This window comes from Lonchura striata, chromosome 29, assembly GCF_050655825.1.
Source record: "Lonchura striata isolate lonStrDom1 chromosome 29, ASM5065582v1, whole genome shotgun sequence".
NCBI classification, from domain to species: Eukaryota; Metazoa; Chordata; class Aves; order Passeriformes; family Estrildidae; genus Lonchura; species Lonchura striata.
Window position 1 is genome coordinate 1434634 of NC_140731.1, and position 137449 is coordinate 1572082.

At 51.9% G+C, this 137449-nt stretch overlaps 9 protein-coding genes across 14 annotated transcripts in view; 4 read left to right on the top strand and 5 right to left on the bottom strand.

Annotated features, from left to right (window-relative positions):
• The first annotated feature begins 2794 nt into the window (after positions 1-2794).
• ZNF385A (zinc finger protein 385A) lies at positions 2795-15715 on the top strand. Of its 2 annotated transcripts, XM_085562823.1 has the most exons (9): positions 2795-2897; positions 4467-4584; positions 6717-6812; positions 8270-8423; positions 9753-9923; positions 11731-11745; positions 11835-11894; positions 13012-13104; positions 14012-15715. In XM_085562823.1, the coding sequence occupies exons 2-9, from the start codon at positions 4471-4473 to the stop codon at positions 14275-14277; spliced, it is 969 nt and encodes a 322-aa protein (XP_085418949.1). In that variant the 5' UTR covers positions 2795-2897; positions 4467-4470; the 3' UTR covers positions 14278-15715. The 2 variants fall into 2 exon arrangements, with proteins under 2 accessions (XP_085418949.1, XP_085418948.1); XM_085562822.1 differs by having other exon boundaries at positions 11731-11894.
• A 2877-nt stretch (positions 15716-18592) lies between these two features.
• Positions 18593-23257, bottom strand: COPZ1 (coat protein complex I subunit zeta 1). 2 transcript variants are annotated; one of them, XM_021546992.3, is made up of 9 exons: positions 23219-23257; positions 22163-22231; positions 21701-21782; positions 21388-21479; positions 21094-21149; positions 20794-20871; positions 19878-19929; positions 19501-19539; positions 18593-18969 (listed from the first exon to the last, which is right to left on the bottom strand). In XM_021546992.3, the coding sequence occupies exons 1-9, from the start codon at positions 23234-23236 to the stop codon at positions 18922-18924; spliced, it is 534 nt and encodes a 177-aa protein (XP_021402667.1). In that variant the 5' UTR covers positions 23237-23257; the 3' UTR covers positions 18593-18921. The 2 variants fall into 2 exon arrangements, with proteins under 2 accessions (XP_021402667.1, XP_021402666.1); XM_021546991.3 differs by having other exon boundaries at positions 18593-19154.
• A 1609-nt stretch (positions 23258-24866) lies between these two features.
• On the bottom strand, positions 24867-36915 carry HNRNPA1 (heterogeneous nuclear ribonucleoprotein A1). Its single transcript, XM_085562824.1, has 10 exons — positions 36757-36915; positions 34824-34940; positions 32916-33062; positions 31785-31995; positions 30409-30501; positions 30243-30341; positions 28920-29096; positions 27615-27737; positions 27083-27145; positions 24867-25005 (listed from the first exon to the last, which is right to left on the bottom strand). Exons 1-9 carry the CDS (start codon positions 36769-36771, stop codon positions 27090-27092), a joined length of 1038 nt encoding a protein of 345 aa, XP_085418950.1. The 5' UTR covers positions 36772-36915; the 3' UTR covers positions 24867-25005; positions 27083-27089.
• Positions 36916-37246: 331 nt separating this feature from the next.
• Positions 37247-44257, top strand: CBX5 (chromobox 5). 2 transcript variants are annotated; one of them, XM_077788682.2, is made up of 5 exons: positions 37247-37315; positions 40950-41101; positions 41543-41741; positions 42710-42807; positions 43479-44257. In XM_077788682.2, exons 2-5 carry the CDS (start codon positions 40965-40967, stop codon positions 43627-43629), a joined length of 585 nt encoding a protein of 194 aa, XP_077644808.1. In that variant the 5' UTR covers positions 37247-37315; positions 40950-40964; the 3' UTR covers positions 43630-44257. The 2 variants fall into 2 exon arrangements, with proteins under 2 accessions (XP_077644808.1, XP_077644809.2); XM_077788683.2 differs by lacking the exon at positions 37247-37315 and adding an exon at positions 37370-37519.
• Positions 44258-45564: 1307 nt separating this feature from the next.
• SMUG1 (single-strand-selective monofunctional uracil-DNA glycosylase 1) lies at positions 45565-51217 on the top strand. Of its 2 annotated transcripts, XM_085562792.1 has the most exons (4): positions 45565-45721; positions 46962-47421; positions 49408-50253; positions 50440-51217. In XM_085562792.1, the coding sequence occupies exons 2-4, from the start codon at positions 46972-46974 to the stop codon at positions 51067-51069; spliced, it is 1926 nt and encodes a 641-aa protein (XP_085418918.1). In that variant the 5' UTR covers positions 45565-45721; positions 46962-46971; the 3' UTR covers positions 51070-51217. The 2 variants fall into 2 exon arrangements, with proteins under 2 accessions (XP_085418918.1, XP_085418916.1); XM_085562790.1 differs by having other exon boundaries at positions 49408-51217.
• A 4902-nt stretch (positions 51218-56119) lies between these two features.
• LOC144247567 (uncharacterized) lies at positions 56120-61475 on the top strand. Its single transcript, XM_085562744.1, has 2 exons — positions 56120-56227; positions 57923-61475. The coding sequence occupies exons 1-2, from the start codon at positions 56120-56122 to the stop codon at positions 60629-60631; spliced, it is 2817 nt and encodes a 938-aa protein (XP_085418870.1). The 3' UTR covers positions 60632-61475.
• A 15528-nt stretch (positions 61476-77003) lies between these two features.
• On the bottom strand, positions 77004-86433 carry HOXC4 (homeobox C4). The gene is made up of 2 exons (XM_085562745.1): positions 86267-86433; positions 77004-77849 (listed from the first exon to the last, which is right to left on the bottom strand). Exons 1-2 carry the CDS (start codon positions 86431-86433, stop codon positions 77522-77524), a joined length of 495 nt encoding a protein of 164 aa, XP_085418871.1. The 3' UTR covers positions 77004-77521.
• Positions 86434-112914: 26481 nt separating this feature from the next.
• Positions 112915-120162, bottom strand: HOXC6 (homeobox C6). 2 transcript variants are annotated; one of them, XM_085562839.1, is made up of 2 exons: positions 117642-120162; positions 112915-115767 (listed from the first exon to the last, which is right to left on the bottom strand). In XM_085562839.1, the coding sequence occupies exons 1-2, from the start codon at positions 118045-118047 to the stop codon at positions 115352-115354; spliced, it is 822 nt and encodes a 273-aa protein (XP_085418965.1). In that variant the 5' UTR covers positions 118048-120162; the 3' UTR covers positions 112915-115351. The 2 variants fall into 2 exon arrangements, with proteins under 2 accessions (XP_085418965.1, XP_021402659.2); XM_021546984.2 differs by having other exon boundaries at positions 112915-115743; positions 117642-120153.
• A 16363-nt stretch (positions 120163-136525) lies between these two features.
• The window catches only part of HOXC8 (homeobox C8), a 12924-nt gene continuing 12000 nt past the window's right edge, over positions 136526-137449 (bottom strand). Inside the window, exon 1 of the mRNA XM_085562844.1 lies at positions 136526-137449. This exon is cut by the window's right edge and continues 12000 nt beyond it. The gene's annotated coding sequence lies outside the window, so the exon portion shown is untranslated.

The following is a 137449-nucleotide window of genomic DNA, read 5'->3' on the forward strand; positions in this document are numbered from 1 at the left end:
ACGGGGACAGAGACACAGGGACAGGGGACAGGGACACGGGGACACATGTAGGGACACGCAAGGGGACAGGGACATGGGGACACGTGGGGACAGGGGACAGGGACACAGGGACACGGTGACACACTCGGGGACACGGGCACAGGGACAGGGACACAGGGACACACACAGAGACACGGTGACACACACAGGGATGCACACGGGGACACAGGGACAGGGACATAGGGACACACACGGTGACACACTCGGGGACACGGTGACACACATGGTAACACACATGGTGACACACACGGTGACACACACGGTGACACGGTGACACACATGGTAACACACATGGTGACACACACGGTGACACGGTGACACACATGGTAACACACATAGTGACACACACAGTGACACACTCGGGGACACGGTGACACACATGGTAACACACATGGTGACACACATGGTGACACACACGGTGACACACACGGTGACACACTCGGGGACACGGTGACACCCCTCACCGGGCGGTCACAGCCCGCTGCCCCCGGACACTGCCGGGGCTCAATTACGACTCATTAGCAGCCGGGACTCGTCCACTATCAATAATTAATCGATAATTTATCCATAATTAATGGTAATTGATCAATAATTCACCGATCACTCATCAATAATTCACCGATTATTGACCCCCCTGGCCCCAAACACCGCTGAGCTGCTGGGGGGGGGCAGCACCCGCAGCACCCCCAGAGACCCCAAAATCCAGAAACCCAAAAATCCAGAAACCCAAAATCCAGAAACCCAAAACCCAGAAACCCAAAATCCAGAGAGATACCCCAAAATCCAGAAACCCAAAAATCCAGAGAGATACCCCAAAATCCAGAAACCCAAAACCCAGAAACCCAAAAATCCAGAAACCCAAAAATCCAGAGAGATACCCCAAAATCGAGAAACCCAAAATCCAGAAACCCAAAATCCAGAGAGATACCCCAAAATCCAGACACCCAAAATCCAGACACCCAAAATCCAGAAACCCAAAGTCCAGACACCCAAAATCCAGAGACCCCAAAATCCAGAGAGATACCCCAAAATCCAGAAACCCAAAACCCAGAAACGCAAAAATCCAGAAACCCAAAATCCAGAAACCCAAAAATCCAGAGAGATACCCCAAAACCCAGAAACCCAAAACCCAGAAACCCAAAATCCAGAGAGATACCCCAAAATCCAGAAACCCAAAACCCAGAAACCCAAAAATCCAGAAACCCAAAATCCAGAAACCCAAAAATCCAGAGAGATACCCCAAAATCCAGAAACCCAAAATCCAGAAACCCAAAATCCAGAGACCCCAAAACCCAGAGACCCAAAATCCAGGGACCCGGTGCGTTTTGTGGGGTCTCTCTGAATTTTGGGGTCCGTGCATTTTGGGGTCTCAGGATTTTGGGCTCTCTGGATTTTGGGGTTTCTAAATTTTGGATTCCCTGAATTTTGGGGTTTCTGTATTTTGGGCTCTCCGGATTTTGGACTCTCCGGATTTTGGGCTCTCTGGATTTTGGGGTTTCTGGATTTTGGGTCTCTCCAGATTTTGGGGTTTCTGGATTTTGGGATTTCTGTATTTCGGGCTCTCCGGATTTTGGGCTCTCTGGATTTTGGGGGTTCTGGATTTTTGGGTTTCTGGATTTTGGGTCTCTCCAGATTTTGGGGTCTCTGGATTTTGGGGTTTCTGGATTTTGGGGTTTCTGGATTTTGAGGTTTCTGGATTTTGAGGTTTCTGTATTTTGGGGTTTCCGGATTTGGGTCTCTCCGGATTTTGGGGTTTCTGGATTTTGGGATCTCTGGATTTTGGGGTCTCTGGATTTTGAGGTTTCTGTATTTTGGGTCTCTCCGGATTTTGGGCTCTCTGGATTTTGGGCTCTCTGGATTTTGAGGTTTCTGGATTCTGAGTCTCTCCGGATTTTGGGGTTTCTGTATTTTGGGGTTTCCGGATTTGGGTCTCTCCGGATTTTGGGGTCGCTCCCGCCGTGTCCCCCCTCCCCTCCCCTCCCCCTCAATTCCCACGCTCGCTGGGTGTGTCCGCCCCTCCCCCTCCCTCCCTCCCCTCCCCCGCCCGCGCGTGTCGCGACACGTGCGCGACCCCGCCCGGCGCGCGCACGCGCGGGTGGGGGAGGGGACGGACACGCGGGGACGCGCGCGGGTGGGGGAGGGGAACGGGGAGGGGTCCCGGAGCGGGGGGGGGAGGGGGGGAGGGGACACCGAGGTGACAGCTCGGGGGGGGGGGCGGGGAGGGGACACGCGTGGGGCGCGACACGCGCGGGAGGCCCCGCCCCCTCCCCGCCCCTCCCCCTCCCCAAATCCGCCCCCTCCCCCCCCCCGTGCCCCAATTCCGCGCGCCGCCATTGGCCCAACCGGGGGGGGGAGGGGACACGGGGGGACACGGGGAGGGGGAGGGGGGACACGGCGGGGGGAACCGGGACAGCCCCGGTACCGAGAGCGGGGGGGAACCGGGACAGCCCCGGTACCGAGAGCGGGGGGGAGAACCGGGACAGCCCCGGTACCGAGAGCGGGGGGGAACCGGGACAGCCCCGGTACCGAGAGCCGGGGGGAACCGGGACAGCCCCGGTACCGAGAGCCGGGGGGAACAGCCCCGGTTCCGACAGCGCCGGGCCGGGGGGAGAACCGGGACAGCCCCGGTACCGAGAGCGCCGGGCCGGGGGTGAACCGGGACAGCCCCGGTACCGAGAGCGCCGGGCCGGGGGGAGAACCGGGACAGCCCCGGTACCGAGAGCCGGGGGGAACCGGGACAGCCCCGGTACCGACAGCGCCGGGCCGGGGGGAGAACCGGGACAGCCCCGGTACCGAGAGCCGGGGGGGAACCGGGACAGCCCCGGTACCGAGAGCGCCGGGCCGGGACAGCCCCGCAGGTAACGGGAGAGACCCAAAACCGGGGGGAGATGGGGAGATTTGGGGTTTGGGATGTGGGGTTCGGGATCTTCGGGATTTGGGGTTTGGGATTTTCGGGATTTGGGGTTTTTGGGGTTTGGGATGTGGGGTTCGGGATCTTCGGGATTTGGGGTTTGGGGTTTTGGGATTTGGGGTTTTGGGATTTGGGGTTTTTGGGGTTTGGGATCTTCTGGATTTGGTGTTTGGGGTTTGGGATCTTCGGGGTTTGGGGGTTTTGGGATTTGGGGTTTTTGGGGTTTGGGGGTTTTGGGATTTGGGGCTTCGGGTTTAGGATTTGGGGTTTTTGGGGTTGGGGGATTTGGCATCTTCAGGATTTGGGGTTTGGGATGTGGAGTTTTTGGGATCTTCGGGGTTTGGGGTTTTTGGGATTTGGGATGTGGGGTTCGGGATTTTCAGGATTTGGGGTTTGGGATTTTCGGGATTTGGGGTTTAGGGTTTGGGTTTTTTGGGGTTGGGGGATTTGGCATCTTCAGGATTTGAGATTTGGGATTTGGGATGTGGAGTTTTTGGGATCTTCGGGGTTTGGGGTTTTCAGGGTCTGAGGTTTGGGATCTTCGGGGTTCGGATTTGGGGTTTAGGGGTTGGGATTTGGATTTGGGGATTTTGGATTTTCTGGATTTGGGGTTTGGGATTTTCGGGATTTCCCATTTCGGATTTTGGACCTTCGGGATTCGGGGTTTGAGCTTTGGGCTTTTTGAGGTCTGGGGTCTTTTGGGTTCGGCATTTTTGGGGTTTGGGGGCCCAGGCCCGCGGTCATGGGGGGGTCGCGGGGAGCTCGCGGGGCCCCCCCGGTGCGGGACGGAGCGGGGACCCCCGGGAGGGAACCGGGGGCGGCGGGAGAGGGCCCGGGAGGGAACCGGGAGGGTCCCGGGGGGTCTCGGGGGTTCCGGAGGGTCCCGGGGGGATCCCGGGAGGGTCTCGGGAGGGTCTCGGGGGGGTCCCGGGAGGGTCTCGGGGGTCCCGGGAGGGTCTCGGGAGGGTCTCGGGGGGGTCCCGGGAGGGTCTCGGGGGTCCCGGGAGGGTCTCGGGGGTCCCGGGGGGGTCCCGGGAGGGTCTCGGGGGTCCCGGGGGGGGTCCCGGGAGGGTCTCGGGGGTCCCGGGGGGTCTCGGGGGTTCCGGGAGGGTCTCGGGGGTCCCGGGGGGGTCCCGGGAGGGTCTCGGGGGTCCCGGGGGGGGTCCCGGGAGGGTCTCGGGGGTCCCGGGGGGTCTCGGGGGTTCCGGGAGGGTCTCGGGGGTCCCGGGAGCGTCCCGGGAGGGTCCCGGGGGGATCCCGGGAGGGTCCCGGGAGGGTCCCGGGGGATCCCGGGAGGGTCCCGGGAGGGTCTCGGGGTCCCGGGAGCGTCCCGGGAGGGTCCCGGGGGTCCCGCGGGTCACTCAGCGCTCCCTCCGCATCCCCCGTTGCGGGCCGGGGACCCCGCGGGAGAACCGGGACCGGAGGTGGGGGGGCTCCCGGGGCTCCCGGGGGTCCCGGGGGTCCCGGGCTCCATGCCGGGGGTCCCGCGGCCCCCCTGACCCCCTCCCCGCCGCAGGGCGATGCTGCGGGCCCCGGCGCCGCTGGGGCCGCCCCCCGGCCGCCTCCTCCTGCCCGACGCCGCCGCCGCCGCCGCCGCCGCCGCCGCGCTCCGGCTGCTGCCGCCGCTGCCCGCGGTGAGCGGGGCGGGCTCGGGGGGCTCGGGGGGCTCCGGGGGGCTCCGGGGGGATGGGGGGGTCCCGGGAGCCGGGAAGGGTCCGGCGGTCCCGGGAGCGGGAGCGGCGGGGCTGAGCCCGGCCGGGGGCTCGGGGGATCCCCGGTACCGGAGCGGTCCCGGTGATGTGCGGAGGGGGGCCCGGGGGGGTCTGGGGTCTCCACCGGGGGCTCCGGGGGGCTCCGGGGGTTTTTAGGGGGTCCCGGTCCCGGAGGGTTCGGGGGTCCCCGGTGCTCGGGGTGTGGGGGGATCACGGAGGGGTCCCGGGGGGTTCCGGGGGTGTTTTGGGGGGTCCTGGGCCCGGGGGGGGGTCTCGGGGTGTGGGGGGGGGGGAGCCGGTGAGAGGGGGGCGGGGCGGCCCCGCCCCCTCCCGGCCGCCGTACCGGGACCCCCGAACCCCCCCCGGGATCCCCAAAACCCTCCCGGGCCAGGGAACGCGCGACCCCCGGGACCCCCGGGGATAACGGGAGGGGACGGGGGTACCCCCGGGATCCCCCCCGGCACCTCCAAAATCCTCCAGGACCCCCCAGGACCCCCAAAACCTTCTCGGGACCCCCAAAGCCCTCCCGGGACCCCCAAAGCCCCCCCAGGACCCTCAAACAGCCCCGGGACCCCCAAAACTCCTCCGGAACCCCCCCAGGAACCCCCCGGGACCCCCAAAACCTTCCCGGGACCCCCAAAACCCCCCCCAGGACCCTCAAACACCCACGGGACCCCCAAAACTCCCCCGGAACCCCCCCGGGACCCTCAAAACCTTCCCGGGACCCCCCAAACCCCCCCAGGACCCTCAAACACACCCGGGATCCCCAAAACTCCCCCGGAACCCCCCCAGGAACCCCCCGGGACCCCCAAAACCCCCCCCAGGACCCTCAAACAGCCCCGGGATCCCCAAAACCCACCCTGGAGCCCCGGGATCCCCCCCGAACCGCCCCCGGGACCCCCAAAATCACCCGGGGGGGACCCCAGAGCCCCCCAAACCCCCCCCCCCGGGTTGGGGGCGGTCCCGGTCCCTCCCGGTCCCTCCCGGTCCCTCCCGGTCCCGCGGGTTTGGGCCGGGCCGGTTCCGGAGCCGCTGCGGAATTGGGGCGGGGGCGGATCCTGACCCCTCCCCAAAACCGGGGGGGGATTTTGGGGGTGCCAGGGTCATTTTTTTAGGGGGTTTGGGGTTTATTTTGGGGTTTTTTTCAGGATATTTTGGGGGATATTTTCGGGGATGTTTGGGGTTTGTTTTGGGGGGATATTTTCGGGGTTTTTTTGGGATATTTTGGGAATTTTAGGGGTGTTTTGGGGGGATATTTTGGGGTTTGGGGGGTGTTTTGGGGTGCTGGAAGAATTTTGGGGTGCAAGGAAGATTTTTTGGGGGGTTTGGATGATATTTTGGAGTTTTTAGGGTGCTGAACCCCCCACCCAAATGGATCCAGTGCCCAAGGGGGTGCTGGGGGCAGTTCTGGGGGTGTTTGGGGGTTTTATGGGATATGGGGAGTTTTGGGGGGGATATTTTGGGGTTTTGGTGGGATTTTTGGGGGGTTTTTGTGGATATTTTGGGGTTATTTTGGGTTTTTTGGGGCTATTTTGGGGTGCTGGCCCCCCGTGCCCCCCAGATGGAGCCGCTGCCCAAGGGGGTGCTGGGGGCAGGTTTTGGGGTGTTTTGGGGTTTGTGGGGGTTTCTGGGATATGTGGGGTTTGGGGGATATTTTGGGGATATTTTGGGGATATTTTGGGGATATTTTGGGGTTGTTTTGGGAGTTTTGGGGTGCTGACCCCCCCGTGCCCCCCAGATGGAGCCGCTGCCCAAGGCCGTGCTGGGGGAAGTTTTTGGGGTGTTTGGGGGTTTGTGGGGGTTTCTGGGATATGTGGGGTTTGGGGGATATTTTGGGGATATTTTGGGGGTTTTGGGGATTTTTTGGGGTGCTGACCCCCCCGTGCCCCCCAGATGGAGCCGCTGCCCAAGGCCGTGCTGGGGGCAGGTTTTGGGGTGTTTTGGGGTTTGTGGGGGTTTCTGGGATATGTGGGGTTTGGGGGGATATTTTGGGGATATTTTGGGGATATTTTGGGGATTTTTTGGGGTGCTGACCCCCCCGTGCCCCCCCCCAGATGGAGCCGCTGCCCAAGGCCGTGCTGGGGGCTCTGGCCAAGCCGCGGCGCCCGGTGATCGCCTGCAGCGTCTGCCAGATCCGCTTCAACTCCGAGGTGACAGAGGGACAGAGGGACAGAGGGACAGGGGACAGGGGACAGAGGGACAGGGGACAGAGGGACAGAGGGACAGAGGGACAGGGGACAGAGGGACAGGGGGACAGAGGGACAGAGGGACAGAGGGACAGGGGACAGAGGGACAGGGGGACAGAGGGACAGAGGGACAGGGGACAGGGGACAGAGGGACAGAGGGACAGGGGACAGAGGGACAGAGGGACAGAGGACAGAGACAGAGGGACAGAGGGACAGGGGACAGAGGGACAGAGGGACAGGGGACAGGGGACAGAGGGACAGAGGGACAGAGGGGCAGAGGGACAGGGGACAGAGGGACAGAGGGACAGGGGGACAGGGGACAGAGGGACAGAGGACAGAGACAGAGGGACAGAGGGACAGGGGACAGGGGACAGAGGGACAGAGGGACAGGGGACAGGGGACAGAGGGACAGAGGACAGAGACAGAGGGACAGGGGGACAGAGGGACAGAGGGTGACAATGGCCTGGGGGTGACAGTGTCCCCATGCTGTCCCCATGTCCCTGCTGTGTGCCAGTGTGTCACTGTCACTGTGTCAGTGTGTCAGTGTGTCAGTGTGTGACTGTCCCTGTCACTGTGTCACTGTCAGTGTCACTGTGTCACTGTCACACTGTCACTGTCACTGTGTCACTGTCACTGTGTCACTGTCACTGTGTCAATGTCACTGTCACACTGTCACTCACACTGTCCCTGTCCCCAGAGCCAGGCCGCCGCTCACTACCAGGGCAATCGCCACGCTCTGTGTCACTGTGTCACTGTCACTGTGTCACTGTCACTGTCACTGTGTCAGTGTCACTGTCACTGTCACTGTGTCACTGTCACTGTCACTGTGTCACTGTGTCACTGTCACTGTGTCACTGTCACTGTCACTGTGTCAGTGTCACTGTCACTGTGTCAGTGTCACTGTCACTGTCACTGTGTCACTGTCACTGTGTCAGTGTCACTGTCACTGTCACACTGTCACTGTGTCACTGTCACTGTCCCTGTCCCCAGAGCCAGGCCGCCGCTCACTACCAGGGCAATCGCCACGCTCTGTGTCACTGTGTCACTGTCACTGTGTCACTGTCACTGTCACTGTGTCAGTGTCACTGTCACTGTCACTGTGTCACTGTCACTGTCACTGTGTCACTGTCACTGTCCCTGTCCCCAGAGCCAGGCCGCCGCTCACTACCAGGGCAATCGCCACGCTCTGTGTCACTGTGTCACTGTCACAGTGTCACTGTGTCACTGTCACTGTCACTGTGTCACTGTCACTGTCACTGTCACACTGTCACTCATAGTGTCACTCACACTGTCCCTGTCCCCAGAGCCAGGCCGCTGCTCACTACCAGGGCAATCGCCACGCTCTGTGTCACTGTGTCACTGTCACTGTCACTGTGTCACTGTCACTGTCACTGTGTCACTGTCACTGTCCCTGTCCCCAGAGCCAGGCCGCCGCTCACTACCAGGGCAATCGCCACGCTCGCCGCCTCAAGGGCCTCGAGGCCGCCCGGGCCCGCCGGGGGGGCGACCCCGGGGACCCCCCCGAGCCCCCCCCGGCCACGGCGCCCCCGGCCGGGGACCCCCCCGAGAGCGCAGGTGGGTGCTGGGCCCCGAAACCCCCAAAAACCCCCCAAAAACCCCACAAAAACCCCACAAAAACCCCACAACCCCCCAAAAACCCCCACAAAAACCCCACAACCCCCCAAAAACCCCCCCCAAAACCCCACAACCCCCCAAAAACCCCCACAACCCCCCCAAAACCCCCCCAAAAACCCCACAACCCCCCAAAAACCCCCCCAAAAACCCCCACAACCCCACAAAACCCCACAACCCCCCAAAAATCCCACAACCCCCCCAAAATCTCACACCCCCCCCCCAAAAACCCCACAAACCCCTATAACCCCTAAATCCCCCCCAAACCCCCCAAAACCCCACAACCCCCCCAAATCCCCTATAACCCTAAATCCCCCCAAAACCCCCCGAATTCCCTTATAACCCCTTGGAAATCCCCTGTAACCCATCCAAAACCCCCATAACCCCCCCAAAATCCCCCCAAACCCCCCAAACCCCCATCCCCCCCCAGGACAGCAGCCCCCCAATTTCCCCCAATTCCCCCAATTTCCTCCAATTTCCCCCAATTCCTCCAATTTCCCCCGATTTCCCCCAATTTCCCCCAAACCCTCCAATTTCCCCAAACCCCCCCAAACCCCCCTAACCCCCATCCCCCCCCAGGACAGCAGCCCCCCAATTTCCCCCAATTTCCCCAATTTCCCCCAATTTCCCCAATTCCCCCAATTTCCCCCAATTTCCCCCGATTTCCCCCAATTTCCCCCAATTTCCCCAACCCCCCCAAACCCCCATTTCCCCCCAGGGCAGCAGCCCCCCAATTCCCCCAATTCCCCCAATTTCCCCCAATTTCCCCAATTTCCCCCAATTTCCCCCAATTCCCCCAATTTCCCCCATTTCCCCCAATTCCCCCAATTTCCCCAATTCCCCCAATTTCCCCCAATTCCCCAATTTCCCCCAATTCCCCCAATTCCCCCGATTTCCCCAATTCCCCCAATTTTCCCCCAATTCCCCCAATTTCCCCAATTTCCCCAATTTCCCCAATTCCCCCAATTTCCCCAAACCCCCCAATTCCCCCGATTTCCCCAATTTCCCCTGATTTCCCCCAATTTCCCCAATTCCCCCCAATTTCCCCAATTTCCCCCAATTCCCCCAATTTCCCCAACCCCCCAAACCCCCAAACCCCATCCCCCCCCAGGGCAGCAGCCCCCCAATTTCCCCCAATTCCCCCAATTCCCCCAATTCCCCCAATTTCCCTCAATTCCCCCAATTCCCCCGATTTCCCCCAATTTCCCCCAATTCCCCCAATTCCCCCAAGCCCCCCAAACCCCCCCAAACCCCCAAACCCCATTTCCCCAGGGCAGCCCCCCGCCCCCGCCGCCCCCGGCGCCCCCGGGCCCCCCTCGCCGCCCGCGCGGCCGCAGGAGGAGGAGGAGGAGGAGGAGCGGGCGAAGGCCAAGCGGCTCCTGTACTGCGGCCTCTGCAAGGTGGCCGTCAACTCCCTGTCCCAGCTGGAGGCGCACAACAGAGGTGGGACACCACTGGGGACACGGGACAGGGACAGGGACAGGGGACACTGGGGACATTGGGGAGACGGGGGGACACTGGGGACAGGGGACACGGGACAGGGACAAGGACAGGGGACAGTGGGGACACTGGGGGGACACTGCGGACACTGGGGGGACACTGGGGGGACTGGGGACAGGGGACACTGGGGACAGTGGGGGGACTGGGGGAATTGGGGACAGGGGACATGGGACACGGGGACAGGGACAGGGGACAGGGAACACTGGGGACATTTGGGGACACTGGGGGGACACTGGGGACGTGGGGACAGGGGACACTGGGGGGACTGGGGACAGGGACAGGGACAGGGGACAGGGGACACTGGGGACATTGGGGGACACTGGGGGACACTGGGGACAGAGGACACGGTACACTGGGGACACCGGGGACACGGGGACACTGGGGGGACTGGGGGAACTGGGGACAGGGGACATGGGACACGGGACAGGGACAGGGGCAGGGATGGGACAGGCGACACTGGGGACATCAGGACAATGGGGACAGGGGACAGGGACATGGGACAGCAGGGACATTGGGAGGACTGGGGGCACTGGGGACAGGGGACACAGGGGGACATGGGGACACTGGGGACAGGGGACATGGGACAGAGGACATGGGACAGGGGCAGGGGACACTGGGGACACTGGGGGGACTGGGGGGACTGGGGGACACCAGGGACAGTGGGGACACTGGGGGGTTGGGGACACTGGGGGCACTGGGGACATTGGGGACACAGGGACAGCAGGGCTGGAGACACGGGCTGGGGACACAGGGACAGAGGGGACATTGGGAGGACTGGGGGACACCAGGGACACTGGGGACAGTGGGACACTGGGGACACTGGGACATTGGGGACACTGGGGACAGTGGGGACAGGGGGTTCGGGACACTGGGGGGACTGGGGGACACTAGGGACAGAGAGGACACGGGACAGCGGGGACAGAGCGGGGACTGGGGACATTGGGGGGACTGGGGACATTGGGGGGACTGGGGACATTGGGGGGTTGGGGACATTGGGGTGCCTTGGGGAGGGGTCTCAGGGGAATCCCGGTGGGTTTGGGGGGTCCCGGGGCTGTCCTTGGGGTCCCGGGGGGAGTTCCCGGGGCCGTTTCTGGGGCTCGGGGCCGATTTTGGGGCTTGGGGCCGTCTCCGGGTGCTCAGGGCTGATTTTGGGGTTCCTGGCGGTGTTTTTGGGGTTCTGGCGGTGTTTTTGGGGTTCCCGGGCCGTCTCCAGGTGCTCAGGGCTGTTTCTGGGGTTCCTGGTGGTGTTTTGGGGTTCCTGGCGGTGTTTTTGGGGTTCCTGGCGGTGTTTTTGGGGCTCAGGTCGGTGTTTTTGGGGCTCGGGGCGGTGTTTTTGGGTTCCCGGGCCGTCTCTGGGTGCTCAGGGCTGTTTCTGGGGTTCCTGGCAGTGTTTTTGGGGTTCCTGGCGGTGTTTTTGGAGCTCAGGTCGGTGTTTTTGGGGTTCCTGGCGGTGTTTTTGGGGTTCCTGGCGGTGTTTTTGGGGTTCCTGGTGGTGTTTTGGGGTTCCTGGCGGTGTTTTTGGGGTTCCTGGCGGTGTTTTTGGGGCTCGGGGCTGTTTTTGGGTTCCCGGGCCGTCTCTGGGTGCTCAGGGCTGTTTCTGGGGTTCCTGGCAGATGTTTTTGGGGCTCAGGTCGGTGTTTTTGGGGTTCCTGGCGGTGTTTTTGGGGCTCGGGGCGGTGTTTTTGGGTTCCCGGGCCGTCTCTGGGTGCTCAGGGCTGATTCTGGGGCCCGGCCGATTTTTGGGGGGCAGGCACGAAGCACAGGACGCTGCTGGAGGCGCGCTCGGGGCTGGGCCCCATCCGCGCCTTCCCCCGGGGAGGGGGCGCGGGGACCCCCCCGGCCGAGGGGCCCGAGCGCTGCTTCCACTGCCGCGTGTGCAACGTGCGCCTCAACTCCGAGCTGCAGCTCAAGCAGGTGGGACCCAAATCCCCAAACTGAGCCCAAATCCTGTAAACGGAGCCCAAAAACCCCAAACTGAGCCCAAAAACCCCAAACTGAGCCCAAATCCTGTAAACTGAGCCCAAATCCTGTAAACTGAGCCCAAAAAACCCAAACTGAGCTCAAATCCCTTAAACTGAGCCCAAAAACCCCAAACTGAGCCCAAATCCTGTAAACTGAGCCCAAATCCTGTAAAGTGAGCCAAAAAACCCCAAACTGAGCCCAAATCCTGTAAACTGAGCCCAAATCCCTTAAACTGAGCCCAAAAACCCAAACTGAGCCCAAATCCTGTAAACTGAGCCCAAAAACCCCAAACTGAGCCCAAATCCTGTAAACTGAGCCCAAATCCTGTAAACTGAGCCAAAAAACCCCAAACTGAGCCCAAAAACCCCAAACTGAGCCCAAATCCTGTAAACTGAGCCCAAATCCTGTAAGCTGAGCCCAGATCCTTTAAACTGAGCCCAAATCCTGTAAACTGAGCCCAAATCCTGTAAACTGAGCCCAAAAACCCCAAACTGAGCCGAAATCCTGTAAACTGAGCCCAAATCCTGTAAACTGAGCCCAAAAACCCCAAACTGAGCCCAAATCCTGTAAACTGAGCCCAAATCCCCTAAAGCGACCCCAAATACTTTAAACTGACCCCACATCCTTTAAACTGAGCCCAAATCCTGTAAACTGAGCCCAGATCCTTTAAACTGATCCCAAAAACCCCAAACTGAGCCCAAATCCATTAAACTGACTCCAGATCCTTTAAACTGAGCCCAAATCCCTTAAACTGAGCCCAAATCATTTAAACTGAGCCCAAATCCCCTAAAGCGACCCCAGATCCCTTAAACTGAGCCCAAATCCCTTAAACTGACCACAAATCCTTTAAACTGAGCCCAAAAACCCTCAACTGACCCCAAAAACCCTCAACTGACCCCAAATCTCCCTGGGATTCCCCCAAACCCCACCAGGGACACCCCAAACCCCCATAGTCCCCCTGTCCTATTCAGGGGGGGGTCCCGGATTTTGGGGTGCCGCTGACCCCCCTGCCCCAGTCTGGGGGGGGTTCCCGGTTTTTGGGGTGCCGCTGACCCCCCCTGCCCCCCAGCACATCTCCAGCCGCCGGCACCGGGACGGGGTGGCCGGGAAGCCGAACCCGCTCCTGGGGCGCCACAAAAAACCCCGCAGCCCCCCCGAGCTGGTGAGGGCCGGGGGGTCCTGGGGGGGCTGGGGGGTCCTGGGTGGGGGTTTGGGGGTCCCTGGGGGGGTTTGGGGGTCCCTGAGGGGGTTTGGGGGGTCCCTGAGGGGGTTTGGGGGGGCTGGGGGTGTCTATATGGGGTCTGGGGGGGTCTATAGGGTGCTCTGGGGGGTTTGGGGGGGTCCCTGGGGGGGTTTGGGGGGGTTTCGGGGGTGCTGGGGGGTGTCCATAGGGGGGTTTGGGGTATCATGGGAGGGTCTGGGGGTACCAAGGGGGGGTTTGGCGGTATCAATGGGGGGATTTTGGGGATGCCGTGGGGGGTTTGGGGGTTCTGGGGGTGCCGGGGGGGGGGTTGGGGGTACCAAGGGGGGGTTTGCGGGGGTCTGGGGGTATCAATGGGCGGATTTTGGGGATGCCATGGGGGGGTCTGGGGGTACCAAGGGGAGGTTTGGGGGACTCTGGGGGTGCCGGGGGCGGATTTTGGGGATGCCGTGGGGGGTTTGGGGGTGCCGGGGGGGTTCTGGGGGTGCCGTGGGGGGGGGTTGGGGGTCTGGGGGTATCAATGGGGGGATTTTGGGGATGCCATGGGGGGGTCTGGGGGTACCAAGGGGAGGTTTGGGGGGCTCTGGGGGTGCCGGGGGTGGATTTTGGGGATGCCGGGGGGGGTTTGGGGGTTCTGGGGGTGCCGGGGGGGGGGTTGGGGGTACCAAGGCGGGGTTTGCGGGGGTCTGGGGATATCAATGGGGGGATTTTGGGGATGCCGTGGGGGGGTCTGTGGGTACCATGGGGGGGTTTGGGGTTTCTGGGGGTGCCGGGGGGGGTCTGTGGGTACCATGGGGGGTTTGGGGTTTCTGGGGGTGCCGGGGGGGGTCTGCGGGGGTCTCCCCCCATGTCCCCCATGTCCCCCCAGGCGCCGCTGCCGTTCCCCAAGGAGCTGCCGAAGGCGCTGGCGGGGGGGGGGCTCCTGCCGCCCCCCCTGGCCCTCGCCGCCGCCGCCGCCGCCATCGCCGCCCCCCCCCTGGCCCTGCGCCCCCCGGGACCCCCGGGACCCCCGGGACCGCCCCTGCTGCCCGGGCCCCCCCTGGCCCCCGCCCTGCTGCGGCCGGCGCCCGGCCCCCTGCGCCCCGCGCACGCCCCCCTGCTCTTCTCCCCTTATTGAGGGGATGGGGACAGTGACAGTGACACCGTGACAGGGACACCGTGACAGTGACACTGACACTGACACCGTGACAGTGACACTGACACCGTGACAGTGACAGTGACACACTGACAGGGACAGCCCCCACCCCCTGTGCCCCGCGCACGCCCCCCTGCTCTTCTCCCCGTACTGAGGGGATGGGGACAGTGACAGTGACACCGTGACACTGACACCGTGACAGTGACACTGACACCGTGACAGTGACAGTGACACAGTGACAGGGACAGCCCCACCCCCTGCGCCCCGCGCACACCCCCCTGCTCTTCTCCCCGTACTGAGGGGATGGGGACAGTGACACTGTGACAGTGACACTGTGACAGTGACAGTGACAGTGACAGTGACAGTGACACACCGTGACAGTGACACACTGACAGGGACAGCCCCGGCCCCCTGCGCCCCGCGCACGCCCCCCTGCTCTTCTCCCCGTACTGAGGGGATGGGGACAGTGACACTGTGACAGTCACAGTGACACTGACACCGTGACAGTCACAGTGACACACTGACAGGGACAGCCCCACCCCCTGCGCCCCGCGCACACCCCCCTGCTCTTCTCCCCTTATTGAGGGGATGGGGACAGTGACAGTGACACCGTGACAGTGACACAGTGACAGTGACACTGACACTGACACCGTGACAGTGACACTGACACCGTGACAGTGACACACTGACAGGGACAGCCCCGGCCCCCTGCGCCCCGTGCACGCCCCCCTGCTCTTCTCCCCGTACTGAGGGGACAGTGACACTGTGACAGTCACAGTGACAGTGACACCGTGACAGTGACACTGACACTGACACCGTGACAGTGACACTGACACCGTGACAGTGACAGTGACACACTGACAGGGACAGCCCCCACCCCCTGTGCCCCGCGCACGCCCCCCTGCTCTTCTCCCTGTACTGAGGGGATGGGGACAGTGACACTGTGACAGTGACAGTGACACTGACACCGTGACAGTGACAGTGACACCGTGACAGTCACAGTGACACACTGACAGGGACAGCCCCCACCCCCTGCGCCCCACGCACGCCCCCCTGCTCTTCTCCCCGTACTGAGGGGATGGGGACAGTGACAGTGACACCGTGACAGTGACACCGTGACAGTGACAGTGACACCGTGACAGTGACACTGACACCGTGACAGTCACAGTGACACACTGACAGGGACAGCCCCCACCCCCTGTGCCCCGCGCACGCCCCCCTGCTCTTCTCCCCGTACTGAGGGGATGGGGACAGTGACACTGTGACAGTCACACAGGGACAGTGACACCGTGACAGTGACACTGACACCGTGACAGTGACAGGGACAGTGACACACTGACAGTGACAGGGACACGGGGACAGTGACACAATGACTGACAGTGACAGTGACAGGGACAGGGGGAACAATCCCCCCGAGGACAAGGCCCCCCCCCAAACCTGCAACGATTCCTTGGGACAATCCTGGAACAGCCCCCGGGACACGGAACACCGGGAACACCCAAGGGACACCCGGGAACACCCAAGGGACACCCGGGAACACCCAGGGGACACCCGGACAGAAGCCAGCACCTGGCAACCTTCAGTGAGCAACTGCCCGGTGACGGTCACTCGGTGACGGTCACTGTGACGGTCACTCTGTGAGGGTCACTCACTGATGGTCAGTGAGGGTCACTCATTGGTCACTCTGTGGTCACTCAGTGACAGTCACTCACCGATGGTCAGTGAGGGTCACTCAGTGACAGTCACTCACCGATGGTCAGTGAGGGTCACTCAGTTATCACTCATTGGTCACTCAGTGACAGTCACTCACCGATGGTCAGTGGTCACTCTGTGGTCACTCAGTGACGTTCACTCACCGATGGTCACTGGTCACTCAGTGGTCAATCACTGGTCACTCAGTGGTCACTCACTGGTCACTCAGTGACAGTCACTCACCGATGGTCAGTGAGGGTCACTCTGTGGTCACTCAGTGACAGTCACTCACCGATGGTCAGTGGTCACTCAGTGGTCACTCATTGATCACTCTGTGGTCACTCAGTGACGGTCACTCACCGATGGTCAGTGAGGGTCACTCTGTGGTCACTCTGTGAGGGTCACTCACCGATGGTCAGTGAGCGTCACTCTGTGGTCACTCAGTGACAGTCACTCACCGATGGTCAGTGGTCACTCAGTGGTCACTCAGTGACAGTCACTCACCGATAGTCACTGGTCACTCACTGGTCACTCATTGGTCACTCAGTGGTCACTCAGTGACAGTCACTCACCGATGGTCAGTGGTCACTCAGTGGTCACTCATTGGTCACTCAGTGGTCACTCAGTGACAGTCACTCACCGATGGTCAGTGGTCACTCAGTGGTCACTCAGTGACAGTCACTCACCGATAGTCACTGGTCACTCACTGGTCACTCACTGGTCACTCTGTCACTCACCTGACCTGTCGGTCCCCTGGCCACGCCCACCATCCCCTCCCTGCCCGGCAACAGCCGTGACCATGGCAACCGGATCTCCAAGGCAACCGGATCTCCATGGCAACCGGATCTCCATGGCAACGGGGATCTCCATGGCAACGGGGATCTCCATGGCAACCGGATCTCCATGGCAACCAGATCTCCATGGCAACCGGGATCTCCATGGCAACCGGATCTCCATGGCAACCGGCCCTGGCCCCGCCCCCCGGCTGTTCCCTCTACCCCCCTCCCCCCGGGCTCAGCGATTTTCCTGTTGTTTTTAACTGGAATTTGGGAATTTTGGCAGGAAAACAACGAGCCCCTCCCCCCCCGGGACCCCCCCGGCCCCACTGCACAAACCCCGGGGGCCGGGACCCCCCCCCGGGTGGGGGAAGGGTCCGGGGGGGTCCCCCAAAAACCCCCCCGGCACCTCAGGGATCTGCTCAGCGATCAGCGACGGCTCGAGGGATGGACCCCCCCAAACCCGGGACCCCCCCCCAAACCCGGGACCCCCCCCCAAACCCGGGACCCCCCCAAACCCGGGACCCCCAAGCCATGACCTCTTGCACTGAGGGCAGCGAGCCCCGCACACCCCCGGGGGGTCCCCAAAAATCGCCCCCCCCCCCCATTCCGGGCCCAGCCCATTGCAATAATTTGGGGAGGGGGGTCCGGGGCACCCCCCCTTGTAAATAACGCCCCCCCCTCACCCACACACATGGTACGGCCCCACAAGCACTGTGCCCCCCCCCAAAATCCTGCAACCCCCCAAAATCCTGCACACCCCCCCCAAAATCCTGCACCGCCCCAGCACTGTGACCCCCCACCCCCCAAAAAACTGCACACCCCCCAAAAAAACTGCACACCCCCCCAAAAAAACTGCACACCCCCCCAAAATCCTGCACCCCCCCAGCACTGTGACCCCCCCCCCAAAAAAACTGCACACCCCCAAAATCCTGCACCCCCCATCACTGTGACCCCCCCCCAAAAAAAAATCCCGGCCCCCTCATCACTGTGACCCCCCAAAATCCTGCACCCCTCTTATCACTGTGCCCCCCCTTATCACCACAGCCCCCCCTCACTGTGCCCCCCCCCTTTTGGCACTGAACCCCCCAATTTTGGGTGTTTCCCCCCCCTTTGGCACTGAACCCCCCAATTTTGGGTGTTTCCCCCCCCTTTTGGCACTGAACCCCCCAAATTTGGGGCTCCCCCAGTTGAAACTGTGATAAAGCAAAGCAATAGCGGGGGGGGGGAGTTTGGGGGTCCCCGTGTCCCCCCCCGTGTCCCCCCCCCGCTTCACCCCAATAAATGATGAGGTTTGAGCTCCTGCTCGGGGCCGGGGGGTTCGGGGGGCCCGGGAGGGTCCTGGGGGGATTTTGGGGTCCCCAGGGGAATTTTGGGGTCCTCGGGGGTTTTGGGGATCCCCGGGGGGGTCCTGGGGGGATTCTGGGGTCCCCAGGGGGGTCCTGGGTGGATTTTGGGGTCCCCAGAGGGGTCCCGGGGAGGATTTTGGGGTCCCCAGGGGGGTCCTGGGTAGATTTTGGGGTCCCCAGAGGGGTCCCGGGGAGGATTTTGGGGTCCCCAGGGGGGTCCTGGGTAGATTTTGGGGTCCCCAGGAGGGTCCCGGGGAGGATTTTGGGGTCCCCAGGGGGGTCCTGGGTGGATTTTGGGGTCCCCAGAGGGGTCCCGGGGAGGTTTTGGGGTCCTCAGGGTGGTCCCTGAGGGACACCCCCTTGTTGAAGGGGGAGGGCGAAACCCTAAATCCCCCCAGAGCCCCCAAAATCCCTCGGAACCCCCCCAAAAATCCCCCAAAAATCCCCCCAAACCCCTCCCGGGGCGGCGCAGGCACAGAGGAGGCAGCACACGGGACTGGGGGGGCAGCGGCGTGTTGGGGGGCACGGGGGGGTCCCGGGGAGTTTTGGGGGATCCCGGGTGGGTCCCAGGAGGTTTTGGGGGGCTCTCAAGGGGGTTTTGTGGGGTCCCAGGAGGTTTTGGGGGGTCCTGGGCCATCCCGGGGGGGTTTTGGGGGGTCCCGGGGGTTCCCACAAGGTTTTGGGGGGGTCCCAGGAGTTGTTGGGGGCTCCTGGGTGCTTCCTGGTGGCTCCCAGGAGGTTTTCGGGGTTCCCAGGAGATTTTTGGGAGGTCCTGGGGGGGTCCCAGGAGGTTTTTGGGGGGTCCCAGGAGGTTTTGGGGGTCCCCCTAACGCAGCAGCGACCACTTGATTTGCTCCTTCGCCGCCTGCAGCACCTGGGGACACAGACGGGGACACCTGGGGACACCTGGGGGGGCCAAGGACACCCCTGGAAGGGTCTGGGGGGGCCCAAAGAGGTCGGTGGTGCCCTGGAGGGGTCCCAGGGGGTTTTTGGGGGGTCCCGGGGGTCCCCCTAACGCAGCAGCGTCCACTTGATCTGCTCCTTCGCCGCCTGCAGCACCTGGGGACACAGACGGGGGGGACAGCTGGGGACACCTGGGGACAGGGGGGACACCTGGGGGACACCTGGGGGGGCCAAGGACACCCCTGGAAGGGTTTGGGGGGCCCAAAGGGGTCGGGGGTGGGATCCTGGAGGGGTCCCAGGGGGTTTTGGGGAGGTCTCAGGAGGGTTTTGGGGCTCTCAGGATTTTTTTGGGGGGTCCCAGGGGGACTTTTAAGGATCCCAAGGGGTTTCTGGGACTCTCAGGATTTTTTTGGGGGGATCCCAGGAGGTTTTTGGGGATCCCAAGGGGTTTTTGGGGCTCTCAGGAGTTTTGGGGGGTCCCAAGGGGTTTTTGGGGTCCTACCTGTGACACCGTCTGCTCTGTCAGGGGCACGTCCTCGCCCTGTGGGGACAGGGAGGGGACAGGGAGGGGACAGTGGGTGCCTGGAGCAGGGGGGGCACCCAGGATTCCCCCTCAGCTGCCCCCAAATCCCCCCAAAAACCCCAAATTCTCCCCAACTCCCCCCTAAAAACCCCAACTCCCTCCCAAGACCCCCAAATGCCCCTAAATTCCCCTGAAATGCCCCTGAAATCCCTCCCAATCCCCCACAAAAATCCCAGATCCCCCCCAAAAAAAAACTCAAATCCCCCCCAAAAACCAAATCCCTCCCAAACCCCCAAATTCTCCCCAATCCCCCCTAAAATTCCCAAAGCCCCCCAGTCCCCCCAGATCCCCCGTACCCGCACGGCCACGCGGTGCACGACCTGCTGGGGGTCACTCTCCAGGATGACCCTGAGGGGACACGGACAGGGATGGGACAGGACAGGGATGGGACAGGGACGGGGACAGGGATGGGACAGGGACAGGACAGGACAGGGACAGGACAGGAATGGGACAGGGACAGGGATGGGACAGGACAGGGATGGGGATGGGGACAGGGACAGGGACAGGACAGGGACAGGGATGGGACAGGGACAGGGATGGGACAGGACAGGGACAGGACAGGAATGGGACAGGGACAGGGATGGGACAGGACAGGGACGGGGACAGGGATGGGACAGGACAGGGATGGGACAGGGATGGGACAGGACAGGGATGGGACAGGGATGGGACAGGACAGGGATGGGACAGGACAGGGATGGGACAGGGACAGGACAGGGACAGGACAGGACAGGGACAGGACAGGAATGGGACAGGGATGGGGACAGGGATGGGACAGGGACAGGGATGGGACAGGGACGGGGACAGGGACAGGACAGGAATGGGACAGGGATGGGACAGGGACAGGGATGGGACAGGACAGGGATGGGGATGGGGATGGGGACAGGGACAGGACAGGGACAGGGATGGGACAGGACAGGAATGGGACAGGGACGGGGACAGGGATGGGACAGGACAGGGATGGGACAGGACAGGGACAGAGGGGACAGGGACACCTCAGCACTGCGGGGACAGAGCCCGGGGTGGCAGTGCCAGTCCCAGGGTGACAGTGACAGTCCCAGGGAGGTGACAATCCCAGGTAGGTGACAGTCCCCAGGAGGTGACAGTGGCAGTGAACAGTCCCAGCGAGGTGACAGGGGAGGTGACAGTGGCAGGGACAGGGACAGGGAGGTGACAGTGACAGTGGCAGTGGCAGGGACAAGGACAGGGACCCACCCTCCATCCACGATCTCGTCCACGGCCAGGAACAGCCCCTCCATGTTGTCCAGCAGCGCCCGGCGCTCCACGTTCTTCCTGAGACAGGGACAGGGACAGGGGACATTGGGGACATGGGGACAGAGAGATATGGGGACATGGGGACATCACGGATACCCCACAGGGACATCGGGGACACCCCACAGAACTGTCCCCAGGAGTGTCCCCAGGTGTCCCAGGTGTCCCCAGGTGTCCCAGGTGTGTCCCAGGTGTCCCCAGGTGTGTCCCAGGCGTCCCCAGGTGTCCCCAGTGTGTCCCTACCTCAGCATTTGACTCAGCGAGTCGAACAGGCAGTTCAGCACGGCCGTCAGCATCAGCTGGGGACAGAGGGGACACGGAGGGGACACAGAGGGGACAGAGGGGACAAAGAGGGGACAGCGGGGTCACATGGGGACACAGAGGGGACAGCGGGGTCACAATCCACCTGGGGTCCCCCAGCAGCCCTGGGTGTCCTCGTGCCCCTGCAGAGTCCCCACGGTGTCCCAGCAGTGTCCCCGCTCTGTCCTGCTCTGTCCCCCCATGTCCCCCCCATGTCCCCGTGTCCCCGTGTCCCACCTCGTTCTGGGTGGCACTCCCGATGACGCAGCAGTACAGGTCGATGCTGCTCTTGTACACCACGGTCAGCCCGTCCAGCAGCGCGATCTCACCTGGGGACAGCCACACTGTCACCTGCGTGTCACCTGTGCCACCCCTGTGTCACACAGTGCCACCCCCGTGTCACTCAGTGTCCCCTCAGTGTCCCCGTGTCACTCACTGTCACTGCGGTGGGTCTTGCTGAAGATGTCCTGTGTCCCTGTGACCCCGTGTCACCCCCGTGCCACCCCTGTGTCACTCAGTGTCCCCTCAGTGTCCCCTCGGTGTCACTCACTGTCACTGCGGTGGGTCTTGTTGAAGATGTTCTTCTCGAAGGCGCGCTGCTCCTTCACGCTGGGGTACGTGTCATCGTAGTACTGGGACACAGACACAGGACGTCATGGGGACATGGGGACATCATCGGGGACATGGGGACACAGACATGGGGACATCATCGGGGACATGGGGACACGGACACGGGGACATCATCAGGGACATGGGGACACGGACACGGGACACGGGGACACCATCGGGGACATGGGGACACACAGCAGGGACATCGGCCACCCCTTGACACCCGTGCCACCCACCCTGGCCCTTGCCCAGAGCCGCGTCCCCCTCAGGGCACTGTGCCCCTGTCCCCTGGGTGTCCCCCCTGTCCCCAGTGTCCCCTGGGTGTCCCCTGGCTGTCCCCAGTGTCCCCTGGGTGTCCCCAATATCCCCCCTGGGTGTCCCCTGGGTGTCCCAGTGTCCCCACCTTTGCGAAGAGCCGCTCGCCGTCATTGTCGAGGATGATGATGGCCTTGACCGTGTACAGGGACGGCTCCTGGGGACGGGACAGGACAGGGACAAGGACAGTGCCACCCCCGGGACAGTGACAGTGCCACCACACCCCTGGGGACAGGGACAGGGACAGTGCCACCCCCGGGACAGGGACAGCGGGCGAGCCTGTGCTGGGGTCACTGTCACCATGTCCTCCCCATCCCTGTCCCCACGGCCTGTGCCCCCCGTCCCTGTCCCTGTGTCCCTGTCCCTGTGTCCCTGTCCCCTGTCTGTCTGTCCCTGTCCCTCTGTCCCTGTCCCTCTGTCCCCTCCCTGTCGCTGTCCCAGCGGGTCCCGCGGTGCCGGGGGTGCCCAGGACCAAGTTCTGTGATGCACTGACTGCCCAGAGCCACAGCCCAGTGTAGGACAGAACCCCGGCCTGAGTGCCCAAATCGTGCCAACCTGTGCCAAACCGTGCCAACCTGTCCCCAAAACTGTCCCCAGAGCCACAGCCCAGTGTAGGACAGAACCCCGGCCCGGGCACCCAAACTCTGCCAAACTGTCCCCAAATTGTCCCCAAACTGTCCCCAGTGTCACTGCCCAGTGTTGGACTGAACCCCCCCAGTTCCCCCCGTGCTTCAGTTTCCCCTCAGTACCCCAGTTCCCCCCGTGCCTCAGTTTCTCCTCAGTACTCCCAGTTCCCCCGTGCCTCAGTTTCCCCTCAGTACTCCCAGTCCCCCCCGTGCCTCAGTTTCCCCTCAGTACCCTCAGTTCCCCCCGTGCCTCAGTTTCCCACCAGGCCCCCCAGTCCCCCCCGTGCCTCAGTTTCCCCTCAGTACTCCCAGTCCCCCCCATGCCTCAGTTTCCCCTCAGTACTCCCAGTCCCCCCCATGCCTCAGTTTCCCCTCAGTACCCTCAGTTCCCCCCGTGCCTCAGTCCCCCCAGTCCCCCCCGTGCCTCAGTTTCCCACCAGGCCCCCCAGTCCCTCCCGTGCCTCAGTTTCTCCTCAGTACTCCCAGTTCGCCCGTGCCTCAGTTTCCCCGTCCCTCACCAGCACCAGCGTCTCCATTTTGCCTCCGCCGCTGCCGACGTGGAGCCGGAAGAGCGCCCGCCGCTGATTGGCTGCTCGCCTGCCAATCACTCTCGTTGGCCCCACCCCGCCGGCCTGATTGGTCCAATTCTTCCTCCACCCCACCAATCGCTGCGCGCTTCCGCGCGGTGGGCGGACCAGTCTTTCCCGCGCTTCCCTAGACAGGCGTTGATTGGACGATCTAGCTGTCAATCACGGCTGCACGGCGCTGCCGGAAGCGGAGGGGGCGGCGCAGTTGCCATAGTGACCGGGGAAGCGCTGACGTCACCGCTTTACCGGGGCTGGGCTGATTGGCTGGCTCGGCGCGCACGTGACCGGAAGTGGGGCCTGTTCTGCTGATGGCGCCCGGAGCGTGTCACGGGGGGGGGGCGGGGACAGGGGGGAGATTTGGGGAGATTAATGGGGGCATTGGGGACATTTGGGGACATCTGGGGACATTTGGGGACATTTGGGGACATTTGGGGCCACTGGGGACATTTGGGGACATCTGGGGATATTAATGGGGCCGTTTGGAGAACAGCGGGGGACATTGGGGGACACTTGGGGACATTTGGGGACAGGGGTGGCACCTCTGTGTCACCCACCAGGGGCTGGGGACATCTGGGGACTCTGGGGGACAGCGGTGGCACCCCCGTGTCATCCGCCAGGTGTTGTGTCTGGCCCCTCCGTGGCTGCTTCGTCCCCAGCCCTGTCCCTGCAGTGTCCCCAGGGTGTCCCCAGGGTGTCCCCAGGTGTCCCCAGGGTGTCCCTGAGTGTCCCCAGGGTGTCCCAGGGTGTCCCTGAGTGTCCCCAGGGTGTCCCCAAAGTGTCCCCAGAGTGTCGCCAGGCTCACCTCCGAGGGCTCCTTCAAAAGGGGAAGGTGGCAATCAGTGATGGGGGGGGGTGGGACACCCTGGGGACATTCAGGGACACCCAGGGGACACTTTGGGGACACTTTGGGACACCTGGGGACACCCTGGGGACATTCAGGGACACCCTGGGATACCCAGGGACACCCTGGGGACACTCAGGGACACCCTGGGATACCCAGGGACACCCAGGGGACACTTTGGGGACACTTTGGGACACCTGGGGACACCCTGGGGACATTCTAGGACACCCTGGGGACACTCAGGGACACCTGGGGACACTCAGGGACACCCAGGGGACACTTTGGGGACACTTTGGGACACCTGGGGACACGACAGTCAGGTGGGGCGGAGCCAGGCTGTGACTGACAGCTGCGGTGACCAATCAGGAGGAAGCAGCCACCCCCAGCTCTGAAATTAACAATGATGATAAAAACCAATTAAAAAAAAAACCCAAGAGACATTTATTGAGGGGGGGGGGTACAGGACACGGGGGGGTTCCGGCCGCTCCGCTCGGGAACTACGGGGGGACCCGGCCCCGGGGGTCCCGGGGGATTCCCGGAGGTCCCGGGGGGAATCCCGGGGGGATCCCAGGGGTCCCCAGAGGGTCCCAGGGGGGTCCCAGGGGAATCCCGGGGGGTCCCGGGGGGATCCTGGGAGGTCCCCAGAGGGTCCTGGGGGATCCAGAGGGGTCCCGGGGGGTCCCCAGAGGGTCCCAGGGGAATCCCGGGGGATCCTGGGGGGTCCCAGGGGGATCCTGGGGGGTCCCCAGAGGGTCCTGGGGGATCCAGGGGGGTCCCGGGTGGTCCCCAGAGGTTCCCAGGGGGGTCCCGGGGCTCTCCCGGCCCAGCTCCGGCTCTGGCTCCTGGGGCTGCCCCGGCTCCCGCCCAGCTCCGGCTCCTGTGGGACAGAGGGGCAGGGTCAGCACCGGGATCGGGATTTTGGGATTGGGATTTTGGGATTGGGATCGGGGCAGGGTCAGCGCCGGGATCGGGGTTGGGATTTTGGGATTGGGATCGGGGCAGGATCGGGGTCAGGATTGGGATCAGGATTGGGCAGGGTCAACACTGGGATCAGGATTGGGATTTTGGGATTGGAATTTTGGGATTGGGCTCAGGGCAGGATCGGGGTCAGGATTGGGATCAGGATTGGGCAGGGTCAACACTGGGATCAGGATTGGGATTTTGGGATTGGAATTTTGGGATTGGGCTCAGGGCAGGATCGGGGTCAGGATTGGGATCAGGATTGGGGCAGGGTCAGCACTGGGATCAGGATTGGGATTTTGGGATCGGGATCAGGGCAGGATCGGGGTCAGGATTGGGTTCGGGATTGGGGCAGGGTCAGCACTGGGATCAGGATTGGGATTTTGGGATTGGGATTTTGGGATCGGGATCAGGGCAGGATCGGGGTCAGGATTGGGTTCGGGATTGGGGCAGGGTCAGCACTGGGATCAGGATTGGGATTTTGGGATTGGGATTTTGGGTTCGGGATTGGGGCAGGGTCAGCACTGGGATCAGGATTGGGGTCAGGATTGGGATCAGGATTGGGGCAGGGTCAGCACTGGGATCAGGATTGGGATTTTGGGATCGGGACTGGGGCAGGATCGGGGTCAGGATTGGGTTCGGGATTGGGGCAGGGTCAGCGCTGGGATCAGGATTGGGGCAGTCAGGATCGGGGCTGGGATCAGCACTGGGATTGGGATCAGGAGCAGCTCCGGTGTTGGGGGCTCCAGGAGGGGCAGAGCCCCAAACCCAGCTCCAGTCCCAGCCCCAATCCTGGCCCAAATCCCTGCCCAGATCCCATTCCCATCCCAGATCCCATTCCCATCCCAGATCCCATTCCCATCCCAGATCCCATTCCCATCCCAGCCCCAAACCCAGCTGCAGTCCCAGCCCCGATCCCAGCTCCATTTCCATCCCATTCCCATTCCCATCCCTGCCCCAATCCTGCCAAATTCCCATCCCATTCCCAAATCCCATCCCAGATTCCATTGCCAAATCCCATCCCAGATCCCATTCCCATCCCTGCCCCATTCCCATTCCCAGCCCCAATCCCAGCTCCATTTCCATCCCAGATCCCATTCTCATTCCTGCTCCAATCCCATTCCCATTCCCATCCCATTCCCATCCCTGCCCCATTCCCATTTCCATCCCAGATCCCATTCCCATCCCTGCCCCATTCCCATTCCCAGCCCCAATCCCAGCTCCATTTCCATCCCAGATCCCATTCTCATTCCTGCTCCAATCCCATTCCCATCCCATCCCATTCCCATTCCCATCCCTGCCCCGATCCCCATGACCCTGCCCGATCCCAGCCCCAGCCCCGCTGCAATTCCCACCTCCCCTTTCCCTTCATTCCCATCCTTTTTCCACCTTTTCCTGTTATTTCCCCATTTTCCATCACTTTATCTCCCAATTTTAACCATTTCCTCCATCTCTTCCCAGCTTTTTCTCCTTTCCAACCTTTTCTCGCTTCCCTCTTTTCTTTTTTTCCCCCAATCTTCTTTTTCCCCTTTTTTTCCATTTTCCCCAACCCTTCCCTTCATCCCTCCCACTTCATCTTTTCCCAACCTTTTTTTTCCTGTTTTCCCACTTTTCTGCCTGAAATCCCTCCCATCGTTTTATTTTCCTCTACCTTCTCCCTGACCAATTCATAATTTCTTCTCCCAATTCTCTTCCCATTTTTTCCCACATTCTTTCCCATATTTTCCCCATATTTTCTCCCCATTTCCCCATATTTTCCCCATTTTCCCATATTTTCCCCATTTCCCCCCAATTTTTTCCCAAGTTTTTCTCATATTTTCCCCACCTTTTCCCCATATTTTTCCCTTATTTCCCCCACCTTTTTTCCCATATTTTTCTCCCCCTTTTCCCAAATTTTCCCCACCTTTTTTCCCTATTTTCTCCCAACTTTCCCCACCTTTTTTCCCTGTTTTTTCCCCCATTTTCCCCTCCTTTCCCCCCGTTTTTCCCCTCACCTGGCCGTTAAAACCTCCTCCCTCCTCCGTAGCTGCCGCCGCCGCTGGAGCTGCCGTAGCCGCCTGTGGAACCAGGAGGGGATTCAGGGACACCCAAAAATCGGGGAGGGGGACATTTGGGGACCCCCAGTGACCCCAGAGCCCTGCCAGGACATTCTGGGATCGCCCCAGTTTGTTTTGGGGTCCTCCCAGCACATTTTGAGCCCCCCCCAGGTTATTTTAAGGCCGCCCCAATACAAATTAAGCTCCCCCAAGGTGATTTTTGGGGTCCTCAATGTGGTTTTTGAGGTTCCCCAGGATATTTTGGGGCTCCCCGAGTGATTTTTGGGGACTCACCGCTGCCATAGGGCCCCGAGCTGCGCCCCCCGAAGCTGCCCCCGGGACATTTGGGATATTTTGGGGGTTCCCCAGGTGATTTTTGGGGACTCACCGCCGCCGTAGGGCCCCGAGCTGCACCCCCCGAAGCTGCCCCCGGGACATTTGGGATATTTTGGGGTTCCCCAGGTGATTTTTGGGGGTTTTGGGGACTCACCGCCACCGTAGGGCCCCGAGCTGCGCCCCCCGAAGCTGCCGCCCTTCATGGGCCCGAAGCTCGAGGCCTGGTTGTTGTAGCTGCCGAAGTCGTTGTAGCTGCCCCCGCCCCCGAAATTGCTGCCTGGGGGGACAGCGGGGTCAGGGGGGACAGCGGGGTGACAGGGGGACACTGGGGACAGTCCCGGAGCTGGCAGGGACAGGGAGCACCCAGGGGTGGCCCCGTGCTTGGGGAATCGGCAGATTTGGGATCCCCGAGGCTCTGGGAGCTCTGAACTGGGAGCGCAGAGCCCAGGGGGCTTTACCTGGGATCCCAAACCCACCGTGACCCCTGGGGTCAGCAGATCCCAAACCCCTGGGATCTTCGGGATGGGTTCCCTGGGATCCCAAACCCGCTGTGGGTCTCAGCAGATCCCAAACCCCTGGGATCTTCAGGATGGGTTCCCTGGGATCCCAAACCCACCCTGCTGTGGGTCTCGGCAGATCCCAAACCCGCCATGACCTCTGGGGTCAGCAGATCCCAAACCCCTGGGATCTTCGGGATGGGTTCCCTGGGATCCCAAACCCGCTGTGGGTCTCAGCAGATCCCAAACCCCTGGGATCTTCAGGATGGGTTCCCTGGGATCCCAAACCCGCTGTGGGTCTCAGCAGATCCCAAACCCGCCGTGACCTCTGGGGTCAGCAGATCCCAAACCCCTGGGATCTTCGGGATGGGTTCCCTGGGATCCCAAACCCGCTGTGGGTCTCGGCAGATCCCAAACCCACCATGGTCTTCAGGATGGGTTCCCAGAGACCCCAAACCCTCAGTGATCCCACCCCAGAGACCCCAGACCACCCATGATGGATTCCCAGAGACCCCAAACCCCAGAGACCCCAGCCCCTGGTGACCCCTTCCCTCAACCCAGAGACCCCAAACTCCCTGCGATGGACTCCCAGAGACCCCAGACCCCGGTGACCCCTTCCCCCAAACCCCAGAGACCCCAAACCCCCCGTGATGAATTCCCAGAGACCCCAAACCCAGAGCCCCAGACCCCAGTGACCCCTTCCCCCAAACCCCAGAGACCCCAAACCCCCTGTGATGGACTCCCAAAGACCCCAAACCCAGAGATCCCAAACCCCCCGTGCTCTCATCCCAGGGACCCCAGACCCCGGTGACCCCTTCCCCCAAACCCAGAGACCCCAAACCCCCCCGTGATGGACTCCCAAAGACCCCAAACCCAGAGCCCCCAAACCACGGTGACCCCTTCCCCCCCGTGACGGACTCCCAGAGACCCCAGACCCCCCGGTGCCCCCCGCCCGGTGCCACCTGTGCCCGCCTCGCCCAGCCCGTTGCGCACGGCCAGCGCCGGGCCCCGCGCCGGCCGCCGGCCCCCGCTGCCGCCGCCGAAGCCGCCGCCGCCGTTGTTGTAGCCGTCGTAGGAGCCGCTGCCGCCGTAGCCGCGGTTGCCCCCGGAGTAGCCGGGGCCGCCGCCGCCGCCGTACCCTGCGGGAGAAACGAGGAGAAAGGATTTGGGGCGGGGGGCCGCGGCGGGGCCAGCTCCGGCGGCTGTGGCCGGCGGGGCCGGGTGTCCTGGCGGCGCCACCGGGCTCGGGCCCGGCCTGGCCTTACCGTCGGCACCAAATCTGCCAAATCCGGCACCGCCAAACCCGGCTGGAAAGAGCGAACGGCGCCGGGGCCACGCCAGGGACGGGCACCGGAGCCCCGGGGCACGCGGAGCGGCGGCAGCCAGTGAGGGAGGGTCCGGTGCCCGGGGTCAGTGCTGTCCCTGTCCCGCTGCTGTCCCTGTCCCCGGTGCTGTCCCCGCTCCTGGTGCTGTCCCTGTCCCCGTTCCTGGTGCTGTCCCTGTCCTCACGCTGTCCCTGTCCCTGTCCCGGTGCTGTCCATGTCCTCACGCTGTTCCTGTCCCTGGGGTTAGTGCTGTCCCTGTCCCCATGCCCGGTGTTGTCCCCTGTCCCTGTTCCTGGTGCTGTCCCTGTCCCAGTGCTGTCCCTGTCCCCTGTGGTGTCCCTGTTCCTGGCGCTGTCCCTGTCCTCACGCTGTCCCTGTCCCCATGCCCAGTGTTGTCCCCTGTCCTTGTTCCTGGTGCTGTCCCTGTCCTCATGCTGTCCCTGTCCCCGGGTGTTGTCCCTGTCCCCAGGGTCACTGCTGTCCCTGTCCCTGTCCCGGTGCTGTCCCTGTCCCTGTCCCGGCGCTGTCCCTGTCCCCGGGGTCACTGCTGTCCCTGTCCCTGTCCCGGTGCTGTCCCTGCCCTCATGCTGTCCCTGTCCTTGTCCCGGTGCTGTCCCTGTCCCCAGGGTCACTGCTGTCCCTGTCCCTGTCCCGGTGCTGTCCCTGTCCCCGGGGTCACTGCTGTCCCAGTCCCTGTCCCTGTCCTGTCCCTGTCCCCGGCATCACTGCTTTCCCTGTCCCTGTCCCGGTGCTGTCCCTGTCCCCAGGGTCACTGCTGTCCCTGTTCCTGGTGCTGTCCCTGTCCCGGTGCTGTCCCTGTCCCCCGTGGTGTCCCCGCTCCTGGTGCTGTCCCTGCCCTCACGCTGTCCCTGTCCCTGTCCCGGTGCTGTCCCTGTCCCCGGGGTCACTGCTGTCCCTGTCCCGGTGCTGTCCCCATCCCCGTCCCAGTCCCCCACTCACCACGGCCGCCGAAGTTGCCGCCGCGGTTGAAGTTGTCGCCGCCGCCGAAGCCGCCGCCGCGGCCGCCGCCGCCACCGAAGTTACCGGAGCCGCTGCGGCCTGGGGGGCACGGGGACGTCAGGCACGGCGGGCACGGGGGGCGTGGCGGGGCCGGGCCGGGGCTCACCTCGCTGGCCGGCCGAGGCGCTGGCCATCTCCTGCTTGGACAGCGCCTTGCGCACCTCGCAGTTGTGCCCGTTCACCGTGTGGTACTTCTGGACTGCGGGGGACACGCGGGCTCACCGGGTGGCACTGCCCGGCCGGGGTGGCGCCCACCCCACGCTGTCCCCAGGGTGGCTGTCACTGCCCCACACCGTCCCCACGCTGTCCCCAGGGTGGCTGTCACTGCCCCACACCGTCCCCACGCTGTCCCCAGCCAGCCGGTCACCCCCCAGGTGTCCCCAGCCAGCATGTCACCCCTCAGCTGTCCCCAGGCTGTCCCCAGGTGTCCCCAGTGTCCCCAGCCAGCCGGTCACCCCTCAGCTGTCCCCAGGTGTCCCCAGTGTCCCCAGCTGGGCTGTCCCCCCCAGGTGTCCCCAGCTGCAATGTCACTCCCTAGTGTCCCCACATTGCCACCCCCCAGGTGTCCCAGCTGTCCCCTGCAGCTGTCCCCAGGTGTCCCAGCTGTCCCCAGGTGTCCCCAGGTATCCCCAGCTGTCCCCCCAGGTGTCCCAGCTGTCCCCAGGTGTCCCCAGGTGTCCCCCCAGGTGTCCCAGGTGTCCCCCCCAGCTGTCCCCAGGTGTCCCCCCAGGTGTCCCAGGTGTCCCCCCCAGCTGTCCCCAGGTGTCCCCCCAGGTGTCCCAGCTGTCCCCCCAGGTGTCCCAGCTGTCCCCAGGTATCCCCAGCTGTCCCCCCAGGTGTCCCAGCTGTCCCCAGCTGTCCCCAGGTATCCCCAGCTGTCCCCCCAGGTGTCCCAGCTGTCCCCAGGTGTCCCCAGCTGTCCCCCCAGCTGTCCCAGCTGTCCCCCCAGGTGTCCCCAGGTATCCCCACCTGTCCCCCCAGCTGTCCCCCCAGGTGTCCCAGGTGTCCCCCCCAGCTGTCCCCAGGTGTCCCCAGCTGCCCCCCAGGTGTCCCCAGGTGTCCCCCCCCAGCTGTCCCCAGGTGTCCCCAGCTGTCCCAGCTGTCCCCCCAGGTGTCCCCAGGTATCCCCACCTGTCCCCCCAGCTGTCCCCCCAGGTGTCCCAGGTGTCCCCCCCAGCTGTCCCCAGGTGTCCCCAGCTGCCCCCCAGGTGTCCCCAGGTGTCCCCCCCCAGCTGTCCCCAGGTGTCCCCAGCTGTCCCCAGCTGTCCCCCCAGGTATCCCCAGCTGTCCCCCCAGGTGTCCCAGGTGTCCCCAGCTGTCCCCAGGTATCCCCAGCTGTCCCCCCAGGTGTCCCAGCTGTCCCCAGGTGTCCCCAGCTGTCCCCCCAGCTGTCCCAGCTGTCCCCCCAGGTGTCCCCAGGTATCCCCACCTGTCCCCCCAGCTGTCCCCCCAGGTGTCCCAGGTGTCCCCAGGGCCACTCACTGACGATTTTGTCGACGGAGTCGTGGTCGTCGAAGGTGACGAAGGCGAAGCCGCGCTTCTTGCCGCTGCCGCGGTCGGTCATGATCTCGATGACCTCGATCTTGCCGTACTGCCCGAAGTACTCGCGCAGGTGGTGCTCCTCCGTGTCCTCCTTGATGCCGCCCACGAAGATCTTCTTCACCGTCAGGTGCGCGCCGGGCCGCTGCGAGTCCTGGGGACACAGCCAGGGGTGGCAGCGGGACAGGGGACAGGGCCGGGGGTGGCAGTGGGGACAGGGGACACGGCCACCGGGGCTGCCCCGGGGACACCACCGGGAGCAGCAGGCCTGGCCACTGCCACCAGCCCTGTCCCCAGGGTCAATGCTGGGAGCACCTGGCACAGCCACCACACCTGTCCCCAATGTCCCCTCAGTGTCCCCAATGTCCCCAGTGTCCCTCACCTCTCGGGACACGGCCCGTTTGGGCTCCACCACCCTGCCGTGACCCTGCCATGTCCCCAGTGTCCCCCCAGTGTCCCCAGTGTCCCCTCAGTGTCCCCAGTGTCCCTCACCTCTCGGGACACGGCCCGTTTGGGCTCCACCACCCTGCTGTGACCCTGCCATGTCCCCAGTGTCCCCCCAGGGTCCCCAGGGTCCCCTCAGTGTCCCCAGTGTCCCCAGGGTCCCCAGTGTCCCCTCAGTGTCCCCAGTGTCCCTCACCTCTCTGGACACGGCCCGTTTGGGCTCCACCACCCTGCCATGTCCCCAGTGTCCCCTCAGTGTCCCCAGTGTCCCCTCAGTGTCCCCAGTGTCCCTCACCTCTCTGGACACGGCCCGTTTGGGCTCCACCACCCTGCCATGTCCCCAGTGTCCCCTCAGTGTCCTCAGTGTCCCCAGTGTCCCCTCAGTGTCCCCAGTGTCCCTCACCTCTCTGGACACGGCCCGTTTGGGCTCCACCACCCTGCCATGTCCCCAGTGTCCCCTCAGTGTCCTCAGTGTCCCCAGTGTCCCCAGTGTCCCCTCAGTGTCCCCAGTGTCCCTCACCTCTCTGGACACGGCCCGTTTGGGCTCCACCACCCTGCTGTGACCCTGCCATGTCCCCAGTGTCCCCCCAGTGTCCCCTCAGTGTCCCCAGTGTCCCCAGTGTCCCTCACCTCTCTGGACACGGCCCGTTTGGGCTCCACCACCCTGCCGTCCACCTTGTGTGGCCGCGCGTTCATGGCGGCGTCCACCTCCTCCACCGACGAGTAGGTGACGAAGCCGAAGCCCCGCGAGCGCTTCGTGTTGGGGTCCCGCATCACCTGGGGACACGGGGACACTGAGGGGACAGACACAGGGACACGAGGACAGACACAGGGACACGGGGACACGGGCAGGGATGTGACAAACCCAAACGCCCACGAGCGTTTTGTGTCTGGGGTCCTGTCTCACCTGGGGACAGGGACACAGGGGACAGGGCAGGGACACACGGGACACACACGCAGGTGACACAGGTGACACACGGATCATACGCAGGGAAAGGGACACACGGGACACACACACAGGTGACACAGGTGACACACAGATCATACGCAGGGAAAGGGACACACGGGACACACACGCAGGTGACACAGGTGACACACAGATCATACGCAGGGAAAGGGACACACGGGACACACACGCAGGTGACACAGGTGAGAACACACACACGCAAAGGGTCACACACAGGTCACACACAGAGAAAGGGACACACATGTGGCACACACAGGTGAGAGGACACATGCAAGTGACAGGTGAAAGGTCACACACGTCACACACAAAGAAATACACAGGTGACACGTGAAGGGTCACACGGAGGTCACGCACACAAAAAGGGACACACAGGTGACACACACAGGTGACACACACAGGTGGCACACACAGGTGAGGGGTCACACACACTCGGGGGGCTGTGGCACCCAGGGGCGCAGTCTGGAGGTGCCAGAGGGTGGCCTGGGTTCAGGGGGTCCCAGGGCTGGTTTTGGGGTCCCAGGGCTGATTTTAAAGGTCCCAGGTCAGTTTTGGTGCCCCAGGGCTGGTTTTGGGGTCCCAGGGCTGATTTTAAAGGTCCCAGGTCGGTTTTGGTGCCCCAGGGCTGGTTTTGGGGTCCCAGGGCTGATTTTAAAGGTCCCAGATCAGTTTTGGTGCCCCAGGGCTGGTTTTGGGGTCCCAGGGCTGATTTTAAAGGTCCCAGGTCAGTTTTGGTGCCCCAGGGTTGGTTTTGGTGCTCCAGGGCTGGTTTTGGGGTCCCAGGGCTGATTTCAGGGACCCCAGGGAGGGATTTGAGGATCCCAGGGCCATTTTTGTCATCCCAGCTCCATTTTTAGGGATCCCATGACGTTTTTAAGGGTCTCAGGGCCATTTTCAGGGATCCCAGGGCTGGTTTTAGGGATCACAGTGCCCTTTTAGTGACCCCAGCTCTACTCCAGGAGATCTCAGTCCCATTTCAGGGACCTCAGCTCCATTTTTGGGGACCCCAGCCCTGTTTTTCCTGCTCTCAGTGCCGTTTCCAGGGCCCCCAGCCCCATTTCAGGGCCCCCAGCCCCATTTCAGAGGCCCCCAGCCCCATTTTCCTGTTCTCAGTGCTGTTTCCAGGGCCCCCAGCACCATTTCAGAGGCCCCCAGCCCCATTTTTTTGCTCTCAGTGCCGTTTCCAGGGCCCCCAGCCCCATTTTCCAGCTCTCAGTGCTGTTTCCAGGGCCCCCAGCCCCATTTCAGGCCCCCAGCCCCATTTCAGACGGCCCCCAGCCCTGTTTTTCCTGCTCTCAGTGCCATTTCCAGGGCCCCCAGCCCCATTTTCCTGCTCTCAGTGCCGTTTCCAGGGCCCCCAGCCCCATTTTCCTGCTCTCAGTGCCGTTTCCAGGGCCCCCAGCCCCATTTCAGGCCCCCAGCCCCATTTCAGACGGCCCCCAGCCCCGTTTTTCCTGCTGTCAGTGCCGTTTCCAGGGCCCGCAGCCCCATTTCAGGGCCCCCAGCCCCGTTTTTCCTGCAGTCAGTGCCGTTTCCAGGGCCCCCAGCCCCATTTCAGGCCCCCTGCCCCTCACCACGCAGTCGGTGAGCGTGCCCCACTGCTCGAAGTGGCTGCGCAGGCTCTCGTCCGTGGTCTCGAAGCTCAGGCCCCCGATGAAAAGCTTCCGGAGCTGCTCCGGCTCCTTCGGGGACTGCGGGGGGACGGGCTCAGGGCACCCCGGAACCCCACGGAGGGGGTGGGAAGCCCAAATACCCCCTAAACACCCCCAAAATCCCCCCTAAAACACCCCCTAAACCTCCCCTAAAACACCCCTTAAAACACTCCCAAATCCCCCCTAAAACTCCCCCTAAAACACCCCCAAAACACCCCTTACAACACCCCAAAAATCCCCCCTAAAACACCCCCTAAACCTTCCCTAAAACACTCCTTAAAACACCCCTTAAAACACCCCAAAAATCCCCCCTAAAACACCCCCAAAACCCCCACACTCAGCTCACAGGGGCCTGACACCCCGAAACCCCCTCACACAGTTCCTGTTGGGGGATGAGGACCCCCAAAACCTCCTCACCCAGCTCTGGGGAGGCTGGGGAACCCCAAAACCCCCTCAAAACCCCCTCACCCAGCTCCCGGGGGGACTGACAACCCAAAATCCCTAATGGGACCCCTCCAGTGCTCCTCACACCCCAAAATCCCTCTTGGGACCCCCGTCCCATCCCAAAATCCCTCCTGAACTCCCCCTCACACCCCAAAATGTCCCCCCAAAGCTCCAGAGAGATCCTGACACCCCCAAATCGCCCCTGGGACCCCAAAAAAACCCAACTGGGACCCTCCCCTCCCAAGCAGCTCCTGACACCCCAAACCCACCCCCAACAAATCCCCCCCCCAGCCCCCTGGGGACCCTCCCTGACCTCCCCCATCCCCAATTTTTGGGGCCACCTGAACCTTGAGCATCCCCAGTTCCCATCTGGGGAGGCCACCAGACCCCCAAACCCCCCCAACCCAAATTTCTCAATGTCCCAGGCCCCCAAATCTCTCCCCCAACCTCCATTTTTTGGGCCTACCATCACCCTCACCGCCGCCAGCCCCTATTTCTGACCCCCCACCCCCCCAAACCCCCCAGCTTTCATTTTAAACCCCCCCAAGCCCCCACATCCCCAATTCCAACACCCCCAACCCCAAAATCCCAACTCCAGGCCCCCAAATCTCTCCCTCAACCCCCATTTTTGGGGCCTACCAGCCCCCTCACCGCCCCCAGCCCCTTCAGGGCCCCCAGCCCTATTCCGACCCCCCACCCCCCCAGTTTTAATATTAAACCCCACAAAGGCCCCACACCCCAAATTCCAACACCCCCAACCCCAAATTTTGGGGCCTACCAGCACCCTCAGCCCCCTCAGCGCCCCCAGCCCCTATTCCTGACCCCCCTCCCCTAATTTTGCCCCCCCCAACCCTAAACTCCAACTCCCCCACCCCCCCAGCTTTAATTTCAAGCCCAAATTCCAACACCCCCCCATCCCCTTCTTTCCCCCCCCCGTTATTCCCGAGACCCCCCCCCCCCGTGACACAAAGCGCGCGCACGTGGCCGCGGGAGCGCGCGCGGGGTGAGGGGGGGTCGCGCATGCGCCTGAGGGGGGCGAAATCTGTGGGACCCCCCCTCGAAAATGGACCTTGGGGGGGGGGGGGGAGGGGCTCTGTGGGACCCCCCCCAAAAATGGAACCTGAGGGGGGAGGGGAGGGGAAGGGGGAGGGGAAGGGGGAGGGGAGGGGGGGGCTCTGTGTGTGACCCCCCCCCACACACAATGGCGCCTGCGCGGCTGAGGGGATGAGGGGGGGGCGCCGCGCGCAGGCGCAGTGAGGTCCCGCGGCCCGCCAGGCGGCGGCGGCGGCGGCGGGGGCGGGGGGGAGGGAACGGGGATGGGTTAAAAAAAAAAACAACAAAAAAAAAAAAAAAAAAAACAAACAACGGGGCGCGCGGATCGGCGGGGAGCGGGGCGGGCGCCGCTGCTGACCTCGGCCTTGGCCATGGCGGCGGCGCGGGGCGGTGGCGGCGGCGCGCGATGCTCCCTCTGCGAGGGCCGACACGGAAAGGGGCCGAGCGCCGCGAGCGCCGCCGCCTCACCCCGCCGCCCCCGCCGCCCGCGCGGCCCCCGCGCCGCCGCCCATTGGCTGCCGCCTCACAACGCCGCCGCCCCATTGGCCGCCTCGCCGCGCTCCGCCCCCCGCGCCGCCGCTGATTGGCTGCGCGCCGAAACGTCCCGCCCCTGCGCCGCGGGGATTGGGGAGAAGCGCTGCCGACACGCCCCGCGTGGCTTTTCCCGCTCCGGCCCGGAGACTCCCCGGCGCGCCGCTGGTTGGTTGGAAAGAAACAGGGCCCGCCCCTCGCCAGGCGCTCATTGGCTGGGAGAGCGGGGGGATGGTGCCCATTGGCGGGCGCGGCCGTCCATCAGCGCCGGCGGCGGCGGGCCCAGCGCAGCTCGGCGAGCGCGGCGCGGCGGGCGCAGAGCGGGGAGGCGGCGGCGACTCCCGGCGGCGGCGGCGAGCAGAGGCCGCCCGCCCGCCGGCCCCAAGGTGCGGCCGCGGCAGCGCATGCGCCCATCGCGGTGGGCTTTGGGGAGAGGGGGGGAAAAGGCGGGCGGACGCATGCGCGGAGCGCCGCCGGCGGCGCCTGCGCGCTGCGGGCGGTTTTGGCGGGCGGAGCGCGGAGCGGCGGCGGCTCGGAGGGGCGGCCAGACCGCGGCGGACGGGCCCGCGCCGGAGCCGCTCTCCGCGCAGGTAGCGCCGGCGGCGGGCGGCGGATGGACGGGCGGCAGCGCGGGGGCGGGCCCGCCGCCGTGACGGGCAGGCGCGGCGGCCAATGGGTGCGGGCGGGAGGCGGGGCCTCGCGGGGAGTGGCGGGCGCGGTGTTGAATAGCAGCGAGCGGGAGGCGGGGCGGCGAGCCGAGTGACAGGCGCGCTGACCTATAGCGGCGCAGGGCAGGCGGGGCGGCGCTCGGAGTGACGGTTCCGCCGCCCAATAGTCGCGCGGCGGGGCCGCGGCGCGCGGTGGGGCGCGCTGCCAATCAGGGCGCGGCGCGCGGCGGCTCTGACCAATGGCGTGCGGCGGCGCGCTGCTGGCCCCGCCCCCAGGCCCGGCGGCCGGGCCCCTCAGCTCGGGGCGCTCCGAGCCCAAATCTGCGGCTTTTCACCCCAAAACCGCCGCTTTTCACCCCAAAACCGCAGCCTGGGCCCTCGGGGCGCCGCGCCCCGCCCCGCAGCGGCGGCTTTCCCCTCACAGCCGCGGCTTCGGCCCCGGCCAGGCGCTCCCGGGCCTCCGCGCGCCGCCCTCCCTTTGTTCCCGCAGCATTCCCGGGCGCGGATTTTCCCAAAATTGGCCTTTTCCCACCCAAAGCGGCGCCTTCTCCCTCAGGAGCCCGCCCGGAACCCCGCCGGGAGTCCGGCAGGAAATTCCGGCCGGGAGCGAGGGATTCCCCTCGGGCTGTGTGTAAAGGGAGAAATCCGCTCAAATCCTGCCCTAAGGGGGGAGAAAAAACAGATTTGAGGGCTTTTAAAGCGTCTTTATTTTTTTTTTTTCTTTTTTTTAATCTTGATTTTTAAGGGGTTTAGCCCAAATTCCATTTCTCTGCTCCCAAATCCCCCTTCAGTTTTTGGGGATTTATTCCAAATTCCGTTTCGCTCTGCCTGAATTCTCTGGGTTTTGCGTTGTTTTTTTTTTTAGGAGATTTTAGCCCAAATCACGTTTCTTTGTGCCTAAATCCCCGCTGGGTTTTTAGGAATCAGCCCCTCCTGTGCCTCCCCCTTGGGGTCTCACTTTGAGGATCCTGAGGTGACCCCAGATCCCTCTTGGGGATCCCAAAATTACCCCAGATCCCTTTTGGGGATCCCAAAATTACCCCAGATCCCTTTTGGGCGTCCCTAAATTATCCCAAATCCCTCTTGGGGATCCCAAAATTACCCCAAATTTCTTTTGGGGTCCCAAAGGAACCCCAAATCACTCTTGGGGATCCCAAAATAATTTAAATCCCTCTTGGGGATTACCCCAAATCCCTTTTGTGGGACCCAAAATTATCCCAAATCCCTCTTGGGGATCCCGAAATGACCTCAGATCCCTCTTGGGGCTCCCAAAATGATCCCAAATCCCTTTTGTGGGATCCAAAATGATCCCAGATCCCTCTTAGGGATCCCAAAATTACCCCAAATCCCTTTTGGGGATCCCCAGGATGTCCCGAAATCCCTCCTGGGGATCCCCAGGTGTCCCCAAATCTGGTGACATTCCTATCCGTGCCCCCAGAGCAGTGGCAGGAGGGGCCCTGTGTGACATTCCCTGACCCATGGTGACAATCCCTGTGCCCTGGTGACATCCCTGTCCCTGTCCCCAGAGCGGTGGCTGCGCTATGGGCAGGAGGAGCAGGGCAGTGCCACGTCCCATGGTGACATTCCCTGACCCATGGTGACACTCCTGTCACTGTCCCTGTCCCCAGAGCGGTGGCTGCGCCATGGGCAGGAGGAGCAGGGCAGTGCCACGTCCCACGGTGACATTCCCTGACCCATGGTGACACTCCTGTCCCTGTCCCTGTCCCCAGAGCGGTGGCTGCGCCATGGGCAGGAGGAGCAGGGCAGTGCCACGTCCCATGGTGACATTCCCTGACCCATGGTGACACTGTCCCTGTCCCCAGAGCGGTGGCTGCGCCATGGGCAGGAGGAGCCGCCGGAGCAGTGCCACGTCCCATGGTGACACTCATGGTGACACTGTCCCTGTCCCCAGAGCGGTGGCTGCGCTATGGGCAGGAGGAGCAGGGCAGTGCCACGTCCCATGGTGACATTCCCTGACCCATGGTGACACTCCTGTCACTGTCCCTGTCCCTGTCCCCAGAGCGGTGGCTGTGCCATGGGCAGGAGGAGCAGGGCAGTGCCACGTCCCATGGTGACATTCCCTGAGCCATGGTGACACTCCTGTCACTGTCCCTGTCCCCACAGCGGTGGCTGCGCTATGGGCAGGAGGAGCCGCCGGAGCAGTGCCACGTCCCATGGTGACATTCCCTGACCCATGGTGACACTCATGGTGACACTGTCCCTGTCCCCAGAGCGGTGGCTGCGCTATGGGCAGGAGGAGCAGGGCAGTGCCACGTCCCACGGTGACATTCCCTGAGCCATGGTGACACTCCTGTCACTGTCCCTGTCCCTGTCCCCAGAGCGGTGGCTGCGCTATGGGCAGGAGGAGCTGCCGGAGCAGTGCCACGTCCCATGGTGACACTCATGGTGACACTGTCCCTGTCCCCAGAGCAGTGGCTGCGCTATGGGCAGGAGGAGCAGGGCAGTGCCACGTCCCACGGTGACATTCCCTGACCCATGGTGACACTCCTGTCACTGTCCCTGTCCCTGTCCCCAGAGCGGTGGCTGCGCCATGGGCAGGAGGAGCAGGGCAGTGCTACGTCCCATGGTGACATTCCCTGACCCATGGTGACACTCATGGTGACACTGTCCCTGTCCCCAGAGCGGTGGCTGCGCTATGGGCAGGAGGAGCAGGGCAGTGCCATGTCCCATGGTGACATTCCCTGACCCATGGTGACACTCCTGTCACTGTCCCCTGTCCCCAGAGCGGTGGCTGCGCCATGGGCAGGAGGAGCAAGGCAGTGCCATGTCCCATGGTGACATTCCCTGAGCCATGGTGACACTCCTGTCACTGTCCCTGTCCCTGTCCCCAGAGCGGTGGCTGCGCCATGGGCAGGAGGAGCTGCCGGAGCAGTGCCACGTCCCATGGTGACATTCCCTGACCCATGGTGACACTCCTGTCACTGTCCCTGTCCCCAGAGCGGTGGCTGCGCTATGGGCAGGAGGAGCCGCTGGAGCAGTGCCACGTCCCATGGTGACACTCATGGTGACACTGTCCCTGTCCCCAGAGCGGTGGCTGCGCTATGGGCAGGAGGAGCCGCCGGAGCAGTGCCACGTCCCATGGTGACACTCATGGTGACACTGTCCCTGTCCCCAGAGCGGTGGCTGCGCTATGGGCAGGAGGAGCAGGGCAGTGCCACGTCCCACGGTGACATTCCCTGACCCATGGTGACACTCCTGTCACTGTCCCTGTCCCTGTCCCCAGAGCGGTGGCTGTGCCATGGGCAGGAGGAGCAGGGCAGTGCCACGTCCCACGGTGACATTCCCTGAGCCATGGTGACACTCCTGTCACTGTCCCTGTCCCTGTCCCCAGAGCGGTGGCTGCGCTATGGGCAGGAGGAGCCGCCGGGCCGCCGACAGCTCGTCCTCGGGGGAGGAGGAGGAGTATGTGGTGGAGAAGGTGCTGGACCGGCGCGTGGTGAGGGGCCAGGCCGAGTACCTGCTCAAGTGGAAGGGCTTCTCCGAGTGAGTGACGGGGACAGCAGGGACAGGGGACACAACACCCTGGGTGTCCCCTGACCGTGTCCCCTCTGTGTCCCTGGGTGTCCCCGGGTATCCCCTGTCCCCTGACCATGTCCCCTTGGTGTCCCCTGTACCCTGGGTGTCGCTGGGTATCCCCTGGGTGTCCCCTGTCCCCTGACCGTGTCCCTGGGTGTCCCCTGACCATGTCCCCTGTCCCCTGCCATGTCCCCTGACAGTGTCCCCTGTCCCCTGCCATGTCCCCCGTGCCCTGACGGTGTCCCTGGGTATCCTTGGGTGTCCCCTGCCGTGTCCCCTGTCCCCAGACTGTGTCCCTGGGTGTCCCCTGACCCTGTCCCCTGTCCCCTGCTGTGTCCCCTGACGGTGTCCCTGGGTGTCCCCTGCCATGTCCCCTGACCATGTCCCCTGTCCCCTGGGTGTCCCCAGGGAGCACAACACGTGGGAGCCCGAGAAGAACCTGGACTGCCCCGAGCTGATCTCGCAGTTCCTGCGCAAGGACCGCAGGATGAGGGACATGAGGGACATGAGGGACAGCGAGGGGACGCGGCCCCGGGAGCGCCCCGAGGGCGCCAAGCGCAAGGGGCTGCCCGGCAGCGAGGACGGCAGGGCCAAGAAGAAGAGAGAGGTGAGACACGGGGCACCGGGGACACCGGGGACAGCTGGGAACAGGAGGGGATGGGGACATGGGGATGGGGACAGCGACACTGGGAGGGGATACAAGGATGGGGACAAAGACATCGGGAGGAGATGGGGACACCAAGAGGGGATGGGGACACCGGGATGGGGACGGGGACACCAGGAGGGGATGGGGACAGGGACACCGGGAGGGGACAGGGACACCAGGATGGGGATGGGGACACCAGGATGGGGACAGGGACACCAGGAGGGGACAGGGACACCGGGAGGGGGACAGGGACACCAGGATGGGGATGGAGACACCAGGAGGGGACAGGGACACCGGGAGGGGACAGGGACACCAGGAGGGGACAGGGACACCAGGATGGGGATGGAGACACCAGGATGGGGATGGAGACACCAGGATGGGGACAGGGACACCAGGAGGGGACAGGGACACCGGGAGGGGACAGGGACACCGGGAGGAGGACAGGGACACCAGGAGGGGACAGGGACACCAGGATGGGGATGGGGACACCAGGATGGGGACAGGGTCACAAGAATGAGGGTGGGAATTCAGAGATGGGGACAAGGGACCAAGCAACGGGGTCAGGGACACCAGGATGGGGGTGGGAATTCAGAGATGGGGACAGGGACACCGGGAGGGGACAGGGACACAGGAAGAGAATGGGAATTGAGGGATGAGGACAAGGGACCAAGCAATGGGCACAGGGACACCAGGAGGGGATGGGGACACAGGGATGGGGACAAGGACTGGGGACAGTGGCACCCAGTGTCCTCTCCATGGGAACTCCTGGAGTGGCCACCAGGGAAGGGGACAGGGCCCAGGCACGGGGCCATCCCTCGGTGCCACCACTGGGGACCCTTCCCTGGCCTCTCCTCCCCCCAAAATCCCATTTTTCCCTAAAACCATCTCCTTTTTCCCCGAAATCGACCCATTTTCCCCCAAACCCGCAGAGCAATGACATCGCCCGCGGCTTCGAGCGGGGGCTGGAGCCCGAGAAGATCATCGGGGCCACCGACTCCTGCGGGGACCTCATGTTCCTCATGAAGTGGTGAGGCCAGCGCCGCGCTGGCCCCGGGACCCCCGGGACCCCCACTTCCTGTTTGTGTCCCCAGTTCCTGTTTGTGTCCCCCGTTTGTGCCTCAGTTCGTGTTTGTGTCCCCCAGTTTGTGTCCCCAGGTTGTCCTTGTCCCCCAGTTCATGTCCCCCGCTTGTGTCCCCAATTTGTGTCCCCAGTCCGTCCCCGTGTCCCCAGCCTGTCCCCTGACCCGTTGTGTCCCCGTGTCCCCAGCCTGTCCCCGTGTCCCCAGCCTGTCCCCTGACCCGTTGTGTCCCCATGTCCTCAGTCCGTCCCTGTGTCCCCAGCCTGTCCCCATGTCCCCAGCCTGTCCCCTGACCTGTTGTGTCCCCGTGTCCCCAGTCCATCCCCGTGTCCCCAGTCCATCCCCGTGTCCCCAGCCTGTCCCCTGACCCGTTGTGTCCCCGTGTCCCCAGCCTGTCCCCGTGTCCCCAGCCTGTCCCCTGACCCGTTGTGTCCCCGTGTCCCCAGTCCATCCCCGTGTCCCCAGCCTGTCCCCATGTCCCCATTCTGTCCCCATGTCCCCAGCCTGTCCCCGTGTCCCCAGCCTGTCCCCGTGTCCCCATTCTGTCCCCATGTCCCCAGCCTGTCCCCGTGTCCCCATTCTGTCCCCGTGTCCCCATTCTGTCCCCGTGTCCCCGCAGGAAGGACACGGACGAGGCTGACCTGGTGCTGGCCAAGGAGGCCAACCTGCGCTGTCCCCAGATCGTCATCGCCTTCTACGAGGAGCGCTTGACGTGGCACGCGTACCCCGAGGACAGCGAGCCCAAGGAGCGGGACCCGCCCCGCAGCTGAGCCCCGGCCCGGGGTGGCCCTGGGTGTCCCCAGCCATCCCCGGGGTGTCCCCAGGTGTCCCTGGGTGTCCTTGGATGTCCCTGGGGTGTCCCCAGGTGTCCCTGGGTGTCCTTGGATGTCCCTGGGGTGTCCCTGGGTCTCCCTAGGGTGTCCTTGGATGTCCGTGGGGTGTCCCTGGGGTGTCCCTGGGTCTCCCTAGGGTGTCCCAGGGTGTCCCTGGGGTGTCCCCAGGTGTCCCTGGGTGTCCTTGGATGTCCCTGGGGTGTCCCTGGGTCTCCCTAGGGTGTCCTTGGATGTCCGTGGGGTGTCCCTGGGGTGTCCCTGGGTCTCCCTAGGGTGTCCTTGGATGTCCCTGGGGTGTCCCCTGGGTGTCCCTGGGTGTTCCCAGGGTGTCCCAGGGTGTCCCTGGGTGTCCCTGGGTGTCCCCGAGGTCTCCCCAGGGTGTCCCTGGGTGTCCCTGAGGTCTCCCCTGGGTGTCCCCAGCCGTCCCCGGGCCACATCCGGGGTGTCCCCGCATTTTGGTGTTTTTTAACGTCGGTGTTTTTAGTGGGGCCCCCCCGGGGTGTCCCCTCTGTCCCCGTGTTGTCCCCACCCCCCGGGTTTGCTTCCAATAAACGGTCACTTTTCAGAGCTGTCACCTGCTGGGGCTGGGGACACCGGCGTCACCGGCACGGGGTCACCGGCACGGCCTGGGGTCACCTCAGTGTCACCTCAGCATGGCCTGGGGTCACCTCAGTGTCACCAGTACAGCCTGGGGTCACCTCAGTGTCACCTCAGCACGGCCTGGGGTCACCTCAGTGTCACCAGTACAGCCTGGTGTCACCTCAGTGTCACCTGCACAGGGTCACCAGCAAGGCCCAGTGTCTCCAGCACGGTGTCACCACTATGGCTGGATGTCCCCAGTGAGGCCCAGTGTCCCCTCAGTGTCCCCAGCCCACTGTCCCCAGCCTGGCCCAGTGTCCCCAGTATGACTTAGTGTCCCCCAGTGTCCCCAGTGTCCCCCAGTATGCCTCAGTGTCCCCAGTGTCCCCAGTATGACTTAGTGTCCCCCAGTGAGGCCCAGTGTCCCCAGTATGCCTCAGTGTCCCCAGTGTCCCCAGTATGCCCCAGTGTCCCCCAGTGTCCCCAGTATGCCTCAGTGTCCCCCAGTGTCCCCAGTATGCCTCAGTGTCCCCAGTATGGCCCAGTGTCCCCAATGTCCCCAGCCCACTGTCCCCAGCCTGGCCCAGTGTCCCCAGTATGCCTCAGTGTCCCCAGTATGCCCCAGTGTCCCCAGTGTCCCCCAGTGTCCCCAGTGTCCCCAGTATGCCTCAGTGTCCCCTCGGTGCTGCCCTCCGGTGCCCCGGCGGTGCCCCCTGGTGGTGGCAGCTCGGCACTGCAGGCGGGGACAAAGGGGACCCGGAGGGGACAACGGGGTGGCACTGGGGACACCCGGGGGGTGTTGGGGACAGCGGGGGTGGCACTGGGGACACCCGGGGGGTGTTGGGGACAGCGGGGGTGGCACTGGGGACACCCGGGGGGTGTTGGGGACAGCGGGGGTGGCACTGGGGTCACACACAGGGCCTGGGTGGGGACACCACAGTGACAGGGGAGGGGCTTGGGGACACCTGGGTGTCACCGGGACATTTGGGTGGCACCGAGGAGGGTTGGGGACACTGGGGTGACACCGGGGGGAGTTTGGGGACACTGGTGTGGTACCGAGGAGGGTTGGGGACACTCGGGTGGCACCGAGGAGGGTTTGGGGACACTCGGTGACACCGGGGGGGGATTGGGGACACTCGGGTGGCACCGAGGAGGGTTGGGGACACTCGGTGACACCGGGGGGAGTTTGGGGACACTCGGGTGACACCGGGGGGGGTTGGGGACACTCGGGTGGCACCGAGGAGGGTTTGGGGACACTCGGGTGGCACCGAGGAGGGTTTGGGGACACTCGGGTGACACCGGGGGGGGTTGGGGATTTCGCGGCCGGTTCCTCCCGCGCCCGCTAGGGGGCGCGCTCGCGCCGCCGCAGCTCCGCGCGCCCCTCCCCCGCCGCGGAAGGGGCGTGGCCTGAGCGGGCCCCGCCCCCTGCCCGGCGCACCGCCCCCCCGAGGTTCGGGGACATTTTGGGGGACTCTGAGGGATTTTCGGGGGTCTGGGGGCATTTGGGGGGCACTGGGAGGGATTTGGGCGTGTGGGGGGGGGAATTGGGGTGTCTGGGGGGGATTTTGGGGTGTCTGGGTGGGACTTTGGGGGGATTTTGGGGGGTCTGGGTGGGACTTTGGGGGTCTCCGGGTGGGATTTTTTTGGGGGTGTCTGGGGGGAATTGTGGGGGTCTGGGTGGGATTTTTGGGGGTCTGGGTGGGATTTTCGGGGAAGTTTTCCCGCCGCAAAGCACGATGGGAAACTCCGCGCGCAGACAAAGGGCCGGGCCACGCCCCCCGCGCGCGGGGCATGCCGGGAAGGGGCAGGGGGCGGGGCCAATGGGGAAGGGGCGGGTTCCGGCGGGGCAGGGGGCGGGGCCAGGATGGGCAGGGGGCGGGGCCAGGATGGGCTCGCTGCGGCCGTGACGTCATCGGTGTAGTGTGTGACGTCACGGGGGGAGCGGGGCGTGAGGGAACTTCCCTGTCCCCTCTGTCCCCTCCCCGGGCTCCCCTGTCCCCCCCCGGGTCCCCCCTGTCCCCTCTGTCCCCTCCCCGGGCTCCCCTGTCCCCTCCCCGGGTCCCCCCTGTCCCCTCTTGTGTCACCCCCGGTGTCCCCTGTCCCCTCTGTGCCACCCCCGGAGCTCCTCTGTCCCCCCCCGGGCTCCCCTGTCCCCTCCCCGCTGTCCCCTGTCCCCTCTGTGCCACCCCCGGAGCTCCTCTGTCCCCCCCCGGGCTCCCCTGTCCCCTCCCCGCTGTCCCCTGTCCCCTCTTGTGTCACCCCCGGGCTCCGCTGTCACCCCCCCGGGCTCCGCTGTCCCCTCCCCGCTGTCCCCTGTCCCCTCTTGTGTCACCCCCGGGCTCCGCTGTCACCCCCCCGGGCTCCCCTGTCCCCTCCCCGCTGTCCCCTGTCCCCTCCCCGGTGTCCCCTGTCCCCTCTGTGCCACCCCGGGGCTCCTCTGTCCTCCCCCCGGGTTCCCCTGTCCCCTCCCCGGTGTCCCCTGTCCCCTCTGTCCCCTCCCCGGGCTCCCCTGTCCCCCCCCCGGTGTCCCCTGTCCCCTCCCCGGTGTCCCCTGTCCCCTCTGTGCCACCCCCGGTGTCCCCTGTCCCCTCTGTGCCACCCCGGGGCTCCTCTGTCACCCCCGGGGCTCCCCTGTCCCCCGTGTCCCCCGTGTCCCCCGTGTCCCCTCTGCCACCCCTCTGTCCCCGCAGGCCATGGGGGATGGAGCGGAAGGAGGAGGAGGAGGAAGGAGCGATGGATGAGGAAGAGGAGGGAGCCGGGGCTGCAGATGAAGATGGACGATGGATGATGGATGAGGCTGAGGATGAGGATGAGGATGAGGATGACGAGGATGAGGATGAGGATGAGGATGAGGATGACGAGGATGAGGATGAGGATGACGAGGATGAGGATGAGGATGACGAGGATGAGGATGATGAGGATGCCGCCGGGGCCGAAGGCCTGGCGGCGCGGTTCCTGGCGCTGCAGCGGGCGCTGTCCGAGCGGCTGCGGGCGCTGCCGCCGCCGGGGCCGCCGGTGGCCGCGGTGTACGCCCCGCTCGAGTACGCCTGGGAGCCGCACCGGCGCTTCGTGCGCCGCTTCCTGCGCCGCCCGCCCGCCGTGCTCTTCCTCGGCATGAACCCCGGGCCCTTCGGCATGGCGCAGACCGGGGTGCGCCCGCCGGCACCGCGGCGGCACCGGGCACCGGGACCGGAGAGGGAGAGGGGAGAGGGGCACCGGGACCGGAGAGGGAGAGGGGCACCGGGACCGGAGAGGGAGAGGGACACCGGGACCGGAGAGGGGAGAGGGAGAGGGACACCGGGCACCGGGACCGGAGAGGGGAGAGGGAGAGGGACACCGGGCACCGGGACCGGAGAGGGGAGCGGGAGAGGGGCACCGGGCACCGGGACCGGAGCGGGGAGAGGGAGAGGGGCACCGGGACACCGGGAGGGGGAGCGGGCACCGGGACCGGCAGCGGGAGCGGGAGACGGAGCGGGACACCGGGAGAGGGGCTGGGGGCACCGGGACACCCGGAGGGGGAGTGGGGAGAGGGAGCGGGACCGGGCACCGGGAGGGGGAGCGGGGCTGGGGATACCGGGACACCGGGAGAGGGGCTGGGGGTACCGGGAGGGGACCGGGAGCGGGTGGGGGGCACGGGGAGAGGGGCTCGGTGTACCGGGAGGGCAGCGGGGAGCGGAGGCGGAGGCGGGAGGGGATGGGGGGCACGGGACACGGGGGGTGGAGGGATGTGGGCACCGGGAGGTGGCGGGGGGCACCGGCAGAGAGGGGAGAGGGGGCTGCGGGCACCGGGAGGGGATGGGGCTGCGGGGGAGAAGTGCTGGGGGGCACCGGCATCCCATGGGGGGAAACTGAGGCACGGGGGGGGTCCCAGTCCATCCCATGGGGAGAAACTGAGGCACGGGGGGGGTCCCGCTGTATCCCATGGGGGGAAACTGAGGCACGGTGGGAGTCCCAGTCCATCCCACGGGGGGAAACTGAGGCACGGTGGGAGTCCCAGTCCATCCCACGGGGGGAAACTGAGGCACGGTGGGAGTCCCAGTCCATCCCATGGGGGGAAACTGAGGCACGGGGGGGTCCCAGTCCATCCCATGGGGGGAAACTGAGGCACAGGGGGGTCCCGCTCTATCCCACGGGGGGAAACTGAGGCACGGGGGGGCGTCCCAGTCCATCTCATGGGGGGAAACTGAGGCACGGGGGGGTCCCGCTCTATCCCACGGGGGGAAACTGAGGCACGGGGGGGGGTCCCAGTCCATCCCATGGGGGGAAACTGAGGCACGGGGGGGTCCCGCTGTATCCCACGGGGGGAAACTGAGGCACGGGGGGTTCCCAGTCCATCCCATGGGGGGAAACTGAGGCACGGGGGGGCGTCCCAGTCCATCTCATGGGGGGAAACTGAGGCACGGGGGGGTCCCGCTGTATCCCACGGGGGGAAACTGAGGCACGGGGGGGTGTCCCGCTGTATCCCACGGGGGGAAACTGAGGCACGGGGGGGGTCCCGTTGTATCCCACGGGGGGAAACTGAGGCACGGGGGGGGGTCCCAGTCCATCCCATGGGGGGAAACTGAGGCACGGGAGGGTCCCAGTCCATCCCATGGGGGGAAACTGAGGCACGGTGGGAGTCCCAGTCCATCCCATGGGGGGAAACTGAGGCACGGGGGGGTCCCGCTCTATCCCACGGGGGGAAACTGAGGCACGGGGGGGGTCCCGCTGTATCCCATGGGGGGAAACTGAGGCACGGGGGGGGTCCCAGTCCATCCCATGGGGGGAAACTGAGGCACGGTGGGAGTCCCAGTCCATCCCATGGGGGGAAACTGAGGCACGGGGGGGGGTCCCGCTCTATCCCACGGGGGGAAACTGAGGCACGGGGGGGTCCCGCTCTATCCCACGGGGGGAAACTGAGGCACGGGGGGGGGTCCCGCTGTATCCCATGGGGGGAAACTGAGGCACGGGGGGGGTCCCAGTCCATCCCATGGGGGGAAACTGAGGCACGGGGGGGGGTCCCAGTCCATCCCATGGGGGGAAACTGAGGCACGGGGGGGGTCCCGCTGTATCCCACGGGGGGAAACTGAGGCACGGGGGGGCCGGGGCTGTCCCCGCCGTGTCCCCCCCTCTCTGACGCCCCCCCCCGTCCCGCAGGTGCCGTTCGGCGACGCGTGGCACGTCCGGGAGTGGCTGCGGGTGTCGGGCGCGGTGCAGCGGCCGCCGGGGGAGCACCCGAAGCGGCCGGTGCTGGGGCTGCGCTGCCCGCGGGCCGAGGTGAGCGGCGGCCGCTTCTGGGGGCTGGTGCGGAGCCTGTGCCCGGAGCCCCGCGCCTTCTTCCGCCGCTGCTTCGTGCACAACCTGTGCCCGCTGCTCTTCCTGGCCGCCAGCGGCCGCAACGTGGCCCCGCCGGAGCTGCGGGCGGCCGAGCGGGAGCGGCTGCTGGCGCCGTGCTCCGCCGCGCTCGCCGCCGCCGTGGCCGCGCTCGGCGTGCGGCTCGTGGTGGCCGTGGGCCGCGTGGCCGAGCTGCGGGCGCGCCGGGCGCTGCGGGACGCGGGGCTGCCCGTGCCCGTGGCCTGGATCCCGCACCCGTCCCCCCGCAACGCCCGCGCCAACCGCGGCTGGCGGAGCGAGGCGCGGGCGCGGCTGGCGGAGCTGGGCGTGCTGCGGCTGCTGGGGCTGCGGGAGGAGGGCGAGGCGCTGGGGAGGCCGCTGCCTCAGTTTACCGAGGAGGGAGAGGAGGCGGGGGGGGCCCTGCCTCAGTTTACCGAGGAGGGAGAGGAGGCGGGGGGGTCCCTGCCTCAGTTTACCTGCGAGGGAGAGGAGGCGGGGGGGTCCCTGCCTCAGTTTACCTGCGAGGGACAGGAGGTGGGGGGGGCCCTGCCTCAGTTTACCGAGGAGGGAGAGGAGCTTGGAGGGTCCCTGCCTCAGTTTCCCCACTCAGGAGCTAAGAGGAAGAAAAATAGGGGGTCCCTGCCTCAGTTTACCTACGAGGGAGAGGAGGCGGGGGGGTCCCTGCCTCAGTTTACCTGCGAGGGACAGGAGGCGGGGGGGGGCCTGCCTCAGTTTACCGAGGAGGGAGAGGAGCTTGGGGGGTCCCTGCCTCAGTTTCCCCACTCAGGAGCTAAGAGGAAGAAAAATAGGGGGTCCCTGCCTCAGTTTCCCTGCTCGGGAGATGAGGGAGAGGAGGTTGGGGGGTCCCTGCCTCAGTTTCCCCGTTCAGGAGCTGAGGGGAAGAAGGTTGACGGGTCCCTGCCTCAGTTTCCCCACTCAGGAGCTAAGAGGAAGAAAAATAGGGGGTCCCTGCCTCAGTTTCCCTGCTCAGGAGATGAGGGGAGGGAGGTTGGGGGGTCCCTGCCTCAGTTTCCCCACCCAGAAACACAGGGAAAGGAATTTGGAGGGTCCCTGCCTCAGTTTCCCCACCTAGGAGCTAAGAGGAAGAAAGTCGGGGGGTCCCTGCCTCAGTTTCCCCACTCAGAAACGGAGGGGAAGGAGATTGGAGGGTCCCTGCCTCAGTTTCCCCGCCTAGGAACTAAGAGGAAGAAAGTCGGGGGGTCCCTGCCTCAGTTTCCCCACTCAGAAACGGAGGGGAAGGAGATTGGAGGGTCCCTGCCTCAGTTTCCCCACTCAGACACTGAGGGAAAGGACCCTGGGGTGTCCCTGGCCCAGTTTGACCAGTTTGGGGCTGGGCAGACGGGAACTGATGGGTCCCTGCCTCAGTTTCCCCACTCAGAACAGGATTTAGGGCGACACTACAGGGCAGCGGGTGAGCCCCTGCCTCAGTTTCCCCGCTCGGGAGGGGGCTTAGGGCTCCTTTAGGGGCTGGGGGCTGGGTCCTGCCTCAGTTTCCCTCGGGGGGGGGTCGTGGGTCGCTGCCTCGCGGCGTCTGCTGTGGAATTCTGGAATTAATAAAGGCGAGAATTGGTAAAAATAAAAAACAACGAGAATTGGTAAAAAAAAAAAACAACGAGAATTGGTAAAAATAAAAACAACGAGAATTGGTAAAAAAGAAAAACAACGAGAATTGGTAAAAAAAAAAGAAAAAAACAAGAATTGGTAAAAAAAAACCAACAAGAATTGGTAAAAAAAAAAAAAAAAAAACAAGGAAAGAGGCACTGGGGGGAGGGGAATCCGCGTTTTGGGGTTTTTCCCTGGAATTCGCTGATTTAGGAACAGCCCGATGGATCTGGGGGGGTCGGGCCCGTTCGGGATCCGCGTTTTGGGGTTTTTCCCTGGAATTCGCTGATTTGGGAACAGCTGGATGGATCTGGGGGGGTCGGGGGGGGGTCGGGCCCGTTTAGAATCCGCGTTTTGGGGTTTTTCCCGGGAATTCGCTGATTTAGGAACAGCCGGATGGATCTGGGGGGGTCGGGCCCGTTCGGGATCCGCGTTTTGGGGTTTTTCCCTGGAATTCGCTGATTTGGGAACAACTGGATGGATCTGGGGGGGTCGGGCCCGTTTAGAATCCGCGTTTTGGGGTTTTTCCCTGGAATTCGCTGATTTAGGAACAGCCGGGTGGATCTGGGGGGGTCGGGCCCGTTTAGAATCCGCGTTTTGGGGTTTTTCCCTGGAATTCGCTGATTTGGGAACGGCCTGGATGGATCGGGGGGGTCGGGCCCGTTTAGAATCCGCGTTTTGGGGTTTTTCCCTGGAATTCGCTGATTTGGGAACAGCCGGATGGATCTGGGGGGGTCGGGCCCGTTCGGGATCCGCGTTTTGGGGTTTTTCCCTGGAATTCGCTGATTTAGGAACGGCCGGGTGGATCTGGGGGGGGTCGGACCCGTTTAGAATCCGCGTTTTGGGGTTTTTCCCTGGAATTCGCTGATTTGGGAACAGCTGGATGGATCTGGGGGGGTCGGGCCCGTTCGGGATCCGCGTTTTGGGGTTTTTCCCTGGAATTCGCTGATTTGGGAACAGCTGGATGGATCTGGGGGGGTCGGGCCCGTTCGGGATCCGCGTTTTGGGGTTTTTCCCTGGAATTCGCTGATTTGGGAACAGCTGGATGGATCTGGGGGGGTCGGGCCCGTTCGGGATCCGCGTTTTGGGGTTTTTCCCTGGAATTCGCTGATTTGGGAACAGCTGGATGGATCTGGGGGGGTCGGGGGGGGGTCGGGCCCGTTTAGAATCCGCGTTTTGGGGTTTTTCCCTGGAATTCGCTGATTTAGGAACAGCCGGATGGATCTGGGGGGGTCGGGCCCGTTCGGGATCCGCGTTTTGGGGTTTTTCCCTGGAATTCGCTGATTTAGGAACAGCTGGATGGATCGGGGGGGTCGGGCCCGTTTAGAATCCGCGTTTTGGGGTTTTTCCCTGGAATTCGCTGATTTAGGAACAGCCGGATGGATCGGGGGGGTCGGGCCCGTTTGGGATCCGCGTTTTGGGGTTTTTCCCTGGAATTCGCTGATTTAGGAACAGCCGGATGGATCTGGGGGGGTCGGGCCCGTTCGGGATCCGCGTTTTGGGGTTTTTCCCTGGAATTCGCTGATTTAGGAACAGCCGGATGGATCGGGGGGGTCGGGCCCGTTTAGAATCCGCGTTTTGGGGTTTTTCCCTGGAATTCGCTGATTTAGGAACAGCCGGATGGATCTGGGGGGGTCGGGCCCGTTTGGGATCCGCGTTTTGGGGTTTTTCCCTGGAATTCGCTGATTTAGGAACAGCCGGATGGATCTGGGGGGGTCGGGCCCGTTCGGGATCCGCGTTTTGGGGTTTTTCCCGGGAATTCGCTGATTTGGGAACGGCCTGGATGGATCGGGGGGGTCGGGCCCGTTCGGGATCCGCGTTTTGGGGTTTTTCCCTGGAATTCGCTGATTTAGGAACAGCCGGATGGATCTGGGGGGGTCGGGCCCGTTCGGGATCCGCGTTTTGGGGTTTTTCCCTGGAATTCGCTGATTTGGGAACAGCTGGATGGATCTGGGGGGGTCGGGCCCGTTTAGAATCCGCGTTTTGGGGTTTTTCCCGGGAATTCCCGGGTTCGGTGCCGATCCTCTCCGCCGACTCCAGAGGGAGCCCGGACAAGGCGGGACGCGGAGCCGGGATTTTCCAGCCGGGATTTTCCAGCCGGGATTTTCCAGCCGGGATTTTCCAGCCGGGAAAGCCTCGGGAAGGCGGCGGAGCTTCTGCAGCAAGGCCCGGCTTTCCTCCATCGGCATCCCAGAGAATCCCAGATTTTCCTGTAGCAGCATCCCATATTTTCCCTCCTCTGCATCCCTGACAATTCCAGGTTTTCCTGTGTCAGCATCCCAGAGAATTCCAGGTTTTCCTGTATCAGCATCGCAGAGTATCCCAGATTTTCCTGTATTAGCATCCCAGATTTTCCTTTATCTGTATCTCTAACAATTCCAGATTTTCCTGTATCTGCATCCCAAATAATTCCAGATTTTCCTGTATCTGCATCCCAGATTTTCCTTTATCTGCATCTCTAACAATTCCAGATTTTCCTGTATCTGCATCCCAGAGAATCCCAGATTTTCCTGTATCAGTATCCCAGATTTTCCCTCCTCTGCATCCCTGACAATTCCAGGTTTTCCAGTGTCAGCATCCCAGAGTATCCCAGATTTTCCTGTATTAGCATCCCAGAGAATTCCAGATTTTCCCGTATCAGCATCCCAGAGAATTCCAGGATTTCCTGTATCAGTATCCCAGAGAATTCCAGGTTTTCCTGTATCAGCATCCCAGATTTTCCTACACTGGCACCCCAAAAAAATCCAGATTTTCCTGTATCAGCATCCCAGATTTTCCTGCACTGGCACCCCAAGTAATTCCAGATTTTCCTGTATCAGCATCCCAGATTTTCCTGCACTGGCACCCCAAGTAATTCCAGGTTTTCCTCTATCAGCATCCCAGATTTTCCCGTATCAGCATCCCAGAGAATTCCAGGTTTTCCTGTGTCAATATCCCGAATTTTCCCACACCCCATAAATTCCCCCGCACCCATTTTCCCACATTTTTGCCCCAAAACCTCGGTGTTTTTTTTTCCCAGCGCTTTCCGCCCCAATCCCGACCCTTTTTTTGGGACAGCTCCATCCCCTGGGAATTCTGAGCGCGCCCCACCCCCACCCCGGGCAGGGGTCACAGCGGGGTCACCGCCCCTCCCCCACCTCGACCCCCGGCCTATTAATTACTGACAGCAATTAATTAATAAGGAAAGGGGGGAGGGCAGCTCCTGCCTGTTGCTAATTAACACCGGCAGCGTTAATGAAGGCAGCGAAGCCCTGGCCGGTTTTTAATTGATTCGGGGAATTAATTGGGGAGGGGGCGGGGGCGCTCTGCTCTGCTCCAAGGGCGCTCCATCCATCCATCCTCATCCCGGAAAATCGGGGATTTTGGGGTGATTTAGGGGGGATTTGGGAAGCTGGAAAGGCAGGAAAATTGGAATTGATGGCACTGGGGAAAACGGGGAATGAGGATTTGGGGAAATGGGGGTTTTGGAACTGGAAAAGCAGGAAAATGGAAACACGGGAAAATGGGGATAGATGGAACTGGAAACACCGGGAAAATGTGATTTGGGGAACTGGAAACACTGGGAAATTGGGATTTGGGGAACTGGAAACGTGGGGAAATGGAAACGAGGGGAAATTGGGGTTTGGGGAAATTGGGATTTGTGGAAATGGAAACGAGGGGAAAAGGGGATTTGGGGAACTGGAAACGCGGGGAAATTGGGATTTGGGGAACTGGAAACGCGGGGAAATTGGGATTTGGGGAACTGGAAACGCGGGGAAATGGAAACGAGGGGAAATTGGGGTTTGGGGAAATTGGGATTTGTGGAAATGGAAACGAGGGGAAAAGGGGATTTGTGGAAATGAGGATTTGTGGAAAAGGGGGATTTGTGGAAATGGAAAAGCGAGGAAATTGGGGTTTGTGGAAATGGAAACATGGGGGAAATGGGGATTTGTGGAAAAGGGGATTTGTGGCAATGCGGGTTTGTGGAAAGGGGGATTTGTGGAAAAGGGGATTTGTGGAAATGGAAACGAGGGGAAATGAGGATTTGGGGAAATAGGGATTTGTGGAAAAGGGGGATTTGTGGAAAAGGGGATTTGTGGAAATGGAAACGCAGGGAAATTGGGGTTTGTGGAAATGGAAACATGGGGGAAATGGGGATTTGTGGAAAAGGGGATTTGTGGAACGGGAAACGTGGGGAAATGGGGAAATGCAGATCTGTGGAAAAGGGGATTTGTGGAAAAGGGGAATTTGTGGAAAAGGGGCTTTGTGGCAATGCGGGTTTGTGGCGCCGGAACCTCGCCCCTCGCCCCTCTCCCCTCTCCCCTCGTTCCTCTCCCCTCGTTCCTCTCCCCTCGCCCCTCTCCCCTCTCCCCTCGCCCCTCTCCCCTCTCCCCTCTCCCCTCTCCCCTCTCCCCTCTCCCCTCTCCCCTCTCCCCCATCCCCTCTCCCCTCTCCCCTCTCCCCTCTCCCGTGCCCCTCTCCCCTCTCCCCCATCCCCTCTCCCCTCTCCCCTCGCCCCCATCCCCTCTCCCCTCTCCCCTCTCCCCTCGCCCCCCGCCCCTCTCCCCCATCCCCTCTCCCCCATCCCCTCTCCCCCATCCCCTCTCCCCTCTCCCCCATCCCCTCTCCCCTCTCCCCTCTCCCCCCGCTCCTCGCCCCTCTCCCCTCGCCCCTCTCCCCTCTCCCCTCTCCCCTCTCCCCTCTCCCCCCGCCCCTCTCCCCTCGCCCCTCTCCCCCATCCCGTCTCCCCTCGCCCCCCGCCCCTCGCCCCCCGCCCCGCTCGCTGCCGGGCCGGTCGCGGACCGGCTCCGCGGGGATGGGAGCGTGTCCCCGGGCGGGCGCGGGTGACAAACGGCCCGGTGACAGTAATCGCGAATTAGAGCGAGCCCCGCGCCCGGCTGCGGGTGCACGGAGAGGTCAGGCAGCGGCCGGAATGCTAATGAGGATCTCCGCGGAAAAACCGGGAGAGATCCGCGGAAAAACCGGGAAAGATCCGCGGGAAGCGCCCGAAACCGTTCACAGCCCGCTGAGGGACAGGAGGGTGAGGGGGTGCGGGGGGATCGGGGGGCGCCCCGTTCCCGGCGCCGGGAATTCTCCCCCGGTGTTCCCGGCGCCGGGAATTCTCCCCCGGTGTTCCCGGCGCCGGGAATTCTTCCCCGGTGTTCCCGGGGCCGGGAATTCTCCCCCCGGTGTTCCCGGCGCCGGGAATTCTCCCCCGGTGCTCCCGGCGCCGGGAATTCGCCCCCGGTGTTCCCGGGACCGGGAATTCTCCCCCGGTGTTCCCGGGGGGATGGGTTGGGAAGGGAAGGGCCGCGGGGGTCCCCGGACGGCGCCCCCGAGGATTTGGGGCGATTTCCTGGGGTTTGGGCAGTTCCAAGGGCGCTGCGGGAGCCGCAGGGAGACGCGTGTCCCTCTGTCCCTCTGTCCCCTCTCTGTCCCTCTGTCCCTCTGTCCCTCTGTCCCTCTGTCCCCGTGTCCCTCTGTCCCTCTGTCCCCGTGTCCCTCTGTCCCCTCTCTGTCCCTCTGTCCCTCTGTCCCTCTGTCCCTCTGTCCCTCTGTCCCCGTGTCCCTCTGTCCCTCTGTCCCCGTGTCCCTCTGTCCCCGTGTCCCTCTGTCCCCGTGTCCCTCTGTCCCTCTGTCCCTCTGTCCCCGTGTCCCTCTGTCCCCGTGTCCCTCTGTCCCCGTGTGTGGCACCTTCCCAGCAGGACACGGAAACGGGAACGTGTGGAACCGAGAACACCGGGAATATGGGATTTGGGGGACTGGGAACACCGGGAATATGGGATTTGGGGAAATGGGAACATCGGGAAATGGGGATTTGGGGAAATGGGGATATGGGGGACTGGGAACACCGGGAAATGGGGATTTGGGGAAATGGGGATTTGGGGAAATGGGGATTTGGGGAAATGGGGATTTGTGGAAATGGGATTTCCAGCCCTCGGACACCTTCCCGGGGCTCTTTCCTTTCCCGTGGCCCCGGGATTTGCGCACCTGAGCGGGCAAATCCACCCCGAGGAGGGGCCGGGGCACAAATCCCGGATCTGGGGGCACAAATCCCGGGTCTGGGGGTGCAAATCCCGGGTCTGGGGGTGCAAATCCCGGCCTGGGGGCACAAATCCCGGGTCTGGGGGTGCAGATCCCGGGTCTGGGGGTGCAAATCCCGGATCTGGGGGTGCAAATCCCGGGTCTGGGGGCACAAATCCCGGATCTGGGGGTGCAAATCCCGGCTTGGGGGTGCAAATCCCGGGTGTGGGGGCACAAATCCCGGCCTGGGGGCACAAATCCCGGGTCTGGGGGCGCAAATCCCGGGTCTGGGGGCGCAAATCCCGGGTCTGGGGGCACAAATCCCGGGTCTGGGGGTGCAAATCCCGGGTCTGGGAGTGCAAATCTCGGGTCTGGGGGTGCAAATCTCGGGTCTGGGGGTGCAAATCCCGGGTCTGGGGCCACAAATCCCGGGTCTGGGGGTGCAAATCCCGGCCTGGGGGTGCAAATCCCGGTTTGGGGGTGCAAATCCCGGGTCTGGGGGCGCAGATCCCGGGTGTGGGGGCACAAATCCCGGCCTGGGGGTGCAAATCCCGGCTTGGGGGTGCAAATCCTGGTCTGGGGGTGCAAATCCCGGCCTGGGGGCACAAATCCCGGGTCTGGGGGTGCAAATCCCGGGTCTGGGGGTGCAAATCCCGGGCCTGGGGGTGCAAATCCCGGTCTGGGGGCGCAAATCCCGGGTCTGGGGGCGCAGATCCCGGGTCTGGGGGCGCAAATCCCGGGTCTGGGGGCGCAAATCCCGGCTTGGGGGTGCAAATCCTGGTCTGGGGGTGCAAATCCCGGTTTGGGGGTGCAAATCCCGGGCCTGGGGGTGCAAATCCCGGGTCTGGGGGCGCAAATCCCGGGTCTGGGGGCGCAGATCCCGGGTCTGGGGGCGCAAATCCCGGGTCTGGGGGCGCAAATCCCGGCTTGGGGGTGCAAATCCCGGATCTGGGGGCGCAAATCCCGGTTTGGGGGTGCAAATCCCGGGTCTGGGGGTGCAAATCCCGGGTCTGGGGGTGCAAATCCCGGCCTGGGGGTGCCCCCGGGCCGGTTTAACCCCCGCCGTGCCAGGGACACCCGCGTCCACGCCAGAATTCCCGGGATCCGCAGCCGTTTCCCGGCTCCCGCAGCCGCGCGGGGATTTTGGGAGCGAGGGATGCTGCAAATCCTCCCGCCCGTGCCAAAAATTTGGGATAAAAGCCCCAAAAAATCAGCCCCGCATCCCCCCGTGCGGGAGCTCCTCAGGGGAAGGCGAGAGAAACGCAGGGAGGGGAGATTTTGGGGTTTTTTCGCCTCGTTTTTCCTCATTTTGCGCTCATTTTCCTCCCGAGGAGCCGCGGGCCGGGCCGGCGCCGGGAGGAGCGGCTGGAAGCAGGAAAGAGCCGCTGGAATTTCGGTCATTTCACCGTTCTGGGGAGGATTTCGGGAAAGAGCCGCTGGAATTTCGGGAAAGAGCCGCTGGAATTTCGGCCATTCCGCCGTTCTGGGGAGGATTTCGGGAAAGAGCCGCTGGAATTTCGGTCATTCCGCCGTTCTGGGGAGGATTTCGGGAAAGAGCCGCTGGAATTTCGGTCATTCCGCCGTTCTGGGGAGGATTTCGGGCCCCGGCAGCTCCGGGGTGATGGATGGGGGTGAGCGCGGGGTGAGCCGAACAAGGCGGCACTGTTCGCTCCGAGACCTCCTGCGAAAACAAAACAAATCCCGAAAAATCCCAAAAAAAAACCCCCGCGTTATTCCCGCAGCGTCCGTCTGCTCCGAGCGCTCTCGGCTGGTTTGCTTTTTAACCGTTTATTGCTTTATTATTTGTGTTTTTTTAATCCCCCCCCCCCCCCCTTCTGTTATTTTTGACGGTTTTAATCCGAATAAAGGAGGTGTAAATGGCCGCGAGGATCGCGAGATTTCCATGGATTTCCATGGATTTCCGTGGATTTATTTCCGCGGGCTCCCGGCTCTGTTTGCTCAGCAAACAAAAACACCCGCGGGGAGGCGGCGGCGGGGTCACGGCAAAACCTCGGCGGCCGCTGGAGTTTTTTGGTATTTGTTGGGATTTTGGGGGTTTCGGGGTTTTTTTAAGGCACTCAAATCCCGCGGGTTTCGCTCCCAAATTCTCCTTGCGGACACGGGGACCCCAAAAGGGACGGAGGAATTTGGGGAGCATCCCCGGGGGGCCGGGGCGGAGCTGGAATTCGCATCCCCGAGGGGTTTTAAATGCCGGAATAAATCGGGAAAATCAGGATTTCCCCGTCCTGATTCCCACCCTGGGCGCGGATTTGGGGTGAAATCCCCGGAAACGAGCAGGATGTGGGAACTGTGGGGTTTCCCACGCTTTCCTCCCCTTTTCCCTTCCCGTTCCCTTCCCAAATCCCGAGTCTGTCCCCGCCCGGAGTTCTCCCGAATATTCGGGAGCCGCGCCCGGGCTGGAGCCGCAGTTTTGGGGAATTCTTTGGGATTTCCAGCGGCTCCGGGGAAAGGTGGGAGCGGGTGGGGCTTGGGAAAGATCCTGGGAATGGCAACCTTGGGAATGGGGACAGCGGGGACGCGCCCCGGGGGTTTGGGGACATTCCGGGGGTTTGGGGACATCCCGGGGATTTGGGGACACATTCCGGGGGTTTGGGGACATTCCCAGATTTGGGGACACATTCCAGGGATTTGGGGACATCCCGGGGGTTTGGGGACATCCCGGGGATTTGGGGACACATCCCGGGGATTTGGGGACACATTCCGGGGATTTGGGGACACATCCCGGGGGTTTGGGGACATTCCGGGGATTTGGGGACACATTCCGGGGATTTGGGGACACATTCCAGGGATTTGGGGACATTCCGGGGATTTGGGGACATTCCGGGGATTTGGGGACACATTCCGGGGATTTGGGGACACATTCCAGGGATTTGGGGACATTCCGGGGATTTGGGGACATATTCCGGGGGTCTGGGGACATCCCGGGGATTTGGGGACACATTCCAGGGATTTGGGGACACATTCCGGGGATTTGGGGACATATTCCGGGGGTCTGGGGACATCCCGGGGATTTGGGGACACATTCCAGGGATTTGGGGACACATTCCGGGGATTTGGGGACATCCCGGGGATTTGGGGACATATTCCGGGGGTCTGGGGACATTCCTGGGGATTTGGGGACATTCCGGGGGTCTGGGGACATATTCCGGGGATTTGGGGACACATTCCAGGGATTTGGGGACATCCCGGGGATTTGGGGACACATTCCAGGGATTTGGGGACATCCCGGGGATTTGGGGACACATTCCAGGGATTTGGGGACATTCCCGGACTTGGGGACACATCCCGGGGATTTGGGGGTATTCCCGGATTTGGGGACATTCCAGGGGTTTGGGGACATTCCCGGATTTGGGGACACGGCGGGAGGGTCGGTGCGGGGGGATCCGGGATTTTGGGATGAAAACCCAGCCCGGATTCCGCAGGAGGAAAAATCCACGGGCAGGGCAGGGACCGGTGGAAATGCGGGAATATCGATTTGGGGATCCACGGAAATGCAGGAATTTGGGATTTGGCACCTCTGGAAATGCAGGAATATCGATTTGGGGATCACGGAAATGCAGGAATTTGGGACTGGGCACCTCTGGAAATGCAGGAATATCGATTTGGGGATCACGGAAATGCAGGAATTTGGGATTTGGCACCTCTGGAAATGCAGGAATATCGATTTGGGGATTCATGGAAATGCAGGAATGTGGGATTTGGCACCTATGGAAATGCAGGAATATCGATTTGGGGATTCATGGAAATGCAGGAATTTGGGATTTGGCACCTATGGAAATGCAGGAATATGGGATTGGGGATCCGTGGAAATGCAGGAATGTGGGATTTGGCACCTATGGAATCGGGGATCCATGGAAATGCAGGAATTTGGGATTGGGGATCCGTGGAAATGCAGGAATTTGGGATTTGGCACCTATGGAAATGCAGGAATATGGAATCGGGGATCCATGGAAATGCAGGAATTTGGGATTGGGCACATCTGGAACCGGGGTTTCAATGGAATTCCCGCTGAGGGGAACTGGGAACGTGGGGAACGGGGATTGAGCTCGGGGGAGTCGGGTCGGGAACGCGCGGAAATGGGAACCCGTGGGAACCTATGGGAACCTATAGGATCCTATAGGAATACGTGGGAACCTTTGGGAAAACCCGTAGGATCCTATGGGATCCCATAGGAACCTATGGAAACATCCAGGACCCCAATGGATCCCATAGGAACCTGTGGGATTCTATAGGAACCTATGGAAACATCCAGGACCCCCATGGATCCCATAGGATCCCATAGGAACCTATAGGATCCCATAGGAACCTATGGAAACATATAGGATCCCATAGGAACCCATAGGATCCCATAGGAACCTATGGAAACATATAGGATCCCATAGGAACCCATAGGATCCCATAGGAACCTATGGAAACATATAGGATCCCATAGGAACCCATAGGATCCCATAGGAACCTATGGAAACATCCAGGACCCCCATGGATCCCATAGGATCCCATAGGAACCTATAGGATCCCATAGGAACCTATGGAAACATATAGGATCCCATAGGAACCCATAGGATCCCATAGGAACCTATAGGATCCCATAGGAACCTATGGAAACATATAGGATCCCATAGGAACCCATAGGATCCCATAGGAACCTATAGGATCCCATAGGAACCTATGGAAACATATAGGATCCCATAGGAACCTATGGGATTCTATAGGAACCCATAGGACCCTATAGGATCTATAGGATCCCGCAGGAGCCCCCGGGAACGCGGGGCCGCGCCCTGCGGCGCTGCGGTCATTAGGAGCGTTAATTAGGAGCGTTAATTAGGCACGTTCGCACGCACAAACACGCGCGCCGGCCCGGAGAGCGGCTCAGGGCTGCTGGAATTTGCATCTCATTAACATGCCAGTCTCATTAACATGCCCATCTCATTAACATGCCCATCTCATTAACGCTCCCGCAAGGGCTGCTCGAGGGCGGGCGCGTCCTGCAGCGGAAATAAAACAAAATAAACGTCATGAAATAAAATATATAAAATAAAAGAAAAATATAAAATAAAATTAAAAAATTAAAATATAAAATAAAATGAAAACAATGAAATAAAATAAAATGTATAAAAGAAAATATGAAATAAATAGAAAATAAGAAAGAATAAAATATAAAATAAAATAAACATGATAAAATAAAATATATAAAATAAAATAGAATATAAAATAAAATAGAATATAAAATAAAATAATGAAAATAGAATTAAATATACAAAAGAAAATATAAATATAAAATTAAATAGACGACAATTAATTTAAAGTAAAATTACATATAAAAATAAAATAAATAAATTAAAATAAAATAAAAAATAAAATAAAATAAATAAAATAAAATAAAATAAAATAAAATAAAATAAAATAAAATAAAATAAAATAAATAAAATAAAATAAATAAAATAAAATAAAATAAAATAAAATAAAATAAAATAAAATAAATAAAATAAAATAAAATAAAATAAAATAAATAAAATAAAATAAAATAAAATAAAATAAAATAAAATAAAATAAAATAAAATAAAATAAAACAAAATAAAGAGATCGGGAGCTCTGGGGCGCGGCAGGAGCAGGAGGAGGCGGCGCGGGAGCCGCGTTGGGATCCGAGTCACGTTTGGGAGATTGATGCGGCCGCGGCTGCGGGAGCGGTTCCCACCCGAGCCGAGCCGGGCCGGGCCGGGCCGGGCCCGGGGGGCGGTGGGGGCTCGCCCCGGAGCGGACCCGGGACCCCAGAACGGGAATTTGGGGTGCGGAGCCCAAACTCTCCCTTTTTTTCCATTTTCTGGGGCTGAACTCCCAAAAATCCCCGCTCAAAAGAGGAATTTGGGGTGCGGGCCCCCAAACTCTCCCTTTTTTTCCATTTTCTGGGGCTGCAACCCCAAAATCCCCGCCCAAAAGAAGAATTTGGGGTGCGGGCCCCAAAGTCTCCCTTTTTTCCCTTCCCTGGGGCTGAAATCCCAAAAATCCCCGCCCCAGAACGGGAATTTGGGGTGCGGAGCCCAAACTCTCCCTTTTTTTCCATTTTCTGGGGCTGTAGCCCCAAAATCCCCGCCCAAAAGAGGAATTTGGGGTGCGGAGCCCAAACTCTCCCTTTTTTTCCATTTTCTGGGGCTGCAACCCCAAAATCCCGCCCCAAAAGGGGATTTTGTGGTGCGGGTCCCCCAAGGTCCCCCTTTTCCATTTTCTGGGGCTGCAACCCCAAAATCCCGCCCCAAAACGGGAATTTGGGGTGCGAACCCCCAAACTCTCCCTTTTTTTCCATTTTCTGGGGCTGTAACCCCAAAATCCCGCCCCAAAACGGGAATTTGGGGTGCGGGTCCCCCAAGGTCCCCCTTTTCCATTTTCTGGGGCTGAAACCCCAAAAATCCCCATCCAAAAGAGGAATTTGGGGTGCGGACCCCCAACTCTCCCTTTTTTTCCATTTTCTGGGGCTGAACTCCCAAAAATCCCGCTCAAAAGAGGAATTTGGGGTGCGGGCCCCAAACTCTCCCTTTTTTTCCATTTTCTGGGGCTGTAACCCCAAAATCCCGCCCCAAAAGGGGAATTTGGGGTGCGAACCCCCAACTCTCCCTTTTTTTCCATTTTCTGGGGCTGCAACCCCCCAAAATCCCGCCCCAAAACGGGAATTTGGGGTGCGAACCCCCAAACTCTCCCTTTTTTTCCATTTTCTGGGGCTGTAACCCCAAAATCCCGCCCCAAAACGGGAATTTGGGGTGCGGGTCCCCCAAGGTCCCCCTTTTCCATTTTCTGGGGCTGAAACCCCCAAAAATCCCCATCCAAAAGAGGAATTTGGGGTGCGGACCCCCAACTCTCCCTTTTTTTCCATTTTCTGGGGCTGAACTCCCCAAAATCCCCGCTCAAAAGAGGAATTTGGGGTGCGGACCCCCAAACTCTCCCTTTTTTTCCATTTTCTGGGGCTGCAACCCCAAAATCCCCGCTCAAAAGAGGAATTTGGGGTGCGGACCCCCAACTCTCCCTTTTTTTCCATTTTCTGGGGCTGAAACCCCCCAAAATCCCGCCCCAAAAGGGGAATTTGGGGTGCGAACCCTCAAACTCTCCCTTTTTTTCCATTTTCTGGGGCTGAAACCCCCCAAAATCCCGCCCCAAAAGGGGAATTTGGGGTGCGGAGCCCAAACTCTCCCTTTTTTTCCATTTTCTGGGGCTGAAACCCCCCAAAATCCCGCCCCAAAAGGGGAATTTGGGGTGCGAACCCTCAAACTCTCCCTTTTTTTCCATTTTCTGGGGCTGAACTCCCAAAAATCCCCGCTCCAAAACGGGAATTTGGGGTGCGGACCTCAAACTCTCCCTTTTTTTCCATTTTCTGGGGCTGTAGCCCCAAAATCCCCGCCCAAAAGAGGAATTTGGGGTGCGGAGCCCAAACTCTCCCTTTTTTTCCATTTTCTGGGGCTGAAACCCCCCAAAATCCCTCCCCAAAAGCGGAATTTGGGGTGCGGGTCCCCCAAGGTCCCCCTTTTCCATTTTCTGAGGCTGAAACCCCAAAATCCCCGCCCCAAAACGGGAATTTGGGGTGCGGACCCCCAAACTCTCCCTTTTTTTCAAATTTCTGGGGCTGAAACCCCCCAAAATCCCCGCCCAAAAGGGGAATTTGGGGTGCGGACCCCCAACTCTCCCTTTTTTTCCATTTTCTGGGGCTGAACTCCCAAAAATCCCCGCTCAAAAGAGGAATTTGGGGTGCGGACCCCCAAACTCTCCCTTTTTTTCCATTTTCTGGGGCTGCAACCCCAAAATCCCCGCTCAAAAGAGGAATTTGGGGTGCGGACCCCCAACTCTCCCTTTTTTTCCATTTTCTGGGGCTGCAACCCCCCAAAATCCCGCCCCAAAAGGGGAATTTGGGGTGCGGAGCCCAAACTCTCCCTTTTTTTCAAATTTCTGGGGCTGAAACCCCCCAAAATCCCGCCCCAAAACGGGAATTTGGGGTGCGGACCCCCAAACTCTCCCTTTTTTTCAAATTTCTGGGGCTGAAACCCCCCAAAATCCCCGCCCAAAAGGGGAATTTGGGGTGCGGACCCCCAACTCTCCCTTTTTTTCCATTTTCTGGGGCTGAACTCCCAAAAATCCCGCCCCAAAAGGGGAATTTGGGGTGCGGGCCCCCAAACTCTCCCTTTTTTTCCATTTTCTGGGGCTGTAACCCCAAAATCCCGCCCCAAAAGCGGATTTTGGGGCGCTCCCCCCGCGCGGCCGCAAATCCGCGTGAACTCCGCGTGAACCCCGAGCGCGGCCGTAAATCAGCGGCCGCCGCTCCTGCGCTTAACGCTTTCGGCGCCTGCGGAAATTCGAGATATTGCCAGGAAAACAACCCAAAAAATCATTTAAAAACGGGGCGAAATCCGCGTGTGGTCCGCGCTCCGCCGTGGGTGCGGCGGGAGGATGAGGAGGGAGCGGATCCCGGGATTTTTAGGGTGGGATGAAGGGGCTTTACCCCCAGGGATGGATTTGGGGTATTTTTGGGGGTGGAAAGAGAAGATCCCGGGATTTTTGGGGTGGGGATAAGGGGTTTCACCCCCCGGAATGGGTTCGGGGTTTTTTTAGGGGCGGAAAAGAGGGATGGGAAAGGTGTGAGGATGAGGAGGGAGCGGATCCCGGGATTTTTAGGGTGGGATGAAGGATTTTCACCCCCATGGGTTGGTTTGGGGTTTTTTGGGGGGGTTTGGGGGTTTTTGGGGTGGACGGGGAAGGAAGGGGCGGGAGGATGAGGGGGGAATTGATTCCGGCGGTTTTTGGGGTGGAATCAAGGGGTTTCAACCCCGTGGGTGGGTTTGGGGTTTTTTTTGAGGGGGTTTGGGGTTTTTTGGGTGGGTTTGGGGTTTTTTGGGGTGGACGGGGAAGGAAGGGGATGAGGATGAGGAGGGAGCAGATCCCGGTTCCTTTTTAGGGTGGGATGAAGGGATTGCTTCCCATGGGTGGGTTTGGGGTTTTTTGGGTGGGTTTGGGGTTTTTTGGGGTTTTTTTTGGGTGGAAGGGGAAGGGGAGGGGTGTGAGCAGGAGCAGGAGGAGGAGGAGGCGGCGCGGGAGGAAGGAAGGGCAGCTGGAGGGGAATCGATCAGGGCCGGTAATGGATCGGGGAATCGATCCCGAAATGGCAGCGGGGAAATGGAGCCGGAGCGGAGAGGGGGAGGGGCCCGGGGAGGGGGAGGGCGCGGACACGGACGGACACACGGACACGGACAGACACACGGACACGGACAGGGACACACGGACACGGACAGACACACGGACACGGACAGGGACACACGGACAGACACAGGGACAGACACAGGGACACGGACGGACACACGGACACAGGGACAGACACAGGGACACGGACGGACACACGGACACGGACAGGGACACACGGACACACGGACGGACACACGGACACGGACAGACACACGGACACGGACAGGGACACACGGACACGGACAGACACACGGACACGGACAGGGACACACGGACAGACACAGGGACAGACACAGGGACACGGACGGACACACGGACACAGGGACAGACACAGGGACACGGACGGACACACGGACACAGGGACAGACACAGGGACAGGGGGACGGGGGAGGGAAGCAGACAGGGACGGACGGACACACGGACACGGACACGCATGGGCAGACACACGGACAGACGGACACAGGGACACGGGGACACGGACAGAGGGACAAACGGACAGGGGCAGTGGGGGAGGGACAGCCGGACACACGGACAGAGGGACAGATGGACAGCCGGACAGAGGGACAGAGGGACACACGGACAGATGGACACACGGACAGATGGACACACGGACACACGGCCACGCCCACAGGGACCGGGCCACGCCCCCATCGACCCCAAACCCCGCCCCCCCCGGGCCCCCTCCCCCCCCCGCTCACCCCAAAAACCCAAAAAACCCCAAAAAAACCCCCAAAAACCCCAAAAAAACCCCAAAAACCAAACCCCGAACCCCCATAACCACAAAACCCTCCAAAAACCCCCCAAAACCCAAAACCCCAACCCCCCCAAACCCCCTCATGACCAAAAACCCCCCAAAACCCCCAAAAACCCCCAAAAAACCCCAAAACCCCCAAAACCTCCAAAACCCCCAAAATCCCCAAAACCTCCAAAAACCACAGAACTCTCAAAAAATCCCTCAAAACCCCGAAACCCCCCAAACCCCAAAACCCCGACCCCCCCAAACCCCCTCATGACCAAAAACCCCCAAAAACCCCCCAAAACCCCCAAAAAACCCCAAACCCCCAAAACCTCCAAAAACCCCAAAATCCCCAAAACCTCCAAAAACCACAGAACTCTCAAAAAATCCCTCAAAACCCCGAAACCTCCCAAACTCCCCAAAACGCCTCAAAACCCCCAAAACTCAGTAAAAAAAAACCCCAAACCCCAACTCCCACTGAAACCCCCCCAAAAAAACCCAAAAAAACCCCAAAAAACCCCAAAAAACCCCAAAAAACCCCAAAAAAGCCCCAAACCGCTCCCTTTTCCCGGCCCTTTTCCCGCAGAATTTCGGGAATTCGGCGCCGGAAGCGGCGGCGCCCCCGGCCCGGATTTCGGGATTTCCCCTCCCGGAGCCCCACCCGGGCAGGAAAATCCCAAAAAATCCCAAAAAATCCCAAAAACTCCCCAAAACTCCGCGCAGGAGCGGGCCGCGAGAGCCAAAAATTCCCGCTCTCATCTGGAATTTTTTGCGCTTTTACTTGGAATCTTTTTTGCGGGTTTTTTGAGCTTTTTTTACGGTTTTATTTTGATTTTTTTGCCGTTTTAAAAATGGTTTTATTTTTATTTTTTTGCGTGTTTTTGGTTTTTTATGGTTTAATAATTTTTTTTTGCTTTTAAAACGTTTTTATTTTGAATTTTTTGCTCTTTTTTTTTTCTTTTTAAATTTTTTTTGCTTTTTTTTTTTTTTGCTTATTTTGGGGTTTATTTTGCTGTTTTTTAAATGTTTTTTGCCCGTTTTTTGCCCCTTTTTGGCGTTTTCTCCCGATCCCCCCCGCCCCCACCGGATTTGGGATTTTTGGAGAATTCCCGCCTGGATCGGGTGAGGATCAGGATGGGGAAGGAATTTTGGGACATTTTTGGGTTTTTTCCCTATTTTTTTTGCAGCTGCCGGAAGGGATCCCGGAATCCCAAAAAAAAAAAAAAAAAAGGGAAAAGAAATTAAAAAGGAAAAATCGCAGCCGGGAAAAAAGAAGAAAAAACAAGAATTTTGGGATTTTTTTTTTTTTTTTTTTTTTTTGGAGAACAGCGAAGGAGCCGCGGATTGGGGCAAAATCGCGAGGATTTGGGAAAAAATTCCCGAGAAAAAAATTGGAATTTTTGAGCTCCGGTAGGTGAAAAATGGGGGCGGGACCCGGGAAATTGGGGATGAAAGGGGATTTTTTTGGGGTAAAAAGGCATTTTTGAGATAAAAATTGAATTATTGGGGCTAAAAAATGAATTTTTGGGATAAAAAGGGAATTTTGGGGCTAAAATGGGAATTTTTGGGATAAAAAGGCCCGAAGTGGAAGAAAAAAGGAATTTAAAACTCGGTGAAGTTTTTTATTTGGCCTATTAAATTTCTCAGTGGAGTTTTGGGGAATAATGTTGAATTTTTGGGTTTATTTTTAAATAATATTGAATTTTTAGTGTTTTTTTTCAGAATAATTTTGAATTTTGGGCGTTTTTTGGGAATTTTGGAAGCGGGATTCGCAGACGGCCCCGGGTGTATATTTTGATTTATTTTTATAAAAAGTAATTAATATTAATTTATTTCTGTTTATTCTGTTTATTCTTGAGTTTATTATTCATTGCATTAGGCCGAACATTTTGTTATTTAGGATTTATTTTGGCTTTTAGTGTATTTTCTATTAAAAATCTGAAATTTTTCATCTTAAATATTTATATTCTATTTATTTGGTGTATGTAACGTATCGTGCGTTAGGGATTATAAATTTTATTCTATGTTATAAATTATATATTTTATATGCAATAAATTCTATATTTTATATTATAAATAATATATCGTGTACTATAAATTAGGTATTTTATATTAAATACCGTAAATTATATATTTTCTATCCGATTTGATTAAATATTTATTTGTTATTAGATTTTATATTGTGTTTTATGCCTTGATATTTCCGCCTTTCCCGCCGTTGTTATTGCAAGAAGTAAATGCAGAAGAAATAAAATTTTTAAAATTTAATAAATAAGAATTAAAAATAGAATAGAAAATAGAATAGAAAATATAAAATATAGAAATAAAAATAAGTATAAATAGAAATATGATTTTTTTTAAAATCCACAATTCCGGGAATTTTACGTGCCCAAACCCCAACTCCCAAAATCCCCCAAAAATCCCCAAAATTTCAACAAAAAAATAAAAAAATAAAAGAAAAAGGCCCCGAAATGCCCAATCTCGGCGTTAATTGGGTCATTAATGAGCGAGTTCGTTAATGAAGGAGGCGCTAATGAGCGGCTCCCGAGCTTAATGAGTTTAATGATTTTATTGTTATTATTTCGCTAATTAATTGCATTAATTAATTCTATTCAGAAAGGGTTTTTTGAGTGGATTTATTATTTATTTATTTATTTATTCATATCTAGATTTATTTTAGTATTTATCGTCGATTATTTGATAATATATTGGTTTACTGCACCTCATTTTAATAAATACTCTTTAATTAAATAGTATTTCATGATCCGTTATTTATTTATTGTAATTATATATTATTTTCATAAACCCTTTCGTATACATGAATTGTTATCTATAATTTATTTTATATTAATTTATTATCAATTATAAAATATCATTTACTACATCAAAACTTGTTCAATTAATACTATTTAATAGATATTATTCAATTAATATTATTTAATATCTCTTAATTACATATTATTTGATAAATTAGAATATATAATATTAAAATAATTGATATTTAATACATAATTTAAATATATTATTAATTAAATATTTTAATATATTTGAATGTATATATATAATTTAATTAAATATTACTCGAGAAATACTATTTAATATACCTTAACTAAATGTTATTTAATATATTATTAAATTAAATATTATTTGATACATACAATTTAGTATGGCTTGTTTAATTAAATATTATTTTATTACCCTTTTATTAGACATCATTTATTATTAATTAATGACTAATTAATCATTATATATTATTTATCTGCCTGCTGGGCTCGGCTGCCAGGTGTGTGCGGGGGGTGTGGGGTCGGCGCAGGTGTGCAAAGGGTCCCAGGTGTGTCACTCACAGGTGTGTCACTCACAGGTGTGTCACTCACAGGTGTGCAAAGTGGCACAGGTGTGTCACTCACAGGTGTGTCCAGGTGTGCAAAGGGTCCCAGGTGTGCAAAGGGTCCCAGGTGTGTCACTCACAGGTGTGTCACAGTTGTGCAAAGGGTCCCAGGTGTGTTCAGGTGTGTCACTCACAGGTGTGCAAAGTGGCACATGTGTGTCACTCAGAGGTGCGTCACTCACAGGTGTGTCACAGTTGTGCAAAGGGTCCCAGGTGTGCAAATGGTCCCAGGTGTGCAAAGGGTCACAGGTGTGTCCCAGGTGTGTCACTCCCAGGTGTGTCACAGGTATGTCACAGGTGTGTCACAGGTGTGCAAAGGGTCCCAGGTGTGTCACACTCACCTGTGCGAAGGTGTCCCAAAATCCTCTGCGCCACTCAGGTGTGTCACACTCCCAGGTGTGCGAAGGTGTCCCAGGTGTGTCACTCACAGGTGTGAGCACAGGTGTGTCACACTCACAGGTGTGTCACTCACAGGTGTGTCACAGGTGTACAAAGTGTCACAGGTGTGTCACTCACAGGTGTGTCACTCACAGGTGTGTCAGTCCCAGGTGTGTCACTCACAGGTGTGAGCACAGGTGTGTCACACTCACAGGTGTGGCAGTCCCAGGTGTGTCACAGGTGTACAAAGTGTCACAGGTGTGTCACTCACAGGTGTGAGCACAGGTGTGTCACACTCACAGGTGTGTCACACTCACAGGTGTCCCAGGTGTGTCACTCACAGGTGTGAGCACGGGTGTGTCACTCACAGGTGTGTCAGTCCCAGGTGTGTCACACTCACAGGTGCGTCACTCACAGGTGTGTCACAGGTGTGCAAAGTGTCCCAGGTGTGTCACACTCCCAGGTGTGCGAAGGTGTCCCAGGTGTGTCACTCACAGGTGTGAACACAGGTGTGTCACACTCACAGCTGTGTCAGTCCCAGGTGTGTCACTCACAGGTGTGTCACTCACAGGTGTGAGCACAGGTGTGTCACACTCACAGGTGTGTCACACTCCCAGGTGTGCGAAGGTGTCCCAGGTGTGTCACTCACAGGTGTGTCACAGGTGTGTCACACTCACAGGTGTGTCAGTCCCAGGTGTGTCACAGGTGTACAAAGTGTCACAGGTGTGTCACACTCACAGGTGTGTCAGTCCCAGGTGTGTCACACTCACCTGTGCAAAGCTGTCCCACCATTTTCCCCTTTTCCTTTTTTCCCGTTTCCCTTTTTTCCTTCTTCCCTTTCCCATTTCCCCTCCCCCTTTTCCATTTCCCCATTTTTCCCCATTTTCCCATTTCTCCATTTCCAATTTCCCCCATTTTTCCCAATTTTTCCCCATTTTCTCCCAATTTTTCCCCATTTTCTCCCAATTTTTCCCTATTTCCCCCAATTTTCCCCAGTTTTCCCCAACTTTCCCCATTTTCCCCATTTTCCCATTTTCTCCACTTCCAATTTCTCCCATTTCCCCATTTCCCCCTGCATTTCCCCCATTTTTCCCCATTTCCCCCCATTTTTAACCCATTTTCCCCATTTTTCCCCATTTCCCTCCATTTCCCCCATTTTTCCCCATTTCCCCCCATTTTTAACCCATTTTCCCCATTTTCCTCCATTTTCCCCCCAATTTTCCCCATTTTCCCCATTTCCCCCCAATTTTCTCATTTCTTCATTTCCAGTTTCCCCCATTTTCCCCAATTTTCCCCATTTTCCCCCAATTTCCCCCATTTTCCCATTTCCCCCATTTCCCCAATTTTCCCCATTTTTCCCCATTTTTCCCCATTTTCCCCATTTCCCCCAATTTTCCCCATTTTTCCCCATTTTCCCCATTTCCCCCCAAATTTCTCATTTCTTCATTTCCAGTTTTCCCCAATTTCCCCCATTTTCCCATTTCCCCCATTTCCCCAATTTTCCCCATTTTCCCCCAATTTCCCCCATTTTCCCATTTCCCCAATTTTCCCCATTTTTCCCCATTTTTCCCCATTTTCCCCAATTTCCCCCAATTGTCCCCATTTTCCCCATTTTCCCCAATTTTCCCCAATTTCCCCAATTTTCCCCTCTCCCCCAGCCCAACCCCCCGGGCCCTTTTCCCGATTTTTCATTAAAAACCCCAAAATTCCCCATTTCCCCCCATTTTCCCCCTTCCCTTTAACCCTTTCAGCCCCGGACCCTTCCCGCCTCTCTTCACCTTTTTCTCCTTTTTTTGCCCCATTTTGGCCGCCCCTCCCCCCTTCCCTCCGCATCCCAAAAATCCCAAAAATCCCAAAAATCCCAAAAATCCCAAAAATCCCCAAACGGCCCCAAAAGCGCGGCGGGGTCACCGCGGGGTCACGAGCGGCGCCCTCGCCGTGACCCCGCCGAGAGCGGCGCCGGGGCAGCGCTTTGCACTTTTTTACACTTTTTTTACACTTTTTTACACTTTTTTGCACTTTTTTACACTTTTTTGCAATTTTTTACACTTTTTGGCACTTTTTTGCACTTTTCCCCACATTTTTTGCACTTTTTTGCACATTTTTTTCACCTTTTTTACACCTTTTTTCACTTTTTTTCAATTTTTTTCACCCTTTTTTCACTTTTTTCCCACCTTTTTTCCATCTTTTTTTCTCACTTATTTGTTTTTTATTTTTAACTTTTTTCCTTTTTCTCCCCAGCCTTTTTTCACCTTATTTTCACTTTTTTTTCCACCTTTTTGTACCCTCTTTTCACCCTCTTTTCACCTTCTTTTCACCTTTTTTACACATTTTTCCTTTATTTTACCTTTTGTCTTTTTTCACTGTTTTTTCACCTTCTTTTGCCCTTTTATCACCCTTTTTTAAACCATTTTTCAATTTTCACCTTTATTTCAGCCACTTTTCACCCTTTTTCCACCTTCTTTTCACTTTTTTTTTACTCTTTTCACCTTTTTTCCATATTTTTTACTCTTTTTTCTAACCTTTTTTTTTCTTTTTTTTCCCCACCCTTTTTTCACCTTTTTTTCACCCTTTCCACCCATTTTTTCCCCCTCTGGGCGGATTTAAAACCATAAAAATTCCAATTTAAAGCTCAGCTTAAACTTGATTTTTCCAGCCCCGATTATTGTTGGGAATTATTAATGTCATGATAAATTTAATTAATTTTTTCCATTTTTCGGGTGGGTTTGGGGGGATTTGGGGCCTCACAAAAACCGCACCAGAGACGGAAATAAAACAAATCCACAGCGAGCGTTTTTATTGAGCACTGGCACCGTCACAGAACTCACCAAAATTCCCTTTTTATTGCAATTTTACCCCGAGCACGAGGGGGGAATTCAAGAATTCCATTTTTCCGCCCGAAAAACACAAAAAAACCACCACCAACCCCCCTCGGAGCGGCTTTTTGGGGCAAATAAATCGAATTTTCTCCTTTTTTTTGCTCCCTCGGAGCTGTTTTTTGTTAATTTCTCCCCCCTCCCCGCCCCAAAATCGCGATTTTTCAGCTTTTTTTCTCCCCCTCGCCAAAATCTGTGCGTTTGGGAGGGGAAAAAATCGCAATATTTTGATTTATTTTGACTTTTTTTTTGGTGTTTTTCACCCTCCAAACCCCCCCCAAGATTTCCCCTTAACTACCCCCAAGGTTTCCCGCACCCCAAAATAAATAGAAAATAAATTTTAAATAAATTAAAAATAATTTTAAAATAAATAAAACCCTGAAATGGGGGTGAAAAACCCGTTTTTGGAAAGTTTCTCCCGGTGCCTCCACCTGGGCTCATGCGACCTCCGACATGCAGCTAAAAATGGAGGGGGGTTAATTAAATAATAATTTAAATAATTAAATATTAATAATCATAATAATTGGGGGGATTTAAAGAGGGGTCGAGTTTTGGCACGCACAGAGGATTAATAAAATAATAATTAAAATAATTAAATATTGATAATAGTTGGGAGAATTTAAAGCAGGGTCAATCTTTGACACGCACAGGGGATTAATAAAATAATAATTTAAATAATTGATAATAATAATTGGGAGAATTTAAAGAGGGGTCGAGTTTTGACAAGCACAGGGGGCAATAAAATAATAATAATAATACCACTAATAATAAATAATTTAAAAATTATGGGGAGAATTCTAAAAAGGGGTTGAGTGTTGACACGTAGGGGTAATAATAATAATAATAATAATAATAATAATACTTTAAAATACTAATTTAACTAAATTAATGATAGGAAAATCCCCAAAAAAAGCTGATTTTTGACACCTGCAAGGGGCTTAATAAAAGAATAATATAATTATTAATAATAACAAGAAAATACCATCAACAAAGGGAGAATTCCTCGCACCCCGCTGCCAAAACCCCCCAAAAATAACACGAAAAACCCCAAATATAGAGATTTATATATTAGAATCTATCCACAGCCAGAGTCCCCGCACGGCGCGGATTTTTGGGGCGGGAAATTCGGATTTTTCCTCAAAACCTGGGCGGGAAATTGGGAATTTTCCTGTGGAAAATCGGAGTTTCTGTTATAATCTGGGTGGGAAATTGGAATTTCTGTGATAAACCGGGTGGAAAATCGGAATTTCCGTTCTAATCTGGGCGGGGGAATCCGAATTTTTCCCCAAAAAATCCGAAATTCCTGTGGGGAAAACCAGAATTCCCGTCACAACCTGGGCGGAAAAATCCGAATTTTTGGAATTCCCCGTCCCAATCCATGCGGAAACTCCAACTCCCGTTACAACCTGGGTGGAAAAATCCGAATTTCCCGATTTTTTCGCGATAATCCAGGCAGAAAAACCCGATTTTCCCGCCTGTTTCCCCCCATCCCGCACAGAAAAATACGAATTTTCCGCCTGTTTCCTCATAAACCAGGCAGGAAAATCTGAATTTCCGCTACAACCCGGACGGAAAAATGCGAATTTTCCGACTTTTCCACTATAACCAAGGCAGAAAAATCGGAATTTTCCGAATTTCCGCTATAACCCCGGCAGAAAACTCGGAATTTTCGGACTTTCCCGCTATAACCCGCACAGAAAACGTGAAATTTTCGGACTTTTTCACTCCGAGCCAGGCAAAAAAATCTGAATTTTCCCAATTTCCGCTATAACCGCGCAGAAAACTCGGGATTTCCCGACTTTTCCGCTAAAACCGAGGCAGAAAACTGGGAATTTCCTGCCCGTTCCCTCCCATCCCGCACAGAAAAATCGGAATTTTCCGCTACAACGGAGGCAGAAAAATGGGAAAATTCCGAATTCCCGCTCTAACCCAGGCAGAAAACTTCGAATTTCCTGGAATTTTCCGCTCTAACCCCGGGCAGAAAACTGTGAAAATTCTGAATTTCCGCTCTAACCCCGGGCAGAAAACAGTGAAAATTCTGAATTTCCGCTCTAACCCCGGCAGAAAACTGTGAAAATTCCGAATTTCCGCTCTAACCCCGCGCAGGAAACGGTGAAAATTCTGAATTTCCGCTCTAACCCCGGGCAGAAAACTGAAAATTCTGAATTTCCGCTCTAACCCCGGGCAGAAAACTGAAAATTCTGAATTTCCGCTCTAACCCCGGGCAGAAAACTGAAAATTCTGAATTTCCGCTCTAACCCGCGCAGAAAACTCCGAATTTCCCGGCACTTTCCGCTCTAACCCCGGGCAGAAAACGGTGAAAATTCTGAATTTCCGCTCTAACCCCGGGCAGAAAACGGTGAAAATTCTGAATTTCCGCTCTAACCCTGGGCAGAAAACTGTGAAAATTCTGAATTTCCGATCTAATCCAGGCAGAAAACTCCGAATTCCCGGCACTTTCCGCTCTAACCCCGGCAGAAACCGGTGAGAATTCCCGGCACTTTCCGCTCTAACCCCGGGCAGAAACCGGTGAGAATTCCCACTTTCCGCCGTGGCCCCGCCGAAACCGCTGGGAATTCCCGGCACTTTCCGCTCTAACCCCGGGCAGAAAACTCCGAATTTCCCGGCACTTTCCGCTCTAACCCCGGCAGAAACCGGTGAGAATTCCCACTTTCCGCCGTGGCCCCGCCGAAACCGCTGAGAATTCCCGGCACTTTCCGCTGTAACCCCGGCAGAAACCGGTGAGAATTCCCACTTTCCGCCGTGGCCCCGCCGAAACCGCTGGGAATTCCCACTTTCCGCTCTAACCCCGGGCAGAAAACGGTGAAAATTCTGAATTTCCGCTCTAACCCCGCGCAGAAAACTCCGAATTTCCCGGCACTTTCCGCTCTAACCCCGGCAGAAACCGCTGGGAATTCCCACTTTCCGCCGTGGCCCCGCAGAAACCGGTGAGAATTCCCGGCACTTTCCGCTGTAACCCCGGCAGAAACCGGTGAGAATTCCCACTTTCCGCCGTAACCCCGGCAGAAACCGGTGAGAATTCCCGATTTCCGCCGTAACCCCGGGCAGAAACCGGTGAGAATTCCCACTTTCCGCCGTAACCCCGGCAGAAACCGGTGAGAATTCCCGATTTCCGCTGTAACCCCGGGCAGAAACCGGTGAGAATTCCCGGCACTTTCCGCTCTAACCCCGGCAGAAACCGCTGGGAATTCCCACTTTCCGCTCTAACCCCGGCAGAAACCGCTGGGAATTCCCACTTTCCGCTCTAACCCCGGCAGAAACCGCTGGGAATTCCCACTTTCCGCTCTAACCCCGGCAGAAACCGCTGGGAATTCCCACTTTCCGCTCTAACCCCGGCAGAAAACTGTGAGAATTCCCACTTTCCGCCGTGGCCCCGGGCAGAAACCGGTGAGAATTCCCACTTTCCGCTCTAACCCCGGGCAGAAACCGCTGGGAATTCCCACTTTCCGCTCTAACCCCGGCAGAAAACTGTGAGAATTCCCACTTTCCGCCGTGGCCCCGGGCAGAAACCGGTGAGAATTCCCACTTTCCTCCGTAACCCCGGGCAGAAACCGCTGGGAATTCCCACTTTCCGCTCTAACCCCGGCAGAAACCGGTGAGAATTCCCGCTTTCCGCCCTAACCCCCGCCGAAACCCGGGCTCCGGTCCCGGCGCTCTGCCGAGCCGCCCCGTCCGTCACAGGCGCGTCAGGTGCTCGGGCCGCGGCGGCTCCGCGGGCGGCGGCGGCTCCGCGGGCGCGGCGCTTCCGCGGCTCTTGGTGTTGGGCAGCCGGTGATCCTTCTTCCACTTCATGCGGCGGTTCTGGAACCAGATCTTGATCTGCCGCTCGCTCAGGCCCAGCGAGTGCGCGATCTCGATGCGGCGCCGCCGGGTCAGGTAGCGGTTGTAGTGGAACTCCTTCTCCAGCTCCAGCACCTGCTGCCGCGTGTACGCCGTGCGGGAGCGCTTCGGCTCGGGGCCCGCGAAGGTGGGGTTCACTGCCGGGGGACACGGGGTTACGGGGATTGAGGGGGAAAGGGGGGAATTTGGGGGGGAAATTAGGGGGGAAACGGGGGGGAAATTAGGGGGAACGCGGGAGAAAACGGGGGGAAATTGGGGGGAAATTCGGGGGGAAATTGGGGGGGAAACGGGGGGGAAATTAGGGGGGAAATTGGGGGGGAAACGGGGGGGAAATTGGGGGGGAAATTGGGGAGGAACGCGGGAGAAAACGGGGGTTACGGGGGGATTGAGGGGAAAAGGGGGGGAATTGGGGGGGAAATTAGGGGGGAAATTGGGGGGGAAATTGGGGGGGAAACGGGGGGGAAATTGGGGGGGAAATTAGGGGGGAAATTGTGGGGGAAATTGTGGGGGAAACACGGGAGAAAACGGGGGGAAATTGGGGGGAACGCGGGAGAAAACGGGGGGAAATTGGGGGGAAATTGGGGAGAAATTGGGGAGAAATTGGGGGGAAACGCGGGAGAAAACGGGGGGGAAATTGGGGGGAAAATTTGGGGGGAAATTGGGGGGGAAATTGGGGGGAAATTTGGGGGGAAATTGGGGGGAAATTGGGGGGAAATTGGGGGGAAATTGGGGGGGAAACGCGGGAGAAAACGGGGGGGAAATTGGGGGGGAATTGGGGGGGAACGCGGGAGAAAACGGGGGGAAATTGGGGGGGAAATTGGGGAGGAACGCGGGAGAAAACGGGGGGGAAATTAAGGGGGAAATTGGGGGGGAAATTAGGGGGGAATTGGGGGGAAATTGCGGGAAAAGGGGAGAAATTGGGGGGAAATTGGGGGGAAATTGGGGGGAAATTTGGGGGAGAAACACGGGAGAAAACGGGGGGAACAGGGGGGAGATTGAGGGGGAAATTGGGGGGGAAGCGCGGGAGAAAACGGGGGGGAAATTAGGGGGGAAATTAGGGAGGAAACACGGGAGAAAACGGGGGTTACAGGGGGAGATTGAGGGGGAAATTGGGGGGGAAACGGGGATTACAGGGGGAAATGGAGGGGGAAATTGGGGAGGAAATTGGGGGGGAAACACGGGAGAAAATGGGGGTTACAGGGGGGAAAAGGGGGGGAAATGATAGGGGGAAGCGGGAGGTTATGGGGGAAAAAGAGGGGGAAATTATAGGGGGGAAAGGGGGGGAACGGGGGTTACAGGGGGGAAATTGTAAAGGAAACACGGGAGAAAACGGGGGGTTATAGGGGGGAAAAGGGGGGAAGTTATGGGGGAAAAGGGGGGAAATTATGGGGGGAAAAGGGGGGAAATCATGGGGGGAAAAGGGAGGAAATTATGGGGGGAAAAGGGGGGTTATAGGAGGAAAAAGAGGGGGAAATTGTCGGGGGGAAGGGGGGGAAATGGGGTTATAGGGGGGAAATTGTAGGGGAAACACGGGGGAAAACGGGGGGTTATAGGGGGGAAAAGAGGAAAAAGGGGGGGAAATGTAGGGGGGAAACGGGGGGAAATAGGGGGGAAAAGGGGGGAAATTATAGGGGGAAAAAGAGGGGAAATTATAGGGGGAAAAGGGGGATAATAGGGGGAAAAATGGGGGAAATTATAGGGGGAAAAAGAGGGGAAATTATAGGGGGAAAAGGAGATAAATGGGGGATTATAGGGGGGAAAAGAGGAAAAAGGGGGGCAAAATATGGGGGAAAAAGGGGGGAATTGTAGGGGGGAATTATAGGGGGAAGCGGGGGGTTATGGGGGGAAATGGGGGGGAAATGGGGGGATTATAGGGGGAAAATTACAGGGGGGAAATGAGGGGTTATAGGGGGAAAGAGGGGGAATTATAGGGGGGAAAGGGGGAAAAAGGGGGAAATTGTAGGGGGGAATTATAGGGGGAAAAGGGGGCGAAATGGGGGAATTATGGGGGAAAAGGGGGGAATTATAGGGGGAAAAGGGGAAAAAGGGTGAAATTATAGTGGGGGGGATGGGGAATTATAGGGGGAATTATGGGGGGGAATGGGGGGAAAAGGGGGGAAATTATAGGGGAGAAATTGGGGAATTTTATAGGGGGAAAAGGGGAAAAAGGGGGAAATTATGGGGGGAAATTATAGGGGGGAATGGGGAAAAAGAGAGGAATTATAGGGGGGAATTATAGGGGGGAAAGGGGGGAAAGGGTGAGGGAAAAAGGGGGAAATATGTGGGGAAAGGAAGGAAATATGCAGGGAAGGGGGAAAAATATAGAGGGAAAAAATGGGGAATTATAGGGGGGAATGATAGGGGGTGAAAGGGGTAAAAAAGGAGGGAAAAGGTGGAGGAAAAGGGGGAAAAAGGGGGGAAAAGGGGGAAATTATGGGGGGAAAAGGGGAAAAAAGGAGGAAAAAAGGGGGGAAATATAGGGGGAGAATTTGGGAATTATGGGGGGAATTATAGGGGGAAAATGGGGAAAATTGTGGGGGAAAAATGAAAAATTTATGGGGAAAATGGGGGAAAATATGGGGGGGGAAAGGGGGGAAAAAGGGGGGAAAAGGGAAATTATGGGGGAAAGGGGATAAGGGGGGAAAAGGAAAAATGTATGGGGGAAAAAAGGGGAAAAGGGGAAAATTATAGGGGGGAAAAAGGGGAATAAAGGGGGGAAAAGATAAAAATTTATAGGGGGAAAAAGGGGGAATAAAGGGGGGAAAAGAGAAAAATTTATAGGGGGAAAAAGGGGGAATAAAGGGGGGAAAATAGAAAAATTTATGGGGGGAAAAAGGAGGAAAAGGAAAACATATATGGGGGATAAAGGTGGAAATAAAGGGGGAAAAAAGAGGAATAAACGCGGAAATAAGGGGAAAATAAAGGGGGATAAAGGGGAAATAAAAGTGAATAAATCGGGGGAAAGGGGGGGAAAGAGTGAAAAATAGGATAGGGAAGATCAAATTAATAAAAAAAAAAAAACACAAAAACCCAAAAAAACACACACAAAAAAAATCATGTTAATGAGGGAAAAATACGAAAAAAATCGGATTAACAGGAAAAAAAGATAAACAGGGAAAAAAGGAGGTAAACAGGGAAAAATCCGGTTAAGGGAAAAGGAAGAGTGGAAAAGAGTCAGGAAAAGGAACCGAGGAAAAATGAGGGTAAACATGGAAAAAACGGGCAAAAAATGCAGAGAGAAATGAGGTTGAAAAATGAGAAAAGAAAAATAGGGGGAAAAAATGAGGTAAAGAGGAAAAAAACAGGAAAGAAAAAAAAAACACGCCAAAAACTCAGTTTAACAGGAAAATTAATAGGCAAAAAATCAGGTTAAGAGAATCAGGCTAATTAAAAAAAAAAAAAAGCGGCAAAAATAATTTAAAATGTTTTAAATACATAAAATAAATATGAATAAATTAATAAATAAGCAGAATCAAAAGGCAAAAAAAAAAATGGAATCAACGGGGCAAGAACCACAGCAAATAACCAAATAAACAGAAAAACACAGCAAATATTCAGATTAACAAAAAAAAAAAAGGATCAAAGAAGTCAAATAAGTAAAAAAAAAGACACCAAAGAAATGGAATAAAGGGGAGAAAACCTCACAAAAATAAATAAATGAACAGAGAAAAGCACAGCGGGGAGAGAGAACAAGAGAAGGAAAAAAGAAACCAGAAAGAATTTAAATAAATAAAAATTAGCACCGAAAAGAAATAAATAAAAATAAAAGAAAACAAGGCCAAAAAAGCCGGGAAAGAAATAAAGGAAGGAAACAAAAAAAAAATCGCATATGAAAAAAATTAAATATATAAAGGAGAAGAAAACAGAGGGAAAAAAAGCGGAAAAAAAAAATAAAAAAAAAAATAAATGAAAGAAGGAAAGGAGAAAGAGGAAAAAAATCAACAGAGGAAAAAATAAATTAAAATAAAATAAATTAAATAAACAAAGGACGGAGAGGAGAAGAAAACCCAACGGACAAAATAAAAGTGGGAAAAAATTAAAAATAAAGAAAGGAAGAAAAGGAGAAGAAAACTCAATGAACAGAATAAAAATCAGGAAAAAATAAATTAAAAATAAATAAATTGAGGGCGGGAAGGAGAAGGGGGAGAAAACGCAATGGACAAAAAATCCGGAAAAATTAAAATTCAAAAAATGAATTAGAAAGGAAAGGAGAAGAACGAAAACCCGATTGATAAAAAACAGAAAAGTGAATTAAAATTTAAAAAAATAAAGAAAAAAGAAAAGGAAGAGAAGAAAACCCAACAGACAAAAAACCCGGAAAAATTAAATTAAAAAATAAATAAATACGGATGGAAAGGAGAAGGAGAAAAAAGCCCAGCAGAGGAAAAAAGTGGAAAAATTAAAATTAAAAAATAAATAAATAAGGAAGAAAAGGAGAAACGCAATGGACAAAATCAAGGCAGAAACAAATTAAAATTAAAAAAATAAATAATTAAGAAAGGAAGGGAGAAGAAGAAAACCCAACACACATGAAAAAAAATAAAATTTAAAAAATAAATAAATAAAGAAGGAAAGGGGAGGGAGAGAGAAGAGAACCCAATGGAAGAAAAAGTGGAAAAAATTAAATTACAGTTTTAAAAATAAATAAAGGAAGGAAAGGAGAAGAAAACCAACAGGAAAAAAAAATCCGGAAAAATTTAAATTATAATTAAAAATAAATAAAGGACTGGAAGGGAAGGAGAAGAAAACCCAATGGAAGAAAAAGCGGAAAAATTTAAATTGTAATAAAAAAAAATTTAAAGGGCGGAGAGGAGAAAACCCAACACAGAAAAAAAATATAAAAAGTTAAAATTAGAATTTAAATAAATAAATAAAGGATGGGAAGGGAAGGAGAAGAAAACCCAACACAGAAAAAAAACCAAAAAAATTAAAATTATAATTAAAATAAATAAAAGGAGGGGAAAGGAAGGAGAAGAAAACCCAACAGAGGAAAAATACCGAAAAAACTAAAATTACAATAAAAAAATAAATAAAGGACGGGAAGGGGAAGAGAAGAAAACCCAACACAGAAAAAGAAAATTTAAAAAAATTATAATTTAAAAAATAAATAAAGTATGGGAAGGGGAAGAGAAGAAAACCCAACACAGGAAAAGAAAATTAAAAAAAATTATAATTTAAAAAATAAATAAAGTATGGGAAGGGGAAGAGAAGAAAACCCAACACAGGAAAAGCCGGGAAAATTAAAATTCTAATAAATAAAAATAAATAAAGGATGGGATAGGAAGGAGAAGAAAACCCAACACAGAAAAAAAAATTTAAAAAAATATATAATTTCAAAAATAAATAAAGGATGGGATAGAAGAAAACCCAACACACACACCAAAAAAACCAAAAAAAAACCAAATTAAACCGCCCCAAAACAAAGCCCAACCACGCCAAGAAAACCCCAAATCCCGGCTAAATAAACCCAAAATCAGCGCGGAGCGGCCGGGCGGGGCTGCCCCGGCTGCAAAGGCCAATTACGCCAATTATTTCAATTATTTGAATTTTTTAAATTATTATTTGCATTATTTGCATTATTTGCATTATTTGCATTATTTGAATTATTTACGTTATTTGAATTTTTTGCATTATTTGCATTATTTGCATTATTTGCATTATTTGCATTATTTGCATTATTTGCATTATTTGAGTTATTTGCATTATTTGAATTATTTGAGTTATTTGAATTATTTGCATTATTTGAATTATTTACGTTATTTGAATTTTTTGCATTATTTGAATTATTTGCATTATTTGCATTATTTGCATTATTTGAGCGTTATTTGAGCCGGGAAATGCCCAAAAATCCCAATTTTGGCGCCGCGGAAATGGGGCCCGGGGGGCAAAAACCGGAATTTCACAGCGGGATCGGAGCGAGGATGCGGCGGGAAAAGAGGAAAAAAAAGGGAATTTTGGATGGGAAATCCAGCGAGGGCGGGCAGGGTGAAAATAAAAGTATTTTTAGTGGAGGGAAAATGGGAATAAAGGGAATTTTTAATTGAAAATAGAGCGAGAATGGGGAGAGAAATCAGGTACGGGGGTGGAAATAAAGTGAATTTTTAATAATAATAATAATTAAGTGAAGGTGGGGAGGGAAATCAGGTACAGGGGTGGAAATAAAGTGAATTTTTAATTGAAAATAGAGCGAGGATGGTGCAGGAAATCAGGTACAGGGGTGAGAATAAAGTGAATTTTTAATAAGAATAAAGTGGGGATGGGCAGGGAAATCAAAGGCAAAAATAAAGTTTTTTTTTTTAGCCGGGACAAAATGAGGATGGGGAGGGAAATCAAAGGCAGAGGAGCAGAAAATAAAGTTATTTTTTAGCAGAGAATAGAGAGAGGATGGTGCAGGAAATCAGAGGGGAAATAAAGTTATTTTCAGAAGAAATAACGGGGTTTTTTTAATAAATAAATTTATTTTTCAGAAGAAATAAAGTTATTTTTCAGAAGAAATAAAGGGGTTTTTTAAATAAATAATTTCATTTTTCAGAAGAAATAAATTTATTTTTCAGAAGAAATAAAGTTTTTTTCAAATAAATAAATTTATTTTTCTGAAGAAATAAAGTGGGTTTTTTTATAATAAATAAATTTATTTTTCTGAAGAAATAAATTTATTTTCAGAAGAAATAAAGTTCTTTTCCAGAGGAGAAGAAGGTGAGGACGGATATCAGGCGGATATCACAGGAAATCAAAATAAAAAGTTAATTTTTGGGCAGGGAACGGAGTGAGGGGTGACGGAGAGGATGCAGAGGCAGAGGAGCAGAAAATAAAATTATTTATTAGAAAGTGAGGGTGGGAGGGAAATCAGGGGTAAAAATAAAGTTATTTATTAGAAAGTGAGGGTGGGAGGGAAATCTAAGGCAGAGGTGGAAATAAATTTATTTTTGGGAAGAGTGAGGATGATGAAGGAACCCAAAGGAGAGATAAAAATAAATTTATTTTGGGGCAGAGTGAGGATGATGAAGGAACCCAAAGGAGAGATAAAAATAAATTTATTTTGGGGCAGAGTGAGGATGATGAAGGAAATCAAAGGAGAGATTAAAATTAAGTTATTTTTGAGTAGAGTGAGGATGAGGAGGGAAATCAGAGGTAAAAATAAAGTTATTTTTGACTAGTGAGGATGATAAAGGAACTCAGTCCCAAAAATGAATTTATTTTTAAGTAGAGTGAAGATGATGGGGGAAGTCAAAGGAGAGATAAAAGTGAAGTTATTTTTGAGTACAGTGAGGATGATGAAGGAACTCAGCCCCAAAAATGAAGTTATTTTAGGATGAGGAGGGAACTCAGTCCCAAAAATGAAATTATTTTGGGTCAGAGTGAGGATGATGAGGGAACTCAGCCCCAAAAATGAAGTTATTTAGGGTGATGAAGGAACTCAGCCCCAAAAATGAAGTTATTTAGGGTGATGAAGGAACTCAGCCCCAAAAATGAAGTTATTTTAGGATGATGAGGGAACTCATCCCCAAAAATGAAGTTATTTTAGGTCAGAATGAGGATGATGAAGGAACTCATCCCCAAAAATGAAGTTATTTTAGGATGATGAGGGAACTCATCCCCAAAAATGAAGTTATTTTAGGTCAGAGTGAGGATGATGAAGGAACTCAGCCCCAAAAATGAAGTTATTTTAGGTCAGAATGAGGATGATGAGGGAACTCAGCCCCAAAAATGAAGTTATTTTGGGTCAGAATGAGGATGATGAAGGAACTCATCCCCAAAAATGAAGTTATTTTAGGATGATGAGGGAACTCATCCCCAAAAATGAAGTTATTTTGGGTCAGAATGAGGATGATGAAGGAACTCATCCCCAAAAATGAAGTTATTTTAGGATGATGAGGGAACTCATCCCCAAAAATGAAGTTATTTTAGGTCAGAGTGAGGGTGATGAAGGAACTCAGCCCCAAAAGTGAAGTTATTTTAGGTCAGAGTGAGGATGATGAAGGAACTCATCCCCAAAAATGAAGTTATTTTGGGTCAGAATGAGGATGATGAAGGAACTCATCCCCAAAAATGAAGTTATTTTAGGATGATGAAGGAACTCATCCCCAAAAATGAAGTTATTTTAGGATGATGAGGGAACTCATCCCCAAAAATGAAGTTATTTTAGGTCAGAATGAGGATGATGAGGGAACTCATCCCCAAAAATGAAGTTATTTTAGGTCAGAATGAGGATGATGAAGGAACTCATCCCCAAAAATGAAGTTATTTTGGGTCAGAGTGAGGATGATGAAGGAACTCATCCCCAAAACCGAACTTATTTCTCCGCAGCGAGGCGACGCACCACCGAAGTTCTGCCGGCCCTCGCGGGAGCCGCGGCGGGCCGGCCCCGGGGGTTGGGTGGGTGACAACCCCAAAACTCGCTTTTTCCGCCCCAAAATCCTACCGCTGCTCACGTGCATCTTCTTCATCCAGGGGTAAACCAGCGGCGCTTTGCCCGGCGCGGCCGCGGGCTGCGCGCAGGGCCCGGGCGGCTCGTCGGCCAGGCGCTGCCTTCCTCCTCCTCCTCCTCCTCCTCCTCCTCCTCCTCCTCCTCCTCCTCGCCCGCAGCCCGGGGGTCGCTCGGGGAACGCCCCGAAAGCCGCGGGGTGCTGCGGGCAGCCCGGCTCCCTGCGCCCGTAGAGCTCGGGGATGAAATCACCCTGCGAGTACTCCTCGCACGGAGGGAACTTGGGCTCCACGTAGCCCGAGTCCATCAAATAGGAGCTCATGGTCATTAATTTCGCGAGTGGGAAATCATTTGTCTCGCCGGCTCGTTTTTCTGCTCCATAAAGCCCTCCTCCCCGCGGCCGCCCCGTCGACTTTCTCCCACCATGTGACGGACGCGGCCAATCCCGCCCGGCGGATGGGCCCCGGATCAGGAACCCGAAAAGCAGCGAAATTCACCCAAAACGCGCGGGGGGAGGCGCGGAGAGGGGACGCGGAGGGACCCGGATCGGCCGGCGGGAGGGGCGGAAAATGCGCCGGGACTGCGCTGGAGGAGGGCGGGAGGGAGAGGGCAGAGCTCGGGGCAGGGGTAAAACAGCGAAAACCCCACGAAATTCACCCAAATTGGGATGGAGATCGGGGGAGGGAGAGGGCGCAGCTAGGGGCAGGGGTAAAAGAGTGAAAATTCCATGAAAGTCACCCAAATTGGGATGGAGGAGGGCGGGAGGGAGAGGGCAGAGCTCGGGGCAGGGGTAAAAGAGTGAAAATTCCATGAAAGTCACCCAAATTGGGATGGAGGAGGGCGGGAGGGAGAGGGCACAGCTCGGGGCAGGGGTAAAAGAGTGAAAATTCCATGAAAGTCACCCAAATTGGGATGGAGATCAGGGGGAGGGAGAGGGCAGAGCTCGGGGCAGGGGTAAAAGAGTGAAAACCCCATGAAAGTCACCCAAATTGGGATGGAGATCAGGGGGAGGGAGAGGGCACAGCTCGGGGCAGGGGTAAAACAGCGAAAACCCCATGAAAGTCACCCAAATTGGGATGGAGGAGGGCGGGAGGGAGAGGGCAGAGCTCGGGGCAGCGATAAAAGAGTGAAAATTCCCTGAAATTCACCCAAATTGGGATGGAGGAGGGCGGGAGGGAGAGGGCAGAGCTCGGGGCAGGGGTAAAAGAGTGAAAATTCCATGAAAGTCACCCAAATTGGGATGGAGGAGGGCGGGAGGGAGAGGGCAGAGCTCGGGACAGCGATAAAAGAGTGAAAATTCCATGAAAGTCACCCAAATTGGGATGGAGGAGGGCGGGAGGGAGAGGGCAGAGCTCGGGGCAGGGGTAAAACAGTGAAAACCCCATGAAATTCACCCAAATTGGGATGGAGATCAGAGGGAGGGAGAGGGCAGAGCTCGGGGCAGGGGTAAAAGAGTGAAAATTCCATGAAAGTCACCCAAATTGGGATGGAGGAGGGCGGGAGGGAGAGGGCACAGCTCGGGGCAGGGGTAAAAGAGTGAAAATTCCATGAAAGTCACCCAAATTGGGATGGAGATCAGAGGGAGGGAGAGGGCAGAGCTCGGGGCAGGGGTAAAACAGCGAAAACCCCATGAAAGTCACCCAAATTGGGATGGAGGAGGGCGGGAGGGAGAGGGCAGAGCTCGGGGCAGGGGTAAAAGAGTGAAAATTCCATGAAAGTCACCCAAATTGGGATGGAGGAGGGCGGGAGGGAGAGGGCACAGCTCGGGGCAGGGGTAAAAGAGTGAAAATTCCATGAAAGTCACCCAAATTGGGATGGAGGAGGGCGGGAGGGAGAGGGCAGAGCTCGGGGCAGGGGTAAAAGAGTGAAAATTCCATGAAAGTCACCCAAATTGGGATGGAGGAGGGCGGGAGGGAGAGGGCACAGCTCGGGGCAGGGGTAAAAGAGTGAAAATTCCATGAAAGTCACCCAAATTGGGATGGAGATCAGGGGGAGGGAGAGGGCAGAGCTCGGGGCAGGGGTAAAAGAGTGAAAACCCCATGAAAGTCACCCAAATTGGGATGGAGATCAGGGGGAGGGAGAGGGCACAGCTCGGGGCAGGGGTAAAACAGCGAAAACCCCATGAAAGTCACCCAAATTGGGATGGAGGAGGGCGGGAGGGAGAGGGCAGAGCTCGGGGCAGCGATAAAAGAGTGAAAATTCCCTGAAATTCACCCAAATTGGGATGGAGGAGGGCGGGAGGGAGAGGGCAGAGCTCGGGGCAGGGGTAAAAGAGTGAAAATTCCATGAAAGTCACCCAAATTGGGATGGAGGAGGGCGGGAGGGAGAGGGCAGAGCTCGGGACAGCGATAAAAGAGTGAAAATTCCATGAAAGTCACCCAAATTGGGATGGAGGAGGGCGGGAGGGAGAGGGCAGAGCTCGGGGCAGGGGTAAAACAGTGAAAACCCCATGAAATTCACCCAAATTGGGATGGAGATCAGAGGGAGGGAGAGGGCAGAGCTCGGGGCAGGGGTAAAAGAGTGAAAATTCCATGAAAGTCACCCAAATTGGGATGGAGGAGGGCGGGAGGGAGAGGGCACAGCTCGGGGCAGGGGTAAAAGAGTGAAAATTCCATGAAAGTCACCCAAATTGGGATGGAGATCAGAGGGAGGGAGAGGGCAGAGCTCGGGGCAGGGGTAAAACAGCGAAAACCCCATGAAAGTCACCCAAATTGGGATGGAGGAGGGCGGGAGGGAGAGGGCAGAGCTCGGGGCAGGGGTAAAAGAGTGAAAATTCCATGAAAGTCACCCAAATTGGGATGGAGGAGGGCGGGAGGGAGAGGGCACAGCTCGGGGCAGGGGTAAAACAGCGAAAACCCCATGAAAGTCACCCAAATTGGGATGGAGGAGGGCGGGAGGGAGGTTTGGGTCAGGGGAGCTGCCCAACCTGGGATAAAACAGTGAAAACCCCATGAAAGTCACCCAAATTGCGATGGAGGAGGGCGGGAGGGAGAGGGCAGAGCTCGGGGCAGGGGTAAAAGAGCGAAAACCCCATGAAATTCACCCAAATTGGGATGGAGATCGGGGGGAGGGAGGTTTGGGTCAGGGGAGCTGCTCAACCTGGGGTAAAAGAGTGAAAATTCCATGAAATTCACCCAAATTGGGATGGAGAAGGGTGGGAGGGTGAGGAGAGAGCTCAGGGACTGGATTAGGGACTGAAAATTCCCTGAAATTCACCCAAATTGGGATGGAGATCGGGGGAGGGAGGTTTGGGTCAGAGGAGCTGCCCAACCTGGGAAAAAAGAGGAAAAATTCCATAAAATTCACCCAAAATCTGATGGGGAAGAGTGGGAGGGGATTTGGGGTGAGGGGTTAACTCAGACCAGGGATAAAAGAGTAAAAATTCCGTAAAATTCACCCAAAATCTGATGGGGATGAGTGGGAAGGCAAGGGGTTAACTCGGGCCAGGGACAAGGGAGTGAAAATTCCATAAAATTCCCCCAAATTGTGATGGGAACCAGTGGGAGGGTGAGGGGAAGGCCAGGCCGGGGATAAAGGACCAAAAGTGTCGTAAAATTCCCCCAAATTGTGATGGAGATGAGGGGGAGGGAGATTTGGGGTGAGGGGTTAACTCAGAGCAGGGATAAAAGAGCGAAAATCCCTTAAAATTCACCCAAATTGGGGTAGAGAACAGCGGGAGGGGGTTTGGGGCGAGAGGAGAGCTCAGGGCAGGGATAAAGGACCAAAAATTCGGTAAAATTCACCCAAAATCCGATGGGGAAGAGTGGGTGAGGGTAAGATTTAGGGCAAGATTTAGGTAAGATTCAGACCTGGGATGAAAGAGTGAAAATTCCATAAAAATCCCCCAAAATATTATGGGGGTGAGTGGGAGGGAGACTGGGGGTGAAGGGTTAACTCAGAGCAGGGAAAAGGGAGCGAAAATCCCTTAAAATTCACCCAAAATCTGATGGGAAACAGTGGGAGGGTGAGGGGAGAGCCCAGGCCAGGGATAAAGGACCAGAAATCCCGTAAAATTCACCCAAAATCCGATGGGGAACACTGGGAGGGGATTTGGGGTGAGGGAGAGCTCAGGGCAGGGATAAAACACCAAAAATCCCATAAAATTCCCCCAAAATCTGACGGGGATGAGTGGGAAGGCAAAGGGTTAACTCAGGCCAGGGATAAAGGACCAAAAATTCGGTAAAATTCACCCAAAATCCGATGGGGAACAGCGGGAGGGGATTTGGGGTGAGGGGAGAGCCCAGACCAAGGATCAGGAACCAAAATCCCCCAAAATTCCCCCAAATCTCAAGTGGGGGCCGGCCCAGGACCTGGAGAAGGGAGAAAATCCCAGAAAATTCCCCCAAATTTGGGGTTTGGGATGGTTGGGGGTGAAAAAGGGAGAAAAATCCATAAAATTCCCCCAAATTTGGGGTTTGGGATGGTTTGGGGTGAAAAAGGGAGAAAAATCCATAAAATTCCCCCAGATTTGGGGTTTGGGATGGTTTGGGGTGAAAAAGGGAGAAAAATCCATAAAATTCCCCCAGATTTGGGGTTTGGGATGGTTTGGGGTGAAAAAGGGAGAAAAATCCATAAAATTCCCCCAGATTTGGGGTTTGGGATGGTTTGGGGTGAAAAAGGGAGAAAAATCCATAAAATTCCCCCAGATTTGGGATTTGGGGTGATTTGGGGTGAAAAAGGGAGAAAAATCCATAAAATTTCCCCAAATTTGGGGTTTGGGATGGTTTGGGGTGAAAAAGGGAGAAAATCCCATAAAATTCCCCCAGATTTGGGATTTGGGGTGATTTGGGGTGAAAAAGGGAGAAAATCCCATAAAATTCCCCCAGATTTGGGGTTTGGGATGGTTTGGGGTGAAAAAGGGAGAAAATCCCATAAAATTCCCCCAGATTTGGGATTTGGGGTGATTTGGGGTGAAAAAGGGAGAAAAATCCATAAAATTCCCCCAGATTTGGGATTTGGGGTGATTTGGGGTGAAAAAGGGAGAAAAATCCATAAAATTCCCCCAAATTTGGGGTTTGGGGTGGTTTGGGGTGAAAAAGGGAGAAAAATCCATAAAATTCCCCCAGATTTGGGATTTGGGGTGATTTGGGGTGAAAAAGGGAGAAAAATCCATAAAATTCCCCCAAATTTGGGGTTTGGGGTGATTTGGGGTGAAAAAGGGAGAAAAATCCATAAAATTCCCCCAAATTTGGGGTTTGGGATGGTTTGGGGTGAAAAAGGGAGAAAAATCCATAAAATTCCCCCAGATTTGGGGTTTGCGATGGTTTGGGGTGAAAAAGGGAGAAAAATCCATAAAATTCCCCCAGATTTGGGGTTTGGGATGGTTTGGGGTGAAAAAGGGAGAAAAATCCATAAAATTCCCCCAGATTTGGGGTTTGGGATGGTTTTGGGGTGGTTTAGGGTGGATTTGGGGTGATTTGGGATGATTTGGGTGAGGTTTGGATATTTGGGGCGGTTTGGGGTGGATTTGGGGTGGTTTGGGATGATTTGGGGTTTTTTGGGATGATTTGGGTGAGGTTTGGATATTTGGGGTGGTTTAGGGTAGATTTGGGGTTTTTTGGGGTGGATTTGGGGTGGTTTGGGATGATTTGGGTGAGGTTTGGATATTTGGGGTGGTTTGGGGTAGATTTGGGGTTTTTTGGGGTGGATTTGGGGTGGTTTGGGATGATTTGGGTGAGGTTTGGATATTTGGGGCACTTTGGGGTGAATTTGGGGTGATTTGGGATGATTTGGGGTGCTTTGGGATGATTTGGGTGAGGTTTGGATATTTGGGGCGGTTTGGGGTGGATTTGGGGTTTTTTGGGGTGGATTTGGGTGAGGTTTGGATATTTGGGTTTTTTTGGGGTGGATTTGGGGTGGTTTGGGCGCTTTCTTTGGCTTTGGGTGGATTTTGGGGTTCTTTGGGACGGGCTGTTTGGGTTTTGGGGTATTTTGGGGTATTTTGGGCTATTTTGGGGTGCTTTAGGAAGTCTGGGGCGCCTTTGGGGAAATTTGTGGCATTTTGGGGTGTTTTACGGCGCTTTCGGGACGCTTTGGGTGCTCTTGGGGTTCCTTTGTGTATTTTGGGGCTTTTTTGGCCATTTTGGGGCTTTTTTTGACGCTTTTACAGCACAACCCCCCCCCAATTCCTTCCCCAAAATGACACCAAAACCCCAAAACCTCCCCAAAAAATCCGAATTTTCCACAATCCCCGCGGCTCCCGCTGGGAATTCCAACCCCCCGCGACCCCAGGGATTTTATTTTTTTTTAATTTTAATTTTTTTTTAGGGTTTTCCCCCTTTTCCATCCCGCCGAGGCCTCGGGGTGAACAATTATCCCAGGAAAAAAAAAATCCCTTTCCTGGCCATATTTTACGCGCTAACAATAAAAGTGACACATAAAGTTAACTGTTTATGTTTTATTTATTAGCCCTAAATGTGCCAGCGGTGGCGGAGGCTTTGGGGCTGCTTGTTCCAGCTTTTTATGGGGTTGTAAAAAACCATCAATCACTCGCGGGAGCTCCTTTGTGCTCTCCCGGCTCGCGTTTCTCTTTTTTTTTTTATTAAAAAAAAATCAAAATTAAAACGGGATTTTATTCTGATTTTTCCCTCTCCAATTCGGGGATTTAAAGGGAAAAAATTTAAATTAAAATGCGATTTTATTCGGATTTTTTTCTTTTTTTTTTCCCCTCGGTTTGAGGATTTAAAGCGGGGGAAAATTAATTTATTGGGGTTTCCCCTCTTTTATTTTTTTCCCCTCATAAATTAAAAAAAATAATTAAAATAATAAAGGGATTTTTATTGGGGTTTCCCCTCTTTTATTTTTTCCCCTCATAAATTAAAAAAATAATAATTAAAAGAATAAAGCGATTTTTATTTGGGTTTCCCCTCTTCTATTCCTCGTTCCCTCGCGCCTGGCCGCGATGTTTATTTTGAATTTTTAATTATTATTAACGAGGTGGGATCAAAGCGCCTCGGTGACGTCAGCGGGCAGGGATTAATTAGGGACAGCCGCAATTAAAAAAAGGGAATGGGAACTTCCCTGGACTTGGGGATTTTCCCTGGATTTGGGATTTTTCCCTTCTGGATTTGGGATTTTTCCCCCTCTGGATTTGGGATTTTTCCCTTCTGGATTTGGGATTTTTCCCCCTCTGGATTTGAGTTTTTTGCCCCTCTGGATTTGGGATTTTTCCACGTGAATTTGGGAATTTTCTCCCCCTGGATTTGGGATTTTTCCACGTGAATTTGGGAATTTTCTCCCCCTGGATTTGAGATTTTTCCACGTGAATTTGGGAATTTTCTCCCCCTGGATTTGGGATTTTTCCACGTGAATTTGGGAATTTTCTCCCCCTGGATTTGGGATTTTTGCACGTGAATTTGGGAATTTTCTCACCCTGGATTTGGGATTTTTCCCTCTGGATTTGGGATTTTTTCCCCCCCTCCATTCGGGATTTCTTTTCCCTGGATTCGAGGGTTTCTATCCCCCTGGATTTGGGTATTTTCCCCCAAATTTTGGGGTTTCTCCCCCTGAATTTGTTTTTTTTTTTTCCCCATATTGGAATTTTCCCCATGGATTTTGGGGTTTTTCCACCTCTCCTTGGATTTGGGGTTTATTTTCTCTGGATTTGGGTTTTTTCCCCTAAATTTGGGATTTTTTTTCCCCCTCCCGGATTTGGGGTTTCCCCTCCTCCCCAAAATTAGGATTCTTTCCCATCAATTTGGGAGTATTCCCATAAATTTGGGAGTTTTCCCATAAATATGGGTTTTTTCCCCATAAATATGGATTTTTTTTCCCATAATTTTTGGGTTTTTTTCCCATAAATTTGGATTTGTTTACCCCTGGATTTGGGGGTTCTATCCTTGGATTTCTTTTTTCCTGATTTTGGGATTTTTTGGGATTTTTTTGCTGGGGATTCTCCCCGAGCATCTCCAACTCCTGCCCTACCCCCCTCTCCTCCCCAAAACCACAAATCCCGGAATTCCAGGCACGGATTGGGGAAAATCCGGCGGATTTTGGGGCCAAGGATCCAAACAGGGATGGGGGAAAAAAAATAAATCCAAAACTAAAAAATGAACAGAAACCATCCCACCCCCAAAAACCCGGATTTTCACCCCAATAAATCCGTTTTTTATGGCTCCGGCTCCATCCCAAGGCTGAATAAAGGGAATTTTCCCATCCCAATAAATCCCATGAATAAATAATCCCATAAATAAATATCCATAAATAAATACCCATAAATAAATATCCACAGGTTGCTCTCTCAAGGAGAAATTGGATTTTTTTTTTCCTCTTCTCTGAGCAGTAAAAAATAAATTAAACAGTAATAATTAATTAAAAAAATGGAATAAACCCCCAAACGAGCCCGGGAGGACTCAAATAATTCAAAAACTCGAGGCGTGAAGACACAAATTGGGATAAAATCGGGATTTTTTGGGGGAAGAATTCCACTTTAAACCCCAAAATCCCATTTTGGGGCTTCCCTTCCCCCACCCTCGTGGGGGGCCCTGGAGAATTCCACCAAAAATCAACAAAAAAAGGGAAAAATCCCCCAAAAATCCGAATTTCTCCCCCCCTCCTTTTTTTTTAATCCCTTTTGAAATATTTTTTTCCCCTGGGAATTTCGAGCTGGGGAGATTGTATTTTTAATTATTTTATTTTATTTGCCTAATTTTTTTTCCTAATTTTTTTTACAGTTTTCCTATTTTTTTAACCTTTTTTCCCCATTTTCCTCCCTTTTCCTCCCCTTTTTGTTATTTTCCCTCCGTTTTTCTTAATTTTCCTCCTCTTCCCCTCCCAACCCCCCTCAAGCAGCAGAACCGACCCCAAATTCGCCTTTTTTATCCCCAAATCCTCCCTCCCCCTCTCCCCATCCCCGGAGGGGCTGAAAAAAGACCCCAAAAAATCATCCAAAAATCCAAATTATCCCCAAAACCCGGATTTCCTCGGGGGGTCGGGAGGGGTTTTTTTGAGGACAAAAGCGATTTTTTTTCCCCGAGCCGCTGCTTTGTCTGGGCGGGTTCATTTCCATATTGACCGCGCCGTAACCCGGGATGAAAAAAGCAAAAAAAACCAACAAAAAAATCAACTTCCAACCCCCCGGGAGGCTCCGATTTCCCGGGAATTGCGGCCAAAAAATTCCCGCTGGGGATGCGCCCCCGGCTCCCCTCGAGTTTCAGCGTTTCTCCCCCAAAACCAGCACGAAAATCGAGAATAAATTGAATTTTCCAGGTTTTTTTTTTTAAACCCCTCGGGGTCTCCCCGCCGCAGGCGGTGACGAGTCATTAAATCATTTCTTTTCTATTTTTCTTTTTTTTTTTTTGCCATTTTTGGCCGATTTTTTCAACTTTATTTTTGTCCTTTCCCCCCAGTTTTTGTCCCTTTTCCCCATTTTTGTCCTTTTTTCCTCTTTTTTGGTCCCTTTACCCTTTTTCTCTTTTTATTTTCTTCCCTTCCCCCCATTTTTTTTCTATTTTCCCCCTTTTTTTGCCTTTTTCTCCCCAATTTTTGTCCCTTTCCCTTTTTTTTTTTAAATCCCTTCCCCCATGTTTTGTATTTTCCCAATTTTTTGGTCTTTTTTCCCAATTTTTGTCATTTTTTCCTCTTTTTTTCCATCCTTTCCCCCACTTTTTAAATTATTTTCCCCATTTTTTATCCCTTTCCCCCTTTTTAAGCGATCTTTCCCCCTTTATTTGTCCTTTTTTCCCTTTTTTCCCCATTCTCCCTTTTTTATCATTTCCCCCCGTTTTTTATCCATTTTTCCCTTTTTCTTTATAATTTTCTCCCTTTTTTGTCCTTCTTGCCCTTTTTAAAAAATATTTTCCCCGTTTTTTGTCCTTTTCCCCCTTTTTTTCCGCCCTTTCCCCCCCACCCTGATGAAAGAGCCGCGCTCTAATTAATTCCGAGCCAAAAATGCAAATTTTTAATTGATTTTTTTCCCCCTGTCAGGGAAATGAATCGCCCGAAATTCTGATTTTAACCCAACCTCGCCTCCCCTCGCCCTTCAAAACCGCCCCAAAATTATCAATATTTCCCTTTTTCCCCCAAAATTATCAATATTTCTCTTTTTTCCGGCTTTTTGTTGTGCCAACGCCACCTGAAAAGGATAAATCGGGAAAAAATCTGAAAAGCGACTAAAAAAATACCAAAATAACACTAAAAATCATTAAAACCCCACAAAAAAAAATCCCTAAAACACCACTAAAAAATCACTTTAAAAACCACAAAAAAAAAAAACTAAAATCACTAAGAAATCACTTTAAAAGTCAATTAAAACCCCAGAAAAATAACAAAAAATCCCCTAAAAAAATCCCATTAAAAAACGCTTAAAACACTTTAAAAATCGCAAAAGCAGCACTAAAGAAAACAGTAAAAATCGCCTAAAAAAAAAAAAAAACCAAACTAAAAGTCACTAAAAAAAAACACTAAACCACCATTAAAGAAAAACAGTAGAAATCACCTAAAAATCACCTAAAAAATCACCTAAAAATAACCAAAACCACACTAAAAAATGCACAAAAATCCCACTAAATCTCATTTTTTAAATCCCTAAAGCAACACTAAAGGAAACAATAAAAATCGCTTAAAAATCACCTATAAATAATAATAATTCAAAAATCACTAAAATCACTAAAAACCCATTAAAAACCAGCAAAAAAACCCCTAAAAATCACTAAGAAAACCACTAAAGCACCACTAAAGAAAACAGTCAAAATCGCTTTTAAATCACCTAAAAATAGCAAAAAAAAAAAAACCCACTAAAAATCCAATATAAAACCCAAAAAAGCCACAAAAAATCCCTTTAAAAACCACTAAATAACCACTAAAGAACACAGTAAAAACCACCTAAAAATAACCAAAATCACAGTATAAAAACTTTAAAAAACCACTAAAAATCACTTTAAAAACCACTAAAGCACCTCTAAGAAAAACACTAAAAATTGCTTAAAAATACCCCAAAAAAACCCATAAAACCACTAAAAATCACTTTAAAAATCCCAAAAGCACAACTGAAGAAAACAGTAAAAATAGATTTAAAATCACCTAAAAATAGCCAAAAAACACACAAAAAAACCCACTAAAAAATCCCTTTAAAAACCACTGAAGCACCACTAAAGAAACAGTAAAAATCGCTTTAAAAGCACCTAAAAATAGCCAAAAAAACCACTAAAAATGCACTTTAAAAGCCCCAAAAGGCGCTAAAAATCCCTTTAAAAACCACTGAGGCACTGCTGAAGGAAACACTAAAAATCCCTTTAAAATCAGCTAAAAATCCCTCTAAAATCTGCTCAAAATCCCTCTAAAATCGGCTAAAAATCCCTTTAAAATCAGCTAAAAATCCCTTTAAACACGCTCCAAACCCCTTTAAACCCAGCTGAAAATCGCTTTAAAATCAGCTCAAAATCCCTTTAAAACCAGCTAAAAATCCTTTTATAATCGGCTAAAAATCCCTTTAAACCCACCTAAAAATCCTTCTAAACCCAGCTAAAAAATCCCTTTAAACCCAGCTGAAAATCCCTCTAAAATCAGCTAAAAATCTCTTTACACCCAGCTCAAAACCCCTTTAAACCCGGCTAAAATTCCCTTTAAACCCGGCTGAAAATCGGTTTAAAATCAGCTAAAATTCCCTTTAAACCCAGCTGAAAATCGGTTTTAAATCAGCTAAAATTCCCTCTAAAACCAGCTGAAAATCCCTTTAAACCCAGCTGAAAATCCCTCTAAAATGAGCTCAAATTCCCTTTAAACCCAGCTGAAAATCCCTTTAAAATCAGCTAAAATTCCCTCTAAAATCAGCTCAAATTCCCTTTAAACCCAGCTGAAAATCGCTTTAAAACCAGCTAAAATTCCCTTTAAACCCGCTCCAAACCCCTTTAAACCCGGCTGAAATTCCCTCTAAAATCAGCTAAAAATCCCTGTAAAACCAGCTAAAAATCCCTTTAAACCCGGCTGAAAATCCCTCTAAAATCAGCTGAAAATTCCCTTTAAACCCAGCTGAAAATCGGTTTAAAATGAGCTAAAATTCCCTTTAAACCCAGCTCAAAATCCCTCTAAACCCAGCTGAAAAATCCCTCTAAAATCAGCTGAAAATCGCTTTAAACCCAGCTCAAAATCCCTCTAAACCCAGCTCAAAATCCCTCTAAAATCAGCTAAAATTCCCTGTAAAACCAGCTAAAATTCCCTGTAAAACCAGCTCAAATTCCCTTTAAACCCAGCTGAAATTCCCTGTAAAATCAGCTAAAAATCCCTTTAATCCCGTCTGAAATTCCCTCTAAAATCAGCTGAAAATCCCTCTAAACTCAGCTAAAAAATCCGTTTAAACCCAGCTAAAAATCCCTCTAAACCCAGCTGAAAATCCCTGTAAAATCAGCTAAAATTCCCTCTAAACCCAGCTGAAAATCGGTTTAAAATGAGCTAAAATTCCCTTTAAATCCGGCTCAAAATCCCTCTAAAATCAGCTAAAATTCCCTCTAAACCCAGCTGAAAATCGGTTTAAAATGAGCTAAAATTCCCTTTAAACCCAGCTAAAAATCCCTCTAAACCCGGCTGAAATTCCCTTTAAACCCAGCTGAAAATCGGTTTTAAATCAGCTAAAATTCCCTCTAAAACCAGCTGAAAATCCCTGTAAAACCAGCTGAAAATCCCTGTAAAACCAGCTGAAAATCCCTTTAAACCCAGCTGAAACTCCCTTTAAACCCAGCTAAAAATCCCTCTAAAATCAGCTGAAAATCGGTTTTAAATCAGCTAAAATTCCCTCTAAACTCAGCTAAAATTCCCTTTAAACCCAGCTCAAAATCCCTGTAAACCCAGCTGAAAATCGGTTTTAAACCAGCTGAAAATCCCTTTAAAACCAGCTGAAATTTCCTTTAAACCGTCCAGTTCCTCCGCGCCGTTTGGCGCCGCCGGCCTGACCCGCGCCTCACCCCGGCCGCGCCTCGTCCTGAGCGATGGGCTCGAACCTCCCCCCGCGCCGCCACCCCAAAAAAAAACCCAAAAAAAACCCCAAAAAACCCCAAAAAACTCCTTCTTACCCCCCCTTTTAAAAAATATAATAATCTGCTTTTTTACGGCTTTTTGGCGGGTGTTTTCTGCGGGTTTTTACGGCGAAATCGGCGGGGGGAAAGGGAATAAATTGAATTTTTTTTGGTCGTTGTTGTGGTTTCGTGCAAAGGTCAAACTCGGGGCGGGGAGGGGCGCGGGGTTTTAATTATTGATTTTTTTTGTCTTGTATTTTTTTTTTTTTCCTTTTTTCCCTCCATGGGTTTTTCTTTCCCCGCTTCTTTTCTTCCCCTCCCCCATTTCCTCCCCACCTTTAAAAAACAAAATCTTATTTTCCCCCACTCTGGATTTTGCTTTTTTATCTTATTTCTTCTCTTCTTCTCCTCCTTTTCTTTCTCTCTTATTTTATTTGTTCTTCCATTTTTTCCCTTCCTTGTCTTATTTTTCCCCTTTCCCCCTCTTTTTTTCCTTTATTTTTCTTATTTTTCCTTATTTTTCCTTTTTTTCTTTATTTCCCCCTTTCCCCCTTATTTTCCCCTTAATTAAAAATATTTTTCTTACTCTTTCTCCTTTCTTTCTCCTCTCTTTTCCCCTCTTCCCTTTTTTCTTCTTTTTCTTGGCTTCCCCCTTTTTTGCCCATTTTTCCCTCATTCCCCCCTTATTTTTTTGGGGGGGAAAAAATTCTTAAAAAAATAGGCAATTTGAGATTTTATTTATTGTGATTTTATCTGTTTATTGGGGTTTTATTTATTAATTGGGGCTTTATTTATTGGGGTTTTATTAACTGGGGTTTATTTATAGATTGGGATTTCGTATATTTGGGGTTTATTTATTGGATTTTATTTATTTATTGGGGTTTTATTTATTGGGGTTTTATTTATTGGGGTTTTATTTATTGGAGTTTTTCACACTCTCCCTTCCTCACCCTTAGGGCGGATTCCACCCCCCCCCCCCCAATAAATCAATTTATTTCCCTTTAAAACCCTCTTTTTTTAGCTTTAAACCCATTTATTTTCTCTTTAAACCCCATTTTTAATCTTTAATCCCAAATTTTTTAAAAGCTTTTTTAAAATCCCTTTGGATTTTTGGGATTTTATTGGGGCGGCGGCTCGGGAATCATTTTAAATCCCATTTTTTCCCCAAAACCCGGGGATTTCTCCTTGGATTTCCCACACAAAGGCGACCCCGGGGTTAAGCCGGAAAGAAAACATTTGCTTTATTTGGGGCAAAAAAAGCGAATTTTGGGAAAAGAAAAACCCGGGAGCCTTTGAAGGGATCCGGGAATATTTTAACCCTTGAAGGGCTGGGAAATAAAAAACCTCCTGGAATGAAGTTTCCACCTCCGGGGGTGATTAATAATTAAAATTGATCACCAATAATTACAATTAATAATTAATCACTAATAATGAAAATAATATTTTCCTCCCTCCGGTGTCGGGTCCAATCCTGGGTGTAAAAATCCCAAATTTTGAGAGATTTGGGGTGGGGAAAAAAAGGGGGGAAATTTCCCTGTGGGGTCAAGAGGTGAAAATTCAAGGGGATTTTTGGGCCTAAAATTGAATTTTTCGGGGAATTTCGGGGAGGGGGCTGCGGAACCCCCTTGGCTTGGCATCAATTTGGGGAAAATTTTCATTTTTCTCGGCTTTTTGAGCCCAATCCCGGTTTTTGAAGTGCAGGAACCCCAAAACCGGCGGAAAATCCCCAAATTTTTCACCCTCCCGGATTTGGGATCCATCGCGCTTCAACCCTAAAATCCTTAAAAGCCCTTTAAAAACCCCAAAATCCCCTTAAAAAACCTTTAAAAATCCCTTAAAAAACCCTTTAAAAATCCCCTTTTAAACCCGCTTAAAACCCTTTAAAACTCCCCTTAAAAAAAAACCTAAAAACCTTTAAAACCCCCTTGAAAATCCCTTTTAAACCCCCTTAAAAGTCCCTTTTTAAAACCCTTTAAAAACCCTTTAAAACCCCTCAAAAATCCCCTTTAAAAACCCTATAAACCCATTTAAATCCCCTTTTAAAAACTCCATAAAAAACCCTTAAAAATCCCTTAAAAACCTCTTGAAAACTCCTTTAAAAAACTTCAAAATACCTAAAAAACCCCTTTAAAAACCCCTCCATAAACCCCTTAAATTTATATTTTTAAAAAACCCTTTAAAAATCCTTTTTAAACCCCTTTAAAATAATTTAAAATCCTTTAAAAAACCCTTAAAAATCCCTTTAAAATCCATAAAAAATCCCTTTAAAGACCCTTTTTCCCCCTCCACGCCCCCCGGGATTTTGGAATCCCCCCCCGATAATTAAATCAGGGCACGGTATTAATTAATTAGTGGTCATTAATTAGGGGGTTAATAACGGAAGGCTCGTTACGGCGAGGAGAGGCTTTTAATGGTGATTTATATTTTATTGATATATTTATTTTTATATTAATTTTTTTATTTATTGATAAATTTATTTTTATTTTCATTTTTATTTTCATTTATTTATAAATTTATTTTTATTTTCATTTTTATTTTCCCCTGCTCCCTTTAATCCCGAGAATCCCAAAGAGGATCCCGGGGAAAATCCATTAAAAAAAAAAAATATCCCTTTTCCCGCGGGGGAAAAAACCCAAAAAATGAGATTTTTGTGGAGTTTTATGGGGTTTTGGGGTCGTTAATGGGGTTTTATGGATTTCATGGGGGGTTTTATGGGTTTTATGTTTTTGGGAGGTTTTATGGGGGTTTTTCTTGGGATTTATGGGTTTTTGGGATTTATATGTTTGTTTTTTTAAATAATCCATGAACGTCCTTATTTATCCATAATTCTCCATGTAAAAATCCATAAATATTCTTATTTATCAATATTGGTCCATATAAAAATAAGAAATATCCTTGTTTATCAATATTGAGCCACATAAAAATCCATAAATATCCCTTTTTATCAATATTGAGCCACATACAAAATCCATAGATATCGTTATTTGTCAATATTTATCCACACAAAAATCCATATTTACCCAAGTTTATCGATATTTATCCACATAAAAATCCATATTTACCCAAGTTTATCGATATTTCTCCATCAAGTTTCATATTTCTCCACGTTTATCCTTGCAAAAATCCATATTTATCCATAAAAATCCATTAAAATCCATATTTATCCATATTTACCCATAAAAATCCGTTAAAATCCATATAAAATCCATATTTACCCATAAAAATCCATATAAAATCAATATTTGTCCATATAAAATCCATATTTATCCATATTTGCCCATTAAAATTCATATAGAATCAATATTTGTCCATATAAAATCCATATTTATCCATATTTACCTATAAAATCCATATAAAATCAGTATTTGTCCATATAAAATCCATATTTACCCATATTTACCCATTAAAATCCATACAAAATCCATACAAAATCCATATTTATCCCTATAAAATCCACAAAATTCCATATTTATTCATATTAATCCCTATAAAATCCATATTTATCCCTATAAAATCCACAAAATTCCATATTTGTTCATATTAATCCCTATAAAATCCATATTTATCCCTATAAAATCCACAAAATTCCATATTTATTCATATTAATCCCTATAAAATCCATATTTATCCCTATAAAATCCACAAAATTCCATATTTGTTCATATTAATCCCTATAAAATCCATATTTATCCCTATAAAATCCACAAAATTCCATATTTATTCATATTAATCCCTATAAAATCCATATTTATCCCTATAAAATCCACAAAATTCCATATTTATTCATATTAATCCCTATAAAAACCATATTTTTCCCTATAAAATCCATATTTTTTTTCACGTAAAACCCCAAAACGCTCGGGGACCCCCAAAAAAACCTCGGACCCCCAAAACTCACCGAGCCCCCCGGAATCCCCAGACCACCCCCCAAAAAACCCCAAATTTTTGGGAGCCCCAAAACCGAAAGGGACCCCCCAAAAAATGCAACCGCCACCCCAAAACACCGAGATGCCAAAAAATACGGGAACCCCCCAAATTCGGGGACCCCCCTTGCCCCATTCTGGGGATTTCCCTTTTTCCCTTTTTTTCCTCTTTTAGTCCCATTTGTTTTCCCTCATTTTTTTCCCTCTTTTTCCTGATTTTTTCCTTTTTTTTCCCTAATTTTTTTCCTTTTTTTTCCTAATTTTTTCCCTTTTTTTTCCTCATTTTTATCATTTTTTTCTAATTTTCCCCTTTTTCCTAGTTTTTTCCCTTTTTTCCCCCTTCATTTCCCCCATTTTTTACAATTTCCTCAATTTCCCCCCGTTTCCCCCCATTTTTCGCCATTTTCCCCCATATTTTTCCCATTTTTTCAAATTTTCCTCATTTTCCCCCATCTTTTCCATATCCCCCCCTTTTCCCTCCATTTTTCATCATTTCCCCACATTTTCCCCATTTTTTTTCCATTTCCCCCCATTTTTTCCATCCCCTCCCCAAGCACAACCAAATCCCTTAAAAAAGGGAAAAATGGGGGAAAAGACGGAAAATTTGGGAAAAAAGGCGGGGGGAAGCTGGAAAAACGGGGGGAAGTGAAAAAGGGGAATAAAATTGAGAAAAAATGGAAAAATTAAAAAAAGCTGGAGGAAAGGTGGGAAAAAATGGGAAGAAAAGCTGGAAAATTGGGGAAATGGGAATAAAAAGGGATATAATAAAAAAAGCTGGGAGAAAAGTGAGGGGAAAAGGGGAAAAAAGAGGGAAAAGGGAAAAAAGCTGGAAGAAAAGTTGAATAAATGGTAAAAAGGGAAATAAAAGGGAAAAAATGGAGAAAGGGGGAAAAGGGGGAAAAAGGAAAATAAAAAGGGGGAAAAGGAAAATAAAAAGGGGGAAAAGAAAAATAAAAAGGGGGAAAAAAGGAAAATAAAATGGGGGGGGAAAGAAAAATAAAAAGGGGGAAAAAAGGAATATAAAAGGGAAAAAAAAGGGGGGGAAATGAAGATAAAATGAAGGAAAAATGGGGGAAAAAGGGAAAAAAAGGGCAAAAAGGGCAAACTCACGGGGCCGCTGCTGCGGGAGCGCCGAGCCCTAAAGCCGGGCTTAGACCGGGTTTTAATTAATTTAATTTAATTTAATTTAATTTATGGCCGAGTTAGGGACGGGTCCGCCCAAAGCCGGGCTTAAACCGGGCCGGGTTTAATTTAATTTAATTTAATTTAATTTAATTTAATTTATTGCTGATTTCGGGCCAGACCCGCCCAAAGCCGGGTTTAAATCTGGCCCCAAAAAACCCCAAATGGCCCCAAAAAATCCCAAACGGCCCCAAAAAATCTCAAAGAGACCCAAAAAATCCCAAACGGCCCCAAAAAATCCCAAACAGACCCAAAATTCCAAAACGGCCCCAAAAATCCAAAACTGCTCCAAAAATGTCACAAACGGCCCCAAAAATCCCAAACGGCCCCAAAAAGTCCCAAACAGACCCAAAAAAATCCCCTCTGGGGGTGGGGTGGTGGGGAAAGGTTTGGAAAAAATTGGATTTTTTGGGGTTTTTTTGGGGTTTTTGGAAGGCTTTTAATGGGAAGAATGGAGGTTTATTGGGATTTTTAAACGATTTTTAGGGGTGAGTTTTTTGAGGGTTTTATAGGGGGAAAATCGCAGTTTATTTTGAATTTTTAAAAAAATTTTTTGAGGGCATTGAAGGCAAAAATCGCGTTTTATTCTGACTTTTTAGAAAAAAATATTTTTTTTTTGGGGGGGTGGAATTTAAAACATAAGAACGAAAAAATGGACAAAAAACGCAGTTTTGGGGCCGATTTTTTTAAAGTTTCTGTGGCTGAGGTCAGCACGCTCCTGATTTTCCTGAATTTTGGGGTGGAATCGAGGGAAAAAGGAAAAAAACCAAAAAAATTCCCTTTAGATGGTCCAGAGACCCGGGAAATTCCCCAAATTGGGGTGAAAAGGCAAAATTTGGGGTTTAAAGGGGAATTTTTGGTAAAAAAGGGCAAAAATTGGGGTTTAAAGGAGAATTTTTGGGGAAAAAATAACAAAATTTAGGGATTAAAGTGGGTATTTTTGGGGGGAAAGGCAAAATTTTGGGTTTAAAGGGGATTTTTGGGGTGAGAAAGCAAAATTTGGGGTTTCAGGTGGATTTTTTTGGGGAAAGAAGAGGCTAAAAGGGGAATTTTGGGGGTAAAAACGTGACTAAAGGATTTTTGTGGGGAAAAATTTGGATAAAAGAGGGATTTTTTGGGGGAAAATGGGATAAAAAATTATTTTGGGGGATAACAGGATAAAAGGATTGTGGGGGCGAAAATGGGATGAAAGATGAAGTTTTTGGGGGAAAATCGGAATATTTTTGCGGGAAATAATGGGATAAAAAGCGGATTTTTAAGGAGAAATGGGATAAAAGGGGATTTTTTTTGGGAAATGGGATAAAAGGGGATTTTTTTTTTTGGAAATGGGATAAAAGGGGATTTTTTTTTGGAAAATGGGATGAAAGGAGGAGGGGGAGGAGGAACTTTTGTTCCTCTCTCGGAAATTGCGGCTCCAAGGAAATCCCATAAAATTTTATGGGATTTTTATTGGGGCCTTTGGTGGCGCCTGAGGAAAAAAAAAACGGGGAAAAAAACCGGGAAAACGGGGAAAATCAATGGGAAAATCAATGGGAAAATGGGAATTGTTTTTCGCCATTTCCACCTTTTCCCACCTTCGTTTTTCCACCTTTTTTCGCCTTTTTTTTCAACATTTTCCCACATTTTTTTCACCATTTTTTTCACAATTTCCCACAATTTTTTCATTATTTTCCCACCTTTCTTCCACCATTTCCCCACTATTTTCCCCACTTTTTTCCACCGTTTTTCCACCATTTTTTCCACCATTTTTCAACATTTTTTCACCATTTTCCCACCTTTTCCCGCTATTTCCCCATCATTTTTCACCATTTTCCCACATTTTCCGCCATTTTTTTCCACCCATTTTCCCACATTTCCCACCTTTTTTTCCACCCATTTTTCACAATTTTCCCCTAATTTTCCCACCTTTTCTCCACTTTCTTTTTCATCTCTATTTCACCATTTCCCCAATTTTTTCACCATTTTCCACCTTTGTTTTTTTACCATTTTCCACCATTTCCCCTTTTTGGGGGACACTTTGAGTCAAATCACCCCAAATCCTTTATTTATTTATATTTTTTTTTAATTAGCAACGCCCAGAACACCCAAAAAAATCCACATTTCACCCAAACCCCCAAGACTTTCGGGCCAGTTCCTTGTTTATTCCACAGGACAAAAATTCCAAATTTTGGCCCTAAAATGATCCCGGGCAAGGGAGAAAAACCCGGATTTTTTTACTCAGCACCAAATTTCCGTTAAAAACCACAAATTTGGGGTTTTGCTGCTTTTAATTTTCAGCATTTGCAGCAAATCCAGGGAAAGGACACGACGAAGAAATCCTCAAAATTCCCCAAAATTCCCCAAAAATCCCAAATTTCCCCCCTCCCCCCACGCGGAATTTGGGGAGAATTCCCCAAAAACGCCGGGTCCTCCCCTCCCCCATCCTTTTATTAATTAATAATTAATAAAATCCATTAATTAATTCATTTTTTGGGGTTTCCAAACCCCGATTTTGTCCTTTTTCGGCAGCAGGCGGCGATTGCGGAGCTGGGGATCCCCAAACTTTCATTTTTTCCACTTTATTTCCCTTTTCCCCAACTTTTTTCACCTTTCTTCCAACTTTTCCACTTTTTTTCTGGGAATTATCGCGATTTTCCAGCGGTTTTTCCTCCATATTTTGTTTTTTTAGGAGATTTTTCCCCGATATTTTGGTTTTTGAGGTGATTTCCCCCCAATATTTGGGGTTGATTTATTGTTTTTCCCCTGATATTTTGGTTTTGTGCTTTTTTCCCCCAATATTTTGGTTTTCTGCTGGTTTTTCCCCACAAACCACACAGGGAGAGCAAAAAGGTTTTTTTTTACATTTTTCTGGATTTTTTTCCCTGGAATTTTCGGGAATTTTTCTGTAACTTTTCTGGGATTTTTTTCCACCCCCATTTGAAACAGAGATTTCCTTTGAGTGAGGTGCAAAAAATTGAATTAAAACCCGTGATAATATCAAAAATCATAATTCAAAATCAGCAGAAATAATCCAAATAGTTAAAAATAGAAAAACAGGAAAAAAATTAATAGTTTAAAGTTTGTCTGAAAAATAGAGAAATAATTACAGTTGGTAAAGAATGAAAATTATAAAACCTGTGGGAAAATAATGGGGAAATAATAAAAAAATATCCAAAAAATCACGAAAAATCATGAAAAAAACATTAGGAATAATAATAAAAATACAAAATTGTTAACAAATGTAAAAAAATTTAAAATGTACAAAAAAAAGTTTAAAAATATAAAAAATTAACTACTGTATAAATAATATGAGAAATATTAAAAATATAAAAATGTAAAGGAGTAAAAAAAAAAATCTAAAAATGTTTAAAAAAGCGAAAAATGGAAAAAATGTGAAAAACTTGAAAATAAACCGGGGAAAAGTAGAAGAATTGGGAGGTTTAAATTGGTTTTTATTGGGGTTTTTGAAAAGTGGTTACTGAAATAAAAGGGGAGTAGCAAAGGGGAAAAATTAGAATTTTATCCCAAAAAATTAAAAATAAAAGGGAAAAATGAAAGAAATCGGGAGGTTTAAGTTGATTTTTATTGGGTTTCTAAAATAAGCAGGTATGGGAATAAAACGGGAAGAGCGAAGGGAAAAAAAGAGAATTTTACCCCCAAAAACATGAAAATAAAATAGGGGAAATGTAAAAAAATCGGGAGGTTTAAACGTATTTTTATTGAAAAAAAACTAAAAATAAATTTGTTTTAAATGAGCGGTTATAAAATGAAACGGGAGCAACCAAGGGACAAAACCCGCGAGGTTTAAATTGATTTTTATTGGATTTTTAAATAAAAGCAGCGACAAAAATCGAGCGGGAGCAACGAAGGGAAAAGCAAAAAAATAAATTAAAACCCGCGGGGCTGAAATTGATTTTTATTGGCATTTTTCCCCCGAAAAAAAGCGGTTACAAATTCGGGTTTTACAGAGGTTTTTTGGAATTTTTATACCGGGGGGGTTTAAGAGGAACCTGGAATTCCCATTCCCAAATTGCGCACCCCAAAAATCCCAAATTCCTCCCCAAAAATCCCAAATTTCGCACCCCAAAAATCCCAAATTCCTCCCCAAAAATCCCAAATTCCTCCCCAAAACTCCCACATCAAACAAACGCAGAGGAGCCGCCGGAGCCCCAATTCCCCTGGGGAAAAAACGGGGAAAATCCGATTTTCCCCCCCCAGTTTTCCCCTTTTCCTTCCTTTTCCCCGAAAAATCCAGATTTTTTTCCCCCTAATTTCTGTCTCCCAAAAAAAATCTGATTTTCCCCCCTAATTTCCCCTTTTTCCTTCCTTTTTCCCTCATAAAATCAGATTTTTTTTCTCCTAATTTCCCCCCCTTTTTTCCTTTCCCCCACAAAAAAATCTGATTTTTTCCTCTTAATTTCCCCCTTTTCCTCCCCCAAAAAAAATCCGACTTCTCCCCCCTAATTTCCCCCTCTTTTTTCCTTCTCCCCCCCAAAAAAACCACCAAAAAATCAGATTTTTTTTCTCCTAATTTCTCCGTTTCCCTCCCAAATAAACCCCAAAAATCCCCGGCGTCGTTTTTATTTTCCCGCTGAATATTCCGAGTTATTTTTAACCCGAATTGCCAAAAAAAAAAGGGATTTTCGCCTTTTATCCGCGTTTTGTTGCCGCGATCCAATTACGGCGCCATAAATTCGGGATCCTCAGCCCCGGAGCCTTTTCGGGGACGTTTTTACGAGCAATTGATGCTCGCTCGTAAAATTTACGACCTCGGGGGGAATTTTTTTGGTGTTTCTCCTTTTTTTTATTATTGTTGTGGTTCGCCCCGTTTGGCCTGGAAAAACGCGTGGAAAAATGGGAAAAAATGGGAAAAAATGGGGGAAAATGGGGGAAAAAGGGGGAAAAAAGGGGAAAAAAGGGGGAAAAAAGGGGGAAAAAAGGGGGAAAAGGAGGGAGGGATAAAAGGGTAAAAAAGGTTAAAAAAAGAGGAAAAGGAGGGAGAAAAGTGGGGAAGGAATGGGGAAAAGAAAATGGGAGAAATGGGGGAAAATGAGAGGGAAAATGGGATAAAAATTGAATTAAAATGGGGGGAAAGGTGGAGAGAAAAATGGGGAAGAATGGGGGAAAAATAGGGGAGAAAAATGTGGGAGAAATGGGATAAAAATGGGGAAAAATGGGGAAAAATGGGGAGGAGAAAGAGGGAGAAGGGAAGGAAAAGGGGGGAGAAAATGGGGAAGAAAAGGGAAAAAGGGGAATGGGATAAAAATGGGGAAAATTGGAGAAATGGGGGAAAACGGGGGAAATTTTAAGAAAGGGGAAGGGGTGGGGGAAAAGGGGGAATAAAGGGAAAAAAGGAGGGAAAAAGGAAATAAAGAGAATAAAAAGGAGGGAAAAGGGAATAAAGGGAGGAAAAAGGGGAAAAAAGGGGAATAAAGGTGAAATAAAGGGGAAAAGGGGGAATAAAGGGAAAAAAGGAGGGAAAAAGGAAATAAAGAGAATAAAAAGGAGGGAAAAGGGAATAAAGGGAGGAAAAAGGGGAAAAAGGGGAATAAAGGTGAAATAAAGGGGAAAAGGAGGAATAAAGGAAAAAAATGAGAATTAAGGGAAGGGGGAAAGGAGGAGGAGAGAAATGGGGCAAAAGGGAAAGAAAGAGGGGAAAGGGGGGGAACCTCACAAAAAAATTTAAAATGCAGAAAAATCGCGGGAAAAACGTGGGGAAAACGTGGGGAAAACGGGAAAATCACGGGGAAAAAGGGAAATTCAAGGAGAAAAAAGGGGAAATCAAGGGGGAAAGGGAAACTCGAGGGGAAGAAAGGAAAACTCAAAGGGAATAAAGGGGAAATCAAGGGGAAAAAAGGAAAATCGAGGGGAAGAAAGGGAAAAACAAGGGGGAAAAGGGGAAATAGAAGGGGAAAAGGGAAAATAAGGGGAAGAAAGGGAAAATCAAGGGGGGAAAGGGAAAATTAGGGGGGAAAAGGGAAAATCGAGGGGGGAAAAGGGAAAATTAGGGGGGGAAAGGGAAATTTGAGGGGGGGAAAGGAAAATGAGGGGAAAGAAGGGAAAATCAAGTGGGAAAAGGGAAAATCGAGGGGAAGAAAGGGAAAATCAAGGAAAAAGCCAGGGGAAACCAGGAGGGAAAGGGAAAATCGAGGAGAAAAAAGGGAAATTCAGGGGAAAAGGGGAAAATGAAGTTTCTCGAGGGGGGGGAAGTTTTTACCCGGCTCAGGCGCAGCGGGGGCGGCCCCGGGGCTGCTCCGGGAATTGCGGGAATTCCGAACTGCTCCGGGAATTGCGGGAATTCCGCGCTGCTCCGGGAATTCCGCGCTGCTCTGGGAATTCCGCGCTGCTCCGGGAATTGCGGGAATTCCGCGCTGCTCCCGGAATTCCGGGAATTCTGGGAATTCTGTGCCACGGTCCGGGAATTCCGCGCTGCTCCCGGGAATTCCGCGCTGCTCCCGGGAATTCCGCGCTGCTCCGGGAATTGCGGGAATTCCGCGCTCCGGGCCGGGAGCTCCGCGCGGAGCAGGAGCAGCAGGAGGAGGAGGAGGAGCAGGAGGAGGAGGAGGAAGGCGGCGGGGGCGCTCCCGGCGCCTCCGCAATTCCCAAATTTCCATCGTTTTCCATGGAAAAGGCCGGCGGGGCTGGGGGGGGGAGGGGCGGCTGCGCGGAGGGAGGGGGAGGGAGGCAGGGATCGAAAAACTCCGAATTTTAACAAAAATAACAGCGGGGGAGGGGGTTTCCTCATTTTTACCTCTTTTTCCTCATTTTTACCTCTTTTTCCTCTCTTTTATCTCTTTTTCCTCATTTTTACCTCTTTTTCCTCATTTTTTAGCTATTTTTCCTCATTTTTTAGCTCTTTTTCCTCATTTTTACCTCTTTTTCCTCTCTTTTATCTCTTTTTCCTCATTTTTACCTCTTTTTCCTCATTTTTACCTCTTTTTCCTCATTTTTACCTTTTTCCTCTCTTTTATCTCTTTTTCCTCATTTTTACCTCTTTTTCCTCTCTTTTTTCTCTTTTTCCTCATTTTTACCTCTTTTCCCTCCCTTTTATCTCTTTTTCCTCGTTTTTCAATGTTTTTCCTTTCTTTTCTCCAAGTTTTTCCTCCCTTTTATCTCCAGATTTTCTCTTTCTCTCTGTTTTTCCTCTTTCATCTCCGTTTCCCTCCCTTTTTAAATCTCTTTTTCCTCTCTTTTATCTCCCTTTTCTTTCTCTTTCATCTCTTTCTTCCCCCTTTTTTAGCTCATTTTCTCCTCCTTTTTATCCCCTTTTTCCTCTCTTTTTAATCTCATTTTCCTTCTTTATAACCCACTTTGCCCCTTCTTTTTCCTCGCTTTTTTCCTCGTCTTTTAATCTCCTTTTCCCCCTTTGTAATCTCCTTTTTCCTTCTTTTTAATCCCTTTTCCCCCTCTCTTTTTTCCTCTCCTTTCCCGCTCCTTTTTCTCCCCTTTCCCCTTCTTTTACCCCATTTTCCCCTCTTTAATCTCCTTTTCCACCCTTTTTTTTCCCCTCTCCCATTTTTCCTCCTTTCCCTCTACTTTTCCCCCCTTTTTCCCCAAAAACCTCTTGAATTCCGGGCCGGTTCCTGACTCTTTGAAATTCCGCCTTCACCCAGTGGAGGGATAAAAAAAACCTTTAAAATAGATCAAAAATTAAAAATAAATTATTTGTAAATGTTATAAATAGCAAAAAAGCAAAATAAATTCTTTTAAAATTTTTTAAAAATAGAAAAATAAGTATTAAAAATTGGGGAAAAATAAAAAAAAAAATCTAAAGTCAATGATTAAAAATGAAAAATAAAACCAGCGAGACGGGGCCGGGGGGTCCCTCCCGAGCCGCGGAAATTCCCGGCGCAGATTCCCGGGATTTTCCGCCCCCCTCCCTTCCCAAATCTGGGATTTTTATTTTTTCTGGGGGCGTCACGTGCAGGGGGCGGCGGCCGCTCCTCAAATCCGTGACCCCAGGGTTGGCTTTTTATTTCTTTTTTTTATTTTTTTGGGGTTTTTTGCGGGGCGGGGCGGCAGCGGCACCTAGCGCTGCTCGGCGGCACCGCGGGATTTCTCCTTCTGCCCAAGTTTTTTATTCCTTTTTCTCCTCCTTTTCCTCCTTTTTCAAGTTGATTTCTTTATTTTCAGAATTATTTTTGATTTTTGCCCTTCATTCCAGGGCGCGTTTCGTGCGCGCCTCTGCGCGGGGTTGCTTTAAATAGCGAAATAATTTCAATTAAAATTATCTATTTTCGCCCTTTTATTTTCCTTTCTTTAATTTTCTAAATTTTCCTGTTTTTTTCTTTATTTATTTTTTCCATTTTCTTCCCTTTTCCCCTTTTCTTCCCTAAATTTTTCAAAAATTTATTTTCTGCCATTCCTTTTCCTTATTTTAATTTCTTTTAATTTTCCCCTTTCCTCCCTTTCCCTTCCCTTTAATCCCCTTTTCCTTCCTTTTAATTTTCTTTTTCTCCCCATTTTCCTCCCTATTTTCCCCTTTTCCTCCGTTTTTTCCCCTTTTTTTCCCATTTTTCCCCCTTTTTTCTCCCTTTTCCCCTCTTTCCTCCCACCCCCCCTTCCCAACCTTCTCCTTTTTCTCCCTAAACAAAAAGCACCCAAATTTTCAAATAAATTAAATAAAACCTCATTTTCCCCTGGCCATTCCGGGATATTTTTGGGCCACTCCTCCTCCAGCGCTCCAAAGTTTACATTCCTTGGATTTTTCAATTTTTATTTATTTCTATTTTCTCCCTCTCGGTCTTTCCTCGGTTTTTTTATGCTTTTAAATTTTTTTTTCTCTTTTCCCACAATTTATTGCTGCCGGCTCTTCCTCAAAGGCGCGGGGGGGGAAGAAAATCCTGGAAAAATCGGAATTTTCGACCCCCCCGGCCGCTCCTGCTGCTCCTTCCCGGCGCTTTTTTTGGCTTTTTCTTCACTTTTTTGGGGTTTTTTGGTGGTTTTTTGTGCCTTTTTTTTTTCCCTCATAAATTCCATCCTGGAGAGAGGCAAAGGATGGGACGGGGAAAAAAAACCTCCCCGGGCTCCTTTTTATTAGGATTATTTCACCTTTTTTACGATTATTTTCCTTTTTTTTACGATCATTTCCCCTTCTTTTACGATTATTTCCCTTTTGAAACGATTATTTCTATTTTTTATGATTATTTACTTTTTAAAACCAACAATTTCCTCTTTTTTTACAATTATTTCCTCTTATCGTGCCTTTTTTTTTTTTTTTTCCCTGCTTTGAGTCACTTCACCGTCAAATCTTTGCAGTTTCCTTTAAAAAATAAATCTTATTTATTTTTATTTTTTTCCCAGGGATTTCTCATTCCGTGACCTCCGGAATTCCCAGAAAATCTCCCAAATACGACAAAAATCAGCTTTTTATCCATTTTTTCGCCCCGCGTTTCATTTCCCGCTGTTAAATCCGCAATTTCCGATCTCCTCGAGGGTGAGGCTCTGGATAAAAAATGCCAAGAAATGCCAAGAAATGCTAAAAAATGACATTTTTTCCCCTCCCTCATTCCCTGGAGAGCTTTTTATTGGGATGAAATCGAGGGAAAAGGGGTGGGGAAAAGCCTCGGGGCGCAAAACAAACCCCCCAAAAATCATTAATTAATTAATAAAACCCACATCCATCATCAATAAATCACCGATAAATCACCGATAAATCATAAATAATAAAAGAGAAGGCGAACTTTTCACCCCCCGGGGGATAAAAAAATAAAAAGGAGGGGAAAGAAGGAATCTCGGAACTTTGGAAATCCACTTTTTTTTAAAATAATGGGAATTCCCCGAACAATTGCACGAGACTCGCCCAAGGAGACAAAGCAAAAAATGTCTTTTTTTTCCCTTTTCCTCCTTATTTCCTCCTCCCTCTTAATTTTCCCCCATTTTTCCCTTTCTTTTTTTTTTTTTTTTTGGAACGGCGCAGGAATAAGGAAAAGACGAGACCGGGGTGGGGTGGGGGAGGCGATTTTTGGGGAGGAAACGCGAAATAAAAAAATGAATTTTCCAGCACAAGGTTCCCACTGAAGCTCAGAGGCCGCTGGGGCAACTTTTCAAAAATAATATTCCGATTTTATTTCATTAAATACTCGACAGAAAGTCCAGTCCGGACTGGGGGACTTTATACATGAGAGGGTGTAACACAAGATTTTTCAATTTTATTTATTTTTTAAATGTTTTTCGCCGCTTTTTTTTTTTTTAATTTTTTTTTTATTTATTTATTTATTTCTCTCTACCTCTATGAACTCCATTCACTTTTTTTTGGGTTTTTAATTTTTTTTTTTTTTTACCTTTTTTTTCCAACATTACAGCGCTAAACATAAATATAAATACAGGTACCACGAACACAGAGAAAAATATTCACACAGAAACCGTCACAGTTTGTGGATGCGGTGATGAGCCCAGGTAGCTGCTTAAATACGAGGAGGAAAAAAAGGCGATTTCGGGCCGAAAAAGCGCTTTTTTATGGCATTTTCGAGAGGAAAATCTGGTTTTTTCTCACCGGGAATCGCTGAGGTTTGGCGGGACAAGCCGGGGGCGGGGTCGCCTCCATTTCTGCCCGGTTTTGCCCCAATTTTTGCCCAGTTTTTTGCCCGATTTTTGGGGTGGGGGGTGCGGCCGGGATGAGGAGGAGAAGGGGGAGATTTTGGGGGGGGGTTCGTGGGTTTTTGAGGAGCTCTCTCAGTAATTAATTACTTAATTAATTAATTCCTCCTCGTTCATTCATCCGTTTATTTCTCCGCATTAATTAATTAATTTCTCCACATTCATTCCTCCGCATTCATTCCTCCACTTTTTTCATTTCCCCCCCGCTTTTTCTTTTGTTTTTTTTTCCACTTTTACCTTTTTTTTTCCCCATTTTTTTCAGTTTTTCTTCACTTTTTCTTCACTTTTTCTTTTCACCCCCCACTTTTTCATTTTCCGCCCCCACTTTTTCACCCCTCCGCACTCACTCCTCCACTTTTCCACTCCTCCTCTCTTTCACTCCTCTCTCTCCACTCTCACCCCGCCCCACCCTTTAATTTCATTTATTTCCCATTTCCCCCCGCTATCCCTCCCTCCCCGCCAACATTTCCCCCACCCATATAATTATAATTTTTAATCATTCCCCCCCCCCAACGATAAATACCAGGAAGGACCAAAAAATAAAAATAAAATAAAATTTAAAAAAAAGGGACGAGGAGAGGGGGGGGAAGAGGCAGGAAAATCAAATCCATCACTCCTTCTTCTCCTCCTCTGTCTCATCGCGCTTCTCCTCCTTGGCCAAGCTGTCGGCGGCCGCCGCTCCCCCTCCTCCTCCTCCTCCTCCTCCTCCTCCTCCTCCTCCTCCTCCTCCTCCTCCTCCTCCTCCTCCTCCTCCTCCTCCTCCTCCTCCTCCCGCGGCTCCGGCCAGCGTGGAGCTGAGGTTTGTCTCCTTTTTCCACTTCATGCGGCGGTTCTGGAACCAGATTTTGATCTGCCGCTCGGTCAGGCACAGCGCGTTGGCGATCTCGATGCGGCGCCGCCGGGTCAGGTAGCGGTTAAAGTGGAATTCCTTCTCCAGCTCCAGCGTCTGGTACCGGGAATAAATCTGGCGGCCCCGCCGGCGGTCGGCCCCGTAACCGACTCCTAAAGAAGCCGAGACAAAACAGACTAAAACCCGTCAGAACGCAGCGCCCTCCGCTCGCCCTGCCCCTCGCCACCCCCACCCCGCCGCCGAAAAAATGAATAAAAAATGAATAAAAAATGAAATCACAGCGCTCCCCGTCCCCGCGGGCTCCGGCCGTGCGGTTCAAGCGTTCAATTTGGGGGGTTCGGGCCGGGCTTTGGTGCGTTAAGGATGGGTTTTATGGGGGTTAGGCCGGGCTTCGGCTGTTGTTGTTTGGTCTGGGTTTTGTGGTGTTTAGACGAGGTTTGGAGAGTTTTAACCTGGGTTTTGTAGGGCTTCAGAACAGGTTTTGCAAGGGTTTAGCCCTGATTTTAAGGGGTTTAGCCCAGATTTTAAGGGGTTTAGCCCAGATTTTGCAGTGTTTTAGCCCAGATTTTGCAGTGTTTTAGGCTGGATTTTGAGGGGTTTAGCCTAGATTTTGCACTGTTTTAGGCTGGATTTTGAGGGGTTTAGCCTAGATTTTGCACTGTTTTAGGCTGGATTTTGAGGGGTTTAGCCCAGATTTTAAGGGGTTTAGCCCAGATTTTGCAGTGTTTTAGCCCAGATTTTGCAGTGTTTTAGTCCAGATTTTCAGGGGTTTAGCCCAGATTTTGCAGTGTTTTAGTCCAGATTTTCAGGGTTTAGCCCAGATTTTGCACTGTTTTAGACTGGATTTTCAGGGTTTAGCCCAGATTTCGCACTGTTTTAGACTGGATTTTCAGGGGTTTAGCCCAGATTTCGCACTGTTTTAGGCTGGATTTTCAGGGTTTAGCCCAGATTTCGCAGTGTTTTAGGCTGGATTTTCAGGGTTTAGCCCAGATTTCGCAGTGTTTTAGGCTGGATTTTCAGGGTTTAGCCCAGATTTCGCACTGTTTTAGACTGGATTTTCAGGGTTTAGCCCAGATGTCGCACTGTTTTAGGCTGGATTTTCAGGGTTTAGCCCAGATTTCGCACTGTTTTACACTGGATTTTCAGGGGTTCAGCCCAGATTTTGCAGGTTTTAGCCCAGATTTTGTGAGGTTTTAGGCCATGTTTTGAGGGGCTTGGCCAAAATTCTGCGGGGGTTCAGCCCAGATTTTGCAGGTTTCAGCGCGGATATTTGGGGGGTTTAGGCCAAATTTTGAGGCTTTAAGCACAGATTTTGGTGGGGTTTTAGCCCAGATTGCGCAGGGGTTTAGCTCAGACTTTGCAGCTTTAAACACGGATTTTCAGGGTTCTAGCCCGGATTCTGTGCTATTTTAGGGATTTTGCGGGGCTTTGGGCCGGATTTTGAGGAGTTTTAGGCCAGATTTTGAGGGGTTTAGCCCAGGTTTTGAGTGTTCAAGCCCTGATTTTGCGGGATTTAAGCCCAGACTTGCCCTGGATTCCCTGGATTTGGGGGAGCCGGGGACGGCGAGGAAGGGGCGGCTTCCCCCCGGCCCCAGCTCGTGCCACCCCCAAACCCTAAACCCCCTAAAAAACCTCCTAAAAACCCTAAAAAAAACCCTAAAACCCCAACCGCACAAACTTTACTCCTCGCCCTAAACCCCGCTCGTATTTACTTCCCCCGCTAAACTCGGCGAGCGCAGCCGGCCGCGCCGCTTTAGTTTTATTTCCCTATTTAATCCCACTTTACGATCGCCGATATTTCACCGCCGGGCGAAACCTTTTAATTAAAACCGATCCTAACAAGCCAAACCCGAATAAAAAGCCAACCGCAAACTGCGCGAAATTATTGTTTTTATGGCGCCATAAAAACCCCATCCTACCGAGGTGCCGAGGAAGGGAGGGGACGGCTGGGGAAAGGGTGAAGAAGGGGAGGGGGAGGAAAAAAAAGCCATAAAACCCTCCGAGTTTATTTAATTTATCCCCCGCGCGCCACGAGCCGTAAAAAACTTACCACTGTGCGAATTCATGCGCTGCATCCAGGGGTAGATCTGGATGCCGGATTTCTGCTCCTGAGCCGCGCCGCGGCTCTGCTCGCTGGGGAAATCCTGCGCGATGGAGTTGGCGGCGCCGTGCGCCCCGACCGAGCTCTGCCGGCAGCTGCTCAGCACCTCCTTGTCCTGGTAGAAAGCGTTGGAGCCGTACTCGTAGGGCGAGCGGCCCGAGCCGAACACCACCGGGTTGTCCTGGGGCGAGTAGAAGGGCGAGGAGTAAATCCGGTTCTGCGCCACGGCCGCGCCGTAGCCGCCGAAATGCCGCACGGGGTCGTAGCTGGAGTTGAGCGCGGCCACGTTGGGCAGCACGTCCTGCCCGCCGCCGAGGTGGCACGACAAGGACGGGTTGGTGAAATAGGAATTCATCGCCGCTCCGCCGTGCTCTCGGGCCTTTTGGGCTTGCTTTTTAATTTTTAGTTTATATATTTTTTGGAAATGTTATGATTTGGGTTGTTCTCCGCGTTCTCGCCGAGGGGGGGGGGTTTTGTCCGTGTGGTTTGTATTTTTTTTTTTTTTTTTTTCTCTCTCTGCTGCGTTCGTTGGGGTCGTTCTGTATTTATTTTTTCCTTCTTCTTCTTTTTCTTCTTTTTTTAAAATATTTTTTCCTCTATTTTTCCGCTGTTTTCCTTTTTTTCCTCTATTTTTCCTTTTTTTCCTCTATTTTTCCTTTTTTTCCTCTATTTTTCCTTTTTTCCTCAATTTTTCCCTAAATTTTTCCTTTTTTCTCACTATTTCCCCTCTTTTTTCCTCTATTTTTCCTTCTTTCCCTCTATTTTTCCTTTTTTCCTCAATTTTCCCTTTTTTCTCACTATTTCCCCTCTTTTTCCCTCTATTTTTCCTTTTCTTCCTCTATTTTTCCTCTTTCCCCTCTATTTTCCCCTTTTTCCTCTATATTTCCCTTTCCCCCTCTATTTCCCCTTTTTTCCTCTATTCCCCCTTTTTTCCTCTATTTCCCCCTTTTCCTCAGTTTATTCCTCTATATTTCTTCTTTTACCCCCCCGCTTTTCCCCTTTATCCCCCTATTTCCCCCTTTCCTTTTCCTCTAGTTTTCCTCTTCTCCTGCTCTATTTTGCCTCCCTTATTCCTTTATTTTCCCTCTTTATTCCTCAATTTCCTCTCTTTCCTTCCTCTCTTCCCCCTCTATTATTTCTTTTATTATTCCCTCTATATTTTTTCCTTTATATCTCCCCTTTATCTCTTTCCCTTCTATTCCCCCTCTATTTCCCCTCTATATTTTCCCCTATCCCCCTCCACTTCTCCCTCTCTACCCCCGCCTCACCCCCACCAATTAATTCATTAATATCTCTCTCTATATTTTAATTTTTTTCCCACCCCCTCCTCCTCTCTCTCCCTGCCCGTCTGCCTCTCTCCTTTTTTCCCGGCGCCACCTGGGCCCGTGCGATTTCTTTTAATATTTATTTCAGTCTCCAGTTTGTAGAGGGAAGTGTAGGATTGTTATAGGGAAGGCTCTGCTCCAGGACAGACAGACGGACACAGTCAGCTGACCCGGCCCGGGCCAATGGCGAGCCGCGTGTCAAAAAGGGAAAAAATGGCTTTTTTCTGCTCGCCAGTCCCCACTCGGAACTAAGTGGGCATGGAAAGTAAGTCCGGCACCCCCAAAAAATAAAAAACACCCCCCGGGAGATCGCCGGCGGTGGGGTGTGGGTGAGCAGGGGGCTCACGGCGACCTAAAATTCCGAAAATTCACATTTTTTAACCCACCTTACTTCCTTTTTTTTTTTTTTCTTTCCCCCTCCCCGCCTTCCTCTTATTTATTTTGCTCAGATTCGCCAAAAAAAAAAAAAAAAAAAAATCATTACCTCTCTCTCTTTTTTTTTTATTTTAGCGATGCTAAATATGCTCTTTTTTATTCTCTTTTATTATGATTTTTATAAAACGATTATCATAATTATTATTCTTTCCAAGAAAGCTGCGCTTAAATATCTCGTAATAAGCGGCTCCGAATTCCCAGCAATAAATCTCAGGCGAACACAGAATATTAAGCCATAAATTACCCTCTCTCTCCCTCTTTTTATTTTTTTTAATCCTTTTATTTTCTTTTATTTTTATTTAATTTAATAATTTTATTTTATTTTAATTTTTTTTAATTAAATTTTCTCCCTTTTCCCCCCCCACCCCCCTTCTCCTGCTACGAGTTATTCGCATTTAAACAACAAAACGGGGGAAATAATTCAATTTAAAAAGAAGGAAACAAATAAAAAAAAGGGGAAAAGGGGGGGGGATAAACATGGCGACCTCTCCATGGATAACGCGGGATCGGGAGCGCTCCCAAACTCCTGGAAAAGGGCAAAAATTTGGGGGAAAAAGGGATTTTTTAGGGAAAAAACCCCCAATCCCAGCCGCGCTGGGAGCTGGGATTTCCCGTCCGCTTTTGGGCCATTTCTCCAGGTTTTGGGGCATTCCTTGGCGTCCCCAAAAAGGAAAAGTGGCGGAAAAAAGGCGGAAAAAAAGCGAATTTGGGGTGGGGAGGAGCGGCCCGGGCCGGCGATTCCGAGTTTCCGGCCATTCCCAAAGTTGGATCGGGAATATTTCCCGGCGGGGAGGGGAAATTTCCAGCCCAAATCCCCCCAAAATCCCCCCAAAATCCCCCCAAAATCCCCCCAAAATCCGCCCAAAATCCGCCCCTACCTGCAGCCCCCGCAGCACCGCGGGGCGACTCCAGCGTCCGCGGCGCTCCCAAAAAAATCCGATTTTTACGGGGGAACCCTCGGCCTCCTCCTCCTCCTCCTCCTCTTTTTTGTTGTTCAACCACCTCGGCTTTGAATTTTTAAAAAATCCCCAAAATTCGTCGGGAAAGCGTCGGAAATTCACCCCAATCCTGATTGATATTTTGGATTTTTTTTTTTTTTATTATTATTTTAGATTTTTTTTTTTGGCTGACAAAGCGAAGCCCCCGGGGGGGTTTTTTTGGGGAATATTTGGCCCCCCCAGCTATGACAGGAACCCGGATGCCAACGGATTTTATGCTCTTTTTCCTCTGGCTAACAAAGCAAAGTCATCAATGGTAGCAATAAAACCATAAACGGGACCGCAACTGGAAAAAAAACCACAAAACACCAAAAAAAACCCACAAAAAACACCCAAAAAACACCCAAACCCAGGCCAGGGCGGGGGGAAAAATCCAATTTTTGGCCCCAAAAGTGGCGGCTGGGGGGGGGGGCTCCCACCTTGGGGCGCTGCCGTGGCCTTGGGGGAGAATTCCGGGCGTTTTCCCCCCAAAATTCCCAAATTTCCACTGGTTTTTTTTTTCTCACTCTGGTTTTCCAAAATCTCCCCGGAATGTGTGAGTGGGGGGGGGAAAAATTGGGAATTTTGGGAGGATTTTGCTGCTTTCTTTTGGTTTTCCAACCCCGGGGGGTTTGGGGGAGTCCGGGAGCCCAAAATTGGGGATTTTGGGGAATTTTGGGCTTTCCCAAAGGCCGGGATGGGGGCGAGGGGCGGCAGGGCCACAACTTTGGAGGAGTTTTCCTCAAAAAAACTTCTCCTTCCAGAGCCTCCTTTTCCCTTTTCTCCAAATTTTACATTTTCCTGATTTTTCCTGCTCCTGCTGCTCCTTCCCCTTCATTTTTTCCCCCTTTTATTTCGCTTTTCTCCCCCTTTTTTTCCCCTTTTTTCGCTTCTCTTTGCCTTTTTTTTTTTTAATTTTAATTGTAACTATTTTTTAATTTAATAATTTTTATTTTTCCTCCTTTTTTCCCCTTCCCAAGGTGGGCTGGAGACCTGCGGGATGAGCGTGGGACCGAGCCGGGGGAAGTTTAAGTGTTTTATGACTTTTCTAAACAGAGGGCAAGTCCTAAAAGTCCGCTCGATTTATAGACAGCAGAAAGCAGCTGCCGGAAAAAAAAACCCAAAACACATCCACCCTCCAAACCTTGATTATTTTAGGGCGAAAAAAACCCAAAATACCACCAGGAATTTAAAAAAACCCCAAAACAAACTAAAACAAAACATCCGCCATCAGTGAAACCCCGCAAAAATCTGAATTTTAGTGGAATTTTTGACGTTTCCCACCAGGTTTTGGGCGGATTTTTTGGCTTTTTACCCCCGTTAAAAAAAAAGATATTTTGATTTTTTTTTTTTTTAAGAAAACCACGCGGCGAGGGGAAGGGGGGGGATTTGTGGGGAGATTTCTGGCGGAATTGGGTCTGCAAACAATTAAGGGAACTCATCAGCAGAAGCAAGAACAGATGTTTTATTAAAAGTGCGACACAGCGCTGGAAATATGGACAAGTCCTGCAGCAGTTGTTCTTTGTTCCCGGAAAAAAAAACACCCAAAAACAGCGAAAATCCCAATAATTTCCCCATTCCCATCCTCATATTCTCATTTTTTTTTAATTATTGTTTTTTTACCCTCCCCGGCGACGCTCGCGGGGTGAAAAAACGGGGGGAAAAACAAAGATAAAAAGGGAAAAAAATCCTCCAAAAATCAAAATTTCTTCCCCCCACCCCCCCGCCCGGCTCGCAGCGTTGATGAGCTGATTTAGGGCGGAGGAAATTTGCCTTAAAAATCCCAAATTCGTCCCAAATTTGTGCGGTCGGGGCTTGGAAAATCCCAAATCCGCAGGAATTGGGACCAAATCCCGGCCCTGTCGCCCCCTCCCTCCCCGCGGCCGCGCGGAACGGCCCCAAACCCGCCAATTTTGGGGTTTTTGGGGGTTTTTTTTTGGGTTGAATTTCACCATTTGCGGTCAATCCCGGGGGAGGGGCTCAGGTCGCGCCCCCTCCCCAAAATTCCGATTATCCGGGGGGGGTGCTGGGGTGAAAACTGGGAATTTGGGGGTGAAAACTGGGAATTTGGGGGTGAAAATTGGGAATTTTGGGGTGAAAATTGGGGGTTTTGGGACGGGGAATTTTGGGGGAGCGCCCCCCCCCCGCGGCCGCGCTGCGGCTGCGCCGCGCGGAGGCTCCGCGGGGCATTAAAAGCTTTTCTTTATTCCGAATTTTCTTTTTTTCCCCTTTTTTTCTCCTCAATCTCCGCTCTTTTCTCTCCTTTTCCCTTTTCCCCTTTTCCCCCCTCTTGTTTTTAATTTTTTCTCCATTTTTCTCGCCTTTATTTTGACGTTTATGGCGCACGTGAGCCCCTAATTTATTTATTTTTCCCTTTTTTTTCCCTGCTGAAAACTCCATTTCTTGGGGTGAAAATCTCATTTTTTTTGGGTGAAAAAAAAATCTCTTTTTTTATTTTTCCAAAATCCATCAAATTTGAGGGGACAGCGCCCCAAAAAAAGGGGGGAAAAGGGGAAAACCCCGCCAAATTCCGGGAGGAAAATTGAATTTTTTGACCTCCCGCCCAGTCTGGAGGGACCGCGCGGTTTTGGGGTGAAAACCTCGGGGTTTGGGCAGCTCTTAATTAATTAATTCTAATTAATAAATAGCCGGAATTCCCCTTTCCCCCCGGAATTTTGGAGTTTGGGGCTTTTTTTGGGTTTAAAGTTGGATTATGGCGCCGCGTGGGGAAGGGTTGGCCTGGTTTTGCTCACTAAAAAAATTAATTTTTTACCCCAAAATCCCACCCAGAAAATAATTAATTTTACCCCAAAATCACATTTCCCCCCATTTCTCCAAGCAAAAATCGCAATTCAAGTCCCTCTCGCTGATTTAATTTAATTTATTTGGAAGTTAAAGCTCCTAAGTGGATAAAAAAAGGGATTTTAGCACCCGGACGAGGCTTTTTTTGGGCCTTTTCCCATTAATTTTTCCCTTTTTTATTCCCCCCTGGAGGAGGAAATTTATTTTATTTTATTTTATTTAATTTTATTTCATTTTATTTCATTTTATTTCATTTTCAGGGTCATTTTGGGGAAGCGCAGAAAAAGTTTGGGGCGAGTCCTTGGAGTTTTGAGGCAAAAATAGAGAATAATTATTATTATAATAATTATAATCACTGGGGAGAAAAAACAGGGGGAAAATCGCTTTTTTTCACTGTTTAAATCCCTCAGCGGCTGGAAAATATTCCAGAAAAAAATGGGGAAAAAAATAAGAAAAAAAAAAAAGAAAAAGGGAATTCTGGCAAATGTCAAAACACATCCAGGGCAGAGGGAGGAGGGGAAAAAATCCGGAATATTCCCATTTTATCCCCAGGCTCCAAAGCGCTTTCAGGGTGATTGAAAGGAAATTTTTGGGGGTTTATTCCCATTTTTTGAGGGGTTTTAATCGGTGAATTTTGCTTTTAATTGGGGCAGGGGGAGGGGAATGATTTATTTCGTGATTTTTGCTCCTGCCCAGATTTACTGGCGAAATCCCCAACAAAAGAGAGGCCAAAAAAATGAAACTCCTCGCGGAAATTCCCCCAAAAAATCAAAGTTCAGCAGCAAAAAAAAAAAGTGACAAAAGGCAAAGGGACCCCCTGAAAAAATGGTGTGTTTTAATTCATTTATTTTGGTGATTAAACGCAAAAAGAAGAGGAAAAAAAGAAAAAATAATAATATTTTAATGGGTAAAACCCCGCAGATCGGGGGTTTGTCCATAGGGAATGGGGATATTCCTAAAGGGGGTGGATTTGGGATAAATTTGGGGGTTTTTGGTTAAATCTGCTGCAGGAAAATCCCATTTTTTTGGGTGGAAAAGCTGCTCAGGCAGCAGGGAGGAATTTCCGGTGGAAATAAATAAAATTAGAGCCAGGCTGGCTGCTTTTTCATTTATATATTTATATTTTTTTTAAAATAGGTTTTGGGGGGAAAATTCCCGAAAATCCCAAAAATTCCAGGAGGGGGAAATAGGAGAGGGAAGGCCGTGACGTCACAGCCACGACCGGGAGAGATTTTGGGGCAAAAATGATAAAAAATACGAATTTTTCCTCCTTTTCCAGAGGTGATCCAGAGGTGCTGCTGATGGGGGAAAAAAGGTCGAAAACTTCACAAAATTCCACGTTTTAGGCAAAATTCCAAGGTGAAAAATCGCCATTATTAAATTAAAAAAAAAAAAATCCGCTTTTTTCTTTATTTTTCACCCAAACCCGGCGGGGATTTAATCACAGGGAGCCGGGCTGGAACAATAATGGCAATAATGATTCAGGAAATAATGATCATAAAAATAAAAATAAAAATAAATCGGTTTAATCACGGTTATTTATTTTTAGGGCCGGGATGAAAGCGTTTATTTGGGGTGGATTTATGCATTTTAATCGGGCAGAAAATCCCAATATTTCAGGATTTACTTCAATACTTTCATATTTGAAAGGGGGGGGAAACCGGTTTGGGGCTGTTTCTTATCAATTTTGGAGCCTTATCGCTTTTTATGGCTCGCGGTGATTTAAAAGCTGCGAGGAGGGAACGAAAAAGTCGTAAAAATGTAAAAAAAAAAAAAAAAAAAAGAAAAGTTGAAAAATGTTTTAAAATCTTTTAAAAGTGTTAAAAATATGTTTAAAAATGGTTTAAAAAATGGTTTAAAAATTAGAATTCCTCCCCAAACCCTCCCGGGTGGAGGAGAAAGCGAAATCGAGGAGTTTTTTAATGGATTTGGGAATTTCGGGATGGGGAAAGGAGGAAAGGTTAAAGGGAAAAGTTGCTTGTAAATTGAATTTTTTGGGGTGGAAAAAGGAGATTTTGGGGTTTATCCAAGCCGCGGGGGGGGGGTTGATCGCCCGATCCCCAAATTCCCGAAAATCCCCTCAATTCCAAGCGCGGAGGGATTGGGAAAAATGGAAAATTCCGAATCCAGGCCCGGGGCGGCCCCGGCTGGCGAGTTTCTGTCACTTGGTGGCACTGTTCAAAAGCGCCCGAAACGCCCCAAAAATCCCAAATTTTCACCTCCCGGAGGCCCCGAAAACCCGGGACAGCCCCGGGCCCCGCGGGGACCAAATAATTCCATTTATTGCCCATTTTTTATTGCGTTTTTAGAGGGTTTTAAGCTTTTTGCAGCATTTATTTTGGTTTTTTTTTTCTTTTTTTTTTTGGGAAGATGATTTAGAGTTTTTAAGGATATTTCTTTTATCCTCTCTCCGTCTCTCCCATCCCTTTTTCTGTTGTCGGTTTTTAGGGATTTTGGTGGAGTTTTTTTGTTGTTTTTTTTTTTTGGTTTGGTTTTTTTTTTTTTTGCGGTTTTTAAAAAGTTTTTTAGGGTTTTTAAAGGTTTTTTACAGGCTTTCTAAAAGTGGCTTTCTAAAAGTTCTTTTTTTTGCCTCTCTCCGTCTCTATTAACCCTTTTCTTGTTTCGGGTGATTTTTAAAAGATTCTTTTACAGGATTTTTAGGATTTTTTTTTTTAGGACCTTTAACGGCTTCTAGGATGTTTTAGGGGTTTTGTAGGTTCTTTTTTTTAGGTTTTTTTAGGAGTTTTAAAGGATTTTTTTTTTTAGTGTTTTTTTAAGTGTTATTAGAATTCTTTTAACTTTTTTTTTTTAGCTTTTTAAGGTTTATTTTTTCGGTCTTTTTTTTTTAATTATTTTTTTTTTTAGGGGGTGTATTTTTTTTAACTTTTTTTTTTTTTTTTTTTTTTTTTTTTTTTGCCTTTCTCCGTCTCTCCCACCCTTTTCTTTTCTTTTCTTTTCTTTTGGGGTGGGGTTTTTTTGGGTTTTCCCCCCGGCCCCGTGAGCCGCGGCCCTTTGAGGCTGTGGGGACAAAGGGGATTTACAGCCAGGTGCGTCCCGGGCCCCGAGACTGCGGCCAGACAGCGCAATTTGGGCCAAATTCGCCTTTTTTATGGTGTTTGTGTCTGGCGAGGCCGCGGGGGGGAGACGGGGCCGCCCTCGCCTCCTCCTCCTCCTTTCTTCCTCTCCATTTTCCCTTTCTTCCCCTTTTTCCCCTTTCTTTTCTCTATTTCCCTTTTATTTTCCCCCTTTTCCCACCTTTATTTTCCCTTTTCCCCCTTTAGCTTCCCCTTTTCCCCCTTTTCCTCTCTTTATTTTCCCCTTTTTTCCCTTTTATTTTTCCCTTTATTTTACATTTTTCCCCCTTTATTTTCCCATTTCCCCCTTTATTTCCCTCTTTTCCCCTTTATTTCCATCTTTTCCCCTTTATTTCCCTCTTTCCCTCCTTTATTTCCCCCTTTATTTCCCCCTTTCCCCCGTTATTTTCCCCCTTTCCCCCGTTATTTTCCCTCTTTCCCCTTTATTTTCCCATTTCCCCTTTATTTCCCTCTTTTCCCCTTTATTTTCCCCTTTATTTTCCCCTTTCCCCCGTTATTTTCCCCTTTCCCCCGTTATTTTCCCATTTCCCCTTTATTTCCCTCTTTCCCTCCTTTATTTCCCTCTTTCCCCTTTTATTTTCCCCTTTATTTCCCCCTTTCCCCCCATTATTTTCCCTTTCCCCCCTTTATTTTCTCCAATTCCTCCTTTAACTTTAACTTTCCCTTTTCCCTTTTCTTTTCACTTTTTTCCCCTTTTCCATTTTTTTATTTTCCAATTTTTCCCTTTATTTTCCCTTTCATCTTTTTTTCCCCATTTTTGCCCTTTATTTTCCCTTTCCCCCCTTTTTTCCCATTTCCTCCCTATTTTCTCCTTCTTTTCCCCTTCCCCCCCATTTTTGGGTGATTTCCACCCCGATTTTCTCCGTTTTATCCCCAAGTTTCCCATTCCGCCCGAAATACTTTGAGTTTTTGCCTCCAAACACTGAAAAATTCACTTTTCCCACGTTTTTTTTCTGATTTTTCCCACGAAATGTGGAACCCCCACCAGCAGCAGCCACAAAATCCCCCAAAATCTCCCCAAAAAATTCAAATATTGAGAACAACTCCTCCCCAAAGCCGACTATCTCTTTTCTGCCGAATTTTTAAATTCAATTTTCCTCCCCTTGACGAATTTTGCAGCTCCCCTCGCCTTTACTCCCCAAAATCCAGACCTGGAGGTCAAAAAAAGGCCCAAAAAATCAAATTTTCACACCAAAACTCCGGGACAAAACCACAACTCCTGAAAAATCCAAATTCTTATGGAAATCACCCTAAAACCACACTGAAAAAAAATCAAAATATTTCCCCCAAACCCACGATTTTTGGGGAAATCCTCCACCAAGAAATGGGGAAATCGCCTCTTTCTAAGAATTTTGGTGTTTCCAGTTGTTTGTTGTTGTTTAATTTGGTTTTTTTCCAGGTTTTTGCGGATGAATTCGGGATCATCGATCGCCCACGCGCTCGGGTTTGGGATAATTTGGATTTTTCCGGTCGGGAATAAATAAATAAATCCCGCAGGGGAAGATCCTATCGCGTTTATTCCGTGTTCGAGCTCCAATAAAAATGTAAATTTTTCCCTCCGTGGTTGCACAATTTTAATTCCCGGCGAACTCCTCACCTCGCGGAAAATGGAAATGAATCCTCGAAATCAACTGGGGCGCCAATTCCCGTCCAAATATTTATTTTTTAAAATTTTTCCATTTAAATCTTTATTTTCCATTGAATTTTCCCATATTAATATTTACTTTCTACGGAATTTTCCCATTTAAATCTTTATTTTCCATTGAAATTTCCTATTTAAATCTTTATTTTCCATTTAATTTCCCAACTTAAATTTCTTTCTACTTAATTTTCCATTTTGAATTTCTTTCCATTTAATTCCCTTGCATAATCTCTTTTTCTATTTCATTTTCCCATCTAAACTTTTCCCCCTATTCAATTTCTTCCCTTAATTCTTTTATTTTTCCCCTCATTTAATTTTCCCGGCGCCCGATCTCATTTGAGAACGCCGTGATTTAATTCCAAAGCTGCCTGATTTAATTTAATTCCATTTTTCCGCGCCGATTAATGGGTGAAAAATCCGCGATTTCCTGCGATTCTGTCAATAACCCAATTCCCAATAAATCCACATTACACCAAATTAATTCCCTCTGCTTTCCAGCGGGATTCAACCAAAAAAAAAGAGGAGAAAAAGGCAGGAAAAACCCAATTTCCAAGGATATAAATCAAACCCGACATCCTAAAAATGTTCCTCGGCCCCGCCAGCCACCAGAAAACGCCAAAACACAGTGAAAAAAATTGATTTTTGGGGTTTTTTTTTAATATTTTTTGGGTTTAAAAAAAAAAAAATTAGGGAATTCCGGCCTGGCGCAAAGGAGGGGGAGGGAGAGGCGAATTTGGGTGAGAAACAGCAAAAAAAAACCAACATAAAAAAAGCAACTTTAAAGCTCCCATTTCTGTAATCATGTGGTTCCAATAAACGCTCATTGTTTGCTCATAAAATTCTCTTTATGACTCCGCTCCGGCGGCAACAAAACCCGGGGAAATCGGGGCTTTTTCCCCCTTATTTTTCCCTATTTTTTGCCTCTTTTCCTCGCAGTTTTCACCCCAAAGTTTTGGGGGTTGGAGGGAATTAAAAATAGGAATAAAATGGGGCGCGAGGAGCACAAAAGGCACCGGGGAAATGGGGGGAAAAAGGGGGGAAATAGGGAAAAAATAGGAATTGAAATAAAAGGACAAAAAGATAAAGAAATGGGAAAAAAGGAGGGGGAAATGGGGGGGAAAGGGAATAAAATTGAATAAAAGGGAATAAATAAAAGGGAATAAAGGGACGGCGGCTCTGGGCTGGGCCCCGATAATTCCCTGCCCCAAAGGTCGGCGCGATTTCCCAAAAATCCGATTTTTTGGGGAATTTTGCCTCTTATTTTGGGGTTTTCCCTCCCCCCCTTTCTCTTTTCCCGCCTTGTTTATTTTTTAAATTATTGTTTTATTCAGGATTTCATCCAAACTCGGGCGGCGCCAGAATTTCCCTCCCCCACCAGGAATTCCGGGAATATTTGGATTCCCGAGGCCTTTTTTCCATGGAAAACCACCCAAAACCAACAACGACAACATCAACAAGGACCACGGCATCCCAAAAAAACCGGCGAGACACAAATTCCCAAAAACCCCAAATCCACTTTTCCCACCCCAAATCCTCTTCCCCATCCCAAATAGTCTTTTTTCACTCAAAATCCCCTTTTTTCACCCCAAAATCGCCTTTTTTCACCCCAAAATCGCCTTTTCCCACCCCAAAATCGCCTTTTTTCACCCCAAACCCCCCTTCCACCCCCAAAAAATTCGGGAATGACCCCAAAATCCCCTCCCCCACTGGGCCGGGTTGGGTTTTCCAGCCCCGATGCGAATCCGGGTGGAAAATTCGGATTATTTTTCAATTTTTTTTGTCCCAAAACCGGGAATAATTCAAGGTGTGGAGGGAACGGGCTGGGTTTTTCTGGGTTTTTCTGGGTTTTTCTGGGTTTTGTGGTTTTTGACGGATTTTGGGGGATTTTCCTGGGTTTTGCAGGGAAAGGGGAGGGATCAGGTGATGGATGGGGGAAGGTGCTCCAAGGTGGGACGGGAATAAAAAGGGTCAGGGTTTAAACCCGGCTTAAACTCTGGGAGAAAGGAGAATGAAAAAAAAATATATATTTTTAGATTTATTAAAAAAAAAAGTACAAAAATAAATTAAAAAGTAAATAAAAGGGAATTAAAAATAAATTAAATAAAGGAAATAGAAGTTAATAAATGGATGTTAAAATAGGAAATTAAAAATAGAAAATAGGAATAAAATGAGCTATAAAAGCAGAAATAAGGTATAGAAAATAATATGTAGAAATTAATATAAAGAAATAAAAAGAGGAGTACAAATAGGAATAAAATATAGAAGTAAAATGTAGAAATAAATATAAGAAAAAATTACGGGAATAAATATATAAAAGTACAAATAGGAATAAAATGAGAAATAAGAATAGAAATGGAATGTGGAAATAAATGTAGGAATAAAAATAGGTATAAAAAATAGGAATAAAATGAGGAATAAAAATAGAAATAAATAAATTAGAAATGTAAACAGAAACAAAAGTAGGAATTGAAAAAATGCAAAACCAGGAATAAAAAAATAAATTTAAAAAAAATCTGAATAAAGGGAAGGGGAGGGCCCTGCATGTAAATAAACCCCAAAGCTCTTCCCAGGAAAATCCCAAATCAGTTCCCCAAAAGTCCCCGAAATGCCCCAAAACCGCGCGGGACAAAACCCCAGAAAAGGAGAATTTTACACCAAAAAATCCGCTTTAAAAAGGCCAGAAAAGCGCCGGGCAGGAGGAGCTTTGGGGCTGAAAGGGTTAATTATTAATGAGCTGCTCTGAATATTAATTAATTCATTCCTTCATTAACCCCGCGGGGGCCGCGGGTGGGATCGGGATTTGGGGAAATTCTAAAAAAAAATCTAAAAAATCCTAAAAACTCCTGAAAATCCCGGCAAAGGGCGGGGGGGGGTTGGGGACGGGCCCGGGGCTCTCCCCAATTAACAGCAGCTCATTAATTAGCGCCCTGCCGCGCCGCCCCTCCGCGCATGCGCGGCCTCTCCGCGCATTTCTTTCATTATTTCCCGGCCAAACTGCGTTTTTAAACATTTCTCCTCTTTTTCCCTCATTTCATCCTCATTTTTTTACCACTTTCTCCTCATCGTTTCACCATTTTCCCACCACTAAATCCCATTTTTTACATTTTAATTCCCGTTTTCCCCCCCCCGCTCCAAACGATACCAAAGCAAGGGGAGAGAGGGGGAGGAAAAATCGGATTTTTTTTTCACGTTTTCCGGCAGAAATCGCGGATTTTTATGGATTTTTTGGGTTTTTTTTTTTTTTTTTAGTATTTTGATTTTTTTATTTATTTTTTTCTCTCTCTCCCCGCCTCGCTCCTTCCCCCGCCCGCCGCATCATCATCATCATCCTCGGGTTATGGATCATTAGCTGCACATCTGAACCAATAAGCGAACACTTACCGGGCTCCTGGCTCCCCCTTCCCTCAATCCCGACTTTTTTTCCTCTTTTTTCCTCCTTTTTCCTCTCTTTTCCCTCTTTCCGCTCCTCCGCCGCCGCTCAGCTCCGCGCAGCCACCAAAAAAAAAACCGCAAAAAAACCGCAAAAAAAAAAAACCAACCAACAAACAAACAAAAAAAAAAAAACCGCCCGAAAATTCAAATTACAAAGCGAAAAAGAACCAGCTGGACCGGCAGGAATGGATATTTTTTTTTTTTTCCAAACGGGGTTTTTCGGGCTGGAAAATGGGGTGGAAAAGGGATTTTTTGGGGGGAAAAAGGGATTTTAGCAGCGCTGCGCGCGGAGGAAGCGCTGGGCTGGCCCCGAGGGGAGGGGGAAGAGGCGGCGACAGCAGTAAAGTCATTAATGCCAAAATGCCCAAAAAGAATTCCAAGCCCGGGGAGACGAGGGAGGGAAAAGGGGGGCCGGGATGAGGGCAAAAAGCAGGAGAAAATCGGGGAAAGATTCAAAATACGTGGTTTTTAACCCGCCGGAAAAGGAATCATTCAAACAAAACGAAGGAATGATTTAAAAATGAATTAAAATGAGGCGTTGGAGTAGAAAAGAAGCTAAGAAATAAATTTTAAGACGAGCGGCAAAATAAATTAAAATATGGATCTTAAAAGAGAGTTTTGAACATTTTTAAAAGAGATTTTAAAATAGATTTTTAAAGAAATTTTAAAATAATTTTTAAAAAATCAGTTTTAAGAGGTGAGAAGTAAATTTTTAAAAGAAATAGAAAAAATACACTTAAGAACAAATTTCAAATAAACTAAAAACAAATTAATTTTGAATAAATTAATTAAAAAAAAATCTAAAAAAAAGCAACAACGCGGCCGAAACGAGCGGAAAACACCCCCCCCCCTATATATATATATAAAAAAAAAAAAAAAAAAGAAAAATTCGATCTTTTTAATAAAAAAAAGCAACCCCCGCGTAGCCCTGGCACCGCTTGGGCTGTTCCAGGCAGCAGAACTGCGAAAGAGTCATAAGAGAAACCACAATAAAAAGTTCACGTTCATGGATGGAGTCCACATGACTTCCTGTGGCCAATCCAACTTGTGATTCAGTCGTAAACTTTTATTGCTCAGCTGTAAATTTTCTGCAAACAACCAGGAATGCGTTGCATTTTTTTTTTGTGACGAGTGCAAATGCTCTGTCGCCATGTTCTGCCCCGATATTCGGGATTTTTTTCCCCCTTTTTTTTTGTTAGCTTATTTTGAAGCCTGTTTCGGGGTTTTTATTTCGGTGGGCGCGCAGCGCGTTAAAAATGTGAATTTTAACAGGCCGGCGTCTCAGCGCGGGGTTGGTTCCATTGCGCGCTCGGGCTGGGTCAAATCTTGATTTGTATTTTCATTTTTTGGTGGGGGTTAATGAGGGGAAAAAACGGGGGAAAAGGAGAAAAAATTAAAAAATGCAGCGCGTAGACGTGGGGGGATAAATCCGTGAAATAAGGAGATTAAACGCATTGAATTCATTGGAAAATAAAAAAAAAAAGAGGGGGGAAATGGGAATTTCGGGCCCCCGCATTTCCCTCCCTGTCCTGGGCATGTCCAGCGCGCCAAAATTCCCATTTTCCTCCTTTTCCACCCCAAAATTTCCCCTTTTCCTTCCCCATCCCGAGGGGGGCCTGGAAAACCTCAGATTCCGCCCAAAATCGGGATTTTTTCCCCTCCCGGCCTCGCTTTGCCCAAATTCGCCGTCTCAAAGCAAAAATCTGATTTTTTTCCCCCTCTTTTTCCGCCTTTTGTCTTCCCCAGGGAGCCCCACGATTTTTGTAAATTGTAATATAATTGTAATTTCAATTGCAATTGTAAAGGGCGGAAATTGTGATTTTTAAAATATTATTTTTATTCTTTTTAGCTGTCCTTTTTCTTTTTTTTTTTTTTTTTCCCCATTTTATTTCTTTCCTGCCCGGGGGCGTGGAAAAGGGCTGGAAAATCTGGATTTTGGGACTAGGAAATGACATTTTTTTGGCCGTGTCGAGGCCTGTTCGGCGGCACCCGCGAACCACAGAAAGCGACCGCAGATCCTCCTCCTCCGAACCCAAATCCGCCTTTTCCCCCCCAAAACCCCCCTAAAATCCTCCTAAACCCCCCCAAAATCCTCTTTAATCCCCCCTCGAAACCACCGACAACCAGCACCTCCAGCTGTAAAAAATACCCCAAAAATTCAAATTATTCCCATTTTCCCGCTTATTTCCATGCCAGACCCCGCTCTGTTTCCCCCCGCAGGTAATTAATTTAATTTTAATTAATAAAGCAAGCCCGGGGCGGTGGCGGGGAGGGGGGGATTTATTTGTCTTTATTTTATTTTTATTTTTTTTCCCGCGTGTCTGGGCCGCCTGAAGGACACAAAGGTTGTAACGCCACCGGATGGACGGGAAATTCCTTTTATTCGCTTTACAAACCACCAATAAATTTTATAACAGGTAATTAAAAGTTACGAGGGGGGAAGCTCCGAGCTCAACAGTTCCCGAGCACAATGGAGATCCCATTTTTTTTTCTTTTTCCCACCATAATAAATTCCAAAATGGGGAAGAAAAACTAGAAAAAGCCAGAAAAAGAACCAAAACAACCCCAGAAAACACACACAAAAAAATTACCCCCAAATCCCCAAACCCCAAAAATAACCCCTCAAAACCCCCCCCCAAAAAAAACCCACAAACAATACCAAAAAATAAAATTTTGATGCTAAAAGTAACCTGGGAGCGAATTTTTGTGGCCAATTCCATCACCACCCTGCCATCCTAAAATTAATGATAGAATTTCAGCAGAAAGCAGATTTTAAAAGCATTTTTTAAATATTAATTTTATTTTTAAAAATCCGAGTTAAACCGAATAAAAGCGGATTTGCGCTTTTTTATCTTTAATTTTAAACCCCCAACCCGCCCGGCTGAGTTTCCCCCCCTCCTTCGAGCTGGCTTAAAATACAAAAAAAAATAAAATTACAGCGAGGCAAAAAGGAATTTAACGCTCCAGAAATTCGTTGTCTCGCCGATATTCGGGGGCAGAATAAAAAATAAACGAATTTTTGCCGCTAACGGCCGCATTAAGGCGCGATTGGAATCGTAAATTAAAGCGATTTCTCGCAACTCCGGGAAAAGGGGGGGAAGCAGGAAAATGGGATTGCTCCATAAAAAGCCGGCAATGAGCCGATATTTCTTATTCCAGGCGGCGGGGATGGGTTTAATTTCGGTAATTTCGGTAATTCCGGCGCGAGGATCATTCCGGGATAATTTCATTTTAAATCCCCTCATAAAAAAAAAAAAAGGAACAGCGGAAAAAAAAAAAAAGAAAAAGGAAAAAACCTAATTTTTTCTAATTTTTTCGCCGCGCGGATAAGTGGATGTCAGCTCGAGACGACGAGAAAATCAACATTTTTCCCTCTAAAAAAAAAAAAAAAGCAATTCCATCATTTAAAGCCGCGGAGATAAATGTCAGGGCGGGATGAAAACGCGGCGGATTTGGGGGTTTAAAGATGACAAATGCCCCACAAAAACGGCTTTTTTCGGGGTTTATTATTATTCTTTTTAACCGCTTTGATGAGTTCTTCGTCTCTTCCCTACCGAGCATTGTAAAGATAATTTTAATTTTTTTTTTCCCGAAGCGACAAAGGAGAATATCTTTAATTTTCCCCCATTTTTTGGCGGTTTTAAGTGGTTTTTATGGTTTTCTCCTTTTATCCCTCCTGTAATAAAGGGAGGAAACATCTCCTTGTAGGAAATACGGGATAAATATTCCCAAAAAATCCGATTTTTTAGCACAAACTGCACATTTATGGCTGACAAACACCTTCTGCCACCCACGGGGGAAAAACCAGAATAATTTGCATTTTTCGGGAATTTTCTGGGGGGAAACCAACTGGACTTGGGAATTTCGGGCAATTCCCGAGCATCCCTCGAAATTCCCATTTTTTGGGGCGTTTTTCCTCTTCCCACCCCCATCCCAGAGGCAAATTCGGGCTGAAAATGCCCCAAAATTGGCGTTCCCACCCGAGTCCCGATTTCCTGCGCTGGTTTTTCTTTTTTTCCCCTTTTTTCCCCATTTTCCCCTTTTTTCTTCAATTTCCCCCCTTTTTCTCCTCTTTTTTCCCTTTTTTCCTTCCCCTTTCCCAGTATCCAGCAATTCCGAACCTTTCAGGGAATTCGCTCCATTTATCATTAAAAAACCGAGGTGAAAAATGAGGAAAAACGAGAAAAATTCACTTGGAAAGACCAAAATTCATGGAAATTTGGGGGGATATTTGAGAATTTTCATCATTTTGGGGAAAGAGGGGAGAGTTCTTTTGATGAGAATAAAAAAAAAATACCGTAAAAATTGATTTTAATTGAATAAAATATAAATGTGCAGCAGTGGGGGAAAAGCGGGGTTAATAATCACTGTTATTATTAATAATTATAATAATAAAGTGCTTTTTGTGGTGTCTGTAGGGGAAGAAAGGAGAATAAAAAAAAGAAAATTTTCCCATCTGGGGGGAAAGAAAAGAATCGACGAATGAATAAATGAATAAATTAATTACCAAATTAATTCCATTAATTCACAATAATCCTTTTTTATTTCCCCACCTCCAAAATCGCCGCGATTCCACCCAAAATTCCGGCAGGAAAAGGCGCCTCCCGCCCCATCCCGGCTTTTTTCCCCAGGGATTTTCCCCCCAAAAATTAAAATTCCCAAATTTCCCTCCCCCTGCCCTCCCAGAGGCGACAAAAAGGCTCCGAAACGCCGAAATTTTGCAATATTTGGATTTTATTGGGATTTTTTCCGCAGCTCCAGGCGGACAAGTAACAGCGAATTTAAGGAGGTTTTTATCCATTTTATTTCTTTTTCTTCTCCCGCCCCGCTCGCCGGGGGGATCCTCCAGAAGTGACCCAAATATTGGGATTTTTCCCCAAAACAAAGGTGGTTTTTGGCGGCCGGAGGTGATTCGGGGCGGGGCGGTGGCGACGCGCTCACTTGGAACCTTTTTATTCTTTCATTTGAATTAATTTGAATTATTCTCCGTATTTGCGGCACGTCAAATCCACGCTGCCTTTTCCCTTCATTTTTTCCCGTTTTTTCCCTTTTTTAAATCGATATTTTTAATATTTCCCAGTCGGAAATCGCAACATCCAGAGGTGGAACACGCAGAACGACGAGCTGGCTTTTTAATCATTATTTTATTATTATTATTTTTAATCATTTTTGTACATAAAAACAGACGACGATTTTTTTTTTCCTTTTTTTTTTTTTTTTCCTCCTCCGGAAATTATTTTTCCCTTTTTTATTTTTTTTTATTTTTTTATTTTTCATTTTTCCGAGCATGAACAGATAAAAGTCAAGACAAATAGATAATAACTCTACATTCAGTGCAATTGATTCCTACACTACTTTATAAGCACAATAAAATAATAACAATACTGTGCGTTCTCAACTAGGCAGTTTCAGTTGTTGGGTTGGGTTTTTTTTTATTATTTTTATTTTTTTTTTAATTCATCATCATCATCATCATCATTAATTAATTATTTCCAAGAAAATAAGCAGCAACAAACGACAATAAAACCGCATTACAAATACTTCCAAAGCATGACTCCTTCTATAGGTAGTGATAAGTACAATACAAGGTTGGTTTTTATTTTTTTACTATTTTTTAATTATTTATTATTATTATTATTATTAATTATTATTTTTTAATATTTTTTTTGGCTACTTAGTAGCTTGCATCGGGGCCGCTCGCTCTCCTCTGCTATTTTAAACTAAATTTTCGGAGCGAATTTGAAGATCTGGAAGGCCCCTGGTTTGCTTAATTAGGGTTGATAATTAAATTATTGCAGGTTTTCCCTTTAGGTAGTACAGGAAGAACTTCGAGTGCTCACGGACAGCGGCAGAAAAACGTGGGAAACGGGGAAAAAAACATGGAAAAACTATTTTAAAATATGGAATAACACTGAAAATGCATGGAAAAAACACGGGGAAATGGGGAAAACACGGGGGGAAAACTTGGAAAAACGTGGAAAACCACGGGAAAACGTGGGGGGAAAAGAGAAAAATTATGGAAAACTTGGAAAACTGTGGGGAAACGTGG

Bases quoted from the DNA above. Each gene is read 5' to 3' on its own strand.
- ZNF385A (XM_085562822.1), top strand. From the start codon at position 4,471: ATGCTGCGGGCCCCGGCGCCGCTGGGGCCGCCCCCCGGCCGCCTCCTC. The intron at 4,585-6,716 runs GTGAGCGGGGCG...GCCCCCCCCCAG, and splicing joins TGCTGCCGCCGCTGCCCGCG to ATGGAGCCGCTGCCCAAGGC. The intron at 6,813-8,269 runs GTGACAGAGGGA...CCCTGTCCCCAG, and splicing joins AGATCCGCTTCAACTCCGAG to AGCCAGGCCGCCGCTCACTA.
- COPZ1 (XM_021546992.3), bottom strand. The intron at 21,480-21,700 runs GTGAGTGACACC...GGCTGTCCCCAG, and splicing joins CAAGACCCACCGCAGTGACA to GTGAGATCGCGCTGCTGGAC. The intron at 21,150-21,387 runs GTGGGACACGGG...CTCTGTCCCCAG, and splicing joins GGAGTGCCACCCAGAACGAG to CTGATGCTGACGGCCGTGCT.
- HNRNPA1 (XM_085562824.1), bottom strand. The intron at 31,996-32,915 runs GTGAGGGACACT...CTGTGTCCCCAG, and splicing joins AACGGGCCGTGTCCAGAGAG to GACTCGCAGCGGCCCGGCGC. The intron at 27,146-27,614 runs GTGAGTCCCCAA...CTGGTTCCACAG, and splicing joins CTCGGGGCCCTACGGTGGCG to GCGGCTACGGCAGCTCCAGC.
- CBX5 (XM_077788683.2), top strand. From the start codon at position 37,388: ATGCGCGGAGCGCCGCCGGCGGCGCCTGCGCGCTGCGGGCGGTTTTGG. The intron at 37,520-40,949 runs GTAGCGCCGGCG...CCCTGTCCCCAG, and splicing joins CGGAGCCGCTCTCCGCGCAG to AGCGGTGGCTGCGCTATGGG. The intron at 42,808-43,478 runs GTGAGGCCAGCG...GTGTCCCCGCAG, and splicing joins CTCATGTTCCTCATGAAGTG to GAAGGACACGGACGAGGCTG.
- SMUG1 (XM_085562790.1), top strand. From the start codon at position 46,972: ATGGAGCGGAAGGAGGAGGAGGAGGAAGGAGCGATGGATGAGGAAGAG. The intron at 47,422-49,407 runs GTGCGCCCGCCG...CCCGTCCCGCAG, and splicing joins TCGGCATGGCGCAGACCGGG to GTGCCGTTCGGCGACGCGTG.
- LOC144247567 (XM_085562744.1), top strand. From the start codon at position 56,120: ATGCTAATGAGGATCTCCGCGGAAAAACCGGGAGAGATCCGCGGAAAA. The intron at 56,228-57,922 runs GTGAGGGGGTGC...CTGGGGGCGCAG, and splicing joins GCCCGCTGAGGGACAGGAGG to ATCCCGGGTCTGGGGGCGCA.
- HOXC4 (XM_085562745.1), bottom strand. From the start codon at position 86,433: ATGAGCTCCTATTTGATGGACTCGGGCTACGTGGAGCCCAAGTTCCCT. The intron at 77,850-86,266 runs GCGAGGAGGAGG...TTCCCCCTCAAT, and splicing joins GAGCGACCCCCGGGCTGCGG to CCCCGTAACCCCGTGTCCCC.
- HOXC6 (XM_085562839.1), bottom strand. From the start codon at position 118,047: ATGAATTCCTATTTCACCAACCCGTCCTTGTCGTGCCACCTCGGCGGC. The intron at 115,768-117,641 runs GTAAGTTTTTTA...GACGGGTTTTAG, and splicing joins GCGCATGAATTCGCACAGTG to TCTGTTTTGTCTCGGCTTCT.